This window comes from Peromyscus maniculatus, chromosome 6 (genome assembly GCF_049852395.1).
Source record: "Peromyscus maniculatus bairdii isolate BWxNUB_F1_BW_parent chromosome 6, HU_Pman_BW_mat_3.1, whole genome shotgun sequence".
NCBI lineage: Eukaryota > Metazoa > Chordata > Mammalia > Rodentia > Cricetidae > Peromyscus > Peromyscus maniculatus.
In genome coordinates, this window is record NC_134857.1 from 37,200,404 (window position 1) to 37,344,582 (window position 144,179).

The window sequence follows — 144,179 nt, forward strand, 5'->3', positions numbered from 1 at the left end:
AGTTGAGTCAGACCCTAGTCCTCTCAGATGCTGTATAAGATTCCCAGGTCAGCTTACTAAGAAAAGAACTTCCTGTCCCTTCTCTGTCACCAAAAAATCTAATATGGCTCTGCCCTGAATTCTTACATACCCCGGCATAACCTCTGTTGGCGGCGGGTTGGTTTGCCCAGCACTGGCTGATGTCTTCTGTCACACAATGTGAAGGCATAAGTGAGCCCTTCAGTATAGTTCCAATCTCCTAAAAGCCTATCAAAGGCGCAGGGACCACAGACACATCAGCAGCCATTTTGATTTTTCTGTGTTAAGTAATTCATTGCTATTAGTTAAGTGAATTGATATAATGGCTCAAGTGGTAACTTTGTAGAATTGCAAATAAAGGTTATGTTTTATAAATATATAGGGTAAATTTAAACCATATTAATACATTTATTTTGTTCTATGAGTTTAATTGGAATTAAATCCAAATATTTATCATTAAGACTCAGATAATACTGATTAAATATTTTTCTTGCTAGTTAATAATTCTTATTGATTCAGAAATACATCTTTTAGTTTTGATAATCAAGCAATTATTGCAACTGAACAGAAGCTTGGTAGAATTAAAACTCTTAAACTCTCAAAATTGTACTTTTAAACAATAACCAGGTTTGGTGGCTCATTCATGCTTGTTGGCATTCTACTTATAATAGCCAGGAAATAAAACTGGCCTAGATGTCCACCAAATGGTAAATAGATAATATGGCCACACAATGGAGTTATATCAAGCTGCAGAGAAAATAAAACCAGGCGGTAAATAGACGAAATGAAAAAATTATACTGGGGGAGGTCAGGAACCGAGGCGCCAGTGTTCTCCTCACATGTGAAGCCTGCCTTGAGTCTCCTCGTTTTGTGTGTTCGACATAAGAGTCTCTCTAGGTGCCAGCTCAGAAGAGCCCGTGGGCAGCAGGAGGCTTTAAGGGCTGGGCATCATAGTAGATCTTAGGTGACCTGAAAGGGGCGGGGGAGGGTATCAGGGATGGAAATGTTCAAGGAGGGAGGTGAGGGGACAGGGGAGAAAGGGGAGCAGGAGGATTACCAAAATGATGGGGTTATGAAGAAGTCACTTAGTCACTTGGAAACCTACAGTCTTGTCATCAGACTGAAAAGACGATGAAAAGGAGGAACATCGCAGGGCTGGAAAAGGCTCCTCCCTGAGAGAGAGAGAGAGAAGGGGGAAGCAAGGATGGTTTCTTGTCTTAAAAAATAATTTTATTTATTTTACATCCTGGCCGCAGTTTCCCCTCCCTCCTCTACCCCAAGTCCCTCTCCCCGAAACTCCCTCTCTTCCCACCCCCCAATCCAGGTCTCTCATGAGTATCAACAAAGCATGGCATATCAAGTTGCAGTAAGACCAAGCACCTCCCCTTGTATTAAGGCTGGGCAAGGAGACCCAGTATGAGGGGTAGGGTCCCCAGAGCCAGCCAAAGCATTAGGGACAGCTCCTGCCCCCATTGTTAGGAGTCCCACAAGTAGACCAGGCTACACAACTGTCACATATATGTAGAGGGCTTAGGTCAGTCCCATGGAGGCTCCCTGGTTGTCAGTTCAGTCTCTGTGAGCCCCTATGAGACCAGGTTAGTTGATTCTGTGAGTTTTCTTGTGATGTCCTTGACCCCTCTGGCTCCTACAACCCTTTCTCCCCATCTTCTGCAGGATTTCCCAAGCTCTGCCTAATGTTTGGCTGTGGGTCTCCGCATCTGTTTCCATCAGTTGCTGGATGAAGCCTCTCTGATGACAATTGGGCTAGGCACCAATCTGGTCACAGGAGATGGCCAGTTCAGGCTACATATCTGCTATTGCCGAGTCTTAGCTGGGGCATCCTTGTAGATTCCTGGGAGATTTCCTAGCACCAGGTTTTTACCTGACTTTGAAATGCCCCCCCTTTCCAGTCATCTCTCTCAGTAATCTCCCCCCTCCCGCCCCCCCCAATCTAATTGTTCATGTTCCCATCCCCACCCACCCGCAGTCCACTCACAAAATCTTTTCTATTTCTCCTTCTAGGGAAATCCAGGAGTCCCCCTCCCCCATGAACCTTCCTTGTTACCTAGTCTCTCTGGGTCTATGAACTGTAGCATAGTTATTCTTTATTTTACAGCTAATATCCACTTGTAAGTGGGTACATACCATGTTTGCCTTTCTGAGTCTCAGTTACCTCACTCAGGATGACTTTTTCTAGTTCTATCCATTTGCCTTAAAATTTCCTGGTGTCCTTGTTTTTAACAGCTGAGTAATACTCCATTGTGTAAATGTGCCACATTTTCTTTATCCACTCTTTGGTTGAGGGACATCTAGGTTGTTTTCAGGTTCTGGCTATTACGAATAATGCTGCTATGAACATAGCTGAGCAAGTGTCCTTGTGGTATGATTCATCCTTTGGGAATATGCCCAAGAATGGTATAGCTGGGTCTTGAGGAAGATTGATTCCCAGTTTTCTGAAAAACTCCCACACTGACTTCCAAAGTAGCTGTACAAATTTGCACTCCCACCAGCAATGGAGGAGTGTTCCAGCAAGGATGGTTTCTAGACGACAAAGAAGTACAGGAAGTTAGGAGATGGTTCAGAAGTCACTCTTCTGCTCCAAACACAGATGCCTCAGGACAGCCTTCTTCGCGACTCAACATGCTGTCTCCAGCCAGAGGCAAGATTTCAAAGGAGCAAGTGTTGGATAGACACACACACACACACACACACACACACACACACACACACACACACACACAGCACACATACACACACCACAGACATACACACCACTGACATATACAACACACATATATACACACACTGCACACACACACACACACACACATACACACACACACACACACACACACACACATTCACACACCACAGAACACTGATAGAAATGTGGCCAAGAACTCTTACATCAATTTATCAATATGTGTGCGGACAGCAGTCTTAGGAAAACAACATTCTGGCCAAAACCATGAGTTATGATTACTTGGGATTTGGAAACAGAGCAAGGACAAGGTCCCCTTTTTCCAGAGCATTTCTCTGTGCTTTCAAAATGTTTAAAACGTTATCTCAGCACAAATATGAAAATATGTAATGGGGAAAACACTTGACGACTACCAAGAATGACTTCTGGAGCACAGATTAAATTTCCTTCTGATGCATCCCGGTTAAAAATCCACAAATCCACAGTTTTCTTTTCCTTCAGGAAAATCCTTCAGGACTACATAGGTTTTCCCAACTCGTGCCCTGAGCAAACACGCCCAAGATTTTTACTCTTTCAATTTGTCTTCTGAAGAGAATCCACTAAAAACCTTTAGAGGCCAAAGGTGCAGTCTGTCTTAAGCTTTATATCATACTCTTATGAATACAAATGGTAAATTCTACCAACAGACAAATGACGTCATGTTTTTTGGAAGAAAACTTTAAGCTGAAGTTGTCTCTGTCTTATAGGGGCCTCAGGGTCCCTTGGGTTTTTTTTTTTTTTTCCTAATAAAGAATGCTTATCCCAGTTCCTTTCATTGCCAGAATGTTTTGCAGCCAACCACTAAATCAGGAGTCAGTGTATTTCCCTAGAGGTATGACTGCATTAAATACTCAGTAAGTATTGAATTCATTTTGTTCCAAAGTTTTCTAATGAACTCATAAGATAATCTTCAAATCTAGAGATGTTAGTCACAGGGCCTAAAGGAATTCACCTTCACTGAACCAACAGAGTTGGGGACAAAACCAGTAGCACTAAATAAGCTGCAGAAATCTGAACAAGGAGGCTTCCCAGGGTTTAAAAACAAGTAGGGATTTGTGAATGATACATTAAAAAATTTCACTAACATTTTTTTAATGTATGCACTACATTTTAGGTTTAAATAGTCTGATATGAGTATTGTCCCTGAGGCAGTAAGGCGTGGCTTAGTTTTAGGTTTGGGTGCTGGGGGTCAAATTCAGGACCCTGCCCTTGCTCGTGCAGGCAGGAGCTCTACCACCGAGCGGCACCCCAGTGCTGGCACCCTGCATTTAATAGCAGTGGGGCAATCCTTCACCCTGAATCAGCGTTCTGACACACCACTGACAGACCTCTGTGCTGTGAGGAATAGTGTCCATCCGGTACACAATCAAACGATAGTTCCGTCTGTCCAAGAACTCTTCTCCCCTGACATTTTAAGGGAAATAAACCACACTTGGGGACAGTGAGGAGACAAGAGTAGATCACTGAAAATTTGTATGTGTCCCCCCCCCCCCCCCCCCCCCCCCCGCTGCCGCCGCCGCCACCTCCACCACCACTATCTCCTAGGTTACTGGGTCCAGAAAAAATATATATATATAGGAAAATTCTGGAAAAACTATTATGTGCTCCACCCCAAAGTCCTAACCAAGAATGAAAATCCTTATAGCTTTGCAAGGAACACAGGATTCACAAATATTCCAACCATTGCATTCCCAATTTGTAACAATGCTTTCCCACAAATACTTCTAAAACTAGAAAGGGACACTGATAAGGTTCTAGATTCATCCCAAGGTGCACTTAAATGTAATAAATATAAAACTAGTCATGGGACTTTTGTATGTTCATTGCAAACAACTTCAGAAATAAAAGGTGCCCAGCACTCAAGAGGCTGAGGCGCTATGGTGAGATGAAGGACAACAGCCTGTGCACCATGGTGAGAGACCTTATCAAAAGAAAAGGGGCTGTGGGGCGCTAGAGCACTGAAAACAAGGCAGGTATAACTTACCTCCTGTCAATCAGCACTCACATGACTAGCTGTGCATGCTCAATGGAATTCAGAACACCCTTGAATTCCTTGCGCTCTCCTGTTCACCAACGTGCAACTGAAGCTATAGATTGCTTTCATTGAAGCCTGGCCCCATAGAACTTATCCGGTCTCCTTCCTGCAGTGGTAAATGACAACCCTATCTAAACCCTTCCTCCGAGGTCTGTGATGGCTTGGCTTCCCTTAGAACATAAAATCCTACCAAATAAAATGCGCTACGGTGTACATACAGCTGGCTTTAGTTGTCTTAAGAAATCATAGCAGCTCTGTGAGCTTCCTCATAAACCACCCCTCTTGGGTGAAGGAAAGGTTACAGGTCACAGTAAGCATGGAAGGGGGGGGCTGCTGTGGCAAAGGATGCAGCTTCCTTTACACAGCACTGGTGCTCAGGTGTCCAGCAGCCCAAGGACTATCCTGTACCACGACTCCACCAATCCTTCATAAGGTTTTGCTGGAACAACCCCTCTTCACTCAGGACATTTTTTTCTTGCCTTTAATTATATTTAAAAAGAATTTTGAAAAAAAAGAGAGAGAATTTCCTATATAAGTAGTATATGAACATCATTTGCATCTGTTGTGCGACAGAACTTTTCCTGAGACGATGCAAAGCTCATGTCTACTCACCCCATACAGGGAACCCACAACAGACTAAAAGTCCAGATACCACCAAAGTCCACCCTGGTGAACCAATGAATCTTATTGGGGTTACTTACAGGCATATGGGTCAGGGGTTACTTATAGGAGCAGAAATCCTCAGGACAGCTGCATCACCAAAGCCCACCCCAGCATGGATGACAGCTCACAAAGCAGGGAACCTGGAGCACACTGGGCAGCCCACGGGCAGCTCAATAGGTTGAACCTCAGTTATCTAAACCTCTCCCAGGCAGCTCAGATGGTTTCGGCTTCTTCCAGGCAGCTGGTCTGGTATCAGAGTCTTCCTTGCAGCTCAGCTTCCTTCCATCTGAGGGGGACTCTCAGCTCTTATTGCTTACTCTGGCAAGGAGGGGTCTAGTGAATCTAGTCAGTTTCAGGACCTTCCTGAAGCTAGTTGAGTAGTTTATCTTTCTAGAAACTTCCTGCAGAATGGAATGTTTTAAAACTTTTAAACAACAGCATGCATTTTCTCAAGATGGATTGTTTTGAAATTCCAGAGTTTGATAAGTCAGGACGATATATTCTCCAAGAGACAAGTACTTCTTCAGTTTTGCTATGGAATAATGTATCCATATCCTCTGGGGTGACCAAAGTGTTAAGACACTCACGGTTTTTCCACAGGAAAAAAAATATGTCTGTTATTATAGACTAACTAACAGTTGCCCTTTCTCACACCTCTGCAAGAGTTTTACTTCCAGTGAGTATTTTCCCTAGGAATTCCTTATCTGAGGAAGCCATCTGAGTTCCATTTGCGAGGCCAAACCCAAGAAACCGTGATGTCAGCCAATTGCTATGAAGGAAAGGATCCAGAAATCACAAGAAACATCCAAATACTTTAAGTTGAGTATCACAAGACAGTGTTTTCCATGAAACATACATAGTTCAGCACCTGTGCTTTAACATATAAATATGTACACACATAAATATACATGCATAAAGTTATATATATGGTGTATATATATATATATATGGTGTATATATATGAAACAATATTATCTCAGGATTACAGAAGATTTACTGAACAAATAGATGCCTGGAAAAATATAAAGTTTCCATTTCTGATGTTTGTAGATTTGTAAAGAAAGATTGGTTATCCCTAGCTGACTTTTCAACATGTATAGCATTTATCTGTCAGACAGTCTGAACATTTGTTACTCAAGTTTAGAGAACTTTCTGCATGGGGTGTGTCTTACTCAGTGTTCTATTGCTTTGAAGAGACACCATGACCAAAGCAACTCTTATAAAAAAGAAAGCTTTTAATCCGGGCTTGCTTACAATTTCAGAGGTTTAGTCCCTTTTCCTCAAGGAGTTGGGGGGATCAGGCAGACAGAGTAGCTGAGAGTTCTACATCCAGATCCAAAGGCAGCAGGAAGAGAGAGACTCTGGGCTTGGCATGGGCTTTTTGAAACCTCAAAACCCACACCCAGCAACACACCTAATCCAACAAGGCCATACCTGCTAAACCTTTCAAACAGTGCACTCCCTGGTGACCAAGTATTCAAACCTAAGAGCCTATGGGGGCCATTCTCATTCAAACCACCACAGGTGGTTATGATCAGCGACCTTGTTCCTTGGTGCTCTAAATTGCTGTACCCCTTATCCCCTATTATGAAACAGAATTTATTGGCACACAGCCATGCCTGTTCATTGACATGTTTCTTATGGCTGATATCAAAGAGTTAAACAGCCACAGCATGGATGCTATGGTCCACAGAGCCTTAAACACTTGCTTTCTGCCACTTGAACAAAGAGTTTCCCTAACCTTGATCTACTACCCCTACCTGTCCATCATTCCTCTCCCAATTTACCTCACCTCATTTTTCCTTCTAAAATACAGATCTCTAGCACCTTGTGTATTATAGATTTGAATCACCATTCAGTGCTCAGTGTCGGTCTTGGAGAGAACCGTTTCGATGTGTATGCGCCACCACAGAAGTACCAGTCATTGTCAGCTCTCATACACAAGCCTTGTTCTTCGGCTTCTGTTGTTTCCCATTCGGTCACGTTGCACTCACTAAGTGCCAGCACACATATACCTACACAGGCATTTTGTTGTTGTGGTGGTGGTTTTTCTTTGTTTGTTGAGCCACAGATCTGGAATCCATTTTCTTCTGAGTTGCCACTAGTCTGTCAGTGAAAAGCATCTATGTGAGATCTAGAAGGAAAATGAAAGGCTGTTGCTTTCTGGTGACAGGAACTTGCTACTGGACACTGGCTGAGAGGAGGATCAAAGTGACCTTTAGTTGACCTCTAAAGCTCGGTGGCAGGTTGTGGCCTCAGTGCTGCTCTCCAGACCTATGCTGCTGCTGTCCTAACAGCGATGCTAACCTGTACTGAAACCTCAAATACTTGGTGCACACAGAGCCGTGTCTTGGTTTCTTTCCTTGTTGCTGTGGTAAAATACCCTGACAAAGGCAGCCCTCTCAAGGGAGGGTGTATTTCCGTTAATTGTGCAAAGTTATAGGCTGTCCCCTGGATTGGAAGTTATTGCCTCAGAAACTTGAGGTACCTGATCACATTGTACCCCCAGTCAGAAAGACAGCAATAAAAGCTTGCTTCTGCTCACTTTGTTATATAGGCCAAGATCCAAACCCAGGTGCAACCACTTTTAGGATGGGTCTTCCAACCTCAATTAATGCAATCAACACCACCCCTCACGGGCATGCCCAAGGGCTAAGTAATCCCAGCAGGCAAGCTGGAGCCTTGTCAAGTTGAGATAAACACCATCACATACTGTTTTCTTGCTGGTCCAACTCTGAGTGACTCTCTGGCTGTATCTCTGAAAAGGAAGGAAAGGGGACCTTTATTCTTTCCGAGTTCCTGGCCTCGGTGGGGCTAACATACTCTTCAGACATGGCCTATTAATTTTGAACTCCACAAAAGAACATAAACTTCTTCCTGCCAAGTTCCAAGTCCTCATCCTCTAATCTTCAAGTCTTTAGGGCCTGTGGTTACTATCCAGAGGAAGAATGAGTCAATCCCTCTCCAGAGTTATCTCCCATTACACTTACTTCCCCCTCAAAGGCCAACTCCAACTTTTATCCTTCAGATTGAGATGAAAATGCCGTCACAGGACAAAGGGGAAAAAGTGCTTCTTTGATCTTAGGAACAAAAGTGCTAGCAAGATTAGTGTAAATGTTTATTGCTCATACACCTCTGTGTATGCTGTGTATGTTCATCTCACAGGCACCCTACAATAGCTAAACTCACTCTGCTGTAATCTGATAAACCTTAAAGGCACACAGAAAATGAGGTCCTGGTCCACTCAGCCTCTGGATGACAGTTCAGACTCACTCTCAGTCTGAGTTCAGGCATCAATTAGCCTTTTTTTGCTTCCCTGACTCAACCCTAGTTTGCTAGGTCTTAAGGCCTTTCATAGCCATTATGTCTGCTTATAATAGCTCAGGAACTCTGCCCTGACCCTTTGCCCCACTGATCCCCGCTTACTCAAGAGTCTACCTTAAATGTCCTCTACCATGCACAATTAGTTCTTCCCACCATAACCATCCTATAGTTTTCCTTTGTAGTGCATTTGTTAATTGAATTAACTTTAGCCCAAAGTTGTCTTTGTACATGTTTGAAATTAAACCTAGAGATTTCTTCATACACAGGGAACTACTATCTAACTTGATCTATAACCTGACTAGGACTAACTATCATAAGTAGCTGAGTCTCAGCCAACCACAAGCACTTACTCCTCAAATATGAAAGACAGGAGCTGCATCCAATCAGACTGCCCCAGCAACTTGCTTCTTTTTCTCTGGTTATCATAATAGCCTGTTTACATGGTTAGGAAGAGACACTATGAACCATATTTGGAACACACAGCTGGGAACCTCAGAAAGGCAAAGGAGGTCAAGATGTGGAGAACTAAATTTGTTATAATTTTGTCTTTTAATTACATTACAGCTATAAGTCACTAATTAAAAACGTGTGTTTTGTCCCTTGCAAACTGTAGCTTCCTGTTGTTACATTTCCCGTTATATCCCTAGTGTCTGGCATGGTGTTCACCAAACAGACCTTCAGTATGCACTGAGCAAAAGGAAGGAATGGAGAACAGATGGCATGCAATGGAATGATTGAAATTAAAAGCACTATTTCAGTGATAGTCCATTTAAAACTATAGGAAAAGTAATCTGCTGCTGCCTGGAGGGCAGGAAAGGAAGGAAGGGAGAGGGAGGAGGGGAGGAGGAGGAGGGAAGAGTGGGGAAGAGGAGGGGAAGGGAGGAGAAGGGGAGGAGGAGGAAGCCGCCTCTAAAGAAGACGAGAGAACTATTCTGTCTGGCAGGAAATCGACACAGTGGTCACATTGCTGAAAGAAACTGGTTTTATACATAGGGCTAAAGAGAGAAGAAATCTGAGGTGTTGGAGATGGTGTGGATCCTAAAACTATAGACGTGTTCTATATTACAGCTGCCATCTTGAGTAGATACGTAAGTTTCTAAGTATGCTTGGCTAACTAACACTGTTAAAAGCCACAGCATCTCCGTTTTTACATTTTTTCGGGAGCATCTGGACTGCCTCTGTTTCCAACTGAGCTCCTGGGACTCTGTTGGCAAACAAGAGCCCAGCCCCTTGGCTGTTGTTACTCAGGCCCTTAGCAACTGAACAGACTGAATCATACAACTGGAGACAGAGGAAACACACAGATATTCCCCCCGTGTTTCCACAAGTCGCCCTTTGTCTCATGGAAAGGAAAGAAGTGAGACCATTGAAGGTCCTAGCAGTCCTGAGCATGGCAAACACAGGCCCAAGTGTGGCAAACACGTCACCAACAGGTTTTGCCTTTTACCCGTCTGCCTTGCTAACCCGTTAGATTACATTCCTAGAGTTAGCCATCAATGTCCATTCCCTTATTTGGTCACTTCTTCCTCTTGAGGCTGAGCTGACTACCAAGGTCCAGCTATCAAAAGCCTTCTTTTGGCTACCACAATTAAAATGCCTAATCAAAATTAAACCCTTCATCCTAACACAGGCTTTCTCTTTTTTCCCTTTATAAACTGCCATTTACCTACAGGCCACATCTGTCTCCTCTCTACCCAGAGGCAGTCCTTTATCCCTCTGGGACAAATACCCCTGTCCCCTCTCCCTGTTCCCTTCCCCTTCTCCCTCGTCCTCTGTCTCCTGTCTTTGTCTCTTATTCCCTGCCCTCTGCCATTCTGGGGCAAATAATCTTTGTGCTGAGAACTTGGTCTTGGGGTGTCTTGTGCCAACATACTGTCAGCTCTGTGGCTGAATACATGGATGGGCCTTTCTAAGCAACACACAATGATTATTGTATGGAAGAATTCCAGAATATTGACAGCAAGAAACTTGCACAAATAAGAAAGTAAAAGACCTTTGCATGAGGGACTGTTGCTTTCAGAAGGGAAAGGAATCGATTTTATGCTTTTTAAATTGAAGGAAAGGGGCCTGGGGTACCGCTCAATGGCAGAGCACCTGCTTAGCATGTGTGGGCCCAGGGATCCAACCGACTTCGGAGTCTTGCAGAAGAGGAAACAATGCATTCAGTCTGACACAGGGGAGAAAATGAGCAGGCATCGCTCGACTGCAAAGTGCATTTATGCTTACCAGCATGCATGATGCCCTCGGTTGGACCTCTGCCCCTCCAGTTCCTCTTTCTTTCTTTCTTTTTAATGTTACCTAGGCATCATGGCAGACCCCTGCAGTCCCCACACTTGGGAGGTAGAAGCAGGAGGATCAGAAGCTAAAGGTCATCCTGGGCTATCTAGAATGTTTGAGACCAGCCTGAGTTCTATTCTTTCTCAAAAAAAAAAAAAAAAAAAAAGCTTCTCTCACTCATGAGTTTAGAGGGCAATTTATTTTTCTTTAGCAGAAGGGTAGTACTAGGTTTTCCTATAGTGCCTATGACCTAGCCAGCCACACTTTAAGAGTGGCTTAGGCCTAGATTATGTAGAATTTGTGATTTATAAATACTGGAAACTAAATCTGTAGCCAGAAGGTTTCTCCAGTCCTGCCTGGCTCCACAGTCCCGGCCGGCCCCGTGGTCCCGAGGTCCTCAGCCAATTATAAAATAATCACTCAGAAACTTAATATTGTTTAATGGCAGGGCTCTTGCTAACTAGCTCTTATAGTTTAACTCAACCCATAACTATTAATCTATATATTTCCACATGTTCCGTGGCTTCATCTGTGTCCCATTACATGTTGCTCTTAGGATGGCAATCTGGCATCTCTCCCACTCCGCCTTTCTCTTTCCTGTCTCTCTCCTTGGATTTCCTGCCCGCCTCTAAGATGCCTTGCCATAGGCCAAAGCAGCTTATTTATTAACCAATGGGAGCAACATATATTTACAGCGTACAGAAAGACATCCCCCAGCATAAATCAGTTTTTAAGTAAGTGTAATGGCCAATTTTCTGACCCAGGCTACTTGAATACACACATCTGTGGAATCTCAGCATTTGTCCTCTTTCCATAATCACACCCTTGCCACAATTACCCTCTAAACACCAGCTTCCGATTGTCCACCTCTATACAGAGTTCTTTGTGGCGCTTCAGGTGTCGACCACAAACGTATACTCAGCATCTTCAGTTCCATGGCTTGAATGAGCTTCACACTCAGTGGGTTTAGAACAGAATTCAGTCTCCTCGTCCTGTTCTCTTGGAAGAGCAGCCTCCTTTCATTTTCAGTAATGAATGGCATCATTGTGGTTACTAAAAGCTACACATTAAATCCAGTTGAGTGTCTGTGTGTGGTGGTTAATCTTGACTGCCCTGAGAATACCCAGGAGACTGCTAAACCATGCCTCTGGGGTGTCTCTGATGGTGTTTCCGGAGACTCCCGGGGATGTGAGCAGACTGGGAAACTGGGGCATGAGTGGAAGAAGTGGACAGGGGAGGAGGCGACATCTAGTAGCCCTGGCCCCTTCCAGGGGCTCTGCCACCTCACTTCCTGTCTGCCATGACCTGGGCTGCTGTATCACAGCATCCCTCCTTAATGGACTGAAACTGCGGAGGGACAAAGTCTTCCCTCTTTTCAGTGGTTTTCTCAGATAGTTTGTCATAATGACTTGAAAAGTACCTGCTGCTGTGGACACAGCACCTGAGTATTGTGTTTGTGATGTGCAGTCATAGGCTGTGGACACAGCACCTGAGCATTGTGTTTGTGATGTGCAGTCATGAGCTGTGCACACAGCACTTGAGCATTGTGTTTGTGATGTTCAGGAATAAAATACACATTTTATATGTGACCTGCATATGTACACATGTGTAATATCATACTGCTAGCATTGATACAGTATGGTAAAGAATTATTAGAGGATGTCATGAAGACCTGAATTGGAATTAGGAGAAAGAGTGTCTCTCTCCCTTCACTGTGTGGGTCCCAGGGATCCAACTGAGGTCATTGGGCTTGGTGGCAGCTGTCTCTTATTCAATGAGCCATCCCACTGTTCCTATTAGCCCCATTATACAGGAGGAAAACTGAGGTTCAGAACCTTTGGGCTGTGGCCTCCTGCTTCTGCATGAACTCCTCCAGCCCTTTGGGCTTCTTCTCACATTCCCTCAACTGCGTTTCCTCTCGATGCAACAACCATGTGAAACCATTATGGTTTCCATAATAATTCTACATAAGCAAAAATAGTATTAAGGTTTGAAATGAGTTAGCTACTGCCAATATTTTAATATTTTTTAGATCGGTGAGAACGCAGCTGTATTTCTCCTTGCCAAGTCTGAGGAAATCCATCCAAGAATTTTGATGGGATCTTTGAGACTTACAGGATTCCTTTAGTATTTCATTTAATTCTACTGGAGAGGTTGCCTTTCTATTCATTTGTACAAAAATGTCCTATGATATATATATACCTGGCATTACACAGCTCATAGCCTCCAGACTTCTAGGATGAAAGCCAGAGACCCGAGTGAAGTAATGCATGGTAACAAGAACACGACAAAAGCAGATGAGAAATGCTTCACGGAGATTCCTGAAATAAACAGTGATCAGGTAGACTCAATTCTAGCAGACAAAGACCAGCCCATTAGGGTGTCTGAAGCTGAAACCCTGTATAAGGACAAAACCTGAGAATGCCACCTAAGTGCCTCATGAGCGTCACATTCAGTTCTCTGACAGGTCGGGGCGCTAGACTCTACCCTGAAGACTCAGAAAGACACACACATACAAAAGTATGTGCCCCCGTCTCCACTGTGCCCTTTGACATAGTCATACAATCCAAATTAACTGTGCAGGAACTAAACTGAATCAAGTTTTCCTGGAATCTACCCAGGCCGTATTAGCCTTCCCATCTGCAAAGTCTAAGCCCTCGAACAGTCTGATTTGTTTTAAGATAAAAATTCTCACCCCTAGCTGGGTGTGGTAGCCCTCAACTTTGATCCCAGCACTCAGGAGGCAGAGCAGGCAGATCTCTGTGAGTTTGAGGCCAGCCTGGGTTTGAGGTCTGCCTAGGGAGTTCCAGGACAGCCAGGGATACATAGAAAGACCTTGTCTCAGAAAGAAAGGAAGGAAGACAGAAAGAGAGAGAGGGGGGGAGGGAGGGAGGGAGGGAGGGAGGGAGGGAGGGAGGGAGGGAGGGGAAAAGAGAGAAAGGAAGAGAGAGGGGGAGAAGGGAAGAGAGAGGGAGAGGGAAGGAGGGACGAAGGGAGGAAGAAAGAAAACATAATTCTCATTTCTGAATTTAGAGGGGTAGCTTCATACTGAGGTCTGTGGAACTCTTTGGGGACCTCTGAAGGATGGATAGGGACAAGACTAAGAGGGTAGTAAAAATTCATTCCCCCTATTTTAACTCCATGCTGTATGCTGTACAACTTTCATTTAAAAAACAGTCATGCACATTTAAAAGAGGAAAGCTTGAAGACACCGCCGCCACCAACAAACATGTGATTCTAGCTACGGTGTGAGTTAGATATTACTGTCTCCTCCCTGAACGTGTCACCTATTTCATAACAAAATACTCAGGGGCTTAAAAAAAAAAATCGAAGCTCATCAGGCTCAAGAGCCTGGAGCTGCAAAGGCCAAGAGCAGACTCAACAGCTGCCACTTCGTCCTGGGTCCTCACCTGATGGAAAGTGTCACACAGTTAGACGGAACAGGCAGCCAGCTTGGTGCCTTCCTCCTGCTCTCTTTTTTAAAATAATTAAATAAAAGAAGAAAAAAATTACATCACATAGGAACTGGACCAGATGAGTGAGCAAAGAGAAGGAAAAGAGCTCAAGAGAAGGCACAGGAGTCAGAGACCCACTCGTTTGCACTCAGGAATCCCATACACATACTAAACTGAAAGCTATAATACACACTCAGGACCTGGTCTGTGAGTTCATGGGAGCTTTGATCATGTTTATTTAGGGGGCCTTGTTTTCTTGGGGTCTTCTGTCCCTTCTGTCGGACATGGGTTTGAGCTAATAGAAAGTTTATATTAGCCAGCCTGTAGCTAGACTGGGTGCTCAAGATCCCAGTATAGCCCCACACCTTTCCCAGGGTGGGCTTTTAAACACAAAATCCATGTTCTTTCTGGGTTCACATACTTCAGTTAGCCAGAAACAGATCTATAGAAGCTGAAAAGCAAGGTTAGTACATTTTGAGACTTTCCCAGAACTAGATGGACTCGGATGGATTAGGTCTTTGTTTTAGTTCCGGCAGGCGGTGCTGTCTACTTGCTGAGTTGCACAGCGTGGCCTTTCCATCACAAAGTCACTTGTGTTAAGGTCTCAAAGCCTACTAAGATCTGGGGCCCTGTTACACTCTGGCTCTTACAATCTTTGTTTCTTCCACGGGATTCCCCCGTGGCACCAGCTCAACTTCTCCATGTTCAGTGATTTGTGTAGGTGTTTTCTTCAGCAATGGAACGTGGTTGCCAGTTTGTGAAGAACAACCTGTATATAGTCTTGGCAATAGCCTGGGCTGTTGGGGGTTCCCATGGGACTCCTTTAGCCAAAAATTTAAGTAGATTAATCCAAGTAGTGGAAACTTCATTTGGCGACAAAAGACAGCCCAACAACATAAGCATGAGCATGAAAGACCTGGTTCTGCCTTCATCTGCCATATAGCAGCATGGATGGGAAGAGATGCCCTCCCCTTTCCTCCTCTCTATGCCCGAGGCATGTGGGAGAGCTAGCCCTACCCCTTACCAGCTGCAGCACTCAGGAGAGCTGACCCTGTTGACCAAGGCGTAGGTGAGCTGGGTCTGAGGGTCTGAGAGTGGGATAACTGGCCACACACCCCTTGTCTGCCATGCAGTGAAGAGGGTGAAGGAAAGATGCCCTTCTCCCCCTTACCCCTGCCACCTGTGGTGGGCGAGTCAGCTCACCCTTCCCCTCACCCGCTACAGCACTCAGTGAAGTGGGCCCTGCACCTCACTTGGGCAGCACAATAGAGCTGGCCCTGTTGATGAGTACGGATGGAGAACATGAGCATGGGAGATCTGGCCCTGCCCCTCATCTGTCATATGGCGGTGTGGGTTGGGGAGAGATCCCACCACCACCCCTCGCTGCCTGTGACAGGTGGAAGAGCTGGCCCTGAGGTCACAAGAACAGGAGAGATGTTCTTCTGGCCCTCGCCAGCTGCAGCGCTCAAGAGAGTGGCCCCTGCACCTCACCTGGGCAACACAGTAGAGCTGGCCCTGATGGTCCAGGTGTGGGAGAGCTGACCGTGGGGGTGTGAAAGCGGGAGAACTGGCCCCGCCCCCTGCTCATCGCTGCAAGGGGTGAACTAGAAGGGGGCAATGCAGGAGAGCTCACCCTGGTGGTGAGGATGGGAGAGAGCGGTCGGACTGACCAACCCTGCAACTATCCAGGCCCAGATCCAGGGTTATGAGTTGGCCCACTCCAACATCTACACCATCTATGACCTACAGGAGCACGTGAAAGGGCCGGTCCTGCAAACCCAAAGCTGCACAATCTCCACAACACAGGGCAAAAACAAGATATCCAAGAGGAGTCCCAATGAGGACCCAGTACCGATACTGGAGTAGAAACCAGAGGCCTCCAACCAGACCAACGACCCTTAGCAATGAACACTTGCAAGTAAAGATACACGGACAAAGGATTTACTGCGTGCATGACTCAATGTGTCACACTACAGTGTCCATGAGATTTTTCCTTTTTTCTCTTAAAATTTATTTTGGTGGTAGGATGGGGGGGGGGCGGATTGTAAGTGCAAAGAGCCGATATGAAGGGGGACAGGGAAATGAATGGGATCAAGATGCATGGTGTGAAAGACACAAAGAACATATAAAAAGAAAGCTAAAAAAAGATACTTCAACTTCTTCCTTTCCAATTTGTACCCTTTTGATCTCCTTCAGTTGTCTCATTGCTCTAGCTAGAGACTGCAAGTACTGTACTGAATAGGTGTGGATGTTTAAGTTGATGTTGCCTATGGGCTTGTTGTAAACTGCCCTTATTATGTTGAGGTGTGTCCCTTATATCCCTGCTCTCTCCAGGACTTTTATCATGAAGGGATGTTGAATTTTTGTTGAAAGCCTTTTCTGCATCTAATGTGATGATCATGTGATTTCTGTCTTTCAGTTTGTTTATATGGTGGATTACACTTATCAATTTATGTATGTTGAACCATCCCTGAATCTCTGGGATGAAGCCTACATGATCATGGTAGATAATCTTTTTGATGTGTTCTGGGATTCAGTTTGCAAGTATTTATTGAGAATTTTGTATTGTTCACAAGAGAAATTGGTCTATAATTCTCTTTCTTTGTTGGGTCTGTATGTGGTTTGGGTATCAGTGTAACTGCAGCCTAATAAAACAAATTGGGCCAGTTCCTTATGTTTCTATTTTGTCAGATAATTTGAGGAGTATTGGCATTAACTCTTCTTTGAAAGTCTGGTAGAATTCTGTGCTAAAACCATCTAGCCCTGGGCTTTTGTTTGGTTGGTTGGTTTTTGTTTTTCTATTTCATAGGGATTATAGGTTTTTTTAAAAAATTGCTTATCTGATCTTGATCTAACTTTGGAAGGTGGTATATGTCTAGAAAATTATTCTTTTCTTTTAGATCTTCCAATTTGCTGGAGTACAGGCTTTTAAACTCTATCCTTATGATTCTTTGGATTACCTCGATGTCTGTTATTATGTCCCCCATTTTATTTCTAATTTTGATAATTTCAATATTGTCTCATGTTAGTTAATTTGTAGAAGGGTTTGTCAATATTATTAATTTTCTCAAAGAACTAACTCCTTGCTTTATTGATTTTTTTTGGTAATTTTTGTTTGTTTCTATTTTATTGATTTCAGCCCTGAGTTTAATTATTTCTATGTGATTTCTTCTTTCTGTTCTATAGCTTTTGGGTGTCCTTTAAAGTTACTAGTATGAGATCTCTCCAGGTTTTTTTATGCAGGCACTTAATGCTATGAGCTTCCCTCTTAGAACCACTGCTGGAGGCCATGTCAGAGAAGCAGCAGATGGCAATTGACTTCAGGGGATCGGCCCACAGGAAACAAAACCTTGATGGGTAAATCTTGGATAGGCAAGGCCCCAAGACCACAGACCTCAGAGTGTCTTTTGCTTCTGCTGTGCCTTCTTTCTCTAGTATCTGGCATGGTATGAATGGGTGTAGGGAGATCCCCACTGCCTGTAATGTAGTGTGTTTATCTCATGGAAACATCCCATTCTACTGGGCATTTTTACCTGTGGATTATTATGAAGGTTATTTCCTCCTAAGCTGTACTATTTAACCGAAACAATGATTTTTATATAATAATAGTGTTATTTGAAATAGGATTTTTATGATTGAGGGCCTTTAATAAATATAGTAAGGGATTATGATGGAGGTTAGTTTAGTGGGAAAATTAACAAAGGTAAAGATAGGACAAAATGTTGCCCCTGCCTCTGATAAAGCAAAGGTTGCAGAGGATAAAAAAATAAAATAAAATAAGAAATTGATGTGCAGTGGGATGTTCTGTATGTCCTGTGGGAGCCTGTTCTTGGGTTCCTTGTGGCTTTACCCAGCAGGTCCACGTAGAGGATGATTAGGACCATGGGCCTGAGTGCAAGTGTCTGAGATGGTCTGCACTTGGCTGTGCTGTGGGATGGTCTGTATATCAAGTTGCTCTGATTGGTCAATAAATAAAACACTGATTGGCCCATGGCTAGGCAGGAAGTATAGGCGGGACTAACAGAGAGGAGAAATAAAAGAACAGGAAGGCAGAAGGAGTCACTGCCAGCCGCCACCCTGACAAGCAGCATGAAAAGATGCCGGTAAGCCACGAGCCATGTGGCAGGGTATAGATTTGTGGAAATGGATTAATTTAAGCTATAAGAACAGTTAACAAGAAGCCTGCCATGGCCATACAGTTTGTAACCAATAGAAGTCTCTGTGTTTACTTGGTTGGGTCTGAGTGGCTGTGGGACTGGCGGGTGACAAAGATTTGTCCTGACTGTGGGCAAGGCAGGAAAACTCTAGTTACAGTGACACACAACCAGAACACATGAGTTTCTATTGAGGAGCCATATAGACTATGGCTTAGGATAATGATTAAGAAAAACAGTTGAGTTGCAGTAGCCAAGCTAGCTTAAATTCTTTTGATCTTAGTGTTGGGAGGTGTGTTCACAGGTCTTGGAGTGCATCATAGCTGAAACAATGCTTTGAAAATAACTTAAAGTTAGACTAAAATGTTTTTGTTAAATAGCTTTGAGGTGAAAAAAAAAAACAATAAGACAGTCTAAAGATTTAGAAAGGCACATAGCTGAGTGAGGAACTCTTTAAGATCAGGGAACAAGAACAAAGCAGCCCAATTATCATTAGCTGACACACCTCCTTTCTTGCTAGGATTGGTTGATGACCACAGGTGATGATTAACTCCTTATACCCTTTTTTTCCTGCCCTCAATCTCCTGACATAAAAACTATTGATGAGTGGGTTATGCACCCTAAAGTTTTAAAGTAGAGCCGACTGATTGTTTTTCTTGTATAAAAGTTTAGGTCTGTGATTTCTTTAAGATTCCTTATAAGATTGCCTTTCTAAATACACAACAAAGTGATTGATCCTTTCTTTGTAACCACAAAATGCAGCCTGCCAGTAAAAGAACATCTTGCTTCCTTATACTCTGTTAATCTATAACAAGTTGCTTGGGCATGAATGTATGTGGGTTCTTGGTAATAATTTATTTTTCATCTGTAATACCTAAAATGTTTAATTATGTAAGGTATATGGAGAACATGTTGTTTCTTACTTATATTCATTGTAATCACTCACGTGAAAAATAGAATGTAACCACATTGTAATTTTTATACTACCTGTAAGATTTTGCTGGGGTATATTAGGTTTAAGAAGGAAAACATCAAGAATGAGAGAATAAGGAAAAATAAAGATAGAATTAAAAGGGAAACGTTGAGAATAAAGATAGTTAGAAGGAAAACAAGAAAGAGAATTGGAAGGAAAATATTAAGGGAGTGAGAAGGAAAAAAATCACAAATGAGGGAATTAGGAGGAAAACATCAAGACAGAAGGGATATTTCTGGAGAAAAGAGATAACAAAGAAGGAAGCCATAGAGAGAGTGTGAGTGTCTTTTCCCCTTACCCCCTCAGATAAAAAAAGTCACAGTATGCCAACTCTGGATTCCCTTCAAGCCCTGTGCTGCTGAAGGTTGGTCCCCAGGCAGCAGAAAACTACGTTCACTGTGCCCTATAAGTCTGGTCATTTTCATTCAATTCTGGAAAGTCTTCCATTTCTTTCTTTATTTCTGTCTTGACCCATTTTTCATTCAGTTGTTCAGTTTCCCTGAGTTTATAAGCTTCCCGCTATTTCTGTTGTTGTTGATATCCAGTTTTAATCCATGGTGACCAGATGGATACAAGGTATTATTTCCATTTTCTTGTATCTGTTAAGACTTGCTTTGTGTTCAAGTATGTGGTCAGTTTTGGAGAAAGTTCCGAGTTGTGCCTTATAGAAGGTATATTCTTTTGTGTTTGGGTGAAATGTTTTGTAAATATATGTTAGGTCCATTTGGTTTATAATATGTTCTCTCTGGCATTTCTTTGTTTAGTTATTGTCTGGATAACTTGTCTATTGGCAAGAATGTGGTACTGAAGTCTCCCACTATCAGTGTATGAGGGTCAGTATGTTATTTAAACTGTAGCAGTGTTTCTGATAAGTTTTAGGCCTACTGAAGGCCTCTCCGCAGTTGCAACAAACCAAATTGGAAAGCCCAGGTTTAATAGGTAAAGTGCTCCCGGGCAATTCCCCGGCCCTCAGAGAGGTGACAGGGACGTGAGACCAGAAGAACCACAAGTCTGTTTTCTAAGATGCCGCTTATATATTCCCTGTGCAAGTGGTCTTGAGCCTTTCTGGGGGAGCTATGTTTGGTGGGCTTTGAAGGGGTGGGTTTAGGGAAAGAGATGGGGGAGTCGAGGTGGATCTTCCACCAGACTCCTTCCAAACATTCCAGACTCTTTGGGTATAGGGATGCCAGGGTGCCTAGGGTTGAAGTGGAGCTCTCACCCAAACATTCCAGACTCCTTGGGTATAGGGACACCAGTTCAAGTCGGACTACTTCTTGTGGGCATGGGACAGTGTGGGGAAGATGAGTCGGGAACTGATGAGATCACATTCAGCAGGAGGTATGAGTTAAGGAGCATCTGGTTAATTGTCATTCTGGGGACCTCAGGGATCTGTTTCTGAGTTCAATGAAGAGCTGGATGAGCTGTCGTTTGATGAGTCCATTGGCCTTCTCAACCTCTTGAGGATAAAGGTGTCAATCATAGTTAGGAGGTAACAGAGGTTTTTAGGTGTGGGCATGTGAGTGAAGACCCCCGATAATCCTTGCCTGGTTGGTGTCCTCGAAGCTGGTGCAGAGGCTGACAAATCTGGAAGCCCTGTGAAATACTCAGGAGAGTGTGGGGGCCAAGGTGAGTGTGACCCCAAAAAGGCTGAGAATATTGTGACCAAGCAGAGGTGCAGGGCAAGCAGGTTTGACCAGAAGAGTGTGAGAAGAATCGCCCTGCAGGAATGCAGGGAAGTGTCAGGGTCTTAAGTAGGAAGGAAGGGATCCTGTCCACCCCTGTGACAGAAATTGGTGAGGGAATTGTAGGACCTGAGTGAGATGTCAAAACAGAATAGGTAGCACCTATGTCCAAAAGAAAGTCAATGGACTTACCTGTTACCTGCAGCATCACCCTAGGCTTGGAGAGGGCAATGGGAGTCAGCTGGTCTATGCCATGTCAGTTCTCCACCAGGCTTAGGAGTTCTCAGTTGCCAGAGTTGGTGAGGCTGAACCTCCATGGTACTGCATAGAGGATGAGCCTGCACAGAGGTATTCTGATTTCCAGTTCCCAGGCTGTCAGCAGACAGGGCATGGCCTCCTGGGCGGCTGGGGGTCAGGGCCATAGCATGACCAGTGGCCCTGCTTGCCACATTTGAAGCAAGGTTTTGGAGGAGTTGACTTGGGCTGAGCTCTGGCAGGATGGAGCCTCATGGCCAACTTTGCTTGGGGGGTGGGCAGGTGGCCTCAGAGCAGCTGCTAAGGCTTGGGCTTGGAGTGTCAGGGCCCGAGGTGCCGCCTCGCTAGCGGGAGAGGGAGCAGAAGCAGTGCCCGAAGAGAGCCCTGAGGGCCAGCATGGAGCAAGAGGATGCTTTCCCAGCCCCACCATGGAGCTGCGCTGTGGAGGATTGCTGTTCAGTTCTCACTTGGATTCAGGGAACCTAGCCCATGTGGAAAAGGTGGAGACTGTGCCTAGTGATGGGGAAGGAGCAGGAGGGGTGGCCTCGGCCCCCACTGGTGCCATTGCTTCTTCCCCTGACTAAGAGTTCAACAGAATTTGAGAACGGGAACAGATCATTGTTCTGATTCAGTGTCCGGAGAAGAAACCAGGGAAGATTTGAGGGTGTTAGGCCAGCGTGTAGGTTGAGGCATTGGGAGATAGGGTGAAGCAGTAGGGGGACGGGAGGACAGGAAAGAAGGTAAGGAGGAGGAATTGGGTCTTAGATTTGTGGCCCTGGAGGAGGGGTGGGGTGGGTAGAGTTTGGGAGAAGTGGGGGAGGGGTCAGTGTCTCCAGCAGTGAACGGACTGGTGCTGTGAGACCTTGGCCCCTGTAGGGAAGGCTGGAATTTAGAACCCAAAAACTGTGTATGTTCTGTAGCCCCAATTGAATAAATTTTATAAAAGACCCCCCCGCCCCGCAGGGCCTTTGGGGACCAGGCTTTGAATGGCAAGTGCCATTTCTCAAGTCTATGCCAGGGAACCGAAACCTAGCCCAATGCGTCCACTGTGGTAAGTCTTGGGTCAAAAAAAACAGGGGCGTATGGAAAATTCTCTTTAACAGAACGTCTTCTGGAGAAGGGGTCCCATGGAACAAAGGCAGTCCATGGCACTGGAACAGTTCGGGCAGGGAGAAGGCAGCCCTTCGCACCGGAATGGGTTGGGGTGGAGCAGAGGCAGCCCTCCACACTGGAATGGGTGGGGGGCCTGGTGTGGCCACATCTCCGGCAAGACACCCTGAAAAACGAAGAGGTCCTGGGCCTCCTAGGCAATGACTTGAAAAGAAAACTTACCCAGACAGGAGTTGATCTCAGTCTGGCAGAGAGCAGGTGTGGGGGAGAGGGGTGTTTTCCCACCAAGTGGCCCTGGGCCAGTGGGAAAAAATCATGAACCTCTAGATAATAAGTTTTAGGCCTCTCCACTGTCGCAACAAACCGAATCAGACCAAATTGGAAAGCCCGGGTTTAATGAGTAAAGCACTCCTGGGCGATTCCTGGCTGCAGAGAGGAAACAGGAATGCCAGAGAGGAGACAGGGATGTGAGAACGGAAGAACCACCAGTCTGTTTTATGGGATGCCGCTTATGTATCCCCTGTGGGAGTGGTCTTGAGCCTCTCTGGGGAAGGAGCTGTTTAGCAGGCTCTGAAGGTGCAGGTTTGGGGAAAAAGATGGGGAAAGAGAAGTTGAAGTGGATCTTCCACCAGACTCCTTCCAAACAGTTTCTTTTATGAACTTGGATGCCTTTATGTTTGGTGCAAAGATGTTAAGAATTGAAATGTCCTCTGGAAGGTTATTTCTTTTGACAAGTACATAGTGTTCACCTATATCTCTTCAGATTAGTTTTGGCTTGATGTCTATTTTGTCAGATAATAAAATGGCTACACCCCAGATGCTTCTTAGGTCCATTTGCTTGGAATATGTTTTTCCTTCTTTTTATCCTGAGGTGATGTCTATCTTTGGTGTTAAAGTATGTTTCTTGAATGCAACAGAAGGATGGAACCTGTTTTTGCATCCATTCTGTTAGTCTGTCTGCTTTTTTTTTGGTTTGGTTTGGTTTGGTTTTTCGAGACAGGGTTTCTCTGTGTAGCTTTGCGCCTTTCCTGGGACCCACTTGGTAGCCCAGGCTGGCCTTGAACTCACAGAGATCCACCTGGCTCTGCCTCCCCAGTGCTGGGATTAAAGGCGTGCGCCACCACCGCCTGGCTAAGTCTGTCTTCTTATTGTGGTATTGAAACCACTGATGTTAAGAGATAATCAATATGCAGTTTCTGTTCATTCCTACTATTTTTGGGGTGTTGTGTGTGGTGTGTGTGTGTGTGTGTGTGTGTGTGTGTGTGTGTGTGTGTGTGTTTCTCTTTTTTCTTTTTGTGCTCAACTGGGATTATCTATTCCCTGTGTGTTTTCTTGAGTGTCATTAACCTCTTTAGGTTGGAGTTTTCCTTCTAGTTCATTCTGTGGGGCTGACTTGAAGATATATATTACTTAAATTTGGTTTTATCATGGAATGTCTTATATTTTCTCCATCTGTTTGCTCAGGATAATAGTCTGGGGTACCATGTGTTGTCTCTTAGAGTCTGCAGCACATCTATCCAGGTCCTTCTGGTTTTTAGAGTCTCCATTGAGAAGTCAGGTGTAATTCTAATATGTCTGCCTTTATATGTTACTTTGTCAAACTTGCAGTTTTTAATATTCTTTGTTCTATACATGTAGTGTTTTGATTACTATGTGCTGAGGGGACTTTCTTTTTGGTTCAGGCTACTTAGTGTTCTTTGTGCTTCTTATACCTTACTAGGCATTTCCTTCTTTAGGTTAGAGTCATGTTCTTCTATGATTTTATTGAAAATATTTTCTGTGCTTTTGACTTGGGTTTCTTCTCCTTCCTCTATTCTTATTATTCATAGATTTGGTCTTTTTATGGTGTTCCATATCTCCTGGATGTTTTGTGACAGGAATTTTTTTAGAGTCACCATTTTCTCTGCCCAAGGAATCCATTTCGTATATTGTGTCTTTAATGCTTGAGATTCTCTTCTTCCATCTCTGCTAGAGAGGCTTGCATCATAGGTTCCTATTCGAGTTCCTAAATCTTTCATTTCTGGATTTCCCTCAGTTTGAGTTTTCTTCATTGATTCTATTTCCACTTTCAGGTCTTGAACTGTTTTATTCATTTCCTTCCACTGCTGTTTTTGTTCTCATAAATTTAAGAGATGTATTCATGTCCTCTTTCAGGACCTCTGTCGTCTTCATGAAGGCTGTTTTAAGCTCTCTGTCTTGTGCTTCAGCTAAAAGGTAAGAGAAGGTAAAATTTGTTCCTAGGTATTGGGAGCTGACACTTAGAAATGGGGATGGGCTAGGACTGGGGGACGAGGGCCCCACAGGTAGGACAGCAGGGTGTTCCCCCGGGATCTGCTTGGTTCCTGGTAGTTGGGGAAGAGAGTGAGTAGAGGCCACAGCACGTTTGCTGTAGAGCTGTGTGTGAGACTGGGGGATTGGACTTGGAGCAGGGAGCAGAGGGAGAGGTGAAGATCTGAAGTTGGACTTCCTGCTTCCCTGGCCTAAGTCTTCCCCTGCTCTTAAAATGCCTGAGACCTCGCTTCACCTTCATTACCTCCAAATACTATTAGCATACAAGCCTAGGAATTATGTCTCTGACGTATAACATGTGGAGGACACACTTGAGGCACAGGTCCTCTTTATGACTGTAGGCAGTGATGGAACTGCTTCTGGGGCTCCTGAGCTTAAGGGACAGGAGTATGTTTCAGCTTCTAGGCCAAGTGTCTGCACTCTTGAGAGATGTTCCACACACCTTTCTCGAACCCTTCAAAATGAAAAGTATTCTACTCGAAAACATCTAAAAGTTCCAGAAAATGTTACAAAGGTATGTGGATTGTGTAAAAATGGAGGAACACCATCATGTCTGACGGCAAGAATTCTAGCTGCACAGAATGTTAGGGAGCCCTGTGTCTCTAGGGCACATGTGACAACCTAGGATGCAGCATAGGAAAAGAAAATGAACAGGCCTTCACCAGCCACTGGTAGACACAGGAGTCAGATCTTGCTGATACGGCTCCAGTTTCCTTGAAAAGCAACAGAGAATGGGTATTTTAATAAACCAAGTTACTAAAACCTAGAAAATGAGTTATGGGAATAGGCAGGCCGTAGTTTCTAGGATCTATGCAAACTAGACTCCAGATGCATAGAAGAGAAGCCAGTCAGCCATTAGCCACCTGAACATCCTAAATTAACTTAATGCAAGCAATTTTTTGGTCAAAGTACACATAATCAGGATGTGCACAGCTTACGTCCTCCTGAGGACACTGAGTGGACAAAGCCAGGACGAGGTTCCCAGAAGTGAATCAGAAGTTTGCCTGTGACACTCAAGGCTGAAACACAGAACAGAAGAATGAGGCAGGCATAAAGACCTAATGGCTCTGCAGGTGCCAGCAGTATTGTAAGGATAGTCAACATAAAGAATGTAAGGGCTATTATAGAAACGTGGTGAAATCATCATATCCTAGTTGAGGAACCTATACAAAATAAAGATGTTAAAAGCGCTATGTGGGCCGGGCGGTGGTGGCGCACGCCTTTAATCCCAGCACTCGGGAGGCAGAGGCAAGCGGATCTCTGTGAGTTCGAGGCCAGCCTGGGCTACCAAGTGAGTTCCAGGAAAGGCACAAAGCTACACAGAGAAACCCTGTCTCAAAAAACCAAAAAAAAAAAAAAAAAAAAAAAAAAGCGCTATGTGGTGCAGACTGCTTCTGTGGATGACCCTAAAGGACAAAAAGGATCATATGACAATTTCACAAGCCACTGCACATCTGTGGTGCCCTCTCTGACAAGTACAGTCATTGCTGACGAGGTTCAAAGCGAGGGCTCTCAGTTACCCTGATGAGTCTCCTGGTGGTTAGAAAAACAGGCAAGAAAACATGGACACTTATACCAGAGACTAACTGCAAATAGAAGACAATGCCAGATGATCAGGGCAGTAAGACTGCTTGCATGGAACAATATTTCCCAAACCCCAAGAATAGCACAGTCCGAGTTTGCCCTTTGGCTTTTGGTTTGGTACCTAGCACTTCTGAAAACAAAACAAAACAGAAAACGAGCCAGGCCCTAATGTGCGCAAGCACATTGAGTGATAACAATGTGTCTATATGAACTCATCAACTGTAGCAAAAGTACCACTCTGGCCAGGGATGTTGCTAGCTGGGGAGGCTGTATATATTTCAGAATGGGGGTGGAGATGGGGGTGGGGTGGGGAAAGTATATGGGAACTCTGTTTTCTGCTCAATATTGATATGGACTGAATCCTTTTCTTGAAAAATAAAGTGTTTTTTTAAAGAGAAGGACTAACTCATGAATCACTGGATCCAGGCTGACTGATCTAGAGGTCCTGAGATAGCACCTTAAAAGACAGAAAAGCCACCCCCGACAGCTCTCTCTGCCACGTGCTCCCCAGGTGCCCTGCTGGCCACAAGTATTCAAATCCATGGCTCTTGGATACTTGCACTGAGTTTTCTGTTTTAAGAAACACACAATGCTTGTATCTTTTTTTGTTTTGTTTTTCAAGACAGAGTTTCTCTGTGTAGCCTTGGGTGTCCTGGAGCTTGCTCTGCAGACTTGGCTGGCCTCCAACTCAGAGTCTGCCTCAGACTCTGCCTCCCCAGAGCTATCATTAAAGGTGTGGTCCACCACCGTCCGGCTGATGTCTTTTTTTTTTTTTTTTTTTTTTTTGTTTTGTTTTGGTTTTTTGAGACAGGGTTTCTCTGTGTAGCTTTACGCCTTTCCTGGGACTCACTTGGTAGCCCAGGCTGGCCTCGAACTCACAGAGATCCACCTGGCTCTGTCTCCCGAGTGCTGGGATTAAAGGCGTGCGCCACCACTGCCCGGCCCGGCTGACGTCTTTTAAAGAGAAATATTTACAAGGTAGAATTGGCACATTAATTATTTAATGTGTTCTTAAGCTGTACACATCTGTAATCCTAACACTCAAGAGGCTGAGACAGGAATTTAGGCCCAGTTTGAGCCACATAGCAAGACCCTGAAGACCTAGACTCAATTTTTTTAAATTACAAAGTTAACAGCTATTTACTTATAAAAATTAGTTAATAACTATTCCCCTTTTAAAAATTAGCATAACAGGCATTATTTTTGGCCCTTGCAGACAAAGTTCAAAGCTGTTTGACAGAAGTTCAAAACTGTGTGATAGACACGTGAATGACTTTTATTATTATCACCTTTGTATCTGTTTGAAGTCCTCCTTGATAAGGGTTTTTAAAAGTCTCAACTAAAAAGTGAATGGATCTTTGACACCCACAGGCACTTGCAAGATACCTGCTTGTGTATAACCAAATCCTAGAATATTCAAGTCCTGTGTACAAACTGCCATAGTACTTACAGTTGCTATGAAGAGACACCATGACCAAGGCAACTCTTATGAAAGAGAGCATTTAATTGGGGGCTTGCTTATAGTTTCAGAGGTCAGTCCATTACCGTCATGGCAGGGAGCATGGCAGCAGGCAAGCTGACATGAACAAATCCTCCTGAATACTTTGAGGTGTGTCTACTCTAAGGGTGGCAAGCCATGTGCACCCCAGGATAGCTATGAAGGTGGCCCAACCCCAAACCATAAACTTATTTAATGCATTATGAGCCTTGGGTTTTTGAGGGTTATTTTGCGGGGTGGGGTGATTATTTACTGTTTTTTTTTTTCTTTTGTAACTTGATTACATGGTTCTCAAGTGTGAAGTCTGCAAAGAACAAGTTTGTTGCAGTATCAACAGTTGGGCATGACTCAATGACTCCTGCAATGTAAACAGCATCTGCTAGGTCACTTAAGGAATAATGATGATGAATGTTTGCTGTGCTGTTGCTGGATCTGCCAGACACATGGAAGGCCGTGTGTGTGTGTGTGTGTGTGTGTGTGTGTGTGTGTGTGTGTGTGACAGAAAAATAGTCTGTATTCTGCCTTGATCACTGCCCTATTGCTATGAAGAGACACCATGACCAAGGCAACTCTTATGAAAGAGAGCATGTAATTGGGAGCTTGCTTACAGTTTCAGAGGTCAATTCATTATCGTCATGGCAGGGAGCATAATGGCAGGCAGGCTGACATGGTTCTGGAGCAGTAGCTGAGAGCTACATCCTGATCGGTAGACTAGGATATAGCCTAGGCCTGGGATGGGCTTTTTAAACCTCAAAAGCTACCCCCAGTGACAAACTTCCTCCAACAAGAGCAAACCTACTCCAATAAGTTGGCATCTCCCAAACCCTTTCAAATAGTTCCACTCCCTGGTGACCAAGCATTCAAATCTATGAGCCTATGGGGGCCGTTCTCACTCAAACCACCACCGTGGCCCGAACCTACAAACTTAGGATAGTACTTAAGAACATGAGTGCAGAGTTCCTGTTGCCATGGCTTGGTTCTATCGGTTTTCAGCTGTTTGAATTTTGTGAAAGTTTTTTTGTTCTTGTTTTATCCTGGTTAAAAATCAATCTTTCCACCAGGAAGTGGGAATAATACCATAAAAAAAAAAGCCATTATGAGAATTTAACAACAGAAATGTATAAAATCATAGCTCAGAGTTTGGCTCGATATCAATGCTTAATAAATACTAGCTATTGATAAAAACCCAAAAGCTCTTCACTACTCCTCTAAAATTAAAGAGGCAGGAAAACCAGCATCGAAGTCTAATCTACAGACAAGGAAAATTTCTGAAGAGTCACAGTGTGGAGACAAAACCATCTCCCAATCCTACTGTGTTTAAATATAAACCGTCTGTGGTAGTTAATATCCACTGTGAACTTGGATGAAGAAACACCAGGGGACTCGTGAAGAGCCCTCCATGTTTGTATACGGGCATTTCCAGAGAGAGCTGTGTGGTAAGGGCTCTGACCTGATGAACAGATCCATTCCTTATTGAATCATAATAGGACAGCCTTGCTGGAGGCTGAGTAAGAGCTGAGGCCTTGATGAAGGATGGAGGTCCTGGGAGATGCCTCACTGGGCTATGGCCTGCCCTGGTTCCTTCCTATCCCCTCCTTCTCCCCCCCCCACCCCCCCCCCGGCTGCCGCTGCTGTGGTGTAAAGTTTCCTACCCCACTGTGATGGCCTGAACTCACCCAAACAGTGACACAAAACCAAACCTTTCCTCTTGTAAGATATACTGTTGCAGTGGCTATAAGACTAATGTATAATTTATGAAGAATTTACAAAAATCATGGAAAATTCAAAACTGTAGTATCGTCTTTTAACCCTGATAAAAATAACCTAAGGAGGGCCAGCAAGATGGCCCAGCTGGTAAAGGTGGCTGGCACCAAGTCTGAGGATCTGAGTTCAACCCCCAGGACCACATGGTGGCAGGTGAGTACCAACTCTCAAGAGTTAGGCTGGGTTCAATGGCTGGATGCAATATAGAAGCCCCTTTGAGCATAGGCATAAAGCAAATAGGTTGACACTCAAAAACACAAGACTCTGCAGGATCCAGAGCAACCCAAATATCAGAGTTCTGTCAAGACACTGTCACTCAGATCGGTATTAAAAGGATCACACACACACACACACACACACACACACACACACACACACACACACGGGCGTGCCACCAGATGGGGAGCAAGTGCACGTACAAACTGTGGCTCTGGCAATTGTTTCCTTTTCTATGTCATTGTGGGCCCTGATCACAATCAAACTTGTCATGGAGTGCAATGAAGATTTAAGATGCAAAGTGAAAACTTGATTTCAGAAAAACAGTTTGTCTGTAAGGGATAGTTCATACCTGGAATCCCAGAGCTGAAGAGCCTGAGGAAAGGAAATTGCCACATGTTCAAGTCCACATACCTGAGTTACATGGTGAATTCCAGGCTAGCCTGGGTTACAGAGTGAGATCCTGTCTCCATTTCCAAGGAACACAAACTGTTTGCAGATTCAGCAGATAGCTTCCTATGGAACAGATGTGCTCTAAGAACAAGCAAAGGCCTTATAGGGAGAGGATTCCCAGCAAGGCTCCCACCAGGTTCTGATATGTAAATGAGGTGCTACCAAGTAGGTACCCTCTTTTTTGGATGGCTGATTGTGGGTTCATTGGTCCGAATGAGAAGACAAAATAGGAATTCCCAGGGGCTCTTTGCCATGCCTGGCTTGAAGCCTGGCATAGTTACGTTTGTGGTTCCTCAAGAAACTAAAGTGACATGTGGATTACCCAGTCAAAACTGGCCACACTTCGAATTTAGGCCCCGTTAGCCACTTGAGAGCCTTCTTGGAGGTGTGGCTTTTCTTAAATTTCACAAGATGGGTCCATAGAATAATTAGGGCAGCTTCAATTAGCCAATCAGCTAGACTCTAACCCATTCAGTCTTGAGATACGGACCCTGAAGCTTTTTCTTTGTGTATAGTAGATCACTACTTTAAACTGTAGACACAGTTGCCTGAAGAATAACTGCAGGAGGAAGTAGGTGTGATATTTGTGTTTCCAACTACCTCTGTGTAATCATTCTGATCTCTGAATAAAATAACGTGACTGACAGGAATGTACTGTAATGATCTGCTAGATAATTGCATGGTCTCAATGAGAAACATGACAGTCTGCCAGGAAAAGCAGAACAGGACATACAGTTCCTTTCTGCTGTGGAAGGAAGTAGAAGAAACTGTTAAAATTTCAATTCTTTCACTTAAACTGAGAAAAAAAAAAACATTTTAAGGCTGCAATTATACCGTACATTCTCAATATAGTAAAACTGGTGTCTAAAAATGTTTTCTTTTTTCGAACAAACATATGCAAATCTCAGAATGGGTGAACAGATGCCAGGCAATGGAGAGAAAGCATCCTTTCCCAAGGAATAAAAAAATCTACAGCATTACAAGGACGCCCTCTGCTGTCACCTTTTGGGTAACACATCAAGTAGAATCCCCATGGGGTTGCAAGGCTAATAATTTTCAGCAAAGTTTGGAGTTGGAGAAATGACTTAAATCATTCTATACCGTTTAATCGTTTCTAAAACGTTTTAGCAGTGAACTGATAGATTCTGGGTAATGTTATTCTAAACACAGTGTTTGAGCCTCATAAACTTCAGTAAATCCCTTAGTGACAACATTATTTATTTAAGGTCAGATTTTCACTATTTATACGAAATACTGTTTAAAAATATTTCCAAAAGAAGATTACAGTCATGCCAAATGGTTTCTCCAATGACGACAGTCAACCCAACTATGGCCAAACTCTTTTCACTTTGAAGGAAAGTCTTACACTTTAAAAACCATTCCTAACACAAAGCATCCCCCAAATCATAAGGTACCAAGACATCCAAAAAGTTAACTAAAAATTCACGACACTGAAGTCGATGTCAGTTAGCTATTGTTTTTAAAGTCCCAGGAGCAGAAGCAGACTTACCAGAAGAGAACAAAGCACAATTTTCAGGGTTCCCCACAAGTGCTGGAGTGGTCAGGGTGGAGAGAAAAAGTATTTCTGTGCAAGCATTTTTGACTCGTTGCCTCCAGAGAACTTAGGGGGAAGGAATCAGACTTCAGTTCTCAAGCAACTCATTTCATTTCTTTCCCCCACATTAAACACAGGATGCTTGGTTTTTCACATTTTTCTGTTAATGTTATTTTTCTTGAAAGGGACCACAAAAAAAAAAATTTATAAGCTCAGGATTCACAAAATCTGCCTCCTTCCCATGTACCGTCACAGACTTAGTCAGAAAATGCTATTTTACTTTTACTGGGGTCATCTTGTGCTAAGAGGAAATAAAACCCTATGATGGCAATTTAGAAATAAAGATGGTGACTGGTGAGGTCATCCAGTCTGTTTGCTAACAAGCCTGCCAGCCTCAGTCAGATCCTGCAGGTTGAAAAGAGAGAGAAATTGGAAAGGAGGAAACCAAGACCGAGTGGGAAGTGGGCCTGACGCCTCATGCCAGCATCCCAGCATCCGGGAGGTGGAAACAGGAGGGTCATGAGTTTGAGACCGGTCTGGACTTCATTGTGAATCCTATCCGCCAGTCTAGGATTCAGAAGAGATCCTGCCTCAAACAAACAAGGCTTAAGGAGGTATTAGTAAACTATTTGATGAAGTGTGTGTGTGTGTGTGTGTGTGTGTGTGTGTGTGTGTGTGTGTGTGTAGATCAACCTGCTGAGTAAGCACTGTCACTGCACTACATCCTTAGCCCACATGCAACATTTAAGGACACGAGAACCAGTTCAACAATGGAGCCGCCCAAAGTTCAGAGCCTCTTCTTCACGAGACTTACGAGGGGATTTAGGAGGGGAATCAGCCTCCTGCGGGTGTTAATTCTGAATTCATTGCTCTACCGTGATGACATCTCTTCATGTCAACTATGCCTTGCAATCAGGAAATGTTCAATGACTACATGTTGAATGAATGAATGAGTGCAAACACTGTCTTGAAAACTTTAATGAATATAATAGTTTCATTGATTTCAATTAAAAACAACGCTGGCTGCCTATCTGCTAGAGGAAAGGTATTAGGCCAAAAGGTTCAGAGGGTGCTGGTTTGAGGGAACGCTGTTCTTGAGTTTAAACCAACAGTTGGTATTTGATTGATGAGATTAGGAAAAGTGCCCTCTGAAACAGAAAATGCTTGATGACAGAACCGTGGTGCGTTCCTGGTGTTAGAACATGGAGCATGGGGCAGATCCAGTAGTGACAAAGTGAGGAGCTATGTCCTGGGAGAGCTGGTAGCCCTGACTTGTGGCACAGAGAGCTCACTGGAAGGCTAACTGGAAGCAATTCAGGCTCCTGTCAGCACATTGCTCACTGATCCCCATCTGGATCTGGAGACGCTCACAGAAGTCCCTGTGAGTGAACGTTCGCATGGCCACCATGAGAAATCACATTTGGCTCTCTGCAGGCAACGCCTTTAATTGGCATGGAGAAGTGCAAGGATCCACACAAACTTTTAATGAAGTACTACTAAGCAGCTTTGGTGTCAGAGCTGAGAAGTAAATTCACTTTTTGATTCAAGTTTGTCCCCGAGGACACATGATCTGTGACTTTGTTGAATACCGACTTCTTTGATACAAAGGTCATTTGAGTTTCAAGGCCACTTGTTAAAGCTATATGACAAAAGCCACCGAAGGAAGGGTCACAAGGAAAGGGTTGTGTGGTCACGTCATGCGAAGACTGTTCATAAGCAGATGCCAACAAAGACAGATGGGGAAATGCACTCTTGCTGTGGGTCAAATGGCCTCCTCCACTTACCAGTCACGTGACCTGGGTGGCACCTCTAACTTCCACATGCTCTGGTTTCCTCTTCTATGAAATGAGAGGACCCCCCCCATGATAATACACCACATTGCTACCTCCCCGTGCAAAGAACTGTTCCCCCAAGTCTTTGGGCCTGACTGCTGTGGATGTGTTTTGTTAACTGAAATGTGACGTTTACCCTCTCTCCTGTTATGAGGACAGCATGCCCCTTGGGAGGCTGCTCTGTAAGCCTCAACTGCAGGACCAAAAGGACACAAGAAGCAGAGCTAAGGCTAGCCTACAGCTATCGATATTGTGTATTGATACTGTGAGGCTTGGGTGCTTAGGCACCCATTCCTGCTTCAGTACTAAATACGGCACCATGCAGGCAAGTGGTATCATGATAGGCACATGGTAGCACACTTGGCACATGGTACCACATTAGGCAGGTGGTACCAGCCTGAGCACATGGTGCTTTTGTTACATAGGTTGAATAAAACATTTCACATTAGATGTGGTGATACATATCTAGAATCCTATCCCTCGGGAGCCTGTGTCAAGTTCAAGGCTAGCCTGAGCTACCTAAGGAGATCATGTCTATGTCGGCCCTTGGTTCAATTTCTAGCACTACCAATACCACCACTAATACTAACTTCAAATTGCTTGCGTTGTTTTGTAGCTATACTGAAATCAAACTAGCTCCTTCTCAGTTGGGTGTGGTAACACAAGCCTGTAGTCCCAGCTGCTTGGAAGACTAAAGCAAAAAAAATCCACAAATTCAAGGCTTTGAGTGACAATAGCCATGAAGCTGCCAATAGTTTTTTTAAAGTACGCATGTTGTATATGTGGAAAAAAACCTTCTTAATATATACCTACCGCTTCCCATGGCACACATGTAGACATATAGAAATAAAATGAAATAAAAATCAAATAAAGATACGGTTTTCAAATGCGTCCCATCATCTTCTGTGTTTCTCTGATTTCCAGTTTTTAAGTCCCTAGGAACTACCCAAAAGAGAAAGGGTTCTCCACCCATTAAGAAGTCATGCTGAGCGATTCCAAGGAACAGTAGAAACCCAGACTGCATCCAAGTTTCAACTGCCACGTTTTAAATCTCAGCTCTCATTTCCAACATGTGACATCATTTAGAAACTTGTTAGGCAAAGAGAATCATAGGACTTAAAACATCTTGTCCCCAAACATGTAAAATATTAATGGAAAAATCCAGGCATGTCATCAACTATACAGAAATTAAATGAGGAAAAAGAGGAATTTGCAGAATAGTATCTGTATCCTTTCAAGCCTAAAGGGGAAAAGAGGCAATGGGATGTAATGGAGAATGGAGCAGCCAGTTTGGTGCTTTCCCTAGCCAAGATGACAACAGACATTCAGACATACGATTTCCACAACCCAGCAACGTTTGCACATATATGGATTATGTGCGTGCGTGCACACCTACACGCACATGTGTGCATGCACACCTACACGCACATGTGTGCATGCACACCTACATGCACATGTGTGCGTGCATACACACCCTGAGCTCTCCACTGCATTTTTAAAGTGACAGTTTCACTCTATGTAGCCCAGGCTGTCCTCAAATTCACAATCCTTATGCCTCAGCCTCCTGAGTGCCAGGAGTGCAAGTATACACGTCTTACAAGTAGAGAAGAGTGAGACAACACCCTTTTTTTTTTTTTTAAAGCAAACCATACAAGATGGTTTTCATCTGCTTATAGTGACATGGAGACACATTTTGATAAGGAAAACCCATCTGGGCATGGCTGTCATTCTCCACATGAGAAAAGCAGAGGAAGGGAGTCTGCTGTGGGGAGATTTCCTCCACTGATATCACTCTACCTGTGGGAACTCCCATCTGAGCGAGCTGCCCGTCCTTCCACTGTGGAGTGACACAACTTACAGCAGTGTAGCTACACAACAGTGCAAGCAGGTCTTAGAATTAGTCTCATTTCTAGAAAAGGAAATTTTAGAGTCTGCACCATCTATTGTAGATTCCCAGAGGAGTGTTATCTTTAGATAGCCTCTCCATTTGTGGTTAATGCATCAAGGTCTTTATTCCCTTCCAAATGAGTGAGAATCACACTTATTGCTTCAGTAGTCCTGGAGCATGAGGTTGTGGCTAAGGGCTAAGAGTATATCTGTGGTCGCAATTCCATTCCACTCCAGGCCAACTATGCTTCTGTGGAGCAGAAGAGACTTAGTCCCATGATCCAATTCTGTAAAATTGGGCAGAAATAGGACCAATCAGTGGGCTGCTGTGTGGACCAAATGATATTGGGCATTCTGACTGGTGAATTATAAATGCTGAACATAAACATTTGCAGAGCCTGGAGCAAAAGTACAGATGATAATGTTCACCATTAGTCTTAATATTCTAAAGGAAAAGAGCCAAGTCAATAACCGGGTCATTACCGCATGTTCTGTTTGTATCTATTCTATATTGCCCATTAGATTGTCATTGAGGTCTAGGATCTCCCAGTTCTGAGTCACAACATGGTAGTTAAGAGACCATCAGTCCTCTTCTCTGGTACCCCTTGGGTCTGGATGACTGGGGTGACACTGAGGAGAATAGACATGCACAGGAGACCTAAAGAGGCCCTGCAGTCAGGCTTAAAGATATTTGGCCCTACATTCCCAGGCTCCCAGTGACTCCCAAGTGTTCTCGTCTCTAAAGAGACCTCACTCATAGGAAAAGGGGGCTTGAGGAGACCTCTAAAGCATGGTCTCCAGAAGAACCTCTTGAGGCAATGTCTAGAAGTTTTAGGTATTATTTTGAGTGAGTAAATTTTGTTTGTTATAGAGTAAGAAAGTCCTTTCAAAGGTTAAAAAAATAATCAGAAAGTAAAAGATTGATTAAAATGTGTCTGACTACCCATTTATATTATGCTGTCCAAAAATGGAAAGCTAATAATCATATTATTTTCAAATGATTATATGTGTATGTTGAAGTATATAGACATAGAAATTAAAGTGTGTATTTATATATAGATATGTTGTGGACTAAAGAATGTCCTCCCTAAATTCATGTGGAATCCCTAAACACAAGTGGGGCTTCTATTTAGAGACAAGGTCTCACTTTTAGCCCAAATTGGTCTCAAACTCTGTATTTATCTAAACCTGGGCTCAGACTCCTGATCCTCCTGCCATTGTCCTTCCTAAGCTGAGATTGCAGGTAGACACCATAAAGCTGGCTAGAGCCAGGGCTTTTAAGGACTTGGTGGAGTTAATCGGGTTAAGTGAGGTCATAAGGGTGGAGGGTCTAACACAGTGTCACTGAGATCCTTGCAAGCAGAAGTGCAGGGATATGCACCTTCAGAGAAAACATCACATGAGAACACAGCAGGAAGGTCCATGTATGCCAGCCAAGAAGAGAAACAGAAGCAAAGCCTACATTCCTCTTTATCTGGAGCTTCCAGGACCCAGGACGATGAAAGGTCAGTTGTTAAGTGACTCACCCAGCGCTATTTCACTATCACAGTCCTAGTGATCTAGAATGCACATCTACAGAAATCAGAGAAAGAAGGCTGGGCGTGAGAGTGCATCCCTATGATCCTAACACTTGCAAGTGGAGGCAGGAAGAGAAGGATCAGCCATCTTTGGCTACACAGGGTGTTTGAGGCCCCTTTGGGCTATGTGAGACCCTGTCGAAGAAGATGAGAAGAAAGAGGAGGAATCACAGTTCACTAGTTTCATTTTATAACTAAGGAATCATCATGGTGTTGCTGTTATCATTTATTATCATATCATTATTATGTCCTCCCATAGAGTCTGTTGAAGAAAACTATCCTCTTAGATGTGCATCCTTTTGCATAGGGTAATCTAGAATTTACTATCCACACTAGCACAGTTTTGTAAAGGTGGATTATTAACAACCAGACAAGCAGAAAGATAAAAATTGGGGCTGGTCCACAGCCGTAAGAGTTCAGCACTGTTCTTACCTGCTTACTCACTTTACTTTTTCAGTTAACATTCATTGAGAGTATACCAATCCCTAAAATGACAACTGAAAATGAAGTCAAATGTAGTCCCCATTTGTTAACCCCTGGTCTTCAGGAGGAGTATGTAAGAAGATCCTCCGTTCAAGGTCCGCCTGGAAAATTTAGCAAAATCCTGTCAAAAGAAAGGAAGGGAGGAAGGGAGGAAGGAAGGGAGGGAGGGAGGGAGGGAGGGAGGGAGGGAGGGAGGGAGGGAGGGAGGGAGGGAGAGAGGGAGGGAGGGGGAAATGCAGGGAGGCACACAGGCCATTTCTTTTACACCAAGGAACTCATCATCTACTAAACGAAAGCAGAACCACTTTTTGCGTGTTTTAATCACATTGTAGTAATTACATAGAGACACGTGTTCTATTATCACTTCCTCTTTCTGCCCAGCTCTATCACTTCCTGTCTATCTATATAGACCTCCAGACCTCTATGGTTAACTACTGCTGGGAATTAAAGGCATGTGCCACCATGCCTGGTTCTGCTCCCATTGTGGCCTTGAACTCACAGAGATCTGAATGAATCTCTGCCTCTCAAATGCTAGGATAAAAGACATATGCTACCATTGCCTGACTTCTGTGTTTAATATCATGGCTGGCTTTTTCCTCTGATCTTCAGATAAGCTTTATTGGGGTGCACAAATAAAATATCACCACAAGATGGTGTCTCCATCTGTCTTTGCTACACTCCCAACAAAGAGAAAACTCTAGACTAAGAATCCAAGATAATTTCCTATCTAGAGAATTTACAAAGCTTAATTGTAGATAAGGTTGAGTTTAGAGAAAAATCAATGAGGACATGGTCAGTGGTTAATTATCACAAAGCTGGTGAGCAAATCCAATTTCCTATGGCAAATAAAATATATAACTTTAGTGAGCTAAGACAATTTCTTACAACAAACATTTGAATAAGTCTTGAGGTTACAAAGTCTTGCTATAGGTTATAACACTAGAGGATTATAGATAAAGTTACATTTCTTTAATTTTCCTCATCTGGAATGAGATGGTAAATACCATTCTTAACACTTGGAATTCTTAAAGCCAAAGTCAATGTTTATTCTAACTTTGTATTGATTTAATGTTAAACAAGGTTGAAGTTATTATTCAAGTCAAACAAAATGGATGGCTAATCAATACAGAAGAGGCAGGAAGAGGGTGGGAGGAAGGGAGGAGAAAGGAAAGGAGAGAGAGTGGTTAAGGAGAGGAGAAAGAAGAGGGACAGGGAGAGAATATCGAATATCAAAGGCTGAACTATACACTCAACCTCCCCAAAGGTTAGTGCCAGTTACAGCTGACAAGTTAAGACATGCAGTTCTGGGGGAAGCTGGGTTAGAACTGTGTGCGTTGGTTGTCATTGTCAACTGGAAAGACTCTAGAATTGTCTGGGAGATAGGCCTCTGGACATGAGTGAGGGATTATTAAGATTATCTTGATTTTGTTAACTGATGGGGAAGGACGAACCCACTGTTGGTGGCACCATTCCCTACAAGAACTGTGGACTGTATAAATGAAGACAGAGCTGAGCAGCAGCATGCATTCGCTGCTGTTTCTTGATTCTGGTTGTGATATCACCAACTGTTTCAAGTTCCTATTGCCTTAGCTTCCCCACCACAGCACACTATACTCTTGAACTGTGACCCATAATAAACCCTTTCTCTCAAACAAAGAAAAAAGTTGTTTTTGTCATTTTTATCACAGCAGCACATCTTGGAAAAGAAACCAAGACAGTGATAAAGAGAGTAAAAGGTTGCTCCCATGTGGATACTTCTGATGAGGGTAGAGGTGTTGGTTTCCAACTGTGAGCAGTGAGTACCTGAGAAACAGGAAGACATGGTTCTCTTGTAGATTATGTTGTTCTTTAAGGTAGAGCTCATAATATATATATTTTTTTCTTCTTTCCTGAAACAGCGTCTCACTCTGTAGATCAGGCTGGTCTTGAACTCCTGACCTTTCTGTCTTTACCTCTTAAATACTGGGATTATAAACTATGACTACCAAGCCCAGCTCAACACATAGTCTTCATTAAGAGATTGCAGAATCTGTGGTATTCGATGATCCAGAGTCCTCCCATTTAATGTCTTTCTGATGCAAATGTACTTGACTTGAAGCTTCTGAGGAGCAACCTGTCTTTTCTACTGTCTTTCTGGCCATCCCTCCTCCTTCTGCTGGCTTCTCTTTCTCCTCTGGTCCCTTTCATTTTTGTTTCCCTCCGGATCCCATCATCGGGCTCTTCTCATTCTTTATATTTCATCAAAATCAGAAGACAAATAATGTATTCATAGATAAGGCCAGGCATGCTGCATGAACTTCCAGCATTCCCATGGCTGAGACAAGAAGGTTGCACTTCTAGGTCAATCTTGGGATACATAACAAGACAAAGTCTTAAGAATCCTTGGGCTGGAGGGATGGCTCAGTGGTTAAGAGTGTGTACTGCTCTTGCAAAGGACATGAGTTCACATCCCAGTACTCACATTGGATATCTCGTATCTCCAGGGGAATCTGACACCACCAGTTCCCTGGAACACCTGCACTCACATGAACATATTATACACATAATTTCTTAATCTTATCCCAGGCTAGCCAGATGTTTTGTCCCTTTGAGTCAGGCCCAGTATTTGGGACACAGAACTAAACAATCAATAACTTCCCAATCACTCTGAGCTCTGATCTTCCCAGAGACCTGCCGTCCAGGGAAATTACAAAACTAGACTTTGGCCTTCCTTAAAGCTTTGGCTCACTCCTTGGTGGTCCTGAACCTTCCCCAAGTTCTATTAATAAGATCCTTTCTTCCTCTATCTTCTAACTACCACTATGTTACCAGGAACTAGAAGCCCTCCCATGATTGAAATTAGCCTTTCCCAGCTTCTCAAAAGCCCTATTCTTTCCATCCCATGTAATTCAGTGAGGACCGGAATCATCAGACACCAACCCCCATACCCTAACGACAGGCACAAGACTCAGGTTTGCCCATCAGCTCCTCCCATTCCTCAGGCTCGGTGACCAGGTGATTACTCCAGGAAAAGTACATGCAATAAGCAAGACTACTCTGATATGTATTATTTGGAGGGGGAAAAGACAGAGTGGGGGGGCAGGGGCAGGCAATTTTTGATCTTAGTGTACTTGGACCATCTTTCCTATAATTTCAAAGGAAACCTGGAAGAAAAATTAAGCCAACAAAAAAGAAGAGTCAATAGATGGAAAGGGAGAGACCAAATCACCGGCAACATCAGTTTAGTGTCTGGTTAGAGCCATCCCTGAAGCAGCAATCCTGGGCTTTTCATGAATGTAAACCAGTTAATTCTCTTTTGCCTGAACCATTTCAAACTAGGTAGCAGTCACCTGTTGTAAAGACTCCTAACCAGTCCACCTCCATTCCCACACATTGATTCCTCATTCACTTAAGGAGAAGGGGAAATTTCCTTCCTTCCTTCCTTCCTTCCTTCCTTCCTTCCTTCCTTCCTTCCTTCCTTCCTTCCTTCTTTCCTTCCTTCCTTCCTTTCTGTAACTAAATAACTTCAACAGGATTCCCAATTATGAAAAAAAGTGGTGGCCTTTTACATTTTGCTGTTTTAATTCAAGGCTTGGGGGTTGAAGCTAGGCTCTCAGCATGTGCCAAGCAAGTGCCAACCGATGGGATGTGGGAGGGACTGGGTTGCAGAGGAAATTGAAGGCCAGTGTAGGAAACTTAACAAGGCTCTGCCTCAAAATAAAAATGTTAAGAAATACGGGTGGGGGTGTGGCTCAAGAGCAGAAGGCTTCCCTAGTATATACAAGGCTTGGGATGGGCTCGGTCCCCAGGGTCATAGTTAACATTGGAGGTGAGGGGTAGCTCTGGGTCTTCAACTAAATGGAGAGGTGTGGCCATATAGTGTGAAAAGCCTGGCTCCGGTAGAGAGTCAAGGCCACCATGTGTCTTTGTGCATCACTCATCAGTTTGCTTGGTTTTTGCCTGATGGTTTACTTGAAATAAAGTCTTTGTTGCAAGGGCTGGCCTTGAATTACTTGGTGGCTAAGTATGACGACAATTAACTCCTGACCTTCCTCTGCTTTTACTTTTGTGATTACAGGTGTGCACCAGCAGCGAGTTGACATCATCTTCTTGTTCTTTTGTGAAAGTGTATTGTAGTCAATGGCCTGAACTTACAGGATGGTAACATACCACCTATCGCCACCTATAATTTATCCCATCTGCGTTTTGCCATTTCCAGCAAGGCTGGTCTTTGTCCTTTGCCAGGTGTGCTTGTCATGTGTCTTGCTACTTCTTTCTTCACCATTTGGGTCCGTTCACAGAGTCACACTGTGTGCTCAGCTGCTCTTCACTGTGTGCTTCCTCATAACATGCTAAAATGTGCTGGACTCCACTGTCCTCGGTCCTCTATCTGGGACTGTCTACTTGCTCACCTCATGCTATCATCTGACTGTTGGTGAGCCCTGATTAGTCTCCTCAGCCTAGCCCTCAATTTGGCACTAGCAAGAAGCAAGACTTAGCTGTTATGGTAGTGCCTTTCCTGTAAACCCAGCTCTCAGGAGGATCTGGAGTTCCAGAACAGCTTGGCTGACATAGTGAGACCAGGCCTCACAAATAAATGAATTAAATGAAGAAACCACATCGTTAGAGTGTAATTCCTGTGAGAGATTTTTATGATAAAGGAGAAGAGAAAGCTATGTGACTCGATAATTTTTTTATAAAAATGCTTTCTAGGATTCATTGTTCCAATTTATTAGTTAACACACTAAATGCTTCCATCTGACAGTGACTTCATTTCTGCGAACAAATAAAGTGACTTAAACACATGCCAAGAGAGATTACTCAGCTGAATCTGTGACCGTTGGATAAAAAAGCAATTGAAGTGTAGGAAGGGAGAGTAGAAGCCACCAACAGAAAGGTCGGATAGAATGCAGTGGATTTCCAAATCCCCTTTAAAGACTTAAAAAGCAGAAAAGCAGCGGTAAGTGATGAGCTGATCAACTGAAAGATCCATTCCACAATCGCAAGTGCAGCATCCTTCGAGTTCACTGAATAGGTGATTTATGTTGGACAGGGAACCTAGAAAACATTTTCCAGATTCTTGCTCAAAATATCCCTGAAAATATGCATCCTACTATGTTTGATTCAGCCACATGCTAAGAACTAGGATTCTGTCTTCTTGTGACAATTCTATCAACACAGCATCTCTCTATGAAAACTAACTGAACTATGGAGAAGGTGAAATTTTGATGGCAATTTACAAGTCATCACCAACCATTTAGTAATTCTTGTCTTTGTGTGGTTATGTAATAATGGCAGAAAATGCTAACCCTGGGTATCATGGTAACTAAGAAGTGAGTCAAACTTATCTGAGGGCCAAGTATGGTGGTGAGTGCCTTTTAACCTTAGCACTTTGGAAGCAAAGACAAGCAGATCTCTGTGAGGTTGAGGCCATCCTGGCCTACATAGTGAGTTCTAGGCTAGCCAGGGCTGCACAGAGAGAGCCTGTCTCTAGCCCCAAGAACTCTAGATGAAGGATACTCCTGTGTCAGAGTTCCAGATGTCTGTAAAACAGGCAGAGAAGGAAGGTCAGGCTTGGGCTCTACCTTTAGATGTTTACCAACTAGTCCAGGATATGGAGAATCATGCTTTTAAAATGTACCCAAACTCGGTAAATATATGTCCAAGGAAAAGAGTGGCCCACAAGCCTTTAATCTACTATGGCACTCTGTGAAGGAAAACTGGACCTGTAACCATGGTGACGTTATACAGAGAACAGGAGAGTGACTTCCAACCTAAGAGGAATGTGTGAACCCAAGACATGGGAATGTTAATAGCAATTTCCTAGCATGATATAGGGAACAATTTAACTAGAACTGAAGAGCCATAAGGTTGATCTGATACTGATCGTCCACTTTTTAAGAAATCCAGAGGCTATCTTAAACAGGCCCGTGTTACAAGTTTCAAAGTTTTACAAGAGCCTTTTGAGAGCCAATTTTAGCATTCAATATGGCCTTATTCACCTCATAAAGATCCTTTTTCTTACAGAGCTCACCAAGGTAGATTTTGTAACTTTCAGTCCATTTCCCATGTTCATATTAATTCTTTCTGTGTGGGGAAATTTAAAGAGGAAATATATGCTGTTTAAATCCCAACACAGTTGTTTAATCTGAAGCTCTGACACAGAAAACATCTGACTCAGCCTCCATCATTGGCAGCCCATCTCTGTTTGGCTTCCTTGGGTAGCTATGCTAATATGGAGAACATTACTGCTTTGGGAAACAGGATTAACTAAAGTCCAGGTGCTTAAAATATTCCCCAGCCCAAATACAAACATGCCAAAGTGTTTATTCATCCATCACTCCAAGTGCTCCTGACAGGCTATTTTGCTCCCCACTGTAGTTTACTCTTAGCAGTCACCCTCTAATACCCTACTAAACGAGAGCAAAGATTTTCTTTTGGATGTTCCCTCACCGCTGGCAAAATATAACCCCACTTGATCTCCTTCTTTCTTTTTAATTTTTATTTTTATTTTGAAACAGAGTCTTACCATGTAGACCTGGCTGGTCTGGAATTCACTATGCAGACCAGACTGTCCTCAAACTCAGAGATCTCACTGCCTCTGCCTCCTGAGTGCTGAAACCTGCCTATCATCCTCAGCTCTGCAAGACGATTTCCAGTGCTATGTGGATGCTTACTGAATAAATTATAGAAGCAAAATTAATAGATTCCTGTCGGAGTGCTTCACACTGTGTAAGCACCGAGTGTAGTGCTGTGTGCTTGTAACAGCAGCTCTAAGAGACTGAGGAGAGAAGATCCTGAGTCTGAGACCATCCTAGAATAAATAGTAAGGCTGTCTCAAAAGGCAAAATAAACAAAACCCCTAATGTTCTGTAAATTTCATATGTTTATATAACACCTCATTGTAGAATTTTGAGCTTTTTCTGAAAGGTGATCAAAATAGAAAATATTGATTTTTATTTTGGAAGACAAGAGAACCTAGCAAAAGAGGGAGGAAATATTTGCTAATTCAACTAACTATTCCGGTAGCTGTTTTTATGTTTAAACAAAATGATTTGCTTAACAAATTGTGATGTTGGATCATTTGTCAATAATCAAATATACCAAAGGAGGTAGATAAGTGGGCATGCATGTCAGATCCTAGCACTTAGGAGGCTGGGACTGCAGGCTTATGAATTCTGGGTTAGCCTGACTACAGAGTCACAAAAATTAATTACTTAAAAAAAGACTGTGAATATAGCTCAGTGGTAGATCTGCTTATAGATAGTAGGCCTTAGGTTCAATCTCCAATACTAGAAAAAATATGTGATATAAGGTTGTTTTTTTGAGTTGGGCAGGATCTCTTGTGCTGTGCAGGCTAGCCTGGAACTTGCTGTATAGCCAAGACTCCCTTGAACTCCTGATCCTCCTGACTTCAACTCTGAAGTGCTGGGGTTTAAAAGTGTGTGCCACTATACCCTGGCCAAAACTGATAATCTATAAGAGTGCCCCTGGGGCCAGGCACACACATTGGCAGCCCCAAATGTGGTGATATATTGTGTGTACACTAATAAAATTTACCTGAAGATCAGAGAACAGAACAAGCCACTGGCATAAAGGCCAGACAGCGATGGCACACACCTTTAATCCTAGCACTCGGAAGCAGAGATCCATCTGGATCTCTGTGAGTTCAAAGCCACCCTGGACTACATGAGATTGACTCAGTCTAGGAGAAAAAAAACAGAGCCAGGCAGTGGTGGCACACATCTTTAATCCCAGCACTTGAGATCTCATGCCTTTGCTTGGGAAGTTACACGCCTTTAATCCCAGCACTAAGAAGGAAGTGATATGGTGGGCAGAGAACAGTATATAAGGTGTGAGGAGACTGGAACTAAAGCCTTTTCACCTGAGGAAGCTTATTCGGCTAGAAGTCTTTCAGCTGAGGAGAGCTTCTCAGGCTAAGGAGTCCTAGAGGTAAGAGGTGGCTTGTTCCTTTGCCTCTCTGGTCTTTCAGCATTCACCCCAATATCAGGTTCTGGGTTTTTTATAAAAAGACCATTTAGCAGTTCGTGTTACACCAAATATTCTGGAGGTTGAGGAAGCATAACCAGAAGTTCAAGGCCAGTGTGGTACAGACCTGCAGTCATAGTCATTGGGAGGCTGAAGCATTGTCTGCATTACAAAGTAAGTTCAGGGTCATCCTGGTTAACTGGGCAAGACCCCACCTCAAAACAATCTAAAACAGGGCTGGGCAAACAATCCATGGCAGGGCACTTGCCCAGCATGTGTGAGGTCTCAAAATCCTCAGAATACAGTGCTCACTTCAGCAGCACATATACTAAAATCCTCAGAATACAATATCTATTCTTGATTGTCAACGGGACTACATCCTGTAGTTGGATTTTTTTTTTTTCTTTTTTTTACTCTTTGGGGACCTGCCACCCAACTCCCAAATAAATACACAGAGACTTATTCTTACTTATGAATGCCCAGCCTTGGGTTGGCTTGTTTCTAGCCAGCTTTTTTAACTTAAATTATCCTGTTTCTCTCTAACTATATTTTGCCTCTGGGCTTTTTACCTTTCTTCATGCTGTATGTCTTTCCTTCTTACTCCGTGGCTGGCTGTGTGGCTGTGTGGCTGGTGTCTTCTGGTGTCCTCCTCCTTTTCTCACTTCTCCCCCTTCCCTAGATTTCTCCTATTTATTCCCCCTGCCTGCTAGCCCCACCTATTTCTCTCTCCTGCCAAGCTTTTGGCCATTCAGCTCTTTACTACTGAGACGAGTTAAACAAGTGCAGCATAAAAGAATGCAACACATCTTTGCATCATTAAACAAAAATTCTTAAGCATAAATGAATGTAACACATCTTAAACTAATAGTCCACAACAACATCTGGGATTAACTAAAACCCCCAAATGGAGGACACGCTTGTGAAAGATTTTTGCTTAATCTGAAGTGGGAAGATCCACTTCAAATCTGGATCTTTGAGGTAGGAAGACACACCTTTAATTCGGATCTTTTGACCTGGGAAAGCCCACCTCTAACCTGGGCCACACCTGCTGGAGGCTTTTGCTTTGCCTGAATGCATTTGCCTTGCAAGCAAGTCCATCCCTTAACTGGCATTAGAGCCTACTTCTTCAAGATTCCATCGAATACTGAAGACCAACTGAGACATCCAGCTTCGTGAACAACTTCTGGATTCTTAGACCTTCCATTCATAAGCAGCCATTGTTGGATTAGCTGGACTACAGCCTGTAAGTCATTCTAATAAATTCCCTTTATATATATATGTGTGTGTGTGTGTGTGTGTGTGTGTGTGTGTGTGTGTGTAGAGAGAGAGAGAGAGAGAGAGAGAGAGAGAGAGAGAGAGAGAGAGAGAGAGATTCATTAAGTTATGTTCTAGAGAACTCTGATAAATACATGGAACAATCAAAAAACAATTTTTGTGTCAACTCTTCATAAGCCAAAAGTTAAATCTGTTATGAAAACTAGTGTAATACTTATTTTTAAGTGAAGTTCTGACCTCTAGTGGCTAAACAGAATTAATACCTGAATCTAGTAAATAATTTTAATGTCACTGTCTTAGCGTTTCTGTTGCTGTGAAGAGACATCATGACCATGGCAATTCTTATAAAGGAAATTTAATTCAGCTGGCTTACAGTTTCAGAGGTTTAGTCCATTGTTTTCATGGCAAGAAGCATGGTGGGCATGCAAGCCGACATAGTGCTGAGAAGAAGCTGAGAGTTCTTGATCTACAGGCAACAGGAAGTAAACTCTTTACCACACTGAGAGCATAGCTTGAGCAAAGGAGACCTCAAAGCCCACCACACAGTGACACACTTCCTCCAGCAAGGCCATACCTCCTAATAGCGCCACCTTCTTTGGGGGCCATTTTCTTTCAAACCACCACATTGAAAATGACATTGTAACTTTCCTAATGCAAAGCAATCAGTAAACTTCAGTTTTATTTATACCCGTGAAACCATTTGAACTTGTTGATTTAAACAAATATATCAACTCTGAGGCCAGGGGTGATGGCAAATATCTGAAATGACAGCAACTTGGGAGCTGGAGGCAGGGGGATCGGGAGTCCGAGGGCGTGTTCAGCTACATAGCAAGTTGGAGGACACCCTGGGAGATCCTGTCTAGAAAGTCACAATGGAAAAGTAAGTTCCTGACAAGGTAAAGCAGCTGTGGAAGACTGTCAGGAACCACGGGTGGAACAGAGTAGACGGGGCCTCCACGTCCTACTGCAACAGGAACCCAGACCTCAGCAGGCACCCACCACTTTAGCACAACTGACACAATGGTAGAAGTACCCTTCAGGCCACAAAACTCAGCATGTAGACACCACCGCCTGCCAAAAGCGAGGACAGAGACTTAATCCACCAAAGTCAGTGGCTCTGGGAAAGCCTCTCGATGTACTAACCTTGCTTTTGACTCCTGTGGTTTCACTTCTGGCCAACTGTTCTTGTTAACTGAAGTATATCAACCCAGGATATGGTTTCTGGGCTTAAAAGTTCACCTTGAGAAAAGCTGGGGTTACCCTGGGATCCTGAACACCTGGTGTAGTCACTGGCCGGCTAATAAAGGCTTTCTATCAGCTTAACCCTGTGTCTGAGAAGTTTTCTCTGGTGGATACTCTACGACAATATCAATGATGAAGAGCTTTTTTTTTTGCGGACATCAGAGGCTCAGCAAAAGTACTTAACCGAGAGGATCCAAGATGATCTAGGTCCATGAAGTGTGGAGGGCATCTCACAAGGAGGAAACAGGCGGGAAAGAAGGTCTTGTCCATCTACTCTTTCTGTTACCACCTGGTAGCCACACATGACCTGGACCAGCCTTATCAGGAATCCAGACAGGGTCCCAAGAAAAAGATCAAGTATGAAAGAGAAATGAAGAGGTAACAAATGGAAAGAATCAAAAGCTGGCGTCAGGAGGGCTACAAGGGGTGATGACCCAGGGCACCAAGTTTATTAACTGCACAGCTCTTTTTACACCTCTCAAATGGAGAAGCGGAAAATCAACCAGTAAAGAGCGTCAGATGGTAGAACTGCAGGGCGCTCAGAATATCTCAAGTTCTCCCTTGGCAAGGTACGTTCTGGGACAGCAACCAAAGCACCTCACATCTCAGTGTCTGGAACATTTGAGCACATACATATGGGGGGATGCCAAGTGCCAGTTTCTGGACTACAGCCCCTCAAGCCCTGGTGCCAGTGCATAGGCTTTTCCTGGCATGACCCTGGCTAGGTGAAGGGCAAAATGTCCACATCCCATCATCGAGGCATCCAGACAATCTTCAATTCACATCAACGTAATACTGTAACTACCTCTTCCAGCCTTTCTTTCCCATGTGTGCTGAGAAGAATGGCTTGAACTCAGTAATAAGGAGGGCAATAGAGAGACAAGACTTAAGGAACAAGGAAGAAAATCAAACTCAAGAAAGCAGCATTTACCCAGGCTAGAGCTGGGAAACCGAGCCTTTAACTCCAAAACTAAGAACCCACTAACGTGTGGGCACTCAAGGCAGCAAGGCCTCTGAAGAGAAACTTCCATCACAAGCACCCTCAGGCCAGAGACGTGGGTCTCTGTTAGAACTTCTTTCTGATACTGTTAGATACTGCTCTTCTTTAAAAACTCAATGTGTAGTCCTCACCTTTAATCCAGCACTCAGGAGGCAGAGGCAGATGGATTTCTGTGGGTTCGAGGCCAGTCTGGTCTCTACAGCAAGTTCCAGGTCAACCAAAGCTACATGTATAATAGTAATGATCATGCTGGAGCCTTGGTGTATCTTTACTGCAACACTAGCTCAGTCCAGGTGGAGCACTGGTACACTGTGAAACATGAGCAAAGTGGTACAAGGACACTAAGGGTCGGTCCCCTCACTTTCCAGAAAAAGCGGGACTGAAATCCTCACTCACAGAATAAAATAGGCATGTTTGTTGTGATTACCAGTACAATAGTCTGCTAACATCTCCATTTCCAGCTACTCTGTCTGTGATGTAGTGGTCTTTTTTTTTTTCTTTTTGTTTTTCGAGACAGGGATTCTCTGTGTACCTTTGTGCCTTTCCTAGAACTCACTTGGTAGCCCAGGCTGGCCTCAAACTCACAGAGATCCGCCTGGCTCTGCCTCCCGAGTGCTGGGATTAAAGGCGTGCACCACCACCACCACCACCACCACCACCACCACCACCACCACCACCACCACCACCACCATCACCACCACCATCACCCCCACCCGGCTGCTGTTCTGCTTCTGCTTCAAAACTAGGCTGTTTGATCTCTGACACAAGGCCCCTAGAGTCAGGGACAAAATCCCCTGGAGACACATATCTGTCTTTGGGTGTGGTTTTTTGCTGGTGGTTTGTTTTGGAGACAGTGTCTTGCTCTGTAATTCAGCCCAGTCAAGACATTACATAACACATAGGCCTTAGGTTTGTAGCTGTTCTCCTGCCTCAGCCTCCAGAATGCTGGGGTTACAGGCATGAGTCACCATGCCAGCCAAGGGCTAGCTTTGAATAAAACTCTTCTACAAAGTCTGTCTCCGGAGTTCTAGCTGAGCCAAACGTTTGACTCCAGTAGTGCAGAGACTCAAATATTTGTACATAAGTGTTTCTAGCAGCGTTAACACAGTAGCATGAAGGCAGAAGACAACCCAAATGCCCACCAATAGATTGCGGATAAAATCATGCTATCTGTATATACAATGGAATCTTAGCCACAAACCTAAATTAAGTATGGGCACATGTTACTGGTAGTAGAGTCTTAGGGCAGAGGCCCAATACTGGCGGGGGGCGGGGGGATCCCCACAAACAAATATAATGGTGAAAAGGTAGGAGATTGAGGCAGCTGCCAAACTTTATCACGACCCACTTAACATATGCAGGTCCAAGTCACTATCACTGCTTTTAGTCAACACCGCTTCTGCTTTTTTGAAATTACATTTATTTGTGTTTGTGTGTGAGTAGGTCAGAGGACAACTTGCGAGGGTGGGTTCTCTATTAACATTGTATGCATTCCAGGATCAAATCAGATCACCAAACCACACAGCAAGCACCATTACCCACTGAACCATCTCGCTAGTCCCCCCAAAGAACTTCTAATTCCTTGTTACACTGCAAGGTGAAGTCAACAAAAATGTTTTGAAATTAGATGTGGTGGCATAGTGAAATATTTAAAGTGCCTGTGAACTGAACATCTTAAAACAATTCATGTACTGCCCTGGGCATGTTACCTCCGTTTAAAAAAAAAAAATCCTCAATGAACCAATGTGCTTCAAGGTGTAGAATTACCACTGAGTATTTCAATGTGCTCCAACTGTGCCCTTTCTAGATTTTCAGATCTCAATTCTGGGGTGGTTAAAATAAAACTGGTGTTAGGAGCTGATTAGCTGATAAACGCGGTTGCCGCCAAACGGCGGTGAAGGAGAAAACCGACCCCTGCAAGTTGTTCGGTGACCTCCACATGTAGCTGCATGCACACGCACACATGCGAACACACACACACATAGGTGTAAACCAGTGAAGGAGAAAACCGACTCTTGCAAGTTGTTCGGTGACCTCCACATGTAGCTGCATGCACACGCACACATGCGAACACACACACATATAGGTGTAAACCAGTGAAGGAGCAAACTGGCTCCCCCAAGTTGTTCGGTGACCTCCACATGCGCTGCATGCATACACACACACACACACACCCCAAATAGGTGTAAAAAAGACTAAGGAATTCGCCAGCACCCCCAAAGGTAAACCCATGCCCTCCCGTGCCTCTCAAACACTCCCGAGAACTCGCTCCAGGTTCCCGCCCACAACAGAAGCTCTAAAGTCAGTGAAAGCCCGCGGCTCTCCGCGGCGCTCCCAGCCCCTTCCGGCCACCGCCCCGCCTCCAAACTCCGCCCACCCCGCTCAGTCCGCCAATCAGAAGAGCGGCCGCCGGAACTCGCTGTGGGAGGTGCAGGTGAGTGTTGTGTCGAGCCTTGCCCCGCCTCAAGCCCCGCCCCCTCCACTCTCAACTCGCCAATCGGAAGCGCGGCCGCCGGAAGTGGCGGTTGGAGGGTTGGGTGGGCGTTGCAACAGGCCTGTGGCGGAGTCTGAGGCTGGGGGCCGCGGCCGGCGGCTTCGGTGGGCGGGTCGCCCTGGCTGGGGGTGTAGGTCAGGTGTCCGGGAGCGGCCCGGATCGGAGGTGACGGAGCCGGAGGTGGATCTGCACTCGGAGAGTCCCCGGCTTGGGCGGGCACCGCGGCGGCCGTCCTGCGTGAACGCCCCTCGGCACCTCTCGGGCCGCTCCGCCTGCGCTTTAGTAATCGCTGGTCCCCTGGGCTCCGCCGCAGGTATTTCTGGGGACTGCTGCGGGGTTGGCAGAGCGCTTCTTCGGGGGCCGGGGTCCTGGGTAGCTATTGAACGAAGGCCGGTGGCTTCTCTGTGGAGTCGGCGTTCTGAGGGCAAAGCCTGGGTTCAAAAAAAAAAAAAATCTGCAGTTGAGACCCAAGTTGACACCCGGGAAATCAGTGTAGCTGATGGCTACCCTGGAAGCCATCTTTTATCGCCATCAGAGTCCCTAGTGAGGACGCCAAGTGCAAGAAAACGGTGATGAGTACAGACTTAAGTTAGATTGAGTCCGGGGACTGTGGTTGGTATAAACTTCACGTAAAATTAGGAAAAGAAATACGTTGAGTGTTCTCATCAACTCAATTCGTACGCCTTGCATAAAAAACCATGGGTGCTCTGGGCAGTGGTGGTGCACGCCCTTGATGCCAGCATTTGGGAGGCAGAAGCAAGCGGAGATCTGTGAGTTCCAGGTTAGCCGGGACTGTTTCACAGAGAAACCCTGTCTCGAAGAAAGAAAGAAAAAAAACAAAACCCATGGGTGCAGGTGAGAGTGGCCTGAAGGCTGGAGCAGTGGAACCCAAGGTTACACATTGAGAAGGGACAGAATGTCTTCTTCGTAGGTCTGTGATACTTGGGGGAGTCGCTTGCAGTGAGTTCTCTGTAAAATAGAGATATCGATAATGTTTACAATAGTTTTCACACGGGTTCTTGTAGATTATATTTACAAGCAGAATGTAACAGATAACCCGAAGTATATGTTCGTTCTTCATTGCAATAAAAGTTTTAAAATACACTTCCCTTGTAATTTAGTAAAAAAGAAACTGTGATTAGAGTTACCAAATTGTACTTGTAAGTACATACTATAGCTGAATATTTAGATTTAGTGATCAGAAAGATTTCATGTCAATTCAGCTTATATTTCCTCTAGCAATTCAAAGACAGGATTAATGCCATTCTTAAAAAGATTATTCCTGGAATCTATACATTTAGGCTTTTGAAAATTAATATTGCCAGATAATATTTCTTTAGCCTGTACTAGCTTAAGCTTTGGGGTCCTTCTCTCCAAAAAAGAGTTTGGCATAGGAAATCTTGTTTTTCATCACTGGAATGTGCACTTTATCAGAGTCATGTAGATCTGTGGCAGCAAGTACAAACTGATAGGTGAAGAACAGTAGTAAAACAGCCTTTGTTATTTTCAGAGCACAATGTATCACTTCTGGTATGCAGAGTTCCCCTGTGGCTTCTTCTCATTTCTGGGCCCTTACCCCATTCCAAACTTTGACCAGAGTCCAGAGACTGGGGCATGGACATCCATCTTAAAGCTGGATGAGAACTCCTGCACTAGAGGAAAGGTTCTTCAGGAGTGTGTCTCCTTTTCTTAAGGAAAAGGGTCAGAGCAGCTGGGAAATGCAGCCTGGGCATTTGGGGGAATAAGAGGTATTTGGATTTTGGTTTTGCCATCAGGTGTGATTAAAAACTGATTTGTAAAGTGACCTGTATAGCAGTCAAAGCCAGTGGGCAGGTCATAGAATCTGCAGGAAAAGAGGGCTGGAGGGATGCTGGAAAACACTTTTCGAAGACAGTTTTCTCAGTGTGCTACATTTGGGTGGTGGGGTTAGTGATTTGAACTTCGAGACTGTTTGCCCTCCTTAGTGAGAGCTGCTTTGCACCAGCGTGTGGGTAGGTTTAGGGCATTTTCTTGTTTGTTTTCAAAGCATGTTAGAAATGTGTGTACGTTGAGTAATTTTCCTGATAATGGTAGTCTTTCTTTTTATGCTAACAGTCTTACATTTTTGTTTTCTGCAGTATGTAAGAAAGACATGATTTCCACCCCACTTCTGCAACACATCTGAGTTTTATCTTCTTTTTGGATCTGTATCTTATGCAGCTTACACAATGGTAAGCTGTAACAAAGCATACTAAAATTTGTATTTTACAGTATTCTCTTCCTTTAGCTCCATAAAAATAATAGTGTATAGAAACACTCAAATGACTTGGCAGTCATGTTAAAATTTTCTCTATAAAATATCTAGCTGATGTCTTGTCAATTCAGTGGTAGGATTATCACATCTGAATCACACAGATTAACGTGTTAAAAGTTAATTCTGCTTTTCCATTTTTCTGAATCTTTGGTAAGGAGATTGATATAAATGCAAATTATTTGGGAAGGGTTGGGTTTCTTGTGTTTTATATTTCCTCTTACATCTTTTTTGTGTGTGCATGTTCTGCACATGTGGGTATGTATGTTTGGTAAGGAAATGAGAATAACGTCAGTGTTTCTCCTCAAGCTCTGTCCACCTTTTATTTTCAGACAGTCCCTTAGGTCTAGAACTGGCTGAGTAGGCCAGGCTGGCCCTTGAGGTCTACTTCCCATCACTGGGATCCCTGCTGGGTGTCAGCCAGTCTAGCTTGCTTCTGCAGATTCTGGACATTGAACTCTGTTCTTCATGAGGCACTTAACTGTTTTCCCAAACTCCTTCACTTGCATGCTTTAAAATGAATAAATGTAAGCAGGTTTAGTTTGTCACGCCTGTAATCCCAGTACTTGGGATACTTGGGTCAAAGGATCCCTGTAGCCTGGGCTACAAAGTGAGCTAAGGGTGTAGCCCCATCTCTAACCCACCTCAGTGAATAAAGATGGTGATGTGCATCATCTTCCTGCTCTGGAGGGCTTTCCTGTTTATATCTACCCTGTTAGAAAAAAGTGGAAATTGTCACGTGGGATTCTTACTTTTTATTCATACATATTAATGATATACCTTAGGATTTGCATGGTATAAGCATGTCAAACTCCTGGTTCTGCTGATGCCATTTTAGCATTTTAGATACTTAATGATCAAGTGCCCAAAACAGTCATAAAAAACAAAACAAAACAAAAAAACAGGAATGCATTGGAGGATAGAGGAGAGAAATAAAGAAGAGGAATAAAGCATTGTCCTTGTTTCAGAAAATGAAACAAGCACTTAGTGATGAGTGTTAAATATTTATTAATTTTTTTCTGAAAATAACTAATATTGCCAAATATACTATTTGATTTTTACAGCAGCAAGCTCTAGAACAAGCTTTGGATCGTGCAGAGGTGAGACATGACTAATTATAACTGACCATAGAATTCTAAAATTGTTTTTCTATCCTGATAAGTTTCTCTAAACTATCTTAAAATATGGGTCATTGCAGTCTGATGTCCAATTTAAAAATAAATTTAGCTATAAAACGTTTAGAATATATTCATCCTGTGGAATTGCAATTTCCGTACTGAAATACTAGGTTGAGTCCTACTGGGATTTAAATTTTGTTTCTGACCTGTATACAAGGTATAAGTTCATGCATGACAGAGCCTAAGAGACTAAATGGGTTTTTCAGCCTAACCTGTTGCAGATGTACAGTATACTTATAGTTGCTCATATAAAAGCTGAATACACAGTGTTTGACTGATTTCTCTATTTCAGTATATTGTTGAAAGTGCTCGGCAGAGACCTCCTAAAAGGAAATACCTATCTAGTGGAAGGTATGACTGTTTAATTGATAACGTCTTTGAGTCAGTGAAATGAGATAACTACCACTTATGTGTTCTTACTAGGCATTTCAAGTGCTTTCAGTTCTTTGGACAGGTTGGGCATCCCTGACCTGGAAATGAGATACTCCAAAATCTAGAACTTAGGAATCATGATGGAATGTCACAAATGGACATTTTCACATCTAACTTAGGTGACAGTTTATAGTTAGTGTGTTGTCACAGTAAAAAGTAGTATATAAAATTGTCTTCCATGTCTTTCTATAAATGTGTATGAGCCTACACTATAGCCTCATATTTAAGAAAGTGAAGAAGTCCAAAACAGTGCAGATCTCGATCATTTTAGATAGTGCTGAGATGCTCAGATTGCATTAAGAATTCTTAAATTGAAGGCCGGGCGGTGGTGGCGCACGCCTTTAATCCCAGCACTCGGGAGGCAGAACCAGGTGGATCTCTGTGAGTTCGAGGCCAGCCTGGGCTACCAAGTGAGTCCCAGGAAAGGCGCAAAGCTACACAGAGAAACCCTGTCTTGAAAAAACAAAAAAAAAAAACAAAAAAAAAAAAAAAAGAATTCTTAAATTGAGCCAAGCAATGTAACATACATGCCTTTACCATATTGAATTGGTGTTGTACAGGAATTAACAGCCATATTGATGTGGAAACATTGAAATTAATGTCTTGTCATGTTTAGGGGGGTGGATAATGTACTAAATTAAAGTCTTATCTACAAAGTTTTGTTACAGAACTGAAATATTTACATTAATGAAAAGTAAGTAAAATACTTCATGATGATTATTTACCTTGTATATTTATTATTTTTTTCCCTAGAAAGTCTATATTCCAAAAACTTTATGACTTGTATGTTGAAGAATGTGAAAAAGAACCTGAGGTTAAGGTAAATATAAATTCTTTATATTACTGGGCTTTGGAGTTGTGGTAGAAGGGGAAAGTTTAGAACATTATGTTTGAAGCAGCTAGTGATTTATATCTTCGTGGTTGAACATCTTTGTCAACTAGACTCCATTCAGTTCTTTGGCTGACCCAATTCCATTCTCTGGTTAATCTGCTTGAGTTAGTGGTGGTCTGGGTAGTGGGGCATCATTAACAAAGCCACAGTGTGTCTTCTGTTATCTTCCTCTGAGAACTGGGTTTGCAGACTTGAGCTAGTACCTCAATAACCCACTTCTTGAGATTTTGACTGCACATATGGGAAGGATTCAAGTGTGTTAGTAAAAAATGAATTTGGTCAAAGATTAAACCCATGACTGGTTTAATTCAACATAAAGGTGTCTATAATTATAACCAATAGAAGTTGACATTTTTTAAGCAAAGTTGGAATTTTTTAAGTTTTGTTGTATGTGGTTTGTTTGAGATACAGGTTTTACTATGCTGGCATGGAACTCACTGAGGTCCCCCTTCCTCTAGAGTGATGGGATTAATGTGTGTACTACCACACTCAGCTTTACAAAAACATTTTAATGTGGATTTAAAAATAAGCATTAAACAGTTCACAATTTACCCAGAAATGAAGTATAAAATTTGTATATACCTATGAACTCATCATAACAATTTGCATAATTTCTATGTCCATCATCTTAGAAGCTAGACCCAAGATAAGAGAGACACATATAAAGACAATAATGAGAATCAGCAAGCCCAGCTTGACGTATATATTGTCTGCCTGTTTTTAATATAACAGAGGCAGAACTGAGTAGTTGCTGTGCCCTGTAGCCTAAGATGCTATCTGTGCATTTAAGAATCCTAGACAGTGTTTGTTTGTTTGTTTGTTTGTTTGTTTGTTTGTTTCTACTAATTATTTTCTGGGTTTTTTGTTTTGTTTTTAAATACATTAGCCTCCTCTCCCTTTATTTTCAGATTGCACAGTGTTTTCATTCTATGTTGATGATAGATCAAAAATTTATGGTTCCTGGGGCCAGTGAGATAGTTCAGCAGGTAAAGGTACTTGTCATGAAGCCTGAGGGAGGATTCCCAAGATCTATATAGTGGAAGGAGAGAACTGACTTCCACAAATTGTTCTCTGACCTCTTCATGAAGCCTGCGACATGTGTATGCCCCACCTTATACACAATTGTAATTATAAAGCTAGACATTTAATATAAGGTACTTAAAACATTTGGTTTTTTTAATTACTGAAAAAAAATATATTAACTCATCTTTTCTAAGATAGAATGAAATGTGTTTAATCTTTAAGTTGGTTTCATGTAAAGGCATACATCTATAAAATTGTGGATTTTGTTTCCAGATACATGTTAAAAAAACAACTCAGATAGTTCTTAAGGAACTGTTGCATTGAATTTATAGAAAACTGTCTAAGTGACTTCTTTTCACCAGTTAGGTCTCTTTTAGGCTCAACAGTTCAGCTAATTAGACTTGCTGAACTTCTTTACATCTAAGTAGATAAGTTGTTGGAGAATTTTGGCCTTATCACTGTGCAGTTAAAGAGGTTCTCAACTCTTCACTCATATCTGTATTAAATGTTTTTATTATAGAGGTTTCATTTTTTTTCTCTTATTTTTTTCTTTCTTTCTTCTATTTGTTTCTGTCTTTGAAGTAGAGTGTCACTGTGTAGCCCCAGCTGGCCTTCAAGTGTGATGATGATTCTTTTGCCTCAGCTTGCCACATGCTGGGCTTATAGACAGTAGCTACCATGCCTATTTTGTTGTTTGTTTAAAAGTGTTTCTCAACCTTCTTGATGGTTGATACCCCCTTATGTTGTGATTCCCCAACTGTAAAATTATTTTCATTGCTACTTCATACTGTAATTTTGCCACTCTTAGGAAATGTAAATATCCGTGTTTTCCGATGCTCTTAGGCAACCCCAGTGAAAGGGTCACTCTGCACCCCCTCTCCCCCAGGGTTGCAACTCACAGGTTGAGAACCACTAGTTTAAAAGACCATATTGTTATGAACTATGGTTCAGGCTGGCCTGGGACTCAAATCTTTCTGCCTTGGCCTCTTCTAAATGCTGATATTACAGGTACACATCCATGCATAGCCAGTTTATGTTGTGAGTTAATTTGCATAAAGCATACTTGTGAATAAAAATTTAGTTGACCTTGCTGACCTGTGGATTGTGACAGTTCCCAAGTATTTGGGATTGTAGTATGAAAGAAATACCAATAGTGAGTGAAATGTTTATCAAGGCTATAGTATACTGTTTTCACAAAGTTTGCCTCTTTTTAAAGCAGAAATTAAGAAGAAATGTGAACTTGTTAGAGAAGCTTGTTATGCAAGAGACTTTGTCATGTTTGGTGGTCAATCTGTATCCAGGAAACGAAGGATATTCTCTGATGCTCAGGGGGAAAAATGGATCAGGTAAGACCTTCTCAAGTATGCCTGATACAAAATACCTCTGCTTTTAAAGTTAGATGTTTAACTTTTAGTCAGAGATTGTCCTGATTAAAAGACAAATTCTTATTCTGTTTTTTCTCCTCTTGACTTTTGCTAGAATGGTTGACATTGTAGGGTGTAAATTAGCCTTCCTGAACTTGGATTTAAAAAGTATTATAATTGGTCGCGGCGGAGGAGAGGCAGGGTGGGGCCCTCCGCGGCCCCCGGAGGGAAGCTGAGGGACGGCCGCGCTCTGAGTCAAGGGCCGCCGTCGCTCGAGCTCCGGAGCGAAATGGTCGCCCGGGCCCAGGCCCAGGTCCAGGTCCAGGCCGCGGGGCCGCCGCGTGTCCCGTGAAGGGTCGGGCCGGGCCGGGCGGGAGCCACGCGGGGGAGAAGCAGCAGCAGCTGGGGTGCCGGCGAGCAGGAGACGGAGACACCTGTGGCCTCCCACCCCCGACGACGGCCCCTCTCCGGTCTGCAATCCAGGCCAATGTGCAATACCAACATGTCTGTGTCTACTGACGGTGCTGTAAGCACCTCACAGATTCCAGCTTCGGAACAAGAGACTCTGGTGAGACCGAAACCATTGCTTTTGAAGTTGTTACAGTCTGTCGGTGCCCAAAAGGATATTTATACTATGAAAGAGATTATATTTTATCTTGGCCAGTATATTATGACTAAACGATTATATGATGAGAAGCAGCAACATATTGTGTATTGTTCAAATGATCTTCTAGGAGATTTGTTTGGAGTGCCGAGCTTCTCTGTGAAAGAGCACAGGAAAATATATACAATGATCTACAGAAACTTGGTGGTTGTAAGTCAGCAAGAGCCTGCAGACTCCGGCACATCCATGAGTGAGAGCAGGTGTCAACCTGAAGGTGGCAGTGATCGGAAGGACCCTGTGCAGGAGCCACCAGAAGAGAAGCCTTCCTCTTCAGATCCAGTTTCCAGACCGTCTACCTCATCCAGAAGGAGAGCAGTTAGTGAGACAGAAAACGCAGATGAACTACCTGGTGAGCGACAGAGGAAGCGCCACAGGTCCCTCTCCTTTGATGAAAGCCTGGCTCTGTGTGTGTTACGGGAGATATGCTGTGAAAGAAGCAGCAGCAGTGAGTCCACAGAGACCCCCTCAAACCAGGACCTTGATGATGGTGTAAGTGAACATTCAGGTGATTGGTTGGATCAGGATTCGGGTTCCGATCAATTTAGTGTAGAATTTGAAGTTGAGTCTCTTGACTCAGAAGATTACAGCCTGAGTGAAGAAGGGCATGAGCTCTCAGATGAGGATGATGAGGTCTATCGAGTCACGGTGTATCAGACAGGAGAAAGTGATGCAGACTCCTTTGAGGGAGATCCTGAAATTTCTTTAGCTGACTATTGGAAATGCACCTCCTGCGGTGAAATGAATCCCCCGCTTCCACCCCACTGCAACAGATGTTGGACCCTTCGTGAGAATTGGCTTCCCGAAGGGAAAGGGAAAGATAACAGAGAGATCACCGAAAAAGAAGGCTTAGATGTGCCTGATGGAAAAAAAAACTACAGTGAGTGACTCTCAGGAGCCGTGCCTTGAGGAAAGTGATGATAAAGAAGGACATGCCTTCCAGTCACAGGACAGTGAGGACTGCTCCCAGCCATCCACTTCCAGCAGCATTGTGTACGGCAGCCAAGAAGATGTCAAAGAGTTGGAGAAGGAGGAGACACAGAACAGAGGAGAAAGCATGGAATCCGGCTTCTCTCTCAATGCCACTGAACCATGTGTGATTTGCCAAGGGCGGCCTAAAAACGGCTGCATCGTTCATGGCAAAACCGGACATCTCATGTCATGTTTCACATGTGCAAAGAAGCTAAAAAAAAGAAATAAGCCCTGCCCAGTGTGCAGACAACCAATTCAAATGATTGTGCTAACTTATTTCAACTAGCCCTGCCCATAAAAATAGAATTATATATTTCTAACTATATAACCCCCAAATTAGACAACATGCGTCTTATTTTTATTTGCATTTATTTTTATCTACACTAAAGTGAGAAAAGTGTCTTCGTCCACTTAAACTTTGTTGTATAATTGATCTCCTTGAGGGTATGAATAGTGACTGTTTCCTTCTTTCAGGAAAACTTCACTTGATTATATTTACATTTGGGTTTTGATATACTCTGCGTTGGCTGTGTGGCTCCTTTTTTATTTTCCTTATGTTTTAAGTAATTTCCAATTGGAAGGATGGTTGGAAGTGAAATGTGTCCTCTCCAGCTGCAAATGATGATGTGCCCTTTCTGAGGATCGACTGCATTAGAAGCATTTGATTTCCTTTTTTCCCTCTGTTAATAAAGAACATTTAATTTATTTAGTACCTCTCGCGTAAGGAGTTAGAAGCTGTGTGAAGGATTGAATATTTAAGTTTTTGAAATTCTGAAACTCCTTAGTTCTCTAGTGGCTATGGGCTGGAGAGATGACTCTTGGTAAGGCACTTGCTTGTATAAGCCTGATGATGTAAATTTGATCTCTGGAGCCCCCAAAAAGGGGAAGAAGGGAACCAGTTCCACAAGTTGTCCTCCGATAACCACACGTGCCCCATGTGCACACAATTTTTTTTTAAAGGTACGAGTTGTATCTGGTGGTATGTAAGTAAAAAACATGCACCGTATTTTCAAGTGTGTTGTCATACGGAGTGGAGCAGATGATGCACTGATCTCTCAGGTGGAGAATTCTGAGGCCCTTAGAAGCACCTCCTTGGACTTAGCCCCATGGTTCCCAATGTTGCCTAAGTTTCAGGCTGTACTTAGGCTAGGTGTAGAAACCATTCAGCAGAGAGAGTAATTCAGAACATGGATAAAGAGAACTCATTTTAAAACATGCGTAGTATTTTAAAATGAATTCTCCATGTAGATTAACCTCTTGAATCATAATAAGAATCTTTCCCTTTGCTTGAAGGGCCATGTATAGAAGGGGCTCAAGTATAGGAAAATAAAATCCTCCGGACTATAAGTTTAGAGTAACCAAAGGACAGTTTTGTGCTAACCTTGTTGATGTAAGCATCAAAAACAGAAAACACTCCTTGATGAAGTATCCATCACATAAGTAGGAGAATGGCAGGAGCGACGGCTGCTGTTTTGGCTCCTGTGACTCAGTGAAGCTTCTCTCTACAATTTGTAATTCAGAAATGATATCCTTGGGGATTACCAGTTTGCAAATGTTTATTTAGGTGTGGTATACATACATTATTTATTTGCAAATAAATGATTTATTAAATATTTAAAAAAAAAAAAGTATTATAATTGATTATATCTTTACATTTTTTAGATTAATTTATTTTTGTTTTAGTGTATGGATGTTTTGCTTTTATGTATGTCTGCACCACATGTGTGCCTGGTACCTTCAGAGGCCAAAAGAAGAGGTTGGATCCCATGAATGAGTTAAAGATGGTTTTGAGTCACCATGTGGGTGCTGGGAATTGAACTCAGGTCCCCTAATAGAGCAGCCCGAGCTCTTAACTGCTGAGCCATCTCTCCAGTCCCTGTCTCTTCTTTTATATTTTATTTTATTTAGGGGGCCAGGAGAGATGGAGGGAGGATCATGGCACTTTTGTAGTTCCAGGACAACTTAAGGAAGTCAGTTGTCTTCTTCTAGCATGTGGGTCTCAGGGATAGAACTCAGGCTTTCAGGTTTGGCCCCAAGTGCCTTTATCCACTGAGCTATCTTGCCAGCCTGATTATTTCTTTGTAGTTAATAGAACAGGTGATTTTTAACAATTGCTTTTTTTTTCATTGCTATCTGTATTTTAAGATAACATAAGGAACTTTGACTGCATTTTATATAGTGAGTATAAAAGCTTGAAAATTAGTCGGGCGGTGGTGGCACACACCTTTAATCCCAGCACTCGGGAGGCAGAGCCAGGCGGATCCCTGTGAGTTCGAGGCTAGCCTGGGCTACCAAGTGAGTTCCAGGAAAGGCGCAAAGCTACACAGAGAAACCCTGTCTCGGGGAAAAAAAAAAAAAAAAAAGCTTGAAAATTAAGCATTCATTGCCTTCTGAATAATTTATTGAGATGTCAAAAAAGAGTAAACATCGAAAATATTTCTAAACGGATTTTTAATACTGTGGATGTGAAGAGCATTAAAACAAATATTCTTAGATTTCATTTAAAGAGGCATCTCAGAATTTAAAAATATGAGTGCTACAATGAACTTAGCTTGTGAAGAGTTTTATTTATGGGATAAGAATATAGTTTAGTTGGCGGAATACTTGCCTAGCCATGCACAGATCTCAGAGTTCAGTCAATAGCACAACATTGATGTGATGTCAAAGGCCTGTAATCTTGGCACTCAGCATGTCAAGGCAGGAGGATTTTCCTGTTCTTGTTTAAAATCTTATATAGTAAACAAGGGTTTCAGTGCTACAGTGGAATTGACTTATAGACTCAGCCATTGAGCTATATTTTTAAGATTTATTTTATTATTCTTAATTATGTGTATGTGTATATATGTGTGTGGTGGGGTATGTACATATGAATGCATGTGGTGGGGTATGTACACATGAATGCAGGTACCCACAGCTGACAGTTCCAGTCAGCTGTGAGCTGCCATGTGGGTTCTAGGTACAGAACCCAAGTCCTCTGCAGGAATGGCAAGTGCTCTTAACCACTGAGCCATCTCTCAAGCCCTATGTATTCTATTTTTAAAGTCATTTAAATTACAATCCTAACTTTTTTTGTGAGCCTGTTTTCATAAACTTTGTTTTAAAATTAAGATTCTGAGACCATCCGATTGCCTTATGAAGAAGGGGAATTGCTTGAATACTTAGATGCAGAAGAATTACCTCCTATTTTGGTTGATCTCCTTGAAAAATCACAGGTAAAGAGACAAGACAAAATATCTGTTTGAAAAAAATAACATGTATATAATAATGTGCCATCCCAGGTACTTAGAAGGCTTAAACACAAACATCTCAAGGAAGTTTGAGACCTGCCTGGGAACATAGCAAAACTCTATTTCTAAAACGTGTGTGTGTGAGTGTGAGATTTCACATGTACACACACAAAAATGAAATGTCCCCCCCCCCCCCCGCTTCTTTGTGGCACTGGGTAGTGAACTCAAGGCCTCGTATATGTTAGGCTTCCAGCCTATAACTAAGCTACACCCAATCCCCAGAAAACTTGTTGTGTGTCGTGTGTGTGTGTGTGTGTGTGTGTGTGTGTGTGTGTGTGATACATTTTAGTGTGTACATATCCTTTGTGGTTTTGTTTTGTTTCTTTGAGACATGAGCTTATTTATAGCCCAGCAGGCTTAGTTAGAACTGGTGCTGTCCTTGCCTCAGCTCTTGAGTGCCGCAGTTGTAGACATGAGCTGCTGTTACATAACGGGTGTTAGTAGAGTGTTTAGAGCATAAAGTGAGACACTGCAGCAGTGCTGGGTAAAAATGGTTTATTGTGGCTTACTTGGTTGCTGCACTGCCGTGTGCTGATTGAGTGCTTCTAGAATTACTGTAATAAATTATCCTGGAAATTTCCCAAGGTTAAAATTAGGGAATTATGAAAGAATCTATTTTCACTGTTTATTAAGCTTACTTCCAGATCAGAAACAAGGTACTTTAAAGAGTGACCTGTAAGTGACTGCCTTGCCTTGCTCTTCTTACTGCCCTGCCCTGACTCCCATTCCTTGAATAGTGTTGCTTGAACCAGTTGACCAGCATTCCTGCATCCTTCTCCACACCTTTGCTTTGCTTTCCTCTTTAAGTGGATGAATCCCATTCCTAAGGCCTGATCCGCATTTCCCTTCTAGATGTTGCCCCTCTCGGGAGCTTACAACCATATGCCCCCACTAGATGCAGAATACAAACATTCTGTGTTCTCAACTTGAAAACCTCTTCTGACAGCACTGTTTTTTCAGCTGTTGATTTCGAGTTCTCCTTATCACTACAAAACCACTCGAAAACTTGTCTGTAATCGTCTTTATCACACTCTTTCTCCACTCACCTGTCAAGCATTGTAACAAGCATTTCTTAGATGATCTTGTCAAGTCACTGATCTCATGGCATGGCATTATTCATCACTTTTCTATCTGAATCCTGAACTATTCTATGAAGAGGTCAGTGTAGCCAGGCATAGTGGTACATGCCTTTCATTCCAGCACCGGAGAGAGTCAGTTTAAGGCCATCTTAAGCTTCATGTTGATTTGATAGCTAAGTAAACCCAAAAAGGATTAGAGAGAGAGCAGTTACACAGGTTTCATTGTTGGGATATTTATTAGATGGATGGAGATACTGCCAATAGCCAGATGTTTTACTGAATTGATTAAATGAGGGTTGCTTTCATTAATCCCAACTAGAAACAGCTAGTTGTTGTCCTTAGATAGCAAATTGTGTGATGTATATAAGGGTGGTAGCAGTTAGTATAATAGGAAGGTATAGGTATTGGTATACTGAGCTCCCAATTGTTAATGACAAAGTGATAAAAAGTACAGCTTTGGCCAAATGTAATACTTTAAATATTTATTGTTAAGACTGATTAATAGATCCTGAAACTTAAAAAAAAGCATGCACATAAGGAAGGAAGCTAAGTAGAATTCATAATTCCCAGACCAGCTATTAGTATTAGCCTGGTTGACTTAAGATAAAGACTGCTATGGTTTTTGTTTATAGATATAGTGATTATATTTATCAATTTGTATTTGAGCATAAATAACTGTAATGGTATAAAGCACCTGAACATACTGTGAGGGAATAGGCAAGTCGTAGCAAACTGAGTGCTAAGATTTCTTAAACTTGCAATACATAGTTGTGAATTGAATTCATGGTTAGCTCCTTCTCATTAATACAGTCTAAAACGACTAGATATCTTAGGAAAGCAAATATGGAAGTTATATCTAGAAGCTGAAATTCTGGCATAGTTGATTGATGTGTATTGCAGTGACAAACTGTATAACGATTATGATGCTAGCAAAGTGAAATAAGCCAGTGAGCCTCAGAAGAACCTCAGTCTCAAGGAACTGCTGTAACTTCCCTCATATGTGAATGCCAAAGTCATCCTGGATGCCAGGAGATGCAATGTCAAGTCTACTATTAACAGTTTGAAATTGCTTTTTATAATGATAACATAACAGTAAATAATCCTCTTTAGTAGTTTATGTAGTGGTGTCTCCACTGAAGATATCTATTGAAAGTATAGAGCTTAAAGATTGAAACATCCAGTTTAAGCTTACTTATTTTGGCTTTTGAAAAATGACATATACCTGAATTTTTTTTTACCTAATACAGGTTAATATTTTTCATTGTGGATGTGTGATAGCAGAAATACGTGACTATCGCCAGTCCAGTAATATGAAATCTCCTGGTTACCAGAGTAGGCACATTCTCTTACGTCCAACAATGCAGGTATGGAATTTTAGTTAGGAACTACTGTTTTTTGATTTAGTTGGATTTTTATTAAATGTTCATATATTTGTACGAACATACATGTTTTAAATTGTTTTCTTTCTTCTAGACTTTAGTCTGTGATGTTCATTCTATAACAAGTGACAACCATAAATGGACCCAGGTTAGTTTTCTCTCTAATCCCAGGTAGGCCACACACATTGTGAAGCATCAGTGAGAGGCTCCCTTTTACTCATGTTTGATTGGTTTGTTAGGTTGGATATTTGGGCAAAACCAAGATTCCTTTATGAGCCCTAGGATTTTAAAATCTCTACCTTTAGAAATCCCTCAAGGAACTAGTTATAATCCAGCCCAAATTGCTTCCAACCTTGTTGATAAACTAGAGTTAAGTTATGAAGCCTAATGTGAAAATTGGTTTTTTTTTGTTTTTGTTCTTGTTTTGTTTTTTGAGACTGAGGATCTCTATGTAACAGTCCTAGCTGTCCTAGAACTCCCTCTGTAGTCCAGACTGGCCTCGAACTCACAGAGCTCCTCCTGCCTCTGCCTCTCAAGTACTGGGATTAAAGGTGTGTACCACCATCGTCCCGCTCTTCCTATCAAACAAGATAGATTGTGATTTTTCTTTCATCTAGGATTCTAAAATTTTATAGGAAGCCTATCTTTTTTATATATATAATTTATTTTATTTTATTTTACAATACCATTCAGTTCTACATATCAGCCATGGGTTCCCCTATTCTGCGCCCTCGCACCCCCTCCCCTTACCCCCAGCCCACCCTCCATTCCCACCTCCTCCAGGGCAAAGCCTCCCCCGAGAACTGCAATCAACCTGGTAGACTCAGTCCAGGCAGGTCCAGTCCCCTCCTCCCAGACTGAGCCACATGTCCCTGCATAAGCTCCAGGTTTCAAACAGCCAACTCATGCAATGAGCACAGGACTTGGTCCCACTGCCTAGTTGCCTCCCAAACTGATCAAGCCAATCAACTGTCTCACCTATTCAGAGGGCCTGATCCAGCTGGGGGCCCCTCAGCCTTTGGTTCATAGTTCATGTGTTTCCATTCATTTGGCTATTTTTTTCAATAATTGAGTAAAACTGAAATTTATTATAAGCTACAGTCGTCCTAGGGACCTCCATGCTATATATATAGCCTCCATGGTTCTATGGGTTGTGGTCTGATTGTTCTTTATTTTATATCTAGAATCCACTTATGAGTGAGTATATACCATGACTGTCTTTCTGGGTTTGGGTTACCTCACTCAGGATGATTTTTTTCTAGTTCCATCCATTTGCCTGCAAATTTCATGCTTTCAATGTTTTTCTCTGCTGAGTAGTACTCCATTGTATATATGTACCACATTTTTTTCATCCATTCTTCCGTTGATGGGCATCTAGGTTGTTTCCAGGTTCTGGCTATTACAAATAATGCTGCTATGAACATAGCTGAGCATGTATCTTTATGGTATGAATCAGCATTCCTTGGGTATATGCCCTAGAGTGGGATGGCTGGGTCTTGAGGTAGTTCAATTCCTAATTTTCTGAGAAACCGCCATACTGATTTCCACAGTGGTTGTACAAGTTTACATTCCCACCAACAGTGGAGGAGTGTTCCCTTTGCTCCACATCCTCTCCAACATTGGTTGTCATTGGTGTTTTTGATCGTAGCCATTCTAACAGGTGTAAGGTGGTATCTCAGAGTCGTTTTGATTTGCATTTCTCTGATGATTAAGGATGTTGAGCATTTCTTTAAATGTCTTTCAGGCATTTGTGATTCCTGTTTTGTGAATTCTCTGTTTAGCTCTTTAGCCCATTTTTTAATTGGACTGTTCAGTATTTTGATGTCTAGTTTCTAGAGTTCTTTATATACTGTGGAGATCAATCCTCTGTCAGATGTGGGGTTGGTGAAGATCTTTTAAGAAGCCTATCTTTTCTCTTCCTTCCCTTCCTTTCTTCCTTTCCTTTTTCTTTTTGAGGTAAGATCTCTAACCCAGGCTGGCTTGGAACTGGAGATCCTGTGGCCTTAGCCTCCTGAAATCTGAAAGTAAAGACCTGTATCACCACAGCTGGTGTAACAGGATTTCTTAGCAATGACAACAGCTAGTTAATTGATCCTCTAGTTGTTATGACTCTTGTTTATCTGTTACTGTGGAGAGAAAATGTTAGTAATGAAATAACACTCTATGAAATGTACTTATGAACTAAGATTCAGTTTAACACGTAATTAGTAAGTGATGAGCTTTAGTCTGGGCTGTTATTTTCCCATCTATAAGAAGGTTGAAAGTTCTTCATGTGAGAGACAAAATTGCAGTCAGTGCTGGAGAGCTGTACAGCATCAGTTTCTTAAGCTGAGGACTGGTAAACCAAGGGGAGAATATAATTATTCTATCACTCCTGAACAAACTGTATTTTAGGTAGCCAAATAAATATTTACTCTTTGAATTTAACTATATATAAAATAGTACAAATAACTGAATTTCCATTAGAAGTTTATCTTGTCAGGTTTACACATTAATGTTCAAACTTGAATTACTAGAGTTGCTTTAGTCTTTAGCAAACTTCCCGAGAGTATTTCTGGGTTAAATGATGTATGTTTAGATTTTCAAAAATGTGTCTGAAGCTGACATATACTCCTGTGCATTTCAGGAAGACAAACTTTTGCTTGAGAGCCAACTGATTCTAGCTACAGCAGAACCACTGTGTCTTGACCCGTCTGTGGCTGTAGCTTGTACTGCAAATAGGCTGCTCTATAACCGGCAGAAGATGAACACTCGCCCAATGAAACGGTAATGGCCAGCGCTTGGTGACAGTCTCTGAAGTGCTGCTAGCTAGCCACAGTGCCCTTTCCCTCAGTCAGCATGGCAGGGCTGGTTTTTAAATTTGGAAATGCGATGTTTAATGGCCTTATATTGTGATTTTGTGTGGTCGGATTTTTTTTTTTTTTCAATATTCCCTGCATTATTGTAAAGTAGTATTCTCTGCAGTCTTTTAAAGAAGGAACTTGTGTAAGTTTATGGTCCGCTCACCACAAAGCTTGTGAGGCTGAGAAAAGACCAGATAGTAACAGAAGGATAGTGGCTTCATTACTTCACACTAATTGGAAACAGTTAACAAGGAAACAGTATGTAACTTACAAGTTTTGAGAAAATACAATCCCAGTTTTAGAGATTAATTTATAATGACTGTCTCTCCATTTCAGGATTTGAATCAGCTTGACTGCATGGTCAGGAGTATTTTGTCTTGTTCTTTTCGTTTCCCCTGTGCCTAAAGCTTACTGGTCTGCGTGTTGGCTAGGTGTTTGTGATTTAGTCCGTAGTTAATACATGCTGCTTCTTTCCCATATAGATCATGAGTTGTTGCTTTGTTGTATTCCACTATCTGTCAGGTGTTTGAAGAGGTACTCCAGGTCCTCCCTGAACCGGCAGCAGGACCTGTCTCACTGTCCTCCTCCCCCTCAGCTGAGATTACTTGATTTCTTACAAAAACGCAAGGAAAGGAAAGCAGGTCAGCACTATGACCTCAAAATTTCTAAAGCAGGAAATGTAAGTAGTTTTCCAGGAGTTCACTGTTCTGACAGACTGGCTTTGTTTGAAGGTTTGGGTGTAACTGTACTGCTTTTAACTTTGCAGTGTGTGGACATGTGGAAACGGAGCCCCTGTAACCTGGCTGTGCCTTCTGAAATAGATGTAAGTTCATGAAGTGCTGCTCTCTAGCACAGGGCCAGAGTTCATCATTAGGAAGTTAATGCTGTGAGAAAACAAAGGGGGAAAAAACCAAAAAGCTTACTTTTTAAGTTCTCATTTTAAGAAGCTATGTATCCTCCTCTCTCTATCAGTTTCCCGTCAAGAGATTCTGAGAGGGGGCCACCAGTCCAGCCTCAGTTACTACATAAGAGCATAACATTTGATAGAGTTCTATGTTAGGAGCAGGAGTAATGATAAGGTTTTAAAATGTGGAAAGAGTGTGGCATATTTTACATAATGCAGTGGAAATGGCCTTGTGTTTTTCTGTAGTGTTTCCTCATAATTAATTCATAATGCTTATATACTCAAACTGGTAAAATTTAAAGATTAGTAATATTAGAGCCATGGCCTAAATAGGAACTCCCAGCACTATTCTTTACTAATAATCCCTAAGACACAAATTCCAAGTGATCATAGGGGATGTTAATAAAAGACAGCTTTATATTTCATTTCCTGTGTCTTTTAGAGTCTATTTTTATTATTTACTCAGTTATCTTTTACTGTGTGTGTGTGTGTGTGTGTGTGTGTGTGTGTGTGTGTGTGTGTGTGTGTGTGTGTGTGTGTGTGTTTGCAGGTCATGACATGTGGAAGATCACAGTTGGTTCTTTGTTTATCACATTGCTCCTAAGCATCAAACTCAGGTCTTCATTTTCAGTGGCAAGCACGTTTATCTGCTAAGCCATCTCACCAGCTCTTACTCAATTATTATGATTCTTATTTCAAAATTATTTCATTATTTCAGCAATGCTTTTTGTATTATTGTTATAACAATTAAAACACAAAACCAAAGACATTAATAGACTATGTATACAAACAAAGAAAGCCATATTATATATTGTCTTGTTTAATATGTGGCCTTCAGGCAGCTACTGCTCTTAACTACTTAGTCATCTGCAGCTCACATACTAGACTTTTTTGTTTGTTTGTTTGTTTGTTTTGAGACAGGGTTTCTCTGTGTAGCTTTGCACCTTTCCTGGAACTCACTCTGTAGCCCAGACTGGCCTCGAACTCGCAGAGATCCATTTGCCTCCGCCGCCGCCGCCACCACCACCACCCGGTCCCCACATACTAGACTTTTAATTAAACATCAGAAGGGTCTTAAACTTACTAAATATAAGTGCTTGGTAATACTGGTAGTTAAAACACTTATGCTCATATCATTCTTGTTGAATTTTGCAGGTTCTTCTCTTTGTTCTGATACTGATTGCATTTTATTCCATGTATTATCATTTAGGTGGAGAAATATGCTAAAGTAGAAAAATCTATCAAATCTGATGACTCTCAACCAACAGTCTGGCCGGCCCATGTAAGTAATCAGTGCTCGGCTCTTTCATTAATAATGCAGTTTGCTTGTGTGTTTTGGGACAGTGTCTCTTGTAGCACAGACTGGCCTCAAATTTGCAATGTAGCCAAGGCTGACCTCAAACATACTGATCTTTACTGCCCAATTGGTTAGGTGTGTCCCCACCATATTAGGCGAACAATATTGTTTATAAACTGGGTTCTGAATTTATTAAACAGAAAATTACTTTCATAACTCTTTTTTAAGTGTATTTGGAGCTCCTGTGGGGCTTCAATAAAAATATATATATTTTTTAAATGTGATTTTCATTTTACAGAGCAGTTTTAATGTGACACTACATTTTTATGTTGGTACATGGTAGCAACTTGGAGGCAGCAAATTCTCAGCTCTTGGAGGCAGAGGCAGGAAGCTTACAAGTTGGAGGCCAGCCTGGGCTACATAGGGAGCTACTCAAAAACCAAAATAAGTATCAAGCCTAATGGTATAGAACTGTAAGTTGAGAACTAGAGAAGCTGCTATTGGAAAAGGACGTGTCTGAGACCATCTTGGGCTACATAGTAAGAAAGACTGTCTTAGAGAAAGCAAAATTGCATTTTTTTTTGTTTTGATTGCATATTAGTGGTTTTCACTTTTATGTTTCAAATTATTTTCCCTTTTTTTAATTTATTTTTTAATTACACATGATATTCATTAATTACACTCATGATATTAATTACATTTGTGGTATTCATTGATTATATTTTCAGTACTCATTCAATAATTATATTTATGATATTCATTAATTACATTAGTTGTATTGATTTATTACATTCATGATATTATATCCTGATACTTCTGTCCATTTGTGGGGCTTTTCCATCATACAAAACAGAGATTCTGTACTTAGGAAATCAGTGCTCTGTATTTCTTTCTTCTCCATCTTGAGATAATGTCTAATCTTTCTGTCTTTATGAATTTGTATATTCTATATTTTTCATACAATACAATTCTATAGTATTTGTCCTTTTTTTAATGTAAAAAAATTTTATGTACAACTGCAGGAGAAATAATACACAGATAGCTTGAACATAAAAACAGGTTATAATTCAAAAGTCCAGGGTTATTTGAAACTGGAAAATAATTTCTCTGTAGAAAATAGTAAAAATGATAGGATTTCCCAGTAAGCCCCTTTAAGCCAAATAATAGCTGAATTATACATATAAATATTGATTAGATTCTGGGATACAGAAGAACCCTATCTTCATCTGTTCAGAGAACTATGTTTTACTTAAGTTGTGTAAGTGAGATTCCTATTCATCTTCCCCTTTACTATTTGATTTACGACAGACATTTTTCTATAGGCTAATCCATAATCTAAAAGATTTTAGCCTCCCCTCCTGAAAGTACAGCCAGCATTTTCTTTCATCAGCTTGATACGGTACAAATTCTTATCCTAATAGTGAAATGTTTCACTAAAGCTTGCCCAGTGATTGGGCAAAACCAAAACTTGTTATAAGCCACAGTCATCCTAGGGTCCCCCCTGCTAGGTAGCCTCCCTGGATCTGTGAGTTGCAGTCTGATTGTCCTTTGCTTTATATCTAGTATCCACTTATGAGTGAGTACATACCATGTTTGTCCTTCTGAATCTGGGTTACCTCACTCAGGATGATACTTTGTAGTTCTATCCATTTGCCTGCAAATTTCATGATGTCATTGTTTTTCTCTGCTGAATAGTACTCCGTGGTGTATATGTACCACATTTTCTTAATCCATTCTTCAGTTGTCAGGCATCTAGGTTGTTTCCAGGTTCTAGCTATTACGAATAATGCTGCTATGAACATAGGTGAGCATGTATCTTTGTGGTATGATTGAGCATTCCTTTGGCATATGCTCAAGAGTGGTATGGCTGGGTCTTGAGGTAAGCATATTCTTTTAAAGATGTCTTTGTTTGAGGCATGGTTCTCTGTGTGACCAGGCTTGCCTGGAATTTTGCTGCATTTACCAACTGGTCCTACACTTGTTGCCATTCTGCTGCCTCTGCCCTGAGTGCTAGGATTAAAGGTGTGCGCCCCCATTGCCTGGCTTCATTAGTAATTTCTTAGAGGGAGAAATTGGAATAATATATTAGATGGACTCTAGGGGCAAAATAATAAGATTTCATGGTCATAGGATGTTTTGTATGAATAGCAAGTGAAAAAAACATTTCCACCTTCAAACCTTATTTTCAGATTGTTAAATATTGCAGTTGTTTGTGTAGTGTATGAAGCGCTGTGCATGTCTCTCAGGCTTGATGATATGCAGCATTGGGACACCATAAAGAACTGTGTGAAGAAAGGGTCCTATGCAGTAGTCTCTGTGAGGGACTCTGTGAAATTCCTTTTCATTCAGTCATTTGTTTGTTGATTATTTATGAGACAGCATCTTACTGTATAGTCCTAGCTGGCCTGGAACACACGGTGTAGACCAGGCTTATTTCGAACTCAGAGAGACCAGGCTGCCTCTGCCTCCATACGTGCCACCACACCTGACCAGTTCCTTTACCAATATGGGTTGGTTGTGTTTGACAGTTGGATAAGATACTACTTGTTAAGTACTGTGGCAATAACCAGTAAATGTTGGTTATAATTTTCATTATGCTTGTAGAAATGCTAGCTATTTCTTAATGAATGACTCAGTATCATGCATAATTATCCTAAATTTGATTTCTTTAGTGCCATGTATATACCAGACCATAAGTCATTTTTTATTTTTGTTTTTTGTTATTTTTGCTGCTTGAGAAGATATTGTTTGAGATTCTCTGTCCTTTTCAGGATGTAAAAGACGATTATGTATTTGAATGTGAAGGTGGTACTCAGTATCAGAAAACAAAGCTGACCATCCTGCAGTCTCTTGGTGATCCACTTTACTATGGTAAAATACAGCCGTGGAAAGCAGATGAAGAAAATGACAGTCAAATGTCTCCATCCCAGTGAGTTCTGTTGAGTATATGTAATACACAGAGACATCCAGAACTTACTTAGAACTACCAAGGAGCTGCCAGCTAGTAAATACAGTTTGCCTTCAGGGATTTGGTATTTAATATATACCAATACATTTTGACAGTGGATGTGAATAAAGTTAAAGTGCACTTGCCATGTTATTTATATTCATTTTTTTAAGGGTAGCTAATTATTTTTGTGGTAGCTCTGAAGGACATTCTTAGGATTTTGATGTTGGTGATTGATGTAGTTGATTTTTCTAGATGGTATATCATTAGTACAGGGTTAATACTTAGTTTTGATTTGGGGGTTGGGGAGTGTGGGCAGGGTCTATGTATCCCTGGCTGGCCTATGGAGACTAGGCTGGCCTCAAACTCAATAAGATCGGCCTGCCTTTGCCTCTGCTTCATGAGTGCTGGGGTAATTTTGATTCTATAGTTACTTTTATTATTAGTTAGTTGTTTTTTTGTTTTTTAAATCACATACTGTTTTGAAAGATGGAAGAAATCTCAGGAAAATGAAAAACAGGCGAGGTCAGTTGTATGTCAGATTATTGTTAAAACCTTTACCAAAATTGATTTGAACTTTGTGAAGAATAAGTTTTAACTTCACATATACCTAGGTAAAAGTCATCAAGAAGAAATAGCAGCAATTCCTCAGTTAACAGCTATCAGCTGTTTTGATTATGCATATTCTCATTCTGAAATTCTTCCCCCAAAGACACATTCACCATTGTAAATGTGCCAGCATCTCAATAGTGTGAGGAAACAGTAGCTACTCCTTTGTGAAAATTCAGTTCCCATTGCTATGGGAACTGCTTCCAGGAGACACCTGCTGTCTCTGCCATTATTCTGCAGGGTCTGTGCTCTTCCATATCCTTCCATGTTCAGAACCTAAGAGCTGTGAAGCTTAAGTTTGGCTTGCCTTAACTGAGTGCTTTTCTTTTATGTTTTATATTTCAGCTTTTCTGCAGAGGATCATTCAAATTGGTAATTAAAAAATAACTCACTTTTTTAAATATGTTGTTGTAATGTCAAACTTAACAAAAAAAAACCTTAAGACTTTTAAGTTGGTAATCAACTTTCTCATCCTTGTCTAAAATAATTGTAAGAATGACTTACAGAGTCAAATTAAATGAATGGGAAGCCACAGGCCTTTCCATAGTTCAATGATTTTACTAAAGGAACAACATTTGTCAACGTGTATAGTGGTACTTGGTAATTTATTCCAGATTGTATAATAATAAATGAGCATTAAAATAAATTTCTCCTAAGGTAAATCAGCCAAATTGATTATTTCATGATGAATGTAAAAACTTGAGCATTATTTCTCAAGTTTAATTAATTTTTTAATGTAATGATACATTGCTAGATTTAAAATGAATTTATAATATATATTACTGTGACTAATATATGAAAGACTTTAAAGGTTAACCTAAGATGTTTTAAGATACTCTTACCTAATACTTCTCTTTCTTGGTAACCTTTTAGGTTTATTATTGGGTCAAAGACTGATGCAGAGAGGTAAAGTGCATTTGCTCTGTTATTTTTGGTTATATTGGATATGAATCTGCATCTTTGTAGGGTAGTGTTCTGTATTTGAGTCACAGATGTTGATTTTGTTACACATTTAACTGAATATTACATCATTTACTCGTAGGTCTTGTGTTAAATAACTTAATATTAAAATCTCTGAGGTCCATTTTCTTGATATTTTAATACTCAGGATGGTTTTTCATAGAATTAAGAAAATAAAGACCATGTTTAAAGTACAGTTTGTTTTAGGTAAGAAAGTGTAGCCATCTGAGAAAGACAATTTTAAGGGGAACGTTTATAATCCAAGTCTAAGGAAAGGGAATGAACAATTTTGTTGTCTGTTCATTGGTTTAGTTATATTGTAATCAAGGATGACTTGAAACTTCTAATTACCTCTATAATTTCTATATTTGGAGTAAGATCTTAAAATGTGCCTTGATAGGCATTTGTTCTGATTAGGAGAAAAGATTTAAATACTCCTTTGTCACTGGAAAGATTAGGGTACACTTCTCTTTATTACAGTTATTTAGTGTGTGAACCTGTGTTCTCACTCTGAAATTGGGCAGTGTGTGTATAGGAGTTGGTTCTCCTTCCACTGTGTGGCTTCAGGGGAAGAAACATAGGTTGTCGGGCTTGGTGGCAAGCACCGTTACCCAGCTCCATAGGCCAGAATACACTCTTTAGGAATGGATTTCCTCATATAGCTCAGTCTGACCTTGAACTCTTGACTAGTCTCTTTGCCTTTCTCCTATGGAACAGTAGATCTCTGGTACTTACTGATGAGAATTCACTTTTAGGCCCCAGGTTTATCTTGCACTTGTGATTGGGCAGTTAGGGAGCACTTGTAACACAGTGGTGGAGTGCCTCAATTTTACTTCTCTATTAAATCTGGTGAAGCAGGAATCTTAAAGAGTCTTTATTAATATAACAAACCTGAGCCACAGCTAACCTCACCTGGCCAACTTCTTAGCTGGTCTTGTTTCCTCAGACTGAAAGCTGCTGTGTCCTCATCCCAATGGCTCTCAGCTGAACTGCTGCTTGAAAGTCTAAAAGCTTAACCAGCCAAATGCTTCTAGTTTCTGGTCCTCACGCCTTACATATCTTTCTGCTTTCTACCATCACTCCCTGGGATTAAAGGCTTGCTTTCTGGGATTAAAGGTGTGTGTCACCATGCTTGGCCAGTTTCCATTGTGACCTTGAACTCACAGAGATCCAGAGGGATTTCTACCTCTGGAGTGCTAGGATTAAAGGTGTGAGTGCCACCATTTTCTAGCCTTTGTATCTAGTGGCTGCTCTGTCTCTGACCTCAGATATATTAGGGTGCACAATATTTTGGGGAACACAATACCACCACAATCTGGTGGACTTATTTTGCAGTAATAGCATTACTTATTTATTTCCTGTATGATTGGTTTTTTAAGACAAATTTGACTAATCCTTACCTATTTTTTCCTAATATTTCAGGGTAGTTAATCAGTACCAGGAGTTGGTCCAGAATGAAGCCAAATGCCCAGTGAAGATGTCACATAGCTCTAGTGGTTCAGCCACTCTCAATTCAGGGGAGGAGACAGAAGTACGTTCACACCGTTGGTGCCTTGTACCTTGTTGTTTTCAAGGAGTCTGAGAAATGGGAAGGGAAGGGAGTTATAGTTTAGCTTTTACTTTTACCTTTTGTACTATTCAGCTTTATGTTTGAAAGTTTCAAAAGTATTCAATGATAGGTCCAAGCTGGTACTCCTGTTAAAGTAGGTAGACGAGGGTGGCAGGTCTTCTTTCACTTTCTGTTCTTCCCTGGGTCTCACATCACCTCATCATGTCATAGTCTGTGGGTGTCATGTGGAACTTTGTAGTAGCTCTCCCATTGAATGCGCTGCAGTTATAACTTGTTTGCATGTAGGAATTATAATGATAGTAATTTTAATCTTAACAGTTGTGTTTAATGTCTGTCCTCAGCAGCCTGAGACTGTGTCTATTCAGTCTTCAGTTTTGGGAAAGGGAGTAAAACATCGGCCCCCACCCATCAAACTTCCCTCAAGCTCAGGAAATAATGCCTCAGGTATTATCCTTGACTCTTTCTTAAAATGTTACTCATTTTTACTGTGATAATTCACAGGATTTTGAATTATGAATATAGGAAAAAACCTAAATGTATTTGTGTGTGTGTGTGCTCATATGAGTGTGTGCCCATGTATATACCTTTGTTCCTGGAGGTAGCTGGCTTGGGTGGCTGGTGGGATCTGAACTTTGGTCTTTATGATTGCTCAGCAAGTGTTCTGAGCCGTCTTTCCAGCCCTACGAAATACCTTGTGTTCTTCCAGGTAACTATTTTACAGCACAACAGGCCAGCAGCTTCCTTAAGTCTCCAACTCCTCCTCCATCATCTAAGCCAAGTCTCTCTCGGAAATCATCTGTGGAGCTCAGTCAAGTTAGCATGCTTTCTCCTGCCGCCCTGTCACCTGCCAGCTCTTCACAGAGTGAGTCATGATTAAACTCTTGCACAAAGTTTCACAGTAGTGTTTCTTGAAGGCAGCTTTTATTCAACCTGTGAATGGTGAAATCTGAATGTACTGTGTACCCACAATGTATAAGTTGCATGAAACTTCAGGTAGAGTTCTTGTTGGCTGTATATATTACGTGTTTAATGTAATTGTATTTGCTTTTCTGTATCTATGTATACACTGGGTGTATACTTTTCTTTTAGACTTGTTGCCTATACATCTTCTTTAAAAATTACTTGGCAGTAAGGTTGCAGAGTATTATTTTCAGTGCACCATAGGATCTTTTTTCTTAGTATATAAACTGTGGCTGGTACTAAAAAGAAAATGTGAGAGTGAGTTATTGGAGGTACTACCTTTGTATGTGTAAGACACCAGCTGGTTCCAAGGTTACATGCAGTAAGTGAAAAGTAGTATTTGAAAGCATGCACTTCTACACTTCTGTAAACTGTCACTGAAACGTGATCATCTGAACAAAGGAAAATAGAATTCTCACTTTGGGATATTCTTTTTAACAGCAAGTAGAGGCAGTATAGGAATGCAAGGTTTAATTTGGGGAGAATTTCTTCAAATGACTATCTGAATATATTAGGTACTAATTTGGGGGATTCCAGTTTTTTAGCTTTTTTTTTTTCTTGGTTGCTAATGTGTGCTGTCAGTATACTGCACAGTGCTAGGATGGTCCTAGATATTAACATCTGCATCCCGATAGCTCAAAAGGTGTAATTTTTCTGCCTTCTTGTTTTGCACAAAGAAAAATAAATAAATTTTCTGAAAGTCTTATTCATACTTCTCATGTTGTGGGTATGGCTTGTGGTGATCTGCTGCTGCACACAGTTGTGTTAAGTCAGGGTGGAGTGACAGCTTCTGGACATTCACGTCTCTCTCCTTTCTTTCTGCAGGACATGAAAGCTAAAAAGGAAACACCTCAAGAGCTTTTGCTTTATTTTTTTGGTTTCATTTTTTTTATTTTTTTAAAGTTGATAAACTGTGCATACTTCATTCACAACAGATTTTCTATACATTCTACATTTAAACAGAAGTACACAGTTACTGTTAAAGATGCAGTATTATCTATAAAGTACTTGCTTTACTCCTTGTAAATTTGTTTGTCAGGGTAAACTTGTTATGTTGGGAATTAAATAGGTATATCTCGGTGTTAAATATAATTGATAACTTTGTGTAGCTTACTAAAAATGTTCATTTTATCTCAGACAGTTAAACTAAATAAGCAGTATTTTTAAAAGAAGTCTTGAATTATTAAAATCATAAATAACAAAAATTAACTTAAATTCAGTTTCAACTTTGTAGGCAAAAGACAGCATGTAGGAGACTAACTTTTCAGTGGGTGTTGTGGTAGCGTGTGAGTGTATTTCCACTGTTACTGTGATAGCATCTGGAGTGGGGTTTTTAGGTGATATACTGCATCCTTAATTGTAATTGAGTGTAGCAACACTCGTGGATCTTGTAGATTGTTAACACTTGCAGTTCACTGCTTTTAAAAAATTGGAACAAATTTGTCAGTGCTAAGTAAGATTCCATTAACCTTATTTTAAAAGGACCGGCCATTTATAACAAACTAGCAATTTTTATTTTTCTCAATGAGCAGGATCTGGAACTCCTAAGCCATCTACTCCTACACCAACCCCTTCATCGGCCCCACACCCTCCTGATGCTCAGAACTCAACTCCTAGTACCCCTTCAGCCACCCCATCTCCCCAAGATTCAGGCTTCACCCCTCAGCCCACTTTGTTCACTCAGTTTGCTCAGCAGCAAAGGGCTCTGAGCCAGGCAATGCCTGTGACAACCATTCCTCTTTCTACCATGGTAACATCTATAACAACAGGAAGCATGGTCTCTCCGGTCATGGCAGACTCTGCTGGGCTTAACTCCATCGGTGTAGTGAGCTCTGCTGGGTAAGTTGACAATGTTAAAGACGTTTTTATTTGTGAGATTAAGAACAAGTTGCACATTACGCTGAAAGATGGTATTTTGATATAGTTTGGAGCTGCTTAATTGAATGGTATCCTTTTAGTAACAAACCTATTACCTATACAAAGATGTATTTCACAGTTGCCCAGATTTTCTTTCCTGTTGCTGCTGTCTTTGAATCACTTGGGCAGAGCTTTGCTTCTCCTCACTCTGAAATATCTAAGGATATGCTCATTACCTAAGCCAGCCTTGTCACACTTAAGCACTAAAATGAAACTGGGCCTAGAAATGAAAATTAAAAATTTGTATTACATTTTTTTGGGGGCGGGGGAAGGTGACACAGTGCCTATGTAGAGCTCAAAAGAGGACTTGCAGGTTTGGGTTGTTTTTCCACCACCATCTGCACCTTCAGGCTCAGTGTCAAGTGCCTGCTGAGCCATCTTACTTGCCCTAGGAATTAGCTTTTAAGACAGAACTTATTTTATAGTTTTTAATCTAAAGAATTGTGATGCCGTCTTTGCTTTCATAGTGTGTAATGCTCTGTCCCTTACCCTGCAGTGGAGCCCATGCTCTGAAGAGTGGCTCAAACTCCATGCTGAGCTGTGACGCTGTAACTCCTGCAGGAAAACACATGTGTGGCAGCCTTCTTCCATCAGGAAGTCTCTTAACAAATGCACTGCCCAGTGCAATGCAGGCAACTTCTCAGTCAGGTTAGAATAAAGTACATGTGAAAGTCTTTCATTTATCTTGGGGGTTTTTTGTGTTTTGTTTTTTTAATTTTTTTTTTAAAGACAGGGTGTTTGTTGGTTTTTTACTCTTTGGTCTTTGGGGGACCCGCTACCCAGCTCCCAAATAAACACACACAGTCTTATTCTTACTTACAAATGCCTGGCCTTAGCTTGGCTTGTTTCTAGCCAGCTTTTCTTAACATAAATTATCCTGTCTACCTTTTGCCTCCCATCTTTTATCTTTCTCTATTTCTGTGTATCTTTCTTTACTTCTTACTCTGTGGTTTGCTGTGTAACTGGGTGGCTGGCCCCTGATCTCCTCCTCCCAAATTTCTCCTCCTATTTATTCTCTCTGCCTGCCAGCCCCACCTATTTTTTCACCTGGCTTGCTATTGGCTGTTCAGCTCTTTATTAGACTAATCAGGTGTTTTAGATAGGTAGCATAGCACATCTTCACAGAGTTAAACAAATACAACATAAAAGAATGTAACACATCTTAAACACAAGGTCTCAAAAACTGGCCTCCCCTTTGGTATGTCCTAAGAGTAGCCTTCAACTGATTTTCCTGCTTCCACCTCCCAGAGCTAGGATAACTGGTGTGTGCTCCCATACCCAGCCTTAAAAACTGTTATTTTAAGTATATTACTAAAAGCATTAAATGTTGTTTTTTCATAGTTTTATTTCTCAGATAGTTGAAAAGCCTTTTTTAGTTCTGATATCTGAATTATCTCCACTTAGCAAACAGCTTCTGGGAAACCTGTTAAATCTATAAGTCTGTGCATATTATACTTTCTGTTTGCATAATAAATAATGAAATTGGTTTTAGTAACCTTATTCTTGTCAGTAGTAATGGTCCAGAGAAAACAATAAAAATATGTGTTCTACCATTTTTAACATGACAGCTGAAAGCCTAGATTCTTATTTGTGTAATCTTGGAAGTTGCTTTTTTTACCCAGAAATAAAGTGGTGATAGAAATAATAATAATTTGTCTCATAAGAGAATAAATACCTGTCAAAAAGTATTTATATTGTACCAGTACCATTAGGAACATTCATGTTGCTATCTGTTGTAGTAGTAGGAGGTCTTAGATAGTTGTATTACCATGTGGCCCAAAGCAGTGAGAACAAGTGTGCTGGTTGTGATGCCCTTTAATGGCTGTGTTGTAATGCTTGGGACCAATTCCTTTTCTTACCAGTGGTGGGAGTGGGTGAGCAGCTCAAAAATAAACTGACCAAAAGATTTCTCAGTTATGGAAAAAGCATAGAAAGTAGAATATATGTTGTTGTTTTCTAATTCTAGTTGTGCTTACTTTGATGAGAAGTAACCATGTGTATGGAACTCCTAGGGTACTAGGTTTACATTGCTCCAGTGCTGTCCTTAGAGAGAAGCTGCTTCATTCTTCACCAGTCTTAGTGTCCTCTGCATTCTGACTTGACTTAGGAGAAAGAGGAAGTCTACCAGTGCCTTTGATAAGCTGGAGAGCTGCATACAGGGGTCATGTTCCTTTGTATGCTCTGCCACAGTGAGGCACTAAGTGGGATGCCAGGCACTGATAGTTCAAGCCATTTCTCCTCAGGGACTATTTCCTGAATGGGACACATCTGAGACTTTCTCAATTTCTTGTACAAGCCTTCAATGACATCACATACCAATTTTCTACATCTCTTTTTGCAAATAATATCTGATAGAGGACAACATATATCTTGTATTAATTTTTTTGGGGTGTGTGTGTGTGTGTGTTAAGACAGGGTTTCTCTGTAGCTTTGGAGCCTGTCCTGGAACTCACTCAGTAGACATTTTTTAAGATTTTCCCACTTCTTCCTCCCAAATGTTGGGATTAGAGGTGCAAACTGCTGTACCTAGACTAAATAATTTTTAATCTATATTCAGATTGATGTGAACAAAATTTGCACATGCTTTTATTGTGGGGGGGATGTTTTTTGAGACAGGGTCTCACTAGGTCTGGCTGGTTTAGAACTCACTAAGTAGATCAGGCTGGCTTTGAACTCAAGAGATCCTCTACCTCTTCCTCCTGAGTGCTAAATTGAAAGGTGTGCACTACCATGCTGGCTAATTTGCACATACTTTGAGGCCAAGGTCAAAAAACTGTAGCTATACAGTCTGCCAAGAGTGTTTTCTTCTGTCTGCATGTGTGAGCACACTGTGGCTCAGGTTCTGAGTCTGAGGACAACCTGCAGGCACGTGTTCTGGTCTTCACCGTGTGGATCCTGGGGTTGAACTCAGGTCACCAGGGCTTCACGGCCACTGCTATTACCCACTGAGCCATCTTGCTGGTAGTTCATTTTGTTTTGTTTTTCTTTAAATGTGGAATTAATAGGCCATTATATCCTAACTTTGGTTTTTATCTTTACAAAAGTCAGTGTTCATTTAACATTTTGGTGATTGGTATTTGGAATGCAAAATTTAGTATTTATTATATGTACCTGAGGAATGTAAACAGGTGGCAGTTAAAATGTGCTTGCACAATGGTAGTAGTTTTGTTACCTTCATGATGTATAGGTAATTCTAGATGACTTTCTTCAACAGTAAGAGAAACGAAGAAGTCTTTGAAATGTGGGATATAGTTTATATCTAGTATTACACATCTTTGAATAAGGTGTCAATATTGGTAAATAATGAAACGGATCTTTTGTTGTTAAAAAGGTTTTCAAATTATGTGTAAATCATTTGGAGAAAGGACAGTGATGTATTTTTACATGTTGAAGTATAAATTTTTATTTGTAATACTTTCAGTTCCATTTATAACCATTACTTTTATTTAACAGGTATCCCATTTGGTTTAAAAAATACTTCAAGTCTCAGGCCTTTAAATCTACTCCAGGTAAACATGAAACAGTACTTTTTACTTAAATTTTTATATTTTTTTTTTTTTTTTTTTTTTTGGTTTTTTTTTTTTTTTTTTGGTTTTTTCGAGACAGGGTTTCTCTGTGTAGCTTTGCGCCTTTTCCTGGAGCTCACTTGGTAGCCCAGGCTGGCCTCGAACTCACAAAGATCCGCCTGGCTCAGCCTCCCGAGTGCTGGGATTAAAGGCGCGCGCCACCACGCCCGGCTATATTTTGTTTTTTAAAAAACAATGTATATTTATACATGTCAGCATATGAAAACTTAAGGTCTATCTGGAATCTTCTAAGAGTATGTGTGTTGCTACCTGTATGTAGTTAAGTGTAAAAAAAAAAAAATGCATGTTCTATAGATGCAGCTTTCATTGGCTTTACTCCCTGCCTAATCAAGAGCTAGCTGCCCCAATGAGGAGGTCCTGGAAAAGCACCAGCCTGCAATAGTGGCAGTAGGAACACTTGTAGACATACATGTGCTGTTAGCTCACCATGGGTTTTTATGCTTGGAGGTTTCAAATCTTAGGTATGCATTATTTCCCCTAAGGAAGATTATGCTTTCTTAATATAATAGTAGATAACTACTAGACATTCTGTAAATGGTAGGTGTGTCTAAAATATACCTAATGATGAGGCCTTCCCTTTTTTCCATTATAATGTCACTGTATTCTAAAGAAATAGAAAATGGAGCCTGAGTGTTAGAACACCTGCTTCATATGGTCAAGGAAGGCCTTAGGTTGAAGACTAGCAATGCATGAGGGAGGAGAAGAGGACTAAAGACTAGAGCACTCTGGGTCCCGTGCTAGGTCCTTTGCTTTCTGGTCCCTCTGTCTGCTCCTACTTACTTATCCCATTTCCCTATTGTTTCGCTTCCCCTTCTTGATGTGCAGTTTTTTTAGTTAGCACATAAAGAATGAATGGGCTTCATTCTAACGTGTCCTTTTCCTTACTTGTATTCATCCATCTTCCTTCCCTACTCCTTCCACACTGGTCCCTTTCTTCCTCCACATAGTGTCCCCTCTACTTTCAGTGGGAGCAGGACTTTAAAATGTAGACTCTATATACTATTGGATGTTTGATACTTCTTTTGTGCTTTTCTGCTATTACCCTCAAATTGGCTTCCTCTTTTCCCCAACGTCCTTTAACAGTCATATGTTAAGCTAGTAATTTGGAAAATAGTTGTCTACAGAGAACTTAAAGGTAGACTTGAAGATAAAGATCTGATGATAATGCAGAGCTGTGGATTATTGGGAAATAGCAATACCTGACAGATCAGCCAACCTCATATGTAGTCATAACTAAAGTCTGCATCGAACTAAAACTGTTTCTGTATATGATATAAATATGCTGTCAGTATATACAGACCAGTTGCAGAGCTGTGCACTGGTAATGTGGGCACAGCTAGAGATCATACTGCTTTAATTAGAATTACTTTCCTTCATGTTAACATATGCCTTGAGAAGTCTTAGGACAGATAAAAAGGAATGAGGACAAAGCCACCTTGTCCACTAGGGAAGAAGAAATACTGAGCCTGGACTATATCAGATTTAGTGGGTTTAGTTTTCTCAACCAAAGGATTGCCTTTTAAATTTAATTTGGATTCAGAATAAGACCAACTTATGGTCTTCCCAGTAAAGCACTTTATCAGCCCTAGAATTCCTCATCCTGTTATATTAAAGTGGTAACTTTTAGGATTATTGCCAAAAGACTAGAACACATTTGGGGGATGGGTTGTCTTACACACATTTCTGAATCGTACCCTTTTGATTTTTGAAGAGGACAGCTTGTGAAGCTCAGGTTGGCTTTGAACTCTCTCTTCTCTTGTCTCTGCCTGCCACGTGTTAGGTATATAGGCACTACAGTGTGTCATGATGCCCGGTTAGTTTGTTCAGTTTCTTACCATATGTAATGATCTTTTATACTGATGGCATAAGAATGACAAATGTTTAAAAACTGTAAATTTGGATAGCTAGCTATTAACTTGAAGTGGGAAATTTATATTTGAAAATAATATTGGGGGGACCAAAAAGCAGTAGGACTTAAAAATAATTTCTGGGTATAGCCTGATTAAGGGCAGGCAGCTTGTTTTGTTTTGCTTCTGTGTGGTTGTGTGTGGAGGTGCTAGAAGCTGGCCCAGCAGCCACTGAGTTCCATCTACAGGCCTTTTCTTGCTCTGTCTTCATCTGTTTCCTCAGAGCCTAGAAGAGTGCTTGACTCCTAGCTAATTCTCTATGAATATTTGTAAGGAAGTGTAAATATTTCACATGAAAACGATGGGAAGGTAGCTAATTCTTGTTTAAATTCTGAATAGCTTCCTGGTGATTCACTCATGTTTAACACTCAGCAGCAACAACAGCAGTCACAGCCCCCTCAGTTTGTACAACCTCAGCAGCCTACAGCTTCCAGTCCCCAGCAGCCAGAGGAGCAGGTATTGGATTTTTAGCCTTTTTGTGTATGTGCATTTTCACTGTAGAACTTAGGACATGTTTATCATACGTTTCAACTTTTAATTTGTTGGAAGAAATAGTTCCTATGTTGTTACTCTTTATCAACACCAGTAGCTGCCAGTTATTCTAATCATAACTGCTTTGAATGGAGGTCTCCATCTTGCCAAGTATCAAATAGCCAGACAGTGAATGGCAGTGGCAGGTAACCCCACCTCACTATGTCTTTTCTGACCTGCCTATCATCTTGTTTGTAGAAACTGATTGCTGTTGCAGTGGATCTGTCTTTGTTGTCTGGTAGTACTGGGCAGTGGGAACACAGACAGAAGCAGATATTACACCCTGCCAGTCAGGGTATAATCAGATAAACTGAAGTCTTAGAGAAAGGGACAAGTGTTTCTGGACTTCGGCTGTTCTGTAGAATCATTTGGGAAACTCAGCATACTTATTCCTGCCTCCCACTTTGAGTGTCTCAGCTGATGCTAAAACTACCCATCAGCCCTCCTGGACATCACTCCTTCAGGCCTTCAGTGGATGAACCTTATCTTCTAGTAAGTTTCTCAGAGAGGACACATTGAAAACTTTTTCTATATTAGCACATTACGGTTTTGCTTCACTGATAAGATTTCTCATTTTGTTTCTTTCACTTTTTTTTTTTTTTTGGTTTTTCGAGACAGGGTTTCTTTGTGTAGCTTTGCGCCTTTCCTGGAACTCACTTGGTAGCCCAGGCTGGCCTCGAACTCACAGAGATCCGCCTGGCTCTGCCTCCCGAGTGCTGGGATTAAAGGCATGCACCACCACCGCCTGGCTGTTTCTTTCACTTTTTTTTTTTTTTTTAAAGATTTATTTATTTATGTATACAGCATATGTGACTGAAGGCCAGAAGAGGGCGCCAGATCTCATTCTAGATGGTTGTGAGCCACCATGTGGATGCTGGGAATTGAACTCAGGACCTCTGGAAGAGCAGTCAGTGCTCTTAACCTCTGAGCCATCTCTCCAGCCCTGTTTCTTTCACTTTTTAAAAACAAATTTTATTTTCCTTATGTCTGTGTGTGGGCGATGGTGCACATGAGGCCAGAGGACTGGTAGAGTAGGTTCTGTCCTTCCACTGTTGGGTTCTGTGATCAACCTTGGGGAAAAGTGCCTTCACCGGAAGTTTACTGTTGGAGCTTTTTGGTGTTGCTGTTTCTGAAGCAGACTCTCACTCCAGCCTAGATGGGAACTCAGCATTCCTTTTGCTCCAGCACCCCGGGATGACCCGGGGGGGGGGGGTTGGGGGGGGTGGAGGGGGGTGTCGGCGGACTGTGCCTGCTGTTTGCCATTTAAGTGTACATTTTAGTAGTACTGAGTACATTCACACTATTGTACAAAGCATTTTTCATCTTGCAAAATTGAAACTTTATTAACAGCTGATAACTTCCTCCGTCCAAATACTGGCAGCTGCCATTGTGCTGTGTTTTTGATGGAAAAACACAGTGCCTCGTGCAGGGAGATGGAATCATGGTCCATGTGTCCTTTTTTGTCTCTTACTGTCACATCAGACAGATCATTCACTTGGATGTGTCAAGAACTTACTGGGTCTTACAGGAATACTTACTTTCCTGAGACCACACACTGTTTTCTACTGTAGTACTGCATTGTTTTACATTCCGATCAGCACTGTGGACAAGGGGCAGTCTGTCCAAATCTTTGCTGGTGGCTTATTAACTTCTACTCTTGGGTTTCCTGTTTATTTTCCCGTTTATTGTGGTAGGGATCAAACTCAGTGCCTCTTGCAGGCTGGGCATGCACTCATCACTGCACTTCCTGTTTAAGCCAGTTTTGTTTTGAGTAGCAGCTATCCAAAATGAGAATGAGTTGAGAGTCTGCCTGGCTGATTGGACCAGCACAGTCAGCTTTGAAGGTTAGGTTTGAAGCTGTATCTTTAGGTTGAGACATTTAAGATTATTATGATCCAATTGACCTCTATAATTAGTAAATGACCCTCTATATCTTTTTTTGCTTCCTTTGATTACTACTAAGATTGTATACCTTTTCCTATTTCATTTTTTCCTGGATGCTTTATTAGTTGATATTATTTTTTTATTTATGGTTTTTAGTCACTATTCTAGCTTGTTGGTAAACATCTCATTCTATTTGTGATATTTAGTCTTTGTGGGTCATTTTAGGAAACAAATTGTATCCAATGAATTGATTTTTTTACATTGTTGAGTTTTTCTTTTGTTTTACAATAGCACTGTTCTGAAGGTTTTTATTTTAGGGTGTTTTTTGTTTTGTTTTGTTTTGTTTTTTTGTTTTGTTTTTGTTGTTGTTGTTCATTCCAAGGATTGGGTTCCATTCTTGCTACTTCTATATGTGTTCATAGTTTATATATTTATATGAAATATATTTCATATATAGTTTATATATTTATATGAAACCTAAGCTACTGTTTATTCTTCCTCCGACATCAAATAAAAGCTGTCTTTTCACTGGGTGAAATTATTTTGCTCTTTTTGCACAAGTCACTTGCTAATTTTTTTTTCTTTTTTAAATTCAGGGTTCTGAACAAGGTTTAACTGCTCAAGAACAGGCCTTAACTGCTCAACAAGCTGCTGTTGTTAATCTTACTGGATTAGGCGGCTTTACACAGTCACCGGCAGCTGGTAGGTATTAGCCTGACTCCTATTGAGACCTCACTGTGTCAATTATTTCCCTTTTCTTCCTTGCAAGCAGTAATGAGAAAAATCTGAAGCATTTTATCTGTGAACTATTAGATTAACAAACAGCTGGCCAAGAGTTTTTCCTTTCAAAATTACTTTGACAGTTGATTGTGAAAGCTTTGACTCATACACATAATGTGTTCTCTTTATATTGGTTAACTGGCAAACTTTTACACATTCTACCAAAGCAGTTTTCAGTGTTTGCACTGCAAGTGGATGTTTTCTTAATTATCTGGGACCACATTTTCCTAGATAGTATAATTTTTCTCAGTTTGTAGTTGTATGAATTAAATCTTCATAATTAGCAAAACTTCTGTGAGCTACTTGTTTATAAAAATGAAACTAACTTGAATGCTCCAACTTTCAGTAGGAAATAGTAAACAAAAGGTAATATTTGTTGAATTATGACTTCACATTTGAATAAGCCACATGCTAGAGTTTTCTTAAAAATAAATTAACAAAATTACAATGGAATTTGAGGATTCTGTCAATTGTCCCTGTGCACTGACTGTGCCTTTAGGTTTCTAAACTGTAACTGCCAGTTGTCAAATTTAGATGTCCCTTAGGAGGAGGAAAATAATTCTTCCATAGAGCTATAATTCAGAATTAGTGGAATTCTAAATGCAGATTTGTAACTAGTGTACCTTTACTACACAAGTTACAATTTTTCTAAAATAGCCATAGTAAATTTGTGAAAAGAATTGTAGACAGATCATGAGAATTTGTCTAGTTTCAAACAAACTGCAGTCACTTAGGCCAGATCAGCCTTTTCACCAGTACTTAAGAATGTTGAATGATTGGCATGGCCCCATCAGCTGCAAGTCTTAGTTCACCTCTGTGTGCTCACTGGATGTTGTATTTTAAAAGATCTTACTATTTCACATCATGGTGGCTTCCAGATCAAGGTCCAGTATCAAGTTCCATGGGGATGCAGAGAGGATGCCATGGAGGCAGGATGTAGCTGAGGTACTAGAGTGCTTCAGTACTGCAGAACACTGGATACAATGGCACAAACCTGTAACCAAAGCGTTCTGCAGGTGAAGAAAAGAGAATCAGGAGTTCCGGGTTAACCTCTTCTGTCTACATAGTTCTGAAGCCAGTCTGGGATAAGACTCTTGTCTCAAAAAAAGAAAAAAGAGGAGGAGGAGGGAATGCAGTACCTTAGTCTGTGTACTCCTTTCCCTCTGTATGGCCAGAATGTTCTGGAATCAGTGATACCCTCAATTAGCAGGAGATTACATTTATTCTGAAATATGTATGATTTGATACTTAAGGTTCTCCTTCTCTAACCCTGGTCGCCTTCAAACTTTTTGACTGGCCTGCTTTCCCCTCTCCTGTAGTGTTGTCTCAGCTCGGCTCTGCTGAGAACAGACCTGAGCAAAGCCTCCCTCAGCAGAGACTCCAGCTCTCTTCTGCCTTGCAGCAGCAGCAACAGCAGCAGCAGCAGCAGCAGCAGCAGCAGCAGCAGCAGCAGCAGCAGCAGCAGCAGATTCAAGTAATCCAGCAGCTTCACTTGATTAATTAAGACCTGAGTTCCAAAAGTACTGTACGCTGCCTTGCAGGAGGGGTACTTTCCTGTCTGTTAAGGCTAAAGCAATTGGTCAGTAACTTAGTTGATTTAGAAGTCTGACATGCCAGGCAGCTTGGAGCAATGAGTGTGTTTTATAACAATGCATGCTTTAGCCGAGCGGTGGCGCACACCTTTAATCCCAGCACTCCGGAAGCAGAGGTAGGCAGATCTCTGTGAATTTGAGGCCAGCCTGGGCTACAGAGTGAGTTCCAGGAAAGGCGCAAAGCTACACAGATAAACTCTGTCTCAAAAAACCAAAAAAATAAAAAATGCATGTTTTAAATCCTTTTTAAGGTCTTGGTGATACACTCCCCGACACCTCTTTAATGTGCATTGTATTTTGAAATAGTTTTAAGTGCCAAGTATTAACTTTATGATTCTGTACTGTGGGGATGTTCCTGTTAGTAAATGTCATACATGTTTAGAAAACTGTTACATATTTTAGGAAAGGGTGTCAGCATACTATGATCGACTCTTGATAGTTGGTTTATTTTGCTATGAATTATCATTATACAACAAAATGGTAACTGAAGTTGCTGCATTACTGCAGTATGACTGCCAGGGCTAAGTAACAGATGTGATGCTTTCAACAATTGTATTTAAAGCTCTCAGCAAGCTCCTGCACTGTCTGTTTGGGGAGTACCCTTGTTACCCCATGCTTTCTCCTCTCCGGCTTGTTTTCATCACTGTCCTGTTTGGGGAAGCACCTTGGCACACTTGTGCATTTAGCATAACGTGATTTTTTTTCCCTCCCTTTTGCAGCAGTTGCGATTCTTGCAACATCAGATGGCTATGGCAGCAGCAGCCGCACAAACAGCCCAGCTCCATCGTCACCGGCATCCAGGTGGTCAGTCAAAGAGTAAAGTGAGGAGAGGCATGCCAACCACTCCAAAATTCTGAGCAGGAGGTCTTCTTTTCTCTCTCTCTTTCTCTCTCTCTCTTTTTTTTATACAAACACAAGGCCATTGAACAAAAAGAATTGTATTTCTACTTCATTTTTTCCCCTAAGATGTCAGTATTTTACATTGATAGATACGCATACTTTATACAAAAGCACAACCTTGTGATTCTTTCATGGGTTAAATGTTTTCCTGTATATACCATCTACAGAAATAACCTAAGAACTACTAGAAATATCTTTCAAAGGAATGTAGTTGGTATTTATTTAGTATAAAAAAACCTGCACAGTGTAACAAATACAGTTTTTACAGATGTTTTGCAATCGTGGTGGCTGTTCATTTGTGTTTCATACTCTGAATTACTTCATCTAGTAGCTTGTTCACTTCTTTGTGTCTCGTAACTGCTCGACTCATGCAGTCCTGAAGTTTAGCTCCAGTAAGTCCACTCCCACCTGAAAAATTATGCCAATTTTCAGTGTTCCTGTTCTTTTATGAATATTGAACATCATGTCAAATGTTTGCCTTTAAGTCAGACATCATCTAAATCAAGTGGTATGATCTCAAGATTGCAGGGTAGTTTAGGAAGACTCCACAAGACAAATATGTTCAAAGTTTAAGAATGATATACAACACTGAGACAGCAAAGATGCCCAATAAACTTAAATTAGCAAAACAGTCAAACATCCCACATTCCACTTGACACCCCAACTACTCCCCACCTGCTCCCCACCACAGTGTTTAAAGCTGCTGTGGAAACAACATACCTGGCTTGTGAAGACAACACAGCTTGCCTTCCTCATCCATTACTATCGTTAAGGTTCCTGTTGATAGGTGTTCCTCCTCTCCAGTAGGATCAACTATCAGCAAAGTGCTACATTTAAAAAAAAAAGTGTTTAAAAAAATGTGCATTGTGGGAGGTAGTACCAATTTTAGGAAGAGACTGATTTCAAACAGTACTGAAAGACCTGCTTTGATTTCAGCCTATGGAAGAGCTAATCCAGAACTGGAGGAAGCCAGAGTGGCAGCACCCTGAAGCCCAGTATTTGTGAACTCCTTGCCCTTCAGCTTGGGAACATTTTAGGTTCTGCAGCAAATACTGAAGAGTTTCAGAGGATGCTAGAGGAGTAGCTAGGAACATAGCTCAGCAATGAAGCACTTGCCTAGTGTGAAGAGGCCCCATACAGTCCCTGTCACCAAAAGGGGTAAAGAAGTGCAGGGGCAAGTGAGGGAGCACAGAATTGGTCCTGTACATCAGGATGCCCTGCAGATGGCAGCTCTGACTGAAGGAAATGCAGGGCAGGACCAAGATGTCCATGGCAAAGTAGGGCTGGTGGTCAGCTGGGGACATTCCTTATAAAGACAGCTAAGTAACAAGCCATTAACTTACTCATCAAACACAGCAAAGGAAGTTGCAACTGGGTTTGTTCTAACATTCAAATAACTTTTCTTCTTTAAATTAACTTCTGCTAAAGCAGTTTCTTCGTTTATAGTAACTTCGGGCAACTGTACTAGAAAAAGGCAAGTAAACATAGAAAGTGAGTGTTTCAGTGCTTTCTTAACTTTTCCCTGTTTAGCTTATCCAGAACAGTTACTGATTTGACAGGATCTCACTATGTAGCCCATCTAGCTTGGAACTCACTCTGGGACTAAGAGTTGTGTGCTACTCACCTGGTATCAGTATAGTTTTGTTTAAATATCTCATAACAGTTGAGGTAAATATGGTAGAGGAAAAGTGCTTTTCAGAACATCTTATGTTCCGGCCAAGCTGTTTTGGTTTTTTATTTTCCCCAAGACAGGGTTTCTCTGTATAGCCCTGTCTGTCTTAGGACTCGCTCTGTAGACCAGGCTGGCCTCAAGCTCAGAAATGCCCCTGCCTTTCCTCTCAAGTGCTGAGATTGAAGGCGTGTGCCTCTGCCACTGTCGCTAGCTTCTCTGGACTGGAAATAGCTATTTTATAACACTCATTTGGTCAGCTACCCTCCTGAAGAAGCAAGTACTGCTCTTCAGTACCATTTTATTACAGAGGAAGCAGGCTGGATGCAGGTTAACTAGGACTACACTAACACCACTAGTAACTGTATCTTCCACTCTAATTGGATGTTTTTTATAGACAGGATCCTGTTTTGTAGTCTGATCTGGCCTCAAACTGCCATCCTCACCCACTGTGTTCTGAGATTACAGGCATGTAATCAATTCAGCAATGTAGAATGACCTGGAATATGCACAAGTGAAATAAAGACATCGAGATCACTATCAGGTGATATTTAATGGTCAGTCTGCATGAACCATGTGGACTGTAGTGAGAATCCTGTGATTCTGGGAAGGACTGCTGCCCTAATGACTACAAGTGGAGACACAGCAATTCTAAAGGCTACAGAATAAAAAACTAGGAAGTCCATTTTTACAAAACCCTGTAAAGTGAACTAACTTAGGAGCACAAGCTGGGCTAGGTAGTTCATACTTAAAATGTTGCCAGCATCTGGGAGGCTGAGGTAGAAGGATTAGGAGTTCAAAGCCAGCCAGGGCTAAGAGACACTCTTGTCTCACAAAACAAAAATCATGTGAATGATAACTCAGTCTCAGAAACACCCTGTAAGAGGTTTGACCAGCTGGACTCTGACCATATTAGCAGGAAAATGGTTTTATTAAGGTTGCTTACCATTTTTTAAAGCAGCTAACAAAGCAAATGTGCAGGCATCCAAAATATTTCCATCGTAGTCTAGGCAGATAAGGTCACAGTACAGAACCCAAGCCAGCTAAAACAGTTCACACAAAAGAAATCAGACCTGACAACAGAATTTGTGTGTCCTTAGGCCTAAGAATTATAGAACGTTGATTAGACAAACAAGATAGACTTGAAGGCCTAACTTTTTTCACTAACAAAGTAGGAAGTCAAAGTGGTCACGTTACACAAGCTGGGTTTGGACTAGCAAACCAACAAGTGAAAAATTGCCCTTTTTCCTAAAGAGAGCTACAGGTGCAAAGAGGCAGTTTTATTCTCGCTGCTAGGTTGGCAAATGAAAGGCCAGGTGTAATCTCTGCTCTCCTATCATGCAATGGAGGTTTTACACGCTAGTTAGCGCTATGATTAGCAAAGGAAGCCGCTGTAGGACGATACACATGGGTTCACCATAAACATCAGCATGAGTAAAACCTGATCTCAGGGATCAAAGACCTGTTTTTGTTTTTGTTTTAAGAGGAAAGGTGGTGTGTGTGTGTGTAACCTTAGTGTAAAAGTTAGCTCCCAGACAGGTAGTGGATTACTTGTTAGTTGGACACAATGGCACGAACCTGTAATCCCAGCTTTTGAGAGACTGGGCAGGAGGACTAGCAGGTAAAAATTAGCCTGGGTACACAATGTGAGTCTAACTCATCAAAATATAAAAAAAAAAAAAAAAAAAAAAAAAAAAAAAAAACAACCCACATGGAAGGAATTTATGAAGCGATGGTTTATTTAGAGAATTTTATGGAATAAAATGAACTTTTACAGAATTCTTCTAAACTCTAGAATCTCAGGGTTTAAGGTTGTTGATTCATTCCCACTACCACATTAGACCACACAGCCACTTCAGAGTTCATAAAAGCTCAGTCTGTTCTTACCTTGCCTGGAGAAATGCATAAGTCCTCTTTCTTAATTATCTGTGAGCTTGATTTAATGATAAAGAACACAATAAATGTGAAGGCAAAACACGTAAGAATGCATGATGGCAAAGTTTTATCATAATAGTCTTACTTTTCAATGACGTCTGCAATGAACTGGCTGGTCACTTGGGCCTCTTCTCCAGGAGGTCCAGTCCGAAACCTCGATGAACACAGTGGTGGCAGATCCACGTTAGGGACTGAAAGAAACACTGCAGGTGTGAAATAAACTTCACCCCTGACAGCTGAGGTCACTAGTACAGGGACTGCTGTACAGCATAGGGGACTAGCCAGGGACAGACGCTTAGGGTGGAAAGATGGCAGTGCTAGAATTACATTTTTCTCAGATTGCCAGGCTCAGAGAAAGGGAAATTTATACTTGGCTTAAAAAGTTTATTACATTTCAATCTTAGTTCTTCACAGTTTTTCTGCACACACACCCCCAAATACCTGTCTGTAGCAGGACAGTCCTTTGCTCACACCCAACTATTGAAATTTTAAATGTTGGTTCCTACCCCAAAGAAAAGATAATTCAAGACCAAAAATATTGCCCACTCTAAATTGAGTGCAGACCAATTTCAGTGTGCAGTGATGGCCTTCGCCTACAACTACCCTTGGAATGTGTACAACTGAATATGTAAGCAAAGATTACCTACCCATATGGGGTTGGCAAAGTTAAGTTCATGGGATGTGCCTTGTCTTGGTTATCTTCTAATAGGCAGAAAGTTTCAGGATAAGGGGGCATTGTTCTATTTCTGAATATAGGGAATCACTATCTACCTCAATTATCAGCACTTCACTACAACAGTTAACTTTAAACTCCCTCAAGTATTTGTTTGTTAAAATTACAAGAGCATTTAATGTTGGGGAATGTTATTTTAAGGTGTGTTACTTTTGTTTATGTTGCATTTGTTTAACTCTGAAGCTATGTTAGTTTGTCTAAAACACCGGATGGTCTAATAAAAAACTGAACGGCCAATAGTAGGGCAGGAGAGATTGATAAGCAGGGCTGGCAGGCAGGGAGGATAAATAGGAGAAATCTGGGAGGCAAAAGCAGCAGCCAGAGGAGGAAGAGGACTCCAGGGGCCAGGCACCCAGCTGCACAGCAAGCCACAGAGTAAGATTTACAGAAGTAAGAGAACTGGAAAAGCCTAGAGGCAAAACGTAGATGAGATAATTAAAAGTTAAGAAAAGCTGGCAAGAAACAAGACAAGCTAAGGCCGAGCATTTACAATTAACTATAAGCCTCCCTGTATGATTTATTTGGGAGCTGGGTGACTGGCCCTTCAAAAAAGCCAAAATAGTAGAAAAACAACCAACAACAATTTAACTCACCAATATATCCTTTATCAGGGGCATCTAGTGGTGGCGCTGCAAATTCCTACAAAAGCAAACCAAATGTATTCCACTGAAGCTACTCAAAAACTAGAAGACCAAACAAACAAAAAGCCAGGCAGTGGTGGCGCATGCCTTTAATCCCAGCACTCAGGAGGCAGAGCCAGACGGATCTGTGTGTTCAAGGCCAGCCTGGGCTACCAAGTGAGTTCCAGGAAAGGCACAAAGCTACACAGAGAAACTATGTCTTGAAAAACAAAAACAGACAAAAAAACTAAGAAGACATTCTAGCAATTAGTTACAGAGGCAGTACCAAAGACCACTTCAGCCAGTAATCCCATGTTTAGCATCTATACTGCTTGGGGAGTTATGGCAGGGTCCCAAGGATACAGGCACTGCACGTCCCAGTGGTTCACAGGATATTCACAAGGGCACTGTCATCAGACTGCCGTTCATCAACAATCTGAATCTGAATTTAATCACGTGACACTTAACATGGCTAGACTTAGTAACTAGTACTGGTCAGAAGTATAGTAACTAACAGTAACAGGCCAAGGTCAGCTGTAGACCCACAATTCCTAGGGGCAAGTTATTTGACCTTATAAGTTTCTCTGTCATAGCGACAGATGAACAGTACCTGCCTACTCCTAGGGGTTATTCCCAAGTTCCAAAGGAGACAGTGGCATTAAGTTTCCAGCATAAACCTGGCAAGGGGTCCGCGTTCCAATAGTTACCACTTCAGCTTGCCCATAGACCTGAAGGAGGAAGTCGTTCAGTGTAGCATCACAAAGCACAGGCTTTGTCATCAGGCTCTGTTATGAGCCTTACACACCTGGGAAGCTACTGAGCTTCATGGGCTGAGCAGGGGTGGAGACTGTAATTCTGAAAGAGCCTAGTAAGATGCTCCAACAGCAGGCGGCCAGCAGACAGCTACTGTTCCTTTGTGAGTAACAATTAAAAACTATGGATGGCTAAAAGATATCCCAGGAACAATCTTAATCCCCAAAATGATATTGCCAACATCTTAATTAAAGTATGAAGTGCTGAGATTCAGTTATTCGCCCTAGAAAGGGTTACACTCACGGGTTGAAAAAAATATTGGGGGATTGATTACAACTCTAAATCCTGACCCGTAATTAATTACAACCTTGTAAGCATGAATCTAATTTGGAATTCAGCTGGCAACAGACATACAGTGAACCTACTGCTTTAACTCCACAAATGACTGTGGTGTTCCCCAGCTTCACTAGAGCAGAACCATCCGCCGTACTGATTGAACCTGGAAAGGGAAACACGGTTTTTATACAAAAGCCTTAAAAAAAAAGCAAGGAAAATAAATAACCACAAAGTTATTGTATAAATGCTTTAGTTTGTATGGTTATCTGACTAGACTTTTAAGTTGCCTCTGTAACTTGACAGGCTCAAGTCAGTGATTTGAAATTGAATGACTAATGTCTTAATTTTTCTTTTCTTCTGTCTCACAGTTTGAGCTGATTAATCATATTTAGATCAACTACATAGGTGGTGTAATGATAAAAACCTTAACATCATCAAATGCCTTAGGCATAGTAGAACTGGCTAAAACAAAAAGTGGCACACAGGATGGGGGGAGGGTCCCACCAGCTGAAATAAAGTTATCTTCACCTATGTTGACAGTTGTGGTTCTGAATTCACCAAGTTCTCTTCCATCAGGACGGCAGTTTTCTTTCTAAATGTTTATAAGGAAATAGATTACACATGTATTTCATGTATGAAAGGGAAAACACATTAAGCTCTATTAATTTAAATGAATTCAAGAACTATGCCTTAATGCATGACATTTTCATCAAAAGCCCTACCGTACAAAATCACCTTTACTCACCAGAAATCTCCTGTAATACTCCAGTGGTTCCACAGTTCTGAAACATGTGAAAAGTATGTTAAAGTAAGTCAGTGCATCCTAGAGCATGAGGCTAAGAGTGTGGTGCCCAGACACCATTCTCCACACTCTAACGTTTTAACCACATTTATAAAAAGGCCTTACAGCAGCAACCAGTCTCCATGGGTCACCTTAACTGTGCCCTAGTCAAGAGGACTGGAGTCCAAGGCCCTTGACACACTCAGAAGAGGATGAGTTTGGGTGTCAGTCACGTGACTCTAGTTCTGAAGCAGGCAATGCAGCATCTGAAGTTCTGCAGTGAGGCGCTGGCACCCCTGGAACTTAGGACCACGGAGGAGTGTGTTCTCAGTTACGGCAGGTGCCTTTGGCCTCATCAATTACACGCGACCAAAAGTCACAGAAGGTACGGGTGCACGCACTCGCAGACACACGAGTCTGCGGTTTACACGCGCGGGCAGCCCCGGGCGTCCTCAGGGCGCCCCCAAAGGTTTCAGGGTTCCCTCCGAAGGCGGCACTCTGCTTCCCGGCGTGGCGCTCGGTTCAGAGATCGGCGCCGCCCTGGCCGCGCTGTCCCTCAGCGCCTTCCGTGGGCAGAGCCCTCCCGCGGCCCCACGAGGCCTCGGGGTCCCCCGCCCGCCGCCGCGCGCCACACCCGCGCCTCCGTTCGCGCCGCCACTCACTTGAACCCGGCCGCCATCTTCCCGCCCGCGCCGCGCCTGCGCAGCCCGCCGCGCCTGCGCCCTTCCCTCTGCAGGCGTGTCTCCAGCCCGGGGCCTTGGAGCAAGTCCTGGGTGAGAGAAGCTCCTCCTTCCGTGGAGGCTGCCGCGTTCCCGGGTACCGGGGCGTGAACTCCAGCTCCGGCGAGCTCGAGAGACCCACGAGCAGCTGCTTAGGACCAGGCCTGTTGGGGACGGCCGGGTCGGTGCGGCTCAGAACCCCCACGGGCCTGTGCGCACGTGCACACACGCACATACACGCGCGCGCGAAATAAACGGCGAGACTGTAACAGCCCAAGGCTCCCGGCATCATTAGATGGCATGGGTGTGAGGCTGGGAGCGCCGTCAGTTCTCAGATGCCCAGTGCCTTGCACTCCGGGACCTGCCCTCCAATCCTTTGTGGAGCCACAGGTGCTGCGGTGGCGTCGGGCACCTGCCGTGGCGGGGCACGGCCGCGGGGTGGCGCTGCGGGTGGAGGCCTTGGGCCAGCAAGGCCCCTTGTGTAGGGCTGGGCGATTCCAGGTTCGCTGGGATGCAGCTGGTAGTGCTAGGCATGGCACTGTCTGCCACCATGCCCCACAAACATTAAGGTATCAGCACAATAATATTAATATTAAACAATATCTGCACAGCAAGTAGTAAAAGTCAATGTAACCTGCTTTCCACGTCTGCCTTTAGGTTCCTGTCGCTGCATTTATAACTGCGCAAAAATGCCACCAGCATGAAGAAGAGAAATTCTTCCTCATTGCCAAAGGCCAGAAGGAAACTTTACCCAGCATCTGGGACTCACCCACCAAACAGCTGTGTGCTGTCATGACTTGAACTGTATAACTTCTGCTTCCTAATGGGTCCTTAGGGAAGAAAAGGAACCATGCAGTGTTCACACTCACTGAGAGGAGTGTGTGGTTGGCAGCTGGGGTTGGGAAGAGGGAAAGTGAGATGGCAGGATTGAGGTTTTGTAGAGAAGTCCTAGGATGAGAACAAGAGACGTTCTGGGTGAGAATGGCCGGAGTGATGTCCCAGAGGGTCTTGGTAGGTGACAGGCACACCTTCCCTGTGTGAATGGAGTATGCTGGGCTAGCTAACTCATTTTCAAAAGCAATCTCTAAAATATTTTTCCCTTTAGTGCCTGTGATGATGGATGAAGCCCTGAACTACCTAGAAAAGAGACAGGTATCACACTTCTCTTTCAATGTCACACCTCCAGTTAAAACTAAAGCAGGTCACCAATTGTAGACCCTGAGCTAGGAGCACTGTGGGAGGCAGGCCCAGCATGCAGCATGCTCCCTCCAGAGGCAGACAAACCAGGAAGCTGGCATTCTCTGATGTACCCTCCCCCACCTCCTAATTCTCTCTTGCCTGATGATATATTATAGATTGTGTGCCAGTGAATGTGTGCGGGCTCACTTCTGTGACGTCTTTAAAAAGAGGTGTATATGTGTGTGCATATATTCATGTATAGAGATCCATTGGAGTCTTTATAACAGTCTATAGAACTTTGTTTCTCAAATGAATTCACATTGATTACATGATACAAAGGCACAGTCTTAATTTTTTTTAATTATAAACTAATCACAAAAAAATAAAACACTGCAGTACAACCTTCCCTCAGAAACAATCCCAATATTGGGCTTATTTGCATCTAAACATGCATGCAGGCACTCAAACATCCTAGGCAGGCATGCTACAGGGGCTGTATATGCAACCCTAAAAGATGTCTATTTTTTAATGCTTGCACTTTTTATATTCAGAAGCACAGTAATTCATATCTCTCTTTGGAGTTGTCTTGGGACAGTTAAAGATGGAGTGAGCTTTATACCTCATCTCTTTCTATGTCTGTGTAGAACATTCCTTATATAATATGTTGAAAAGGAGAGCTGTAGACACCCAGAGTGAAACTTATCAGTATTGGAGTAAACAGATTGCCGTCCTCACAAACACTCAGGAGAGATCCCGAAGAGTTGTCTCTTGATTGGTGGGGGGGGGGGGGTGTCAGAATTTCCAACCAGGTGTTCCTCATTTGGTGCTGGTGGGGTATCAAAATTTCTTACTAGATTTCCCTCTTTGGTATTGGTGGGGTGTCAGAGTTTCCAATCAGATGTTCCTCGTTTTTTGCTGGTGGGGTGTGATAATTTCCATAAAAGTGTTCCTTATTTGGTGCTGATGGGGTGTAAGAATTCTCAACCAGTATTTCTTCCTTTGGTGCTGGTGGGGTGTCACAATATCCAAGGAGGTGTTCCTTGTTTGGTGCTGGTGGGGTATGAGAATTTCCAAGGAGGTGTTTCTTGTTTGGTGCTGGTGGGTTTTCAGAATTTCCAACAAGGTTTTATTCTTTTAGTTGCTGTGAGAATTTCCAACCAGATGTTCCTCATTTGGTGCTGGTGGGGTGTCATAATATCCCACCAGATTCTCCTTGTTTGGTGCTGGTAGAGTGTGAAAACTTCCAACCAGATGTTCCTCATTTGGTGCTGGTGGGGTATCAGATATTCCCACCAGGTTTTCATCTTTTGGTGCTGGTGGGGTACAAGAATTTCCAGCCAGATGTTCCCCCTTTGGTGCTGGTGGGATGTGATAATTTCCAAGGTGGTGTTCCTTGTTTTGTGCTGATGGGGTGTCAGAATTTCTAACCAGTATTTCCTTCTTTGGTGTTGGTGGGGTGTGAGAATTTCCAGCGAGGTGTTCCTTGTTTGGTGCTGGTGGGGTATCAGAATTTCGCACCAGGTTTTCTTTTGGTGTTGTTGGAGTATCAGAATTTCCAACAAGGTTTTCCTCTTTTGGTCCTTGTAGAGTGTTAGAGGTTCCAACTAGATTTTCCTTGTTTGGTGCTGGTGGGGTGTGAAAATTGCCAGTGGGTTGTTTTTCTTTGGCACTGGTGGAGTTAAGCACATGTTGTCTTGGCTGGTATCTGAGCCTCATGTAATCATCAGATTTAAAATGATGTTTTGATTTGTTTCTCAGAATGTAAAAAAGAAAGGAGATCACTGTATGTTTTAATTCAACTCACTTAGCCCTCACATGCCCTCTTCATTTTACACCTTACACACCACCTGAATAAACATAATACACAGAAAATAGCAAATGTTATGGCATTTATAATAATGAGTCTGCATTATGAGGGACATGATATCTATTGGCATATGACCCATACTTGTAGGTATAATCAGTAAATTCCGATGTGTGTCTTGGACACTATGCATATTGGTATTAGGTCAAGCAGTGATGTAATATACAATCTGAGTCCTCCTGTGGGAATTCTTGACTGAACAGCATTGGGTACTATAATTTAACCACGGTATCTGCACTTCACATATCTTGCCTGATGCATTTCTCTGACAGCCTTTTGCTCCCCCCCCCCTTGAACTACGAGCTCAAATCTGAGATCACAGCATAATTCTCCCCTATGGGTATATTATGCCATATGAAGACTTCCAAAAGAGACAGGCGTGGTGGTGCACACCTTTAATCCCAGTTCTCAGGAAGTAGAGCCAAGAGGATCTCTGTGAGTTTATGACCAGCCTGCTCTACAAAGCTAATTTCAAGACAGTCAGGACTGTTAAAGAGAGAAACCCTGACTGGAAAAATTGAGTGACTATTCTGAGTATTATAAAAATCAGTTAGGAGTCAAGATATCGCGGTAAGTGAAATTTCTCCACATATTCTCAATTAATTGGATACTTGGCACTGCTAGGATTTACTTCTTACATAAGTTCAGGACCACTGTGAAGAAGGAATGACAATGCACAGGCAGTTTCTGACAACAGGAAAACACCTATCATGTTCAGGTGAAGTTTCACTTCCAAATGGTTTTAGTACACTCCCAATGGCTGTTTGTTGTAAATGATGTTTTCGGGTACATTGGGTACTATAATTTAACCACAGTAGCTGCACTTCATCACATATCTTGCCTGATGCATTTCTCTGACAGCCTTTAGCTTCCCCCCTTGAACTATGTAACTTGTAGGTTAAGCTAATAGAGCATCTATACTTACCCATAACTCCCTCACTGTGGAGAGAAGCAGTTGGACTTCTGGGCACTGCATCATTGCCTGTGGGGCATGTCCTCCCACTGGGACAGGGCCTTCTTCTTGTTCCTTTTCCTCTGTCTCAACACTGTCGGTTGGAGTGTTCAGGAAATTGTAAGCCTTCTCCCCATCAGAGCAAAGCAATGAGCTATATAATGAGCTCTCATAAATGAACTCTTCTCCAAATATTTTTGTATAGTTCTCAATAAGGAATTTGACAAGAGAAATCTGTGATAAAACAAAGCAAACACAAAAGGTCTCTGTCATTTTGCATGCTTGTAAATCACATTTGATATATGAGCCTTGAGGCTAAAAGTGTGTAGTTCAAAATTCAGGGGAAAAGTCAGCTTCTATAAAATACAGGGGAGTTTTCTGTTAGAAATTTGAAAAAAGATTTTTGATATCAGATGATAAAATGTGATCATCACAGTACAATACTCCCTAAGAGGATGATTTCTAGTGCTCCCCATGGGGTGGCTAATATATACTGTTAACTTGGATAACTTTTGTTCCATTTGTGACAGACATGGCTGAGCATGTTTGTAAAGATGCTTACAGAAAGGTACAGTTAAGGAGGGAAGACTCCCCCGAATATGGGCTCCATCCTATTGAAAGTTCCCATTGGGTGACTAAAAATGAAGAGACGGGCAAAGGCAACTGAGCAGCAGCATTCATGTGTCTCTGATTGCTCAGTGCAGATCCCATGCTAACAGCTTGGCCCCCGGGTTCATTGTATTGGGAGATATTTGAAGTGAGGCCTATTTGGAGGGAACTGGATAATTGTGGATCTGCAATGACAGGTTGTTTAGAACCCTAGCTTTCTCTTCCATTTATTGATTCTACATGAAATGAGGAAAAGATGTCCTGAGTCAGACCTTCCTGTGATGTACTTCTTAGAGGCCCAAGAGCAATTGCTCAATCAATAGTTAATCAGAAACTCAAATACTGAGAGTCTAAATAACCATTTGGTCTTTATGCTGAATAAATTCTGGTGCTTCATTATAGTACTTGAAATGTGCCTGCCATAGGAGTGTCTCTAATCCACCCATAATCAGCAACAAGAGGCCAAGGATATGTTTAATCACACTAACCAGGCCTCAGAACAACATATCTGATAAAAAAATCCATATTGTCTCTGTTTAGTTGGGAAACTACCTTGAAAACAAGTAGAAATTCACACATCCCTCAGTGATGACATCAAGGGTTCAATCTTGATTTTCTAACCCAGCACCCATGTTTTCTTATCATTTCACAATACTAGCTCTCTGTGGGTTAGTTTAGCAATATTCTAAATTGCAATTGACAAAGGACTGAGTCACTGAGCTCAAATACCCATTTAAACTCTACTAACTCAAAATCCACAAACGATTCTTCCCCTCCAGAATAATCTGTTTTCATGTCACATTGTGAAGACTTGTTTACTCTAGGCATAAAATATATGCCTCATTACCTTTTTGGTGATATCTGCCAATCTTGAGTTGCTAAATTAGATGTCATGTGGTTGACTTCAAAGTTTCTCTCAATTTTGTATAATATTCCAAAAAGTGTCAAAAGAATGACATTCTGTTGGGGTAGTTGCTCTAAAAGACTGAACACAAAGACAAGTTATTTTAAAACAAAAATTTTACTCATGAAATTGTAAATATGAAGAAAGGGAACCGAGTAATTGTATCTTATTCATGGTCCCCTAAGAATAAAATGAAAGGACTGTGTCCTATAAATATTGCTTGAAATATCTCCCCATAGTCAGAAAAAAGGGACAAATTTAATTGATACACACACACACACACACACACACACACACACACACACACACACACGTTACATAAACGCTGAGATTAAAAGCGTGGGCCCACTGTGACTCCCCAAGTCATACTTCTCCTTTCACAATGTCTTCTATGTTTGTGAACAATTGAAACCTTTTGTTGTCAGTCAATATGTTTAGTAAACGATTCTGTGGTATATGATCTAATGTGTCTAAGCAAACATTATTCCTATTTTTGTTGTGTTGCTCAAGAAATTAGTGAATCATTACCTCTGCACTGCAGCTACTTTCTTCTCTTCACACATTTGGTCGAGGACACCAAGCCATTCATCATATAGTCTAGACGTCAGCACACTTCCTGGTATATTTTGAAGAAACTCCTTCCATCCATAGAAATCTTTTTTTTTTTTTTGTAGAAAATATAATTACAGGAATTGCTAAAAATACTTCCAACTCTAAAATTCAGTTTAGTTCCAACTTTATTCATAGTTCCCAACCTGTCCCCTAATTAGAACTGTGTCTTACATGTAGATTCACTAAATTTTGTCCATCAAAACTAGAAACCTAAGAGCCGATTTTGGGTAGAGCAATCTAGCACACACTTAAGAGATCAATACCTCATCTCAACTCTTACATTCAAATGACAAACATACACATTATGGTAATTTCTTCATGATCAAGGACTTTTTGCTTCTCACCCTAATGGCTCTAAAACAAGTGATCTAACTGCATGGACCCATGTGCTCATAAGCAAAGGCTGGGTGAGCCTGGACTTTCTCTCATGTGCTGTGTTCTGAGAAAAAAAAAATGCTTGTAGTAACGTTGTGGAGTAATATATTAAGGTGTGTTACTTTTGTTTATGTTGCATTTGTTTAACTTTGTGTAGCTGTGTTACTGTGCCTGTTTAAAACACCTGATGGTCTAATAAAGAGCTGAACTGCCAGTGGCAAGGCAGGAGAGAAAAATAGTTGGGGCCATCAGGCAGAGAGAATAAATAGAAGGAGAAATCTGGGAAGGGGGAATCAAGGAGCCAGAGGAGGAGGAAGACTCCAGGAGCCAGTCACCCAGCTACACAACAAGCTACAAAGTAAGAGTGAAAATAAGATATACAGAAGTAAGAAAAGGAAAAAGCCCAGAGGCAAAAGGTAGGCAGAATAATAAAAAGATAAGAAAATCTGGCAAGAAAGAAGCCAAGCTAAGGCTGGGCATTTACAATTAAGAATAAGCCTCTGTGTGTGATTTGAGAGCTGGGCCCCTCAAAAGAACAAAACCAACAACATTTTGGTGCACAAAAGTGGGGCTCAAATCCATGACCCTGAGATTAACAGTGTCATGCTCTACAGAATGAGCTAGCTGGGCATTTATAATTAAGAATAAGTCTTCGTGTATGATTTATTTGGGAGCTGGGTGGCAGAATCCCCAAAAGAGAAAAAAAAACAAAAAAATAACATTTTGACGTACCAGTATAAGGCTTGATATTTCCATAGGGCCTGAAAATGCTTGAAAAACAAAACAAAACAAAACAGGATACAGCTTCTTTAAGAGTTTATCCCAGCTGGTGAGCCCTTGGGCAGCTAGTATGTTAAATAGGAACAAAACACTAAGTATAAAATGCCTGCCACAGTGCAAGCATCTCAGCATTCTAGAGACCCAGGAAGGTTGAATGCAGTTCTTGGTCATCTACTTCCAAACAGGTCTTTGGCTTTCTAGGCTTGGCTTTCATGACCCAAGAATCAGGCAGAGTCAACCAAGGAGCCCTGCAGAGGATTCAGGGGCAGCTTAGCAGTTCTAAAGTTTGCTCACAAGGTCAAAAAAGACTAGAGATACTCAGTAAAAGAGGTCCAGATGGAAAAACCGCTAAACAGGTTCCAGTGTGTTTTACAATATTTGTAGGCTTAAGAAAGAAAGAAAGGAAGAGAAAGAGAGAGAGAGAGAGAGAGAGAAGAAAGAAAGAAAGAAAGAAAGAAAGAAAGAAAGAAAGAAAGAAAGAAAGAAAGAAAGAAAGAAAGAAAGAAAGAAAGAAAGAAAGAAAGAAAGAAAGAAAGAAAGAGGGTATAGTCATAGAAAAAATGAATAGTTTATAAAAGAAAGTCTTTAAAGACCTAAAAAAAAAAGCCACCATGTAAGATGGGGAAAACCCTGGGAGTCTGGACCCTGTGTAGTATTGTGTTGATTGTTTTGAATGTTGATGTTTTGAATGTTGACAAGCAAACAACAGCTGCTGAGAGACATGGGATAGAAAGAGGGACTGATGGCACACACCAGCCTTGATATTGTAAGAAGCCTTAATTGTAAAACAGAAGTCAAAAAACATGTGCATATAATGGAACTTAAAAGATGCATTGCTTTGGTATGGTGATATTTTATTTGTATGTTAATAAATAAAGTTGCCCAGGGGTCAGAGCTAATAGCAAGCCATTGCAGAAGCTGGGTGGTGGTGGTGGTGGTGGTGCACGCCTTTAATTCCAGCTCTTGGGAGGCAGAGCTAGGCGGATCTCTGTGTGTTCAAGGATACAGCCAGCATGGAAACACACGCCTTTAATGTCAATACCAACCATAGAAGACCTGGAGGTCTGTACAGACAGGCAGTGATGAGGCAGTCATGTGGTTGGGTTTACAACCAATGAGAAGGCAAAACAGAAAGTATAAAGACAAACACACAGGAAGTAGCTCTCTGGGCGGAAGAGGATAGCTGCAGAGTAAAGGGTAAGGCTCTTATCTCTTATCTCTTGGGCTTTCATCTTTGCATTGGTTCTGTGTTTCTTGTTAAATAAGATGGTTACTTCTACGCTTTGGAGAAGCAGTTTTGCTTTTGTTTCCACAGAAGATGAGAGGCTGTGGATTCGTCCCAGGCTAATGTGGATCAGGTTTGATCAAGAGAGAGACCTCCTGAACCTTGACAGGTGGTATTTATCAGCAAAGGTTACTGCTGGTCTTCCCAGGACTTGGTCATTCTCTCAAAGTTTTCTCAGGGATCTCTGGGGATGTCTTCGTCCACAGACAGCAGGAAGCAGTTTGGAGAAAACGACGTCCACATTCCCAAAAGCTGGGTTGTGGGAGGATTTTGGTCTTTTGGTGGGTTATGGATGTTTGCTATCATTTAGGGGGATAAAGGAATAAGATAGAAGTATATATTATTGAATCTAATTTAAATAAGGTAGATTGTTGAATCTACCATAAACTAAAAAACAACTATTAATTTCAAATATTTTGTATTGGCAAGGACTTTTGTATATTGATACAAATTTAAGGTAATTTTTGTTACAACACAGAGTATATATGTTTCTATTCTTATTTAAAGGACTTTTGTACATTGATACAAATTTAAGGCAATTTTTGTTATAAAAAACTATATATGTTTCTATTTTTATTTAAGAACTTTTGTATATTTATACAAATTTAAGCCCATTTTTTTGTTATATGGTTTATATGTTCCTACTCTTGTTTAAAGGATTTTTGTATATTGATACAAATTTAAGGTTATTTTTCATACAACATATTGTATACACGTTTCTACTCTTGTTTAAGGTATTGTACCTATGGAGTTCTTTTAAAATATAAGGTAAAGTTCTACTTTTGAAAGATATTATTATGAACTATTTAGGATAATCAAGAAACACAGGTTAATAGTCATCCTTAACAATCAAATATGTAGATATGTTAGGTTTGCTTTCAGGATCATAAAGATTTATATTTTAGATATATGGTCTTCAAATACTTCAAAGACCTACAGAATATGGTATTTAGGCCATACAGTTTATACATAATATAAGCCTCTATGTGTTTATTTGGGTACGAGCAGCTGCAGGTGAGAGAGATTTGTCTGGACCACAGGTGAGAGAGATTTGTCTGGACCACGGGGGCCAGGCAAGACTGGAGAAACCTTCTGTCTACATTTGGCTGCTCAATGTGGAGCAAAGAGTTTCCACCTAAATCCTGAGAGAATTTAAAAAGGGTTCTAAAATGGAGTCAAGAGCAGCTTTCTAGTTGTGTCTCTCAGGCAAGCCATAAGCTATGGTATGGCGGGTTCACAGCATGGGGCTTGACCTATAGCATGGCAGATTCCCGCTGCAGTACACAGAGGTGTCTCCAAGCCATACAACATACTTCATGGTGAATTTAGCTTTTGCTAGTACAGACCAAAAAAAAAATTTTTTTTCTGGGCTACACATTCCTTGATAGAGGCATAGACCCACTGCCTCCATGAGTCGGCAGAGAGCATGGCTTCCAGCGCTGGCAATGAATTACCTCTACCATGTTGGAAACCTGAAGTGGGCAGAGTCATTAGCCAAGGCTGCCATTTCAGTCTTAGCCATCCTGTAGTTTAAAGCAATAGATTCACAAAAAGACAGATTCAGATGGAATAAACCTCTAAATGGTTTATGTTATGTATAAAAATGCACATAGGCTTGGAAGAGAGAGGAAAAGGAAGCTAGACAGTTATATAAACAAATAGTTTTAAAAAATAAAGTCTTTAAAGAGACAGTAAAAGTAATATAAAAAGTAAGCCATGTAAAAATGGAAATTACACAGTCTTGATTATATTGACCTTGGGATTTTTAACTGCAGAAAGACATTTGATTGTAAAGGCTGCTGAGTTAAGCTAATATATATATATATATATATATATATATATATATATATATATATATATATTAAAGGTATGTATATATTAAAGGTATCTTGTCTTCAAAATTTGTGTCTAAGAATACATTGCTTTGGAAAAGCAGTTCTGCTTTTGTTTCCACGGAAGATGGGGACCTATGGATTGCTTCCAAGCTAATGTGGTTTGATCAAGGAAGACCCCCTGAGAGGTCTCCAAATGTTCCAACATCCAGAACAGTTTCAATGCAACTGGCTCAGACTATTCAGTCTCACAGACTACTCCAGTCAGAACTGGACCATAATTCTTAATTTTCTCAGGATTCCCATAAGATTGCCAGCACCCCCAACCAGCAGGAAGTAGTATGAGAATCTACACCCAAATTCCCAAAATATTGTCTATAAATGTTTATTTTTATTTAAAGGGGGTTAATTATAAATACAATCTTTCTAAGAAAGAAAAGGGGATAGTATAGATAGGATAAAGGCATAGATTATTGAACCTTTTAAAGAGCAAGAACTTGTTTAAAATGTTTTACATTGCTATGGATTTTAGTTCATTGATACAAATTTGAAGTTAATTTTGTTATCCTGTATGTATATTTCTACGCTTGTTTAAGGTATTATGTTTGTGGAGCTCATTTGAAATTGTAAAGTATAATTAAGAAATACAGATTAATAGTTAGTCATCCATGATAATCAAACATATAGTCATGTTAGTTAAGTTTTCTAGATATATGTAGATATATTTAAGTTAGGTAGGTAATCTTCAAACACTTCAAAGAGTGACAGAATATGGCATTTAAATGTTTTAAAAACTTAGATTTTACTGGACAATGAGACACATCTGCTCCTGGAAGCACCAATTTACTTAAAAGAGGAAGAGGGGCATCGAAGACACTCAATATGGAGTTTATCTTCTTGGCAGAACTGGCCATTTGGACAAGAAACTGTTCTTGCCTGGACTGATTGACAAAATGTTATATAGACTGAACATGCAGGACCTATGGAAAAATGACCACTAAATTTTGCCAAAACAAGGCAAGATGATTCTTCAGATTCCTGCTTCACAGAGGAGACTGCCAGACATTCTACAGGACACAGGGAAAGCAACTAAAAAAGCTCTAGACCTATGGGCTGAAGATGGATGCCCCAACATTGCAGAGGAACTTTGGGTGACTGTCCAGGCAGCCAGCTGTCTCTGTCATTCTAGATTTTTGGAAGTTGCTTACAACACACTTCCTGTTTACTTGGGTAATATTATATCCTTCTGGGGTCTTTGATGTAGTTGAAGACTAAATAGTTATAGTTATAATTCTCCTTGGTTATGATAAAAGATAAATTAGACATGAAACTTTAGACTCACAAATATAGGATGATAGAATATTTTCTTTAATTTTTCCAAATACAAATAGACTAGATAGTGTAACTGTAATTCTTGCTTGGTAACTATTTTATTATAAGTAATATTACTATGTTAAAGCTAAAACCTTCCTTTTTGATTAGATAGAAAAGGGGATAAATGCTGTGGTATGTCTTTCTGTACACTGTGAATATATGTTGTTCACATTGGTTAATAAATGAGCCGCTTTGGCCTATGGCAAGGCAGCTTAGAGGCAGGTGGGAAATCCAAGGAGAGAGAAGGAAAGAAGAAAGGCAGAGGCAGAGAGACACAAGCATGCTGCCAAAGGAGCAACAAGATGTCAGCAGACGGGTAACACCATAGCCACGTGGCAACATATAGATTTATAGAAATGGACTGATTTAAGATGAAAGAGCTAGCTGGCAAGCAGCTAAAGCGATGAGCCATACAGGTGTAAATAATACAAGCCTCTGTGTGTTTACTTGGGTCCGAGCAGCTGCAGGACTGAGGGTGAGAGACATTTGTCTGGACCATGGGGACAGGGCAGGACCCGAGAAACTTCTGTCTACATCCTTACCCTGTGATTATTTTGAAACCTGTGTCTCATGAGGAACAGAGGAATCAAATAAAAGGTGCCTTGTTACATTACCATTCACTGTGACTGGTTTATGCTTGAACCCTTGTGTTGTAAGCATCAGAGGGACCTTTTGGCTTATCATATTTCTATCATTCCTGTCTACTATCCTTCAAGAGTAAATGTGATGAGGGAAACTTCTCACACAGATTGAGAGGAATCCTGAGTGTAGAGTATAAGAGAACTCCCCCTATCTTTTAGATGCCACAACAGGGACATTTTCATTGTTCAAGTTCACTTCTGTCCCAGAATCCAGCCTTTCTTTTAGGGCTCAGAATGCTCACATTTTGTCAGATGTTCTGAAGATACCTTCAGTGATTGACCCCTTTTCACTAATAAAGGATAGTATATCCTGAGAGAAGAAAGAGAAACACCTGTCACTCCACTGGCAGCACAGAGCAGGATTTCCTTCTTGAGAACCAGGCTAATGGTGTGCACAGGTAAAATGCCAGAGCTGACATGGATGAAGAGGTTGAACTGGTTTTGGTGTTTCTATCTCCTGTTGTGCCCATCCCACCCTAATGTTAACCCTGAAACCTCAGGCAATGTTTATTTGTAATTGGATTTTCCACTACAGTAAAGTGATTTAATCCAACTTTTCCAGTACACCATTTGTGGCGAATAGCCCTCTCTTACCTTCCTATTCCTAAGCCAATGATTTGATGCACACTTGTTTCTCCACTTAATGATAGAATTGAAGGGGGTTATTTAGAAGCAGGATTTTGTCCTTAGGAAAGTCAGAAAAAAAACATGTGAGAAAAAAAATCTGACATTGCTGTGGGTAGATTGCCATCCTCACAAATGGCAGTCACATCATTTCCTAAGAGTTTTCCTGTTTTCACAACTGGTGAGAACGTGCACACTTGGTCCTGGTGGGGCACATAGCCCTTTTGGAACAACCAAGATATGAAAGGCCATCTTAACGGTTGGCTCCTCTGTATCTAAAGAGGAGATGAAATCATTACATGGAGTAGTTTAATTTATGCAACTTTTGTCAGAGATTTCTAATTGCATAAGGTACCTGTTGCAATGCATACAAAGAGGCTATCATTTCTGATATAAAATTCCCCACATTCTTAAAGTGGTTACTCATCATGTTATATGTGTATGTATATTCTTCCCTATACTCTGCACGGTTCATCATGGAGACCTGATCTGAGTGTTCTTCTATGGGAATCCTCACTACACAACACTGTCTAACCCCCACATTACATCATGAGGTACTTGATACCCAGTTAACATGATTCGTGAGTTTTGTCCCATCAGAGGCCTCAGTGTCATACCCTTTTTCACAGCCACCCTCAATGGTATTCACATCAAGCAGTGTTCTTGTCCTCCAGTGTCAGAGTGAGGGTCTTCCCATTTCTAGCACTCTTGCTGAGCTTTCTTGGCATTTCTTAGCTTTCTTGCTGAGAAAAAAGAACTTCATTCCCTCTAAGATTGGCAATCTTTAACTCTGGTGTGTACATATGACCAAATAATCTCAATTATTTTTTACCATAGAAAATGTAAATTGTCTAGGGAGACTAAAAGTATAGCTCAAAACCATTGAGTTATGAGTTTCATTCACATGAACCTTAGACAAATATTCAAGAAAAATGTCCCTCTAAAATCTATCAGTATATCTTAGATGCTTCAGTTCTAAAAGGAGATTGTAAAATATGATTTGTAAATTTATCATAATCAAATGTTTTCTGTATATCTTTATATGCACATTTGCACGTATGTGGATCTCAAAAACAAAACTCAAGTTTAAGTCAAAGTAGCTTGAAAGTAACTTACAGGCATCCTTATCAGAGGTACTAGCTTCTTAATAACATCATTCACTGTCTTTTGATCTGTTGTTGTTACATATAAAGGCTATAAAAAGTGCAGAGAAAATGATATAAAATAACTTGAAAGCATATAATTAATAGAATTCATTATTGTCTAATCTTCACTTATAATCTATGGGTTGTAATGACAACTCTAATGTAGAATAAAATATTTTGTTTTCTTCCCTTTTTATACCATAACCCTAGAAGACTGTCAGTCTAGCATATTTATCTTCAATTTAAGTACTTTGATACTGAGTACTCAAACACAGCAGGTAACTGGTTGTGTGTGATAAAGGGAGACTGTGGAGCCATGGGTGCTGGAGCTCAGCATTCTGAATTTTCTTTCCTTATGGGGGGTTAAAAGAGGGCTGAGTCCTTTCAATATCATTGAAACAAGGCAAAAGAAAACAACTCCATAAGTCCCCTCTTTCAAGGCATTTTTATTTATTATCCTTTAACTGCTAGGCATAACCAACTAACTTGAGTGTGCATGCAGTGCTGAAGATTGATACCAGACCCTACCGTAATATGCCAGGTTAATTGATTTTTATGAACAAGGACATCTTACACTCACTGATTTCACATCTTACTTACCATAGGCTAAAAATTACGGAAAAGCATCTCAAAATCTCTGGCCAGAAAGATAGAACAAGGCTAACAAAGCATCCATGATGGAAGGAACAAGACAACCAACTCCTGCAAGATTTCTTCTTATTCAACATTGGCATTTTAACACACATGCACACACTAGACCACCACACACACACACACACACACACACACACACACACACACAGAGAGAGAGAGAGAGAGAGAGAGAGAGAGAGAGAGAGAAATACCTTTAAAGAAAAGAAAAGCTTCTGATATTTTATTGAATTGTGAAAGTTCTTCTCCATAATTTTAAAACAGTGAAGTATATTTTATAGAAAAAAAGTGTGATATGGTAATAGGGTTTTATTCATATGATTGTAAGATATTGTATTTTCAAAGCATTTGAAACATTTTAAGATCTAAATAATGATTGCAGGGATGTGTACATTCCCTCTTGATGGTGATTTTCTTCATAAAACAAATACATTTCAAGAGATAGTCTTTTTAAACAAAACATTTCTGAAAATAAGATTTATTAGAGAATTAAAAATGAAAATAACAGAATTTTGCTGGATATGTTAAAATATTACTTGACATATAAAGAACCAGGGATATGTAAATAACTCTCAAGAGTTAAGACCAACCTCACAATAGCTCACACGTTGAAACTATGATGATTCAAAGAATTGTCAAACCTCAACAGGCCAAGTTATAAATAGAAAATCAAAGAAAACCATAAAAGAAGTAGATAAAAATATGTATGAAGGACCATTGCTGACTACTCACTGGAAAACATGGAGAAAGAAAAATGATGGATGATATTGAAGAACTAAAAAAGTCAGGAGGATGTTCTATGTTCTGAGAATATGTCTCTAACGATAAAAGGGAAATAAACACATTATCACAGAAAAAAACTGAAAGACATCTATAGCCAATCACTGCACTACACAAAAGTGTACTGGAAATTACTGCAGGATAAAATATAAAAGCAACAGAATCTTGGGTGAAAATTGGTAGATAATTTTATTTTTAAAGGAATTAGGTCTCGATTACAATGGTGTTTTAAGGTATCAGGGAGATTTCTTGTATACAATACTGAGCATTTGCCACAGATGAAATCCAGCAAGCCGGGCAAGAGAACATTTCCTTACTGGACAGTCTGCTCTTCTCTGTCCTGAAGACACATCTGGTTCAGCAAAGCTAGCTAGAGTGTTCTCATGACTTACATTACAGGCTAGAAATTACTTTTATACAACACTTTTCTCCTTAAGGACTGTTGTGTATGATGGGGACCTGGTATGCAGAACCAATTGCTGCATGATCTAAACTATCTTCATCAGACACACCTGTTGCTGGAGAGCTTCTCTCCAGGTTCCCCAAGCCCCGCAGTCCCACAATCCACTTATAAAATAATCACTCAGACGCTTGTATCACTTATAAACTGTATGGCCGTGGCAGGCTTCTTGCTAACTGTTCTTTTATCTTAAATTAACCCATTTTTATAAATCTATACCTTGCCACGTGGCTGGTGGCTTACCGGCGTCTTTACATGATCTTCTCCTGGTGGTGGCTGCAGTGTCTCCCCCTCCTTCTTCCTGTTTCCCCAATTCTCCTCTCTCTTTGTCCCGCCTATACTTCCTGCCTGGTCACTGGCCATCAGTGTTTTATTTACATAGAGTAATATCCACAGCACACACCTTGGTTACTCTAATTCAATTTCAACAGTGACATGTTAGAATATTGACTCTAAATGTGTTTTATATAAAAGTGAGAAAGGTGGTGATCCTTTCAGCTAGATTCCATCCTGTTCTATAGTAGAAAAGTTTTTTTCAATGCTCAGCATTCTACATAATAGCCAAATTGCTGATCTTCAGTGAATCCACTAGTGGAATGGGAATAAAATTAGAAAAACATTATATTATATTAATAGATATGGTGTAATTCAATGACAGTACAACTGTCTAGTATGTATGAAGTCATGAGATTTATCCTAAGGACTATTTATACATATGATCTCTCTCTCTCTCTCTCTCTCTCTCTCTCTCTCTCTCTCTCTCTCTCTCTCTCTCTCACACACACACACACACACACACACACACAGAGCAATGTTAAGTGTCTAAAGGTGGATTCTAAACTGAAGTTACATGAAAGGATGTCCTTATGTCTTGAGATTCATATGATGATGTAGCTGTTCTTCAAAAGAAGGTCAGAGAATGTACAGTGAGAGACAAAGAGAAGGAGCAGGGGACGGGTTCATAGAGGTCAATTGTGATCAAGCAGGTGAGTATGGAGAGTGAGAGTGAATAAAGTTCTTGATAATATTTTGTTTAAAATTTGTTTATGATAATCCTCTATTATTAGAATTATTTATTAGACAAAATGTTTTAAAACAAATAAGGAATAGTAGAAATAACACATAAAGAAACATTACTAAAGCTTAAATCACACATCAAATGCCACACACTAGCAGTGGGAGACTTCAACACATCACTCTCACCAAAGGACAGATCTGCCAGACTGAAACTTAACAGAGAAATACAGGACCTAACAGATGTTATGACTCACATGGACTTAATAGATATATAAAGAACATTCCAGCCTAACACAAAAGAATATAGCTTCTTCTCAGCACCCCATAGAACCTTCTCAAAAATTGACCACATGCTCGGTCACAAAGCAAATCTCAACAGATACAAAAACGTTGAAATAACCTCCTGTATTTTATCACACCACCATGCCTTAAAGTTAGATTTCAACAACAACAAAAACTATAGAAAGCCTACAATCTCATGGAAACTGAATAATGCCCACCTGATGCACCAATGGGTAAAGGAAGAAATAAAGAAATTAAAGATTTCCCAGAATTCAATAAAAATGAAAGTACAACAGATCCAAACTTATGGGCACTATGAAAACAGTGCTAAGAGGGAAATTTATAGCACTAAATGCACACATAAAGAAGTTGGAGAAATCTCATACCAATGACTTAGCAGCACAAGTGAAAGCTCTAGAACAAAAAAACCAAACTCACCCAGGAGGAATAGACTCCAGAAAATAAAATGAGGGCCAAAATCAATGAAATAGAAACAAAGAGAACAATACAAAGAATCAATGAAACAAAGAGTTAGTTCTTTGAAAAAAATCAACAAGATAGACAAACTCCTAGTCAAATTAGCCAAAAAGCAAAGAGAGAGCATCCAAATTAACAAAATCAGAAATGAAAAAGGAAACATAACAACGAGGAAATCCAGAGAATTATCAGGTCATACTTCAAAAACCTGTACTCCACAAAATTGGAAAATCTGGAAGAAATGGACAATTTTTTGGATACATACCACATACCAAAATTAAATCAAGACCAGATAAACTATTTAAATAGACGAATAACCCGTAAGGAAATAGAAACAGTCATTAAAAGTCTTCCAACCAAAAAAGCCCAGGACCAGATGGTTTCAGTGCAGAATTCTACCAGATTTTTAAGAGCTAATTCTAATACTCTTCAAAATTTTCCATACAATAGAAACAGAAGAAACATTACCAAACTCTTTTTTATGAGGCTACAGTTACCCTGATACCCAAACCACACAAAGATACAACAAAGAAAGAGAATTACAGACCAATCTCCCTCATGAACATTGATGCAAAGATACTCAACAAAATATTGGCAAACTGAATCCAAGAATACATCAAAACAATTATACACCATGACCAAGTAGGATTCATCCCAGGGATACAAGGATGGTTCAACATATGAAAATCTGTCAATGTAATACACCATATAAACAACCTGAAAGAAACAAAACACATGATCATCTCATTAGATGCCATTAGAAAAAGCCTTTGACAAAATACAACACACCTTCATGATAAAGGTTTTGGAGATATCAGGTATACAAGGAACATACCTAAACATAATAAAGGCAATTTACAGCAAGCCAACAGCCACCGTCAAATTAAACAGAGAGAAACTCAAAGTGATTCCACTAAAATCAGGAACAAGACAAGGCTGTCCACTCTCCCCATATCTATTCAAAATAGTACCTGAAGTTCTAGCTAGAGCAATAAGACAACAAAAGGAGATCAAAGGGATAGAAATTGGAAAGAAAGAAGTCAAACTTTCACTATTTGCAGATGATATGATAGTATACATAAGTGACCCCAAAAACTCTACCAGGGAACACCTACAGCTGATAAACTCCTTCAGTAAAGTGGCAGGATACAAGATCAACTCAAAAAACTCAGTAGCCCTCCTATACACAAATGATAAAAGGGCTGAGAAAGAAATCAGAGAAACATCACCCTTTAAAATAGCCACAAATTATATTAAATACCTTGGGATAACATTAACTAAACAGGTGAAGGACCTGTATGATAAGAACTTTAAGTCTCTAAAGAAAGAAATTGAAGAAGATATCAGAAAATGGAAAGATCTCCCATGCTCATGGATAGGTAGGATTAACATAATAAAAATGGCAATCTTACCAAAAGCAATCTATAGAGATTCAATGCAATCCCCATCAAAATCCCAACACAATTCTTCACAGACATGGAAAGAACAATACTCAACTTCATATGGAAAAACAAAAAAACCCAGGATAGCTAAAAGAATCCTGTATTATAAAGCAACATCTGGAGGCATCACCATCCCAGACCTCGAGCTCTACTATAGAGCTATAGTAATAAAAACAGCTTGATACTGGCATAAAAACCAACATACGGACCAATGAAATTGAATTGAAGACCCTGACATTAATCCACACACATATGAACACCTGATTTTTTACAAAGAAGCCAACACAATACAATGGAAAAAGAAAGTATCTTCAACAAATGGTGCTGGCATAACTGGATGTCAACATGTAAAAGATTACAAATAGATCCATATCTGTCACCATGCACAAAACTCAAGTCCAAGTGGATCAAATACCTCAACATAAATCCAGTTACACTGAACTTGATAGAAGAGAAAGTAGGAAGTACTCTTGAATGCATGGGCACAGGAGATGACTTCCTAAATATAACACCAGTAGCACAGACACTGAGAGGAGCAATTAATCAATGGGACCTCTTGAAACTGAGAAGCTTTTGTAGGGCAAAAGACATGGTCAATAAGACAAAAAGACAGCCTGCAGAATGGGAAAAGATCTTCACCAACCCCACATCTGACAGGGGACTGATCTCCAAAGTATATAAAAAACTCAAGAAACTAGACATCGAAATACCGAACAATCCAGTTAAAAAATGGGCTATAGAGCTAAACAGAGAATTCTCAAAACAAGAATCACAAATGGCTGAAAGGCATTTAAAGAAATGCTCAACATCCTTAATCATCAGAGAAGTGCAAATCAAAATGACTCTGAGATACCACCTTACACCTGTCAGAATTGCTATAAACAAAAGTACTAATGACAGTCTATGTTGGAGAGGATGCAGAGCAAAGGAAGCACTCCTCCACTGTTGGTGGGAGTGCAAACTTGAACAACCACTGTGGAAATCAGTATGGCAGTTTCTCAGAAAATTGGGAATCGATCTACCTCAGGACCCAGCCATACTACTCTTGGGCATGTACCCAAGGAATGCTCAATCACACCACAAGGATACATGCTCAACTGTGTTCATAGCAGCATTGTTTGTAATAGCCAGAACCTGGAAACAACCTAGATGCCTGACAACTGAAGAAGGGAATAAGAAAATGTGGTACATATACACAATGGAGTACTACTCAGCAGAGAAAAACAATGACATCATGAAATTTGCAGGCAAATGGATGGAACTAGAAAAAATCATCCTGAGTAAGGTAACCCAAACCCAGAAAGACAGTTATGGTATGTACTCACTCATAGGTGGATTCTAGATATAAAATAAAGAACAATCAGACCACAACCCATAGAACCATAGAGGCTATATATATAGCATGGAGGTCCCTAGGACGACTGTGGCTTATAATAAATTTCAGTTTTACTCAATTATTGAAAAAAATAGCCAAATGAATGGAAACACATGAACTATGAACCAAAGGCTGAGGGGCCCCCAGCTGGATCAGGCCCTCTGAATAGGTGAGACAGTTGATTGGCTTGATCAGTTTGGGAGACAACTAGGCAGTGGGACCAAGTCCTGTGCTCATTGCATGAGTTGGCTGTTTGAAACCTGGAGCTTATGCAAAGACACTTGGCTCAGAGGAAGGGACTGGACCTGCCTGGACTGAGTCTACCAGGTTGATCGCAGTCCTGGGGGAGGACTTGTCCTGGAGGAGGTGGGAATGGAGGGTAGGCTGGGGGTAAGGGGAGGGGGTAGGTGGGGGAGAATAGGGGAACCCATGGCTGATATGTAGAACTGAATGGTATTGTAAAATAATATATATATATATATATATATATATATATATATATATTTAAAAAAAAGATTAAGACATACCATTTTAAAGTATCTCTTCCTGAGAAGAATTAGCTATATTGATAAAATAAATAAGGATGTAAAAATTAAACCACAAATAATTGTATGCACATTTTTCTAAAATTGTTACCAATATTTATTTATTTTTTTTTTTTTTTTTTTTCGAGACAGGGTTTCTCTGTGTCTTAATGGTTTAGTTAGCAGTTAGTTCAGAACCAATACTGTGGTATCATGTTTTCCTTGCATGACATCTAAGACTGCACAGAACATGTGTATAAGAAGGGGTCTGAGTCAAACTCAATAATCCTAGAATTAGGCCAAAAGCAGAATTCAAAGTTTTATTTACTCTACTTTGGTACTAACACAGGTTTGTAAGGACCTATGAAAAGGAGAGAGGAAAATACTTTAACTGTAGTTACTTTACAGCTGTTACATCTCAGTTTTGGGATTCTGACAGAACTCTTAAAGGCCCTGGATTCAATCCTCAGAATGGCAAAGACAGTTAGAAAGCAATCAACTTTTGGGACGGTGAGTTTGTAGATACTTCCGTGGTCACTGCTCTCATACACTAAATACACTTTTCATCTCATAAAGGAGTGAAGTTACTCTGCAACAGTAATCTCTGTGACTCTACAGTCATACAAAGACATCTTCAGTATAGTTGGTTTTAGTGTATGTGCTGCCGAAATGAATATCATATAGGTTTTATTTTATGAGAAGAAAACTTTGCATACTTCTTTCACAATATTCATGTCTGAACTCTTTATACAACATCCCTCTGATTATATCATTTTTATTTACCCAAATGATTTAAAGTTACTGGTTCCAAATTTTTATTGACTAATTTGTATTTTAAGGAAAATGAGTATATATTTTCTCTAGCATATAACAATGTGTGATCCTTTGATATAACTTGCAGCAAATATTAGTTCATGGAATCTTTATATTCATTTTGGGACAATATTTTAAATTTTGATGGAATAAAAATATTTTTAATAATAAAATTATATTGGATAGAAATCTATTAATTAAAATAATAAAAGAATGTATTTCATATGATCACATATATAAATACTTACTATATTTTACTTCACATGTAAAATGCATTACATTTGTCTATGGGTTTAATTTGTATAAGTGCAGGAATAACACTAAACAACACTAATTTCCCTATGAATTTCATTAAAATCATTAGAAACACTTCAAAATTCATGAACATCAATAGAATAGCTGTGACCCCAAACAGGAAAACACTGACAGAAAACAGTATGTACACTTTGAAATTACTAAGAGATCAAACTGAATGAATAATAAGCAGTATATTTTTGACAAGGTAAAATAAGAATGAAGATATTAGAAGATTATGAAAATATCAGAATACCTTCTATAATCTTGAGTCACATTGTGTGGCATTCAGACATAAAATAGATCCCGAAGTTGTGCTGAAGTTTCTTTCTGACCTCTCTGGCCTGTATGTAAAGCAATCATCTTCTCTTTTTTTCTTTTCTTTTGTTAGAGTTCATGGCAAAGGAAATGACTGGCTTTATCATATTCCATCAAGTATGAAGTTTACCTGGATCATACTCACCTCCCATGTTTTCATCCCTGTGTGTGTGTGTGTGTGTGTGTGTGTGTGTGTGTGTGTAAATGTGGTAAAGGTATGGTTTCATTTTTCTGTAGTATCCTTTATTTGACTGAAGGAAATTCCTTCAAGGTTGATACCACTGTTCCAGACCCTTCCCTGGGGGTTTCTTCATATAACCCAAGGAAGCTACTCACTGAGACAAGAATAAGCTGAAAAGTGTCACTATGCCTAGACAGACTTTTCATATCTACTTGTGAAACTCAGAATAGCAGGGGGACTTTACAGGAAAGGGATCTTAGCTCTCAGAAAAAAATGTCCCCACCTTCTCATATGCCAGGGGAAATTTAACAAAGTGCTTGTCTTCCACTGGGTCCATGAATGTTATCTAACAATGATCTATTATCTTTGGAAGTGGCCTACACCCTTCTTTGCCCTGCTGTCTTTAAACAGGGTTGATATATGTCTGATCTCATTCGCTTCTGACTAACCATTACCCTTGCTTCCCGTGTGTTTTGAATGCTAATCATTAGTATCCTTTTGTCCTGTTCAACCTTTTCAGCACACTGGAACACTAGGAGAGAGGGAAATAAATCTCCCTTGCCTCTAAAAGAGGAAAATAACACAAATTTCTTAAAATATCAAGTCACTAATATAATTAATTATCTATATTATTTTCAATTAACTCTCTCACATTTGGCATGATGCATGCATTCTCTCTTTTAAGGATACATTGACACTCTTGCCAGAAAGGTATTTTATTCCTGAGTTCATGGCTTATTCTCTTTCATAAAATGAAGAATTGTGTGGTCTCTGTTTTGTTAAATAAAAGGTTCACTTTTATGTCATTTTTATCACTTGTAAATATCAAGGATCTGATATTTACCTATGTATTTCACGTGGCTTACAAAAAATTACATCGTTTATATAGTATGTTTTTGCAAGAAATTTCACTAATGCAATGGCTTATTCTACTGCTATAGCAAGGATAATAATTTCTAATCAATTCTCAACAAATGACTTTGTAAGTCTGTAATATTTATTTTTTTAATTATATGTATATATGTGTGTGTATGTGAGTATGTGCAGTGAGTGATGGTGCCCTTGAAGGACAGAACAACTTGGGGAGGAGACGGTGAAAAGAGAATGGAAGAACTAGATGGGTAAGAACTGGAGAAAATCGGCGGGAGAGATGGCTCAGTGGTTAAGAGCACTGACTGCTCTTCCAGAGGTCCTGAGTTCAATTCCCAGCAACCACATGGTGGCTCACAACCATCTGTAATGAGATCTAGTGTACTCTTCTGGCCTGCAGTCATACATGCTGTATACATAATAAATAAATCTTAAAAAAAAAAAAGAACTGGAGAAGAATGAACTGAGATAGTGAAGAACTAGACTGAAGGGCTAGAAGAGAGTACTAGAGGAACGAGATGGAAGATGGGGAAGAGCCAGATGGGGAAGAGCCAGATGGGGAAGAACAAGACGAGAAAGGAGATGGGAGGAGCTGAGATGGGAAAGAACTAGATGGATGAGAACCTAGATGGGGCAGAACTAAGATGAGAGAATTAAGTTAAACAATAGAGGGGAGAGCAGATAAATGTAGAGAGAAATCAGGCAAGAAAGGAGCGAGGCATGAAAACAGAACAGAAGCTGTGTAGACAGAACTGACTCAGAAGAATAAAAAAGTGTGTGGACTAAGGAGTTTCCTGTACATCGTTTCATTTCTTTTCATCAAAGATAATTATCAGCTGGTTGAAGATTCCTCCCAGACTCTGGGAGGGGACTACCAAAGGACTGGATCCCCATAGTCCTCGTTACCACCCCATCCCCAAAACAGCTATGCGACTTGTCCTACAACCTTAGAAGTGTGTTCCTTATTTATTGGGCCCTTTTATTGCTGTGCATCGTCAGAAGGATGACTTCTTCCAATACTGTGTAATTCTGGTGAGTAAAAACAAGCCCTCATAGTTCAACCTTTGTTCTACAAAATGGTGAGAAACTTTGAAGCCTGTTTTCCATATTTAGCTAAGCTGACAGGGCAAGTTAGCCAGACTAAGTATCTCTGTGTAAGGATCCCAAGTCAGACTTTTACAGATATTATTCAAGGACAAAAGTGTGGGGCTGGAGAGATGGCTCAGAGGTTAAGAGCACCGACTGCTCTTCCAGAGGTCCTGAGTTCAATTCCCAGTAACCACATGGTGGCTCACAACCATCTGTAATCAGATCTGGCGCCTTCTTCTGTATACATGATAAATAAATAAATCTTAAAAAAAAAAAAAAAGTGCAGATGTCTGGTTTGTTGAATCAAAGTCTTTTGGGCACAAAAGCAACCTAAATTGCCCTAATTTCCCCAACCAGTTCCAGCTGATAATACACGGACTGGCATCTGGTGGAATTCCCTAAGCAATTAACACTTTGCACATACTTCTAACCTGTTTATGGTACAAGATTTTAAACTCAGCTAATTGTTTAAGTCCTGGATTTTATGTGGCTAGCAGGTAATTAACCAGTTAATCAATTAACCAAGTCCAGAGAGAATCAGCTTTGTGCCCAATTCCTGTGGGAGAGGTTCCACAAATCAGAACTGCAGAGAATGATCTGGTCCCATAGACCTGAATAAAAGTTCCAACTGTCCCCTCTTGTGCTCTGGGCTGTATGCAGGATGAGAAAAGATATCTTTAGACTTGGGATGTTTTTAGTGCCAGCCAGCTTTCGTCAAAAGTGCTGATAAGACTTGGCACTGTTCGCTTCCCTGCTTGCTTTATGTGGGTTGCCGTAGTTACTCATAGTTCCCTGATGCTTTTACATTTTGCTGAATACAAAATGTTGTCCTGTAATGCTAATTTCACCGTAGAAATGCAGGTTTGTGCATGATTCCTTACTCCTTCCTTGATTTCCCTATGGTTCAACCTTTCTCCTTTGTAACCCTTGTAGCTGTCTCCTTAAGAGATAATGTTACAAGGTAAACTTTTTCAACCACAGCTGCAGCTGCCCCTTATCACTTACAAAGGCATTCACCTTGACCCTGAGAAGCTTTTGTAACCTTCTTTATCTCCAGAATTTGCTGTTGTATGTGTATATAAGCTATGGAAAGTTGAAGCTAGAGCAGAAGAATAAGAGAGCATGACAAACAGTTCGTGTGTGAATTTATTCTAGATAAGAAATTTTTCCATTCCCCTCTACTCTGAAAACCATTCTTTTCTGCTACCCTGCATGCAGACCTAACAGCTGGTCTTTCAGGCTGCAATGGCCTCTTAACTTTTCACAGGTTCAGGTCAAACGGTATTACTACTTGATGTTTCAATTTCTTTTCTTCTGTCCCCCAATTTGAGCTAACCATATTTAGATAACTACAAAGCTGGTGCAATGATAAAAAAAATCTCTTAACATCTTTAAATGCCTTAGGCGGAGTAGAACTGACTGGAAAAAAGTGGCACACAGGATGTGGGGGAGGGTTGTCCCACCAGCTGAAATGAAGTTATCTTCACCTATGTTGACAGTTGTGGTTCTGAATTCACCAAGTTCTCTTCCATGGGGATGGCAGTTTTCTTCCTAAATGTTTATAAGGAAATAGATTACGAGTGTATTTCACTTATGAAGGAGAAAACACATTAAGCTCTACTAATTTAATGAATTGAAAAACTATGCCTTGAAGCATGGCATTTTTATCAAAAACCCTTTACTAACCAGAAATCTCCTGTGGTTCCACAGTTCTCAAACATGTTAAAGATGTGTTAAAGTCAGTGCATCCTAGAGCATGAACCCAGAACCTAAGAGTGTGGTGCCGAGACACCAATCTCCACACTCTAAGGTTTTAACCACATTTATAAAAAGGCCTTACAGCAGCAACCAGTCTCCATCGGGCACCTTAACTGCGCCCTAGTCAAGAGGACTGGAGTCCAAGGCCCTTGACACACTCAGAAGAGGATGAGTTTGGGTGTCAATCACGTGACTCTAGTTCTGAAGCAGGCAATGCAGCATCTGAAGTCATGGCACGCGCCACACCCGCGCCTCCGTGCGCGCCGCCACTCACTTGAACCCGGTCGCCATCTTCCCGCCCGCGCCGCGCCTGCGCAGCCCGCCGCGCCTGCGCCCTTCCCTCTGCAGGCGTGTCTCCAGCCCGGGGGACTTGGAGCAGTCCTGGGTGAGAGAAGCTCCTCCTTCCGTGGAGGCTGCCGTGTTCCCGGGCACGGGGCGTGAACTCCAGCTCCGGCGAGCTCGAGAGACCCACGAGCAGCTGCTTAGGACCAGGCCTGTTGGGGACTGCCGGGTCGGTGCGGCTCAGAACCCCCACGGGCCTGTGCGCACGTGCACACACGCGCACACGCACACACACACGCGCGCGCGAAATAAACGGGGAGACTGTAGCAGTCCATGGCTCCCGGCATCATTAGATGGCATGGGTGTGAGGCTGGGAGCGCCGTCAGTTTGCAGATGTCCCGCGCGTTGCACTCAGGGGCCGGCTGTGCAATCCTTCGCGAAGCCGCGCGAGGGCGCTGTGGGTGGCGTCGGGCACCTGCCGTGGCGGGGCGCGGCCGCGAGGTGGCGCTGTGGGCGGCGGCCTCGGGCCAGCAAGGCCTCTCCTGTGGGGCGGGGCGGGGCGGAACGGGGCGCGGCGTCGCGCGCCGCTTCCGCGAATGTGGAGCTGCGGGATGGCTTCGCTGCTGCTGCAGCTGGCGGGGCTCGGCGTGGCGCTGGCGGTCGCCGGGCTCATTTTGGTGAGACCGTGGTGGATTCCCGTGCTCCGGGCTTCCCTATCCGCGCTTCCCACTCGTTTTCGGGCCTCTGGCACCCAGATCCCCTGCAATGCTTGACCCTGTTTCCCCTTCGGAACCTTGTCTAAGTGACCAGTCTCCACCCAGCTTCCCCAGCCCCCTGCTCGTGGACCCTCGCCGGCCTACCCTTCATCCCCCAGCCTTCCTACTGGGCCTCCAGACTGCACTTCTGACCCTCCTGGTGTGCCATGTGCTGCAGCCAGGAAGAGAGCTGGGGACCCAGTGGACTAGGGACTGTGAGTGAGCAAGAGACAGGCCCAGACCTTGTTCTTGTCCTTTCGGCCAGGGGTCGTTTTTTCCCGAATCAAGCACCTTAGCATTGCCTTTGCCATTCTTATAGAAACGTTGCAGACCCTTGCTGGTATGTAGAAGAGGGCAGATTCGCCTACCGAACTCTGCCACACAGTACTGAAATAACCTGCCACTCATTCAGTAAACGGAGATTCTGAAAAGCTTCCTTGGTGTTAGACAGTTGGCCAGGAAGGCCTTTGCCGCCTTGCCATGCATGTATACTCACAGTCTAGGAATGGTATAGCCTGATGACTTTGTTGCTGTGTGTCTGGGTGAGCCTAAAATGCCTGCCTTAAAGGCTTGAAACATCTGGATTTTGTTGGCACAGTTCTGAGTTGAGGCTGCCTTACTTTGAATGTGCTGCGCAGATTTAGATGGGTGGGTGCACGGTGGGGTTGTGTGGACTGTATTAGATGCCACTGGCTGGGAGTGGAAGCGGTCCCCTTTATTTCACTGCATGCATGCTGCACTTGGCATGCAGTGAGCTGCATCTTGAAACACATTGTCCGTCCACTCGCTGTCATCCTTTCTCTCCATGGTGTCCCACTTCTTAAAGTCATTTAAAAACAAATCCAAATAACATTTCAGCTGTAACTCATCTGCATTCATTTCTATCAGGACCCTCTTTTAAAACTGTGACTGCAATAAGGTAATTCCAACCGTCTTTAAAAACCTAACTAGTATTTCTGAGGTTCTAAAGACCCTGTCAATTTAAACACTCTGGGTTTGCCAGTGTGGATTTCACAGATTGCCTCCCCAAGCGTCTTTAACTTGGTCTGCCCTCCAAATTTCTTGTAGGATCTGGAGATTTCATTACATTCACGTGTGAGTCTTTTTGATGGCTGTGGGGGTGTCCCCAGGTTTCCAGTGAAACACCTTTTATATCCGGAAGGTCAAGTCTTTAAGATGCTGAGATGTTTCCCTGGTGTCTTAAAACGGTGGCCAGCTTTTATTCTTGTATTATTAGAGACTCCAGGTTTCCTACATGTTTCCAGCCACTGCAGTGATTATTCATGTGATGCTGCCATCCCTACCTCACAGGCCCAAGCAGCACTTCAAGTGACCCACCTGTCCCTTTCCCTGAAGCCCTCGTGGTGACGGATAGATTTTGCTTTCTGTATAACATGCTGTGTTAACATACACCTTCCCAACCCGGATCTGAGTTAATTGTCTCTTAGGAACATTGATTGCTCGCTGGGAAAACTGCATTCAGAAGTCACAACCTGGACAATAGTGTGCACAGCCAGGCTCTTCTTTTTTTTTTTTTTTTTAAGATTTTTTTTTTTAAGTGTGTGTGTGTGTGTGTGTGTATGTATGTGTGCCTGCACATGAGTGCAGAAGTCAGAGACCGTGGGTCCCTGGAGCTGTACTTACAAGCAGTTAGTTGCGAGTCTCCACATGGGTGCTGGGAACTGAACCGGGTTCCCTGCGAGAGCAGCCAGTGCCCTCCACCCCTGGCTCAGAGGAGGACCCCTAGCTGTCAGCGTGGCTGCTGCCCCTGTGCTCACACTCGTCAGTGCACACAGTGGGATACTCGAGGTAGTCGTCCAAGTAGAATACAAACGTGTAGCTTCTCTTCAAACAAAGTTCTCCAGTGAACACGGTGATACCAATTATGGCTCATCTCCAAAGCCAGCTGCCCGTGTCCTTGTAAAAGGCACTCATGAGTTTGTATGTAATATTTATTTTTATTTTGTGTGTATGAGTGCTTTGCCTGAAGGTATGTATGTATGTATGTATGTATGTATGTATGTATGTATGTATGTATGTGCAGTGGGTGCATGCCTGGTGTCCTCAGATGCTAGGAAAGGCTGCCAGATCCCTTGGAACTGGGGTTACGGATGGTTGTGAGCAGCCTGTGCGGGTGCTGGGAACCAAACCTGGGTTCCTTGCAAGAGCAGCCAGTGCTCTTAACTGCTTCAGCCCCAGGAGCCTACAAGTCTTACACTTTACTCCAGAAGATGCTGTGTTCTCAATTCAAATTAAGGATAAGTATCAGGATACATTCTTAAGTGTTACAGTCTCTGCTGTGGGGCTCCAAGGAACTTTCCTTCACAGGCTGAATCAGTTGGGACCTTCGTGTTACAGCTGCCATATGGATTTGTCCTCTCACATACATGCTCAGGCAGGAAATGGTAACTTACTGTCCATTTCTTCTTCTTGTTGTTGTTTTTTTTTAAAGATTTATTTATTATGTATACAGTGTTCTGCCTGCATGCCAGAGAGGGTACCAGGTCTCATTACAGATGTTTGGGAGCCACCATGTGGTTACTGGGAATTAAACCTAGGTCCTCTGCAAGAACAGCCTATGCTCTTAACCGCTGAGCCATCTCTCCAGCCCCCTTTCTGTCCATTTGTAAGAGTGGTCTGGACGTCCTGTTTTGACTCTTGGAAATGGCATAGAAGAGGCCTGAGGAATGAGAGGTAGAAACAAGACCTCCTAAAGCATTTAACACATTACTAATGAGGTCAAGGACAGTCGTCAGTTCATAAGGAGCTGATTAGGGGCTTGCTGCCATGTGGCAGCACAACCACCTCCAGAACACTGTTAGAGTCAAACCTGAGACTGCATATTCTCCCAAACAACAAAATGAAAATAAAAAAAATTGTGCAAATGATGTTTTAGCACAACAAATATTCAAAGAGATCAAAGTAACCTGCTTTTCATGTCTTCCTTTAGGTTTCTGTCATTGCATTTATAACTGCTACAAAAATGCCACCATTTCGCCAACATGAAGAAGAGAAATTCTTCCTCAATGCCAAAGGCCAAAAGGAAACTTTACCCAGCATCTGGGACTCACCCACCAAACAGCTGTCTGTTGTGGTGCCTTCCTACAATGAAGAGAAACGGTGTAAGTTCTACTTGAGTTCCTTCCCTGATGGGTCCTTAGGGAAGAAAAGGAACCATGCAGTGTTCACACTCACTGAGAGGAGTGTGTGGTTGGCAGCTGGGCTTGGGAAGAGGGAAAGTGAGATGGCAGGATTGAGGTTTTCTAGAGAAGTCCTAGGATGAGAACAAGAGACGTTCTGGGTGAGAATGGCCGGAGTGACGTCCCAGAGGCTCTTGGTAGGTGACAGGCACACCTTCCCTGTGTGAATGGAGTGTGCTGGGCTAGCTAACTCATTTTCAAAAGCAATCTCTAAAATATTTTTCCCTTTAGTGCCTGTGATGATGGATGAAGCCCTGAACTACCTAGAAAAGAGACAGGTATCACACTTCTCTTTCAATGTCACACCTCCAGTTAAAACTAAAGCAGGTCACCAATTGTAGACCCTGAGCTAGGAGCACTGTGGGAGGCAGGCCCAGCATGCAGCATGCTCCCTCCAGAGGCAGACAAACCAGGAAGCTGGCATTCTCTGATGTACCCTCCCCCACCTCCTAATTCTCTCTTGCCTGGTGATATATTATAGATTGTGTACCCATGAAAAGTGTGCAGGCTCACTACTATGATGTCTTTAAAAGAGGTGTATATGTGTGTGTATATATTCATGTACAGAGATCCATTGGAGTCTTTATAACATAGTCTGTAGAACTTTGCTTCTCAAATGAATTCACATTGATTACATGATACAAAGGTACAGTCTTAAATTTTTTAATTATAAACTAATCACACAAAAATAAAATATTTTAATACAACCTTCCCTCAGAAACAATCCCAATATTGGGCTTATTTGCATCTAAACATGCATGCAGGCACTCAAACATCCTAGGCAGGCATACTACAGGGGCTGTATATCCAACCCTAAAAGATGTCTATTTTTTAATGCTTGCACTTTTTATATTCAGAAGCACAGTAATTCACATCTTTTTGGAGTCATCTTGGGACAGTTAAAGATGGAGTGAGCTCTATACCTCATCTGTTTCTATCTCTGTCTAGAACTTTCCTTATATTGCTTTGCTTTGGGTTCTAAGACAGATTTCTTGACTGAAAAGGACTACTGCAGACTTGAACTTGTGTAAAGCAGAGGTGAACTGGGCTCCTCCTGTAAGGCTGAGGATTGGCACACATGTTGAATTTCCCTCTGCCCTAGACCTCAGGGACTTCTTTCTCATATGTGGCTCTCCTCCCTGGTCTGCCTTAGCATCACAGATACATGCTGCCTCCACTCATGTGTTGCGGGGTAGATGTCTACCCACCATCTGTCCTGTTCCTTCTGAGCCTTTTGTATTTCATGTGGTTTGTTACTACTGTCTATATTTGTCACTAGCAACACTACAACACCTGTTGCTTAAATTATAACCTTGTTAGGGCTGGGACGATGTCTTAGCAGGTGAAGTGCTTGCTGAAAAGTCTGATGACCTGTGTTCATCCTGAGACCCACAGTGGAAGGAGAGAAGTGACTCCTGCAAGTTGTGCTCTGACCTCCATGCATGTGCACACCCACGTGTGTGAGTGCATACACACACACACACACACACACACACACACACACACACACACGTACAATATTAAAATTAATTTAAAAGAAAAGTGTGTTTTAAATTACAGTTTTACAGGCTGGCAAGGTGGCTCACTGGGTAAAGACCCCTGCTGCCAAGCCTGACCATCTGAGTCTGATCCCTGTGAGTCACATGGTAGGAGAGAGCCGACCCCCACAAGTTGTCCTCTGACCTCATATGTGCACCATGATCATCCCCCCCCCCACACATACACACGTATACATCTACACACAAATGTTAAAGACAATTTAAGAATACTGTTATATCTTTACTAATCTCTATCATAATTTCTCCAAATTTTGATTTGTTATTTTTTGCTTCTTGCAGGAACAGGACCCTAGGTTCACTTACGAGGTGATAGTAGTTGACGATGGCAGTGGAGACCAGACTTCAAAGGTAAATGTGTGCGCTTTTAGAACGGCTGGTCGATAGGAAACTTGGAGTCGTTTAGGACGTGTGGCTATTTCCACTTGCTGGAGGAACCCAAAGCTGTGCTCATTACTTCCTGTCGCATTTTCACGTCTGTTCTTAATAAAATGCCCTGACCAAAGAAGCCTCTTCAGGGAGAAGGGGTTCATCACTGCAGGGAAGTCACAGAGGCAGGAGCGTGAGTCAGCTGGTCACATCACATCCACAGTCAAGAGCAGAGAGGAACAGGTGCCCCCACACTGCCTGCCTGCTTGCTAACTTCCTTCAGTCATACAGTGTTCAGGCCTAGAGAATGGTGCCACCCTCAGTGGGCTGTGTCTTCCAATGTCAGTTAACGCTCAACACAATCCCCCATTGAAATGCCAAGGCCACCCCGTCACAAGAAGAGTGAGCTGCAGAGGTGGTGTCTGTGCCCGATGTCTGTTTGACTTGTGGAATCTGTGTTATTGCTCACCTTTCTGTTTATAGTGATTATGTGTACTTTTCTGTTTATATTGATGATGTGCATCCTGACTGACAGATGTTAACTGTACATGTGTATGGGGCACAATGTGGCATTTTGGTACATGCATGTAACATGTTCTGATCACATCGGGATAGCGCATATCCATGACATCAGTTCTCCAAGCTAACTGTATTCTGACTTTCACGTCACCAACAGGTCGCTTTAAAATACTGCCAGAAATACGGAAGTGACAAAGTGCGAGTGATAACGCTGGTACGGAATCGTGGGAAAGGTGGCGCTGTGAGGATGGTAATAATTCTTATTTTTTTGTAAAATATAAGGTGTTCTGATCACCTCCTTTTCAGCCTGTGATGCCTCGCATCGATGGCAGTGTTTGAATTGATCAACAACTTTAATAATTCCATATTTGATTTGATAAAGTGTAAGCTTCATGCTCTGTCTGTAATACACCAGATGACACAGAGAACGTTTGTGTTTGTGTGGAGTGTCATTGTCAGCTCTGCCGAGGCCAGAGTGGCAGCTCACAGGACAGCGCTCTCGTGTGTTGTGCTTTCCTGTGGAGGCTCCACAGAGCCTGGAAAAGTCAGGTGACTCCTGGGTCTGCTGACGTACAGCCCTGTGCAGCAGGAAAGACAGGCCTCTACACAGTGGAGTGGAGATGGGTAGATGGAGGAGAGGCCCAGGGCCAAGGCCTGTGAGGTAGAAAACAAGTTAAACGGAAAAATGGACAAAGATCCAGTGCGTGTGGAAGGAAATCCAGACAACACCCTGAGATGACTTAGGGTTTCCCCCAAAAGAATCTCCGAACCAGCAGTACAGACTCTCCTCAGCTCTCCAGGTTGTCAGCAGAGGCCCCGGCTCTCACCTTTCACTTCCCTTTCCTCAGGAACACAAAGTGACTCTGGGAGCGTTTCTGTCACCTCCACATCCCATGCAGAAGGGGAAAGGTGCTGCTGGCTGCTTTGCCCCTATAAAGTACTTTCCAAACCCCCCTCCCGATCACGTGTTACATCTCAGGGGCCAGGAAATGCCAGAGGCCATCCCACTTCCTAGAGAGAGCGAGGACTGTTTTCTTCATTTCCAGGTTTTCTTTTTCTTTTCTGGTTTACTGTTGTTAGCTGGCCATGAACTCAGAGCAATTCTTCTGTCTCAGCCTCCCTAGTGCTGAGATTACAAGTTTGTGTCACCATGCCTGGTGCGAATTTTTGTTGTTCTTTTATCATTTTCATTCTTGAGAAAATTTTTGTTTTCTTTCTTTTTTTTTTTTAAAGATTTATTTATGTATTATGTACACAGTGTTCTGCCTGCTTGTATCCCTGCCCAGCAGAAGAGGACACCAGATCTCATTACAGGTGGTTGTGAGCCACCATGTGGGTGCTGGGAATTGAACTCAGAACCTCTGGAAGAGCAGCCAGTGCTCCTAACCTGAGCCATCTCTCCTGCCCTAAAACTGGGCTTCTTTTTGAAAGGAGGAGGCCTTGAGGTGTGATGTGAAGTTCTTGTAGGTGACTGAGCAGGGTTGGCCTACAGGAGGACTAAGAGGGCCTAGGAGTTCAGATCATGAACTTTGAGCCAGAGAGCATGCCTGCTTGCTGTATTTATTTATTTGTTTATTTGTTTGTTTATTTTTTCTGTTTAAATAAAATATTAAACCTGGAGAAATGGCCAGGGAGCGAGCTTGGTTGCTTGCTTGATTTTTGCTGTTTATAGTTTTTTTTTTTTTTTTTTTTTTTTTTTTTTAAGATTTATTTATTATGTATACAGTGTTCTGCCTGCATGTACGCCTGCAGGCCAGAAGAGGGCACCAGATCTCATTACAGATGGTTGTGAGCCACCATGTGGTTGCTGGGAATTGAACTCAGAACCTCTAGAAGAGCAGCCAGTGCTCCTAACCGCTGAGCCATCTCTCCAGCCCCGATTTTTGCTGTTTAAATAAAACATTAAACCTGGAGAAATGACCCAGCAGTTAAGAGCACTGCCTGTTCTTGCAGAGAACCTAGCTTTGGTCCTAAACACTCACATGATGACTTACAACCATCTGTACCTCGAGTTCCAGGGGATATAGTGTCCTCTCTGGCCTCTGCAAGTACTGTGTATGCACGGTACATGTACATACATGCAGGCAAAGCACTTAAACAGGTAAAATAAAATTAAATCAATAGCATATGTTGTAGAATATAATGTGTTTCATTTTCTTACATGGAGATGATGCAGATTAATCTCCTTCACACCCCACTGTCCCCTCTTGTCCTCCTTACACTGTTCTCTGGGTGTCTTTAGACTTAACGCAGAGTAAGACTTGAGAAGAGGCATCAGTCCTCCTCCAGGGTAGTGTTGTGTGGGTTTGGTTTATATGCACAGTGGGGGTGAGAAGACAGAGGAGGGGAGGATGCAGGGCAGATGCCACAGGCAGTCGAGCTGGGTCTGAGGGAGATGGAGGCATCCTGAGGAGGGCCCAGCCCTCGCCAAGGGCCGATGATGAGAGTCTGTGCAGATGTGGATGAGTCATTTCCGCAGTCAGTGTTGGGTGCTGACAAAGGCCCTGGATCACTCCAGCACACACGGAAATTAATGTCCTTGTAAATATGTGCATGTGTAGTTACGATTTGTACTAAAGACCAAACTGATTTTACCGAGTGTCACAAGGACAGTAGCGGACAGTGTAGGACCTGAAGTTAGTGAGACACCTTTGTCCTGTTCAGCAACTCATTTAAAACACTAAAGGCACCATTATAAAGGAAGCTAATGTTTCACTGTGCACTTTTCAAGAATATGAGGCCTCAGACTGGAAATCCTTCTAAGTGGGGATTACAGATGCAGAGCCACACCCAGAGCATTTGTTATTTCTGTTTGGGGACAGGTTCTTTCCTCTGTTGCTCAAGTTGCCTTGAGTCACGTGAGAACTGTGACTCACTAACATGGGGCACTTAGATGGTGTGACGTGTGTCCTGCTTTCTGTGTTAGTGCTGAGGACTTCCTTTCTTCCTCCAAATTGCCTGTATTCAGACTTGATACTTTCCAGGGTATGAGGAGGAGGAGTCTGAAACATTTGCAACAATGGAATGGACAGTAGACACATGTGAGGACTTCCTATCTGCTTAGCTGTGAACTTTGGCCTCCTTCTGCCATATCATTCCTAATACTTCACTCTTGGATGTCTTAGAACAGAGTGAACTTAGTTCTAAGCAACTCTCTTTCTCCTGAAATTTGTGAATACAGGGTGTATTCAGTTCTCGAGGAGAGAAGATCCTCATGGCTGATGCTGATGGAGCCACAAAGTTTCCAGATGTTGAGAAACTAGAAAAGGGGCTGAGTGATCTCCAGCCATGGCCTGTAAGTATAAGAACTCACTGCATGTGATAGTCAGGAGCACAGGGCTCAAAAGTGAAGTCAGAATTTACCTAAAGTTAAACTTTCTCTTTGTTTAGAAACAGGTTCTTACTATATAGAGCAGGCTGGCCTTGAACCCACAGAGATCCACCTGTCTCTGCCTCCCAAGCGCTGGGATTAAAGGTGTGCGCCACCGCACCCAGCAGAGTCCTCTTAATAAGCTTGACTAGCTGTCTGCAAGCTATGCGTATTCTGAACCCCTCAATAGACTTTACAAATACTATAGTAACATATTTGTAAATATTATTATTTTCAAAGTGTTTCTAAAGGTGAGACATTCGCATTGAAAATGGATGTATTGATGTGTGATACTTAAATATTAAAAAGAATGATGGTGTTGCCTTTTCCCCAGGATCAAATGGCCATCGCTTGTGGGTCTCGTGCTCATCTGGAGAAAGAATCGATTGCTCAGGTGAGGCTTCCCCGAGCTGCCATGGACAGTAGCTCGTTACCCTTTAACCCCCTTTTACATGCACATGCGCATCTTGTCAGATATGGGTTCCTGTGTTTTCTCTCAAAAATGAGCTTCCCTTCAACTTCATTGAATTTGTGGAAGATTAGCTTAAGTGTACACAGGACAAGTGAGGCCTTACCTTACAATGTAAGTGTTCTCAGAATTGTTTCTAAGATACAGAGATGATCATTTGATCAAGACAGACTTTTCTAAAGAAAAATTGATTTTTGAAGATTCTTTCTCTCTCTGTGTGTGTGTGTGTGTGTGTGTGTGTAGGTACCCACAAAGGCTAGAAGAGAATGTCAGATCCCCTGGAGCTGAAATTACAGGCAGTGTGAGCTGCCCAAGTTGGTGCTGGGATCTGAACTTAGGTCCCACAGAAGAGCACTGAGTCATCCCTTTAGCTCTGTGTCTGTTTTTAGCCTGCCCGATTGCCCTCAGTGTTTCCTATACTGGCGCATATCAGTGACCACTGTGTTGAGCACTCCTGGTCCAAAATCCAAAATTTTGAAGGCCAACATGATGCCATGAAGGGAAATGTGTCCCATATGTAGATTACTTTAAAAATAACCTTTTGTATATTTGCCTAAGGTTGAAATGGAACATGAATCTCACAGTTAGACTTTCCCTTTCCCCTGTCTAATGTGTGTGTGTGCATGAATAAAATATTCTAAATTATGAAAAAAGTATAAACTCTGAGATATTCCTAATCCCAAACGTTTATGATAAGCTCTATTCAGAGTGTATTTTGAGTTTTGTTGAGTTTAAATATTTCTCATTTCATGTCTATGAAGAAACCACTTAACTGCAGATTGTCAGACTCATGACATATCCTTTTAGAAAGATACATGTCACCAAAGACTGCAGGTGGAGGCTGCTCTTTTGTAGATCATACTGAAAACGCCAGAGCAACTCACAGGATAAAACATTTCAGTGAGGAACTCGTGTGTGTGTGTGTGTGTGTGTGTGTGTGTGTGTGTGTGTGTGTGTGTGTGTGTGTTAGAAGTCGCAGTCAGAGAATCAGAGTTTTCTCTTTCAAATGGAGATCTTGAGTGTGAAGTCCATAACCGTCATGTTCACAGTGGTTCTTCACCGAGAGTAGAGAAGAGCCAGTGTCAGTATGTGGCTGAATTACCTGGGGAGGGATTTATAGTGTGTAACCGCAGCCAGTCCATCACTGAGTCAGACTCTAGAATGAGACCAGGGCCTGCCTTTGCAGCAGGCCACAGATCTATGCATGTTAATTCTACAACTATTAAAATAAAATTGAAGATCTCCCTCCATGATTCTGAAATGAGGTAGGAGGAGAGTTTAAACTTTATCAAGACATGGACAGCAAAGTTGCAAACCCTCATGAGCGTGGAAACCAGGCTCCTTTGTTGAAGGGCAAGGCAGCAGACTTCACTGGGAAGCAGAGAAACAGCTCTTGTAGCTGGAAGGGGACTCCAGCATGAGTTTCCCTAGACACTCGTTTTTTACGATTTTTTATTTTTATTTTTTTGTATATGAACTTTCTGCCTGCATGTATGTCTATGTACTGTATGCATGACTGGTTCTTACAAAGGAGGGCACTAGATCCCTGGAGCTGGAGTTACAGATATTTGTGCATCACAGTGTGATTCTGGGAACTGAACCAGTGACCTCTGATAAAACAGCCAGTGTGCTCTTAATCACTGAGCCATCTCTCCAGCTCCAAAGTAAACAATTTTAATATCTACTTAGTATTCTATGTCCAATGTAGTTTTCAGTAGTGTTTGAAAAAATTGGTTAAGCATGGAGAATGTCACTGTCCTAGATATTTAACATAGAAAGCTGAGAGATTGGTAAGTCCAACTTGACCAACATGTTTATACATGGAAGAAAGAAAGAAAAAAGTATGTGTCCGGAAGGGATAGCACATTGCTGAGGTTCTGAATTCAGCAATGGGAAATGTAACTACATCCCATCAGGAAAATGATCCCAGCCAGTAGACCGATAATGCAGACTGTCATGAGGGTGTGTGTGAATTATTACATTGTATGACATGAACATGATGCTCTGAACACAGCATAATTATCAAACTTTCTTTGCAAATGAACAGGCTGACGTTAATATAAAGAATTTGTGAGTAAATTTTTTCCCTTTTCAAACTATGAAGCATGGGGCTACAGAGATGGCTCTGTGGTTCTGAGCACTGGCTGCTCTTGCAGAGGACCTGGAATCAGTTCCCAGTTCCCACATGGTAGCTCACAACACCCACAACTCCTGTTCCAGGGGATCCAGCAGATTTTTCTGGAACTGTATATGTGTGGCACAACAGGCATACATGCAGACAAAGCACTCGTGCACATACAATTAAATCTGGTTTTGTTTTTGTTTTAATATGAAGCACTGTGGGGCAGGGCTAGTCTGCTTGGTGAAGGAAAACAGAGACTGCGACAGGAGGAATCAGGAGCTACTAGAGTCATCCATGGAGGAGAGAGGAGGCCTCTGCATGCTGCTGGGCTGTGTGTCTGGACTGACCCTTGTCTTCCTGCAGTACTGAGGCTCAAAGCCAGGGCCTTGTGTGCTCGAGGCCAGTGCTTCACCACTGAGCTCTGTCCTTAGCCCTGGGGTTTTGTTTTGAAGGATGTAAACTCTCTGTCCTTAGAACTTCCATCAGTTGAAGCTGGGGAGCGGGGCTCCCAGCACTCTGGAGGCTGAGACGCAATTAGCACTCTCCCAGGTCTACATATACATAGTTTATAATGGTCTGCATCCATGTCTTCACCTCTCAACCTAGGGGTTGATTCGGGGCTTCTGGCCCGTCATGCAGAGGATGGCCTGATCCGCTCATTGTGGAGTAGGAGTCGCCTGCTGCCTTGCTGCTTGTAACTGCCACCCAGTGGGAGTGCTGTCCAGATCATTAGAGAGCTACACCTGCCTTACGGAAAGCTGTCTCCAGGAGACCGGAGGCATCTAGTGACAGCACGATCTTCTATTTCCCTCCTACACTACACATAGCATAAGCCACAGGGACCAGTCCCAGGACGGTGAACAGATCATCAAAGAATTAAGATGCCCAATAGCAGGTCGAGTGCCTTACAGAATAGTGTCTGGACGCAGCTTGTCTGTGTTCACTGTCCTCAGCATCATCCCGTCTGTTGCTGCTCTCCCTGAAGGCAGGCAAGGCACAGATAGAACACTTGGGTTTTTTTGATGGTGTCTCTGGAGTTTATCATTTAATAGCGTTCAGGAGTGGAATCCTTTGCCATTTATTTAATGCCTGTATTTTTTTTTTAACAAAATGAAATTACCTGTAAGCTTTATATTTCTCCTGACTTCCTGTACTTTATAGACCTTGGGGATACTGTAATTAATTCTGAGACAGTGTCTCTCCTAATATTTTAAACGCCCATTTCAGAAGCTTACAGACCATTTCTTTTTTAGCTTCACCTACTGAAGTCTGTCTCAAAATGTATTTTAGGTATCTTCTAAATTTTAAGTTTCAAAAACTGAAGCAAGATTTTCTTTGTAGTTTATCTAGAGTATTATACTTTTTTCTCCTTTATTTTTGTTTAATGTGTGTGTGTGTTCTGCCTGTGTGTATATGCACCACATGTGTGAAGTACTTTTTAGGCCAGAAGAGTATATCAGGATGCCCTGGAACTGGAGTTAGAGATGGTTGTGAGCCAACACGCGGTGCTGGGACCTGAACCCGGGTCTTCTGCAAGAGCTCTTAGTTGCTGAGCCATCTCTCCAGCCCTTCTTATGTTTTCATATGTGTTAGAAATCAGATAAATGAGGCTGGGTGGTGCTGGCTCACACCTTTAATCCCACCCAGCACTCTGGAGGCAGAGGCAGGCAGATTTCTGTGAGTTTGAAGCCAGCCTGGTCTACAGAGTGAGTTCCAAGACAGCCAGGGCTACAAAGAGAAACCCTGTCTCAAAAAACAAAATGAAATGCATTAAACTCTTCTTGTGAATACCTCGCCTTCTGCTTTTTAGTAAACAGTTGTATTCTAAAATAAGACAAAGCTCTGTTCCCGCCCAGCTAAGCAGCCGGGAATATTTTTCTATGCCCGTGCAATTCACATTGAAAACTATTCAAGCAGAAGTTTTCATGTGTCTTTTCTCCTTTTAATTTTCATTTTCCTATCTTTCAGTTTCTGTTTGCCCCTTTCCTTAGCATAATCATTCTTTGGGGAGTTCAGTCAGTCTTCCCGTGTTTATTGGAAGTATTTTATGTGAAAGACACTGAGCGGGCAGATCTGAGCTTCCCAAAGTGTCCTGAGATGAGATTTCCCCACCCCCACCTGCTTAGGGAGGTAAGAGCCATCTGTGTCAGACCTTGACTGGTGGTGACAGGTGACAGAGGAGGAGGACTTTACATCCTTCACGGAGGGGGCTCTGATGTCCCTTCCCGACCAATCACAGTGGAGCTGTGGTGAGAATAAAACCCTCAGCCTTTTTCATAAAACTGTTCTGACTTCCTGTCACCCTCTGGCCAGGCACAGGGCTTACAGCCTCGACACAATCTATTTCACTCTCCCACTCACTCTGTAAGGTAGATGCCTTTCCCTCCCATAGGGAGGAAACAGAGCTGCTGCCTTTTCTCCAGGCCAGCCTGCTGTCAGCGGGAGCCAGGACTCCAGTCCGTTCAGAACACGCCTCTCCTTTGTATTTGTCGTCACACCGTGTGATGACGATTTACAATAAAAAACAAACAGGTCGGTGCAGCGCTGGCCCCCCTCGGGTCTTGAGCTTGTGCTGTGGGACTCAGGCCCCAGGACTCGCTGTGCTTCTCCCATGATGCTCTGCTCTTGAAGCAGCGTCCTGCTCACTGTACCCCCCAGCCCCGCTGTGGGAACTGGAGGTGCACCCGTCAGCAGCGGGTTTAAGTGCCCGTCTTCAGTGTCTCCCGGAATGGAACAACCATTTCTCCTTTGCCTTTGTTCCAGCGTTCCTACTTCCGTACCCTTCTTATGTACGGGTTCCACTTCCTGGTGTGGTTCCTCTGTGTCAAAGGAATCAGGGACACGCAGTGCGGGTTCAAATTACTAACCCGAGCAGCAGCGGCCCGGACCTTCTCGTCTCTGCACATTGAACGATGGTAGGTTTCCGACTGGGACGTCTCGTGCCTGCCCTCCTTCCGGGCGTCCAGATAATAGGACACGGCCCTGCTGTCCCATGACACACATCCAGAGGGAGCCAGACTGACACGTGTGTTACGCGTTCACCTAAGCAGAGGCAGTGTCAGCTGTGTGGCGGGAGTACACCCTGTCTCCTCAGGCCTCCCTCCTCCCTCCCACACTCCTTTGCAGTTGGTGGGTCTCTCTCCTCAGCCTGGCTCTTGGATGGCTGAGCTCTCTCTCCTGCCAACTTGAACGCTGGCCTCTTCCATTTCTTCTCCCGTGTGTGGTCACCCTTTCCTCCTTAGCTCATCTTCCTTCCAACCCTGTCCGGTGACCCTGCCTGCGTCCTGCAGCTCCAGCCCTGTTTGCTCCAGCCACAGCCTTTTAAGAAAAGGGAGCCCTGCGGCTGCTGCCTTCATCTTTCCCCATCCTGTCCCTCATGCTTGTCCTTGCTGCCTGCTGAACCAGCCCTGACATTCGTTCAGCCCCTGCATGTGTCCAGCCACGGCCGCAGCCTGTTGGTTTCTCTGCGTCTCCACCACCATGCAGCCCCAGGGATCTTTGTAGTCACACTCACACTGCTGCTTCCAATCTGCGGTGGTTTCCCATGACCTTTAGAGGTCATTGCAAAGCTGCCCCTGCCTGTGTCCCCTCTTCCCACCATGCACTGTGACAGTCGTCACCCCTGTCTGCCTGTGTCCCCTCTTCCCACCATGCACTGTGACAGTCATCACCCCGTCTGCCTGTGTCCCCTCTTCCCACCATGCACTGTGACAGTCGTCACCCCTGTCTGCCTGTGTCTCCTCTTCCCACCATGCACTGTGACAGTCGTCACCCCTGTCTGCCTGTGTCCCCTCTTCCCACCATGCACCGTGACAGTCGTCACCCCCCCCCCGTCTGCCTGTGTCCCCTCTTCCCACCATGCACTGACAGTCGTCACCCCTGTCTGCCTGTGTCCCCTCTTCCCACCATGCACTGACAGTCGTCACCCCTGTCTGCCTGTGTCCCCTCTTCCCACCATGCACTGTGACAGTCATCACCCCTGTCTGCCTGTGTCCCCTCTTCCCACCATGCACTGTGACAGTCGTCACCCCGTCTGCCCTGCCTGTGTCCTCTCTTCCCACCATGCACTGTGACAGTCGTCACCCCCGTCTGCCTGTGTCCCCTCTTCCCACCATGCACTGTGACAGTCATCACCCCTGTCTTCCCTGCCTGTGTCCCCTCTTCCCACCATGCACTGTGACAGTCGTCACCCCTGTCATTCTCTCTCCCCTGGGGCCATTGCTTTAGTCTGATTTCTGTCCTCCGAGCATAGGCTTTTGAGGGGCCGGGAATGTCCCTTGGTTGGAAGGGTGCTTGCATGCACAAGGCCCTGGGCTTGATCTCCAGCTCCAGGGGAGGAAGAAAGCTCTGGAAGAGAAGGAGTCCCGCCTGACTTGATTACTAATCTACTCCACTACAAAGAGTGCTTGGCACATTGTCAGTGCCCGGGGAAATAGCACTGCAAAGATCCTTGCTGAGTGTTAGTCACAGTTCTGTGTGACTTGTTCCTGATGGGTATCTGCATAATTATCTAATATATGCCCAGGTTTGATGTCTCTACCACTTTCGTGTGTCTGCTTCTGAAGATCTTCTCTAGAAATAGGTTTCAGGTAAACTCCCCAAAATTCTCTTAAACTGTAGCATCAAAATTTAAATTATCATATATATGTTTTTAAATTATTATATATATACATATATATGTATATATTTAGTTCTTAAAGTCTTTAACTTCCTCGATTAAAACAGATGAAGTGTAAAGTAGGTGGTCTTCGGGTACAGGTGTCTGTTTTTGTTCTGTGGTCAGCGTCCTATGCTAATTATTCTTGGTTCCCAAAGGCTTCCCCAGCATTCCCAACCCTGTCCCTGGCTGTGGCTCTTGCTGCCTGGTTGCACTTTCATGATGAAAACAGTGTATCTGCAGATGTAGTTTGTGTGAAGGAAGGATCCAAGCTAGCATGGCTGTAAACATGTATTTAGACAGAGTAACCCTGTGGATGTGCCTGTCACCACCAGAGCCTTCCAGACTAGGTAGGCTTCAATGGCTGCCAGGACCCACCCTATCCAAGACAGCCCAGGGAAGGGCAGGGCCCCTGGCTGAGAGAACAGAGTAGAGAAGCGGCTGCGGGTGACTGCGGTGGCCCTTTCAGGAGCCTGGCAGTTCTGTGTGGTGAACTGGGTAAGGCTGAGACTGAAAGCGTCTGTCTTGCAGACTCCTGGGATTAGAGTCTCTCTGAGCACACAAGGCCGGTTTCCTCTGAGGGTTTCTGAGCTGTGACTGAGGTTCAGCACCTCTCATTTAAATGTTACATATTTGTTCTCCATGAAGCTTCCGATCCACTGTGTTCATTTATTTGACCCTCTGTGGGTCTGGCCTTCAGTTTTACATAGAATTTTCACATCTGCCCTGTGAGCTTTCAAACCTGCCTGGTTGACATCTGATTGATGACCCCACTTGTCCTCTGTAAAATAAACAATATATTTTCTGTTTCAGGGCATTTGACGTAGAACTGCTGTACATAGCACAATTTCTTAAAATTCCAATAGCAGAAGTTGCTGTCAACTGGACTGAAATTGAGGGTGAGTGTATTGTTTTTTTTTTTTTTTTTACAGTTGGTACTTAGCCGGGCAATGCAGTTGTCTGAGAGAATCTGCTGGCTCCCATTCCCTTTTCTCCTTCACCAGGGCCTCCCCAGCTCTCCACAGAGCCCTCTGTGATCCATCACATTTCCTCCTGCTGTTTTTCCAGACTCTTCTTCAGTCTTTGGTGGGCTTCCTGCTGGCCCAGGTTTCCAGTGGACAAAGTCCTGGGGCTCAAGTGTTGCTAGCTGTGCAGAGCTAAGGACACGCCATGAGTGTCATAGCCATCCAGAACCCCATGCCCTTGCTTTTGACGTGTGGTCTCATTGCATGGCCTAGACCAGTCTTGAACTCACAGACTCAAGCAGTCCCTATCTCAG

General features: G+C 42.0%; 3 protein-coding genes and 1 pseudogene across 30 annotated transcripts in view; 3 read left to right on the plus strand and 1 right to left on the minus strand.

Annotated features, from left to right (window-relative positions):
- Positions 1 to 51,829: 51,829 nt before the first annotated feature.
- Positions 51,830 to 91,827, plus strand: Supt20h (SPT20 homolog, SAGA complex component). Of its 26 annotated transcripts, XM_076574066.1 has the most exons (27): positions 51,977 to 52,116; positions 53,921 to 54,013; positions 55,158 to 55,193; positions 55,564 to 55,622; positions 56,457 to 56,523; positions 58,835 to 58,964; positions 63,724 to 63,827; positions 66,229 to 66,345; positions 66,455 to 66,508; positions 68,987 to 69,126; positions 69,726 to 69,882; positions 69,970 to 70,026; positions 71,318 to 71,389; positions 74,176 to 74,333; positions 75,306 to 75,332; positions 75,834 to 75,866; positions 77,343 to 77,451; positions 77,832 to 77,934; positions 78,197 to 78,352; positions 79,983 to 80,289; positions 80,864 to 81,015; positions 83,821 to 83,876; positions 86,201 to 86,317; positions 88,873 to 88,978; positions 90,376 to 90,454; positions 90,488 to 90,530; positions 91,368 to 91,827. In XM_076574066.1, exons 2-27 carry the CDS (start codon positions 54,011 to 54,013, stop codon positions 91,503 to 91,505), a joined length of 2,580 nt encoding a protein of 859 aa, XP_076430181.1. In that variant the 5' UTR covers positions 51,977 to 52,116; positions 53,921 to 54,010; the 3' UTR covers positions 91,506 to 91,827. The 26 variants fall into 26 exon arrangements, with proteins under 26 accessions (XP_015851825.1, XP_076430181.1, XP_015851816.1 ...); XM_015996339.3 differs by having other exon boundaries at positions 51,830 to 52,116; positions 58,838 to 58,964; positions 80,220 to 80,289; positions 90,376 to 90,530; XM_015996330.3 differs by having other exon boundaries at positions 90,376 to 90,530.
- Positions 59,335 to 60,959, plus strand: LOC143273847 (E3 ubiquitin-protein ligase Mdm2 pseudogene; annotated as a pseudogene).
- Positions 91,740 to 99,145, minus strand: Exosc8 (exosome component 8). Of its 2 annotated transcripts, none has more exons than XM_076574087.1 (11): positions 99,038 to 99,145; positions 98,340 to 98,376; positions 98,123 to 98,186; positions 97,684 to 97,757; positions 96,479 to 96,524; positions 95,238 to 95,355; positions 95,105 to 95,150; positions 94,164 to 94,260; positions 92,892 to 93,012; positions 92,269 to 92,375; positions 91,740 to 91,956 (listed from the first exon to the last, which is right to left on the minus strand). In XM_076574087.1, exons 1-11 carry the CDS (start codon positions 99,052 to 99,054, stop codon positions 91,841 to 91,843), a joined length of 843 nt encoding a protein of 280 aa, XP_076430202.1. In that variant the 5' UTR covers positions 99,055 to 99,145; the 3' UTR covers positions 91,740 to 91,840. The 2 variants fall into 2 exon arrangements, with proteins under 2 accessions (XP_076430202.1, XP_076430201.1); XM_076574086.1 differs by having other exon boundaries at positions 95,238 to 95,343; positions 99,038 to 99,124.
- Positions 99,146 to 126,426: 27,281 nt separating this feature from the next.
- Positions 126,427 to 144,179, plus strand: part of Alg5 (ALG5 dolichyl-phosphate beta-glucosyltransferase) — a 19,411-nt gene continuing 1,658 nt past the window's right edge. Inside the window, exons 1-9 of one of the 2 annotated variants that reach the window (XM_006977568.4) lie at positions 126,427 to 126,560; positions 129,589 to 129,760; positions 130,070 to 130,116; positions 131,677 to 131,745; positions 132,440 to 132,532; positions 135,464 to 135,577; positions 135,987 to 136,046; positions 141,007 to 141,158; positions 143,714 to 143,799. In XM_006977568.4, the coding sequence (XP_006977630.1) occupies positions 126,480 to 126,560; positions 129,589 to 129,760; positions 130,070 to 130,116; positions 131,677 to 131,745; positions 132,440 to 132,532; positions 135,464 to 135,577; positions 135,987 to 136,046; positions 141,007 to 141,158; positions 143,714 to 143,799 (874 nt within the window). In that variant the 5' untranslated portion in view covers positions 126,427 to 126,479. Of the gene's footprint in view, positions 126,561 to 128,920; positions 129,044 to 129,588; positions 129,761 to 130,069; positions 130,117 to 131,676; positions 131,746 to 132,439; positions 132,533 to 135,463; positions 135,578 to 135,986; positions 136,047 to 141,006; positions 141,159 to 143,713; positions 143,800 to 144,179 lie in introns of those variants that run through there. The other variant, XM_042279047.2, reaches the window with a different exon arrangement.

Excerpts from the sequence above, each read along its gene's own strand:
- Supt20h (XM_015996330.3), top strand. Across the intron at positions 63,828-66,228 it reads ATCTCCTTGAAAAATCACAG|GTTAATATTTTTCATTGTGG; the intron begins GTAAAGAGACAA and ends TACCTAATACAG. Across the intron at positions 77,452-77,831 it reads ATTCAGGGGAGGAGACAGAA|CAGCCTGAGACTGTGTCTAT; the intron begins GTACGTTCACAC and ends GTCTGTCCTCAG.
- Exosc8 (XM_076574087.1), bottom strand. Across the intron at positions 93,013-94,163 it reads GTTAGCTGCTTTAAAAAATG|TACAGTTGCCCGAAGTTACT; the intron begins GTAAGCAACCTT and ends GCCTTTTTCTAG. Across the intron at positions 91,957-92,268 it reads GTGTTGTCTTCACAAGCCAG|GTGGGAGTGGACTTACTGGA; the intron begins GTATGTTGTTTC and ends ATAATTTTTCAG.